We start from the raw sequence: 126,775 nt of genomic DNA on the forward strand, positions 1-126,775 counted from the left end.
AAATTTCCAGTATACCAAAGTCTTACTTAAGCCTATACAGTATTCCTATACCTAAAGTTTATCCCTCTCTAATATACCTAAGCCTACATTCCTCGAACTAAACTTATGACTTACTTTAGAAGAAAGAGCGAGAATAGAGACAGAAACCTAACTTTAACTACTTACTCAGCTTAACTTGAACTACTCTGCTTTATATTTAAAATTTTACTCCTGAAAAATAGAATACCACCACCTCAACTTAATTCATTACTGGACACGCCCCCCCTGCTCCCATGGTACCCCCTACTCTCCTTTCGCCAAGTCCCTGTTCTGTAGGAGTCCCTGGACCTATGCCCTACATTGTGCACTATCTGTGGGGATCCTATCCCCACTTTCCCATGGTACTCTTGAAGAAAGAGGATAAGACATATTAGGTAGAAAGAGAGATCTGGCTGATGAAAGACAGAAACACAGGATAGCTTCAGGAGGACCTGGGTCCTGGCAACCCAGGGCTCATCAATAGTTGAATGTATAAACAAAATAAAAATGTACAATGGAATATTATCCAACTTAAAATGGAAGGTAATTTATTTTTTTCTTTTCCAACACAGAGTTTCTCCGTATAGCTTTATGTCTTTCCTGGATCTTGCTCTGTAGGCCAGGCTGGCCTCGAACTCACAGAGATCGGCCTGCCTCTGCCTCCCATTGCTTGGATTAAAGGTGTGCACCACCACCATCCCAGCGAAGGTAATTTCTGACACATATTGAACATGAATGAACACTGTGGGTATTAAATGATGTTAGTCATATAATGATAAGTGCTATGATACTCTACTTATGAGGCATCTGCAGTAGTTTTTGTTGTTTTGAGACAGGTTTCTCTGTGTAACCCTGGCTGACCTGAAACTCACTCTGTAGACCAGGCTGGCCTCGAACTCAGAGATCTACCTGCCTCTGCCTCTGGTGTGCTAGGATTAAAGGCATGTGACACCACCTCCCATCCTAGGGAATGGAATTATTTTAATAGATAAATATTTCAGTTGTGAAAGGTAAAAGTTGTGGAGAGTGGATACCTATCAATGTCAGTACACATGACGACTGAACTATAAAATAATTAAGATAGTAAATTTTTTTTTTCAGGAGCTGAGGACCGAACCCAGGGCCTTGTGCTTGCTAGGCAAGCGCGCTACCACTGAGCTAAATCCCCAACCCTAAGATGGTAAATTTTATATTGTGTATACTTACCACAATTAAAAAGTCTCTGTGTGTTTACTTGGTTGGGTCTAAGTGGCTGCGGGACTGGCAGGTGAGAGAGATTTGTCCTGACCGTGGGCCAGGCAGGACTGGAGAAAATTTCAACACCACACCCTTATCAAGAGCTTGTTTTTCTCAGTCAATCTATAGAACCCATCGCTATGGAAGGCGTCACAGACACTTTACAAAGAGTTTCTGTGTAGTCACGGCTGATCTTTATTTAGCCTACTTTGTTCCTCAAGAAGATTTATGTGTGCTTTATTGTGCACATGGGATTAAGTTAATTATCATGGGAATGGTTGCACTAAATTGTACTGTGCTTAAACATACCTGAAGTACACTACCTAAAGTACACTACTCCAGGTCAGACTCTCTAAGTTTGAAACAACACCAGCTACTTAGTTGTGTTGAACCAAGCTGCCTTCTTGCCTCTGTGGATCATTACTCTACTGGCTGTGTTGGTTGTAGAGACCCATGCATTAATAAATGCGTAAGTTGCCTTGGTCATGATGTCTTTTCACAACAATAGAACAGTCAGGGTTACTATTGCTGTGTTGAAACATCAAGGCAACTTGGAGAGGAAAGTTGTTTTTTTTTTCAGCTTATGCTTCCATACCATAGTTAATCATCAAGGAAGTCAGGACGGGAACTCAAACAGAGCAGGGACCTTGAAGCAGGAGCTGATGCAGAGGCTGTGGAGGAGTGCTGCTTACTGGCTTGCTCCTCATGGCTTGCTCAGACTGCTTTCTTATAGAACCTAGAACCATCAGCCCAGGGATGACACCACCCACAATGGGCTGGACCCTTCCCCATCAATCACTAATTAGGAAAATTCGCTACAGGTTTGCCTACACCCTGATCTTACAGAGGCATTTTCTCAATTGAGGCTCCCTACTTTCTGATGACTCCAGCTTGTGTCAAATTGACATAAGACTAGCCAGTAACTAAGACACTTCCTATACCTAACCTACTGATTACAGTAGCTTTGTAACTAGCTCAGACTCTAGAGCAGCGGTTCTCAGCTTTCCTAATGTTGTGACCCTTTGATACAGTTCCTCATGTGGTGACCCCAACCATAAAATTAATTATATTTATTGCTACTTCATAACTATAATTTTGGTACTATTATTAATTGTAATTAAATATCTGATATGCAACCCCTATATAAGGGTCAGTCAACCCCTAAGGGGTCATGACCCACAGGTTGAGAACCATTTCTCTAGAGTATAAATTATTTGCCCAAATGATTGTGTGACTGATTAGCAACAATGTCTATAACCCTCTGTGATGTTTTGGTGCCTGTCCTGGATCTCGATCTGTAGACCAGGCTGGCCTTGAACTCACAGAGATCCGTCTGGCTCTGCCTCCCGTGTGCTGGGACTTAAGTCGTGCGCCATCACTGCCCAACCTCCAACACCCTTTCTTGGCATGTGAGGGTACCAGGTACAATGTACATAGTGCACAGACATAAATGCAGGCATAAAATAAATTTTCAAAAATAAAAGCAAGATGGGCATGGTGACTCAGGGCTAAAATTCCAGAATTTAGGAGATGAGGCAGGAGGATTGCCATGAGTTCAAGGACAGCCTGGACTACAATGGAAGATGCTGTCTCAAAAGTAAACAAGTAAGCCAGGTTTTGTTAGTGGATTTTTCTCTCTCTCCTGCCGGCTCCCAAATCACGACCTAGAGACTTACTAATTATGAACGCTCAGCCAATAGCTTAGGCTGGTTTCTAACTAGCTCTTATAACTTAAATTAATCCATTTTTATTAATCTACTTACTGCCTCCTGGCTTTATCACCTTTACCATGTATTGACCATGCTGCCTCCTCTGAGTCCCAGCATCTCCTCTTAACTCTGCCATGCTTCTTCCGAGTTCCCTCTGCCCCCAAAATCCTGCACGGCTATTGGACATTCAGCTGTTTATTAAACCAATCCAAATGACACACATTTGTTGTTGATTTTGTGGGGTTTTTCACTCTTTTTTTAAAATTAATTTATTTATTATGTATACAGTATTCCATATACAGTGTTCTGCCTGCATGTGTCCCTGCAGGCCAGAAGAGGGCACCAGATCTCATAATAGGTGGTTGTGAGCCACCAAGTAGTTGCTGGGAATTGAACTCAGGACCTCTGGGAGAGCAGTCAGTGCTCTTAACCACTGAGCCATCTCTCCAGCCCGGGTTTTTTACTCTTTTGGGGGCCCGCCATCCAGCTCCCAAATAAATACATGGAGACTTATTCTTATTTATGAATGCCCAGTCTTAGCTTGGCTTGTTTCTAGCCAGCTTTTCTAACTTAACTTATCCCATTTCTCTTCTAAGCTTTGCCTCTGGGCTTTTTATCTTTCTTAATTCTATATATCTTTCTTTCCTTCTTACTCTGTGGCTGTGTGGCTGGCCCCTGGCATCCTCCTCTTCTCCTTTTCTCTCTCTTCCCTCTCCTCCCAAGCCTAGATTTCTCCTCCTATTTATTCTCTCTGCCTGGCAGCCCTATCCCTCTCTCCTGCCTGGCTACTGGGCATTTAGCTCTTTATTACACCAATCAGGTATTTTGGGCAAAATAACACAGCTTTGCAGATTTAAATAAATGCAACATAAAAGAATGCAATATGGGTTGGGGATTTAGCTCAGTGGTAGAGCACTTGCCTAGCAAGCACAAGGCCCTGGGTTCGATCCTCAGCTCAAAAAAAAAAAAAAAAAAAAAAAAGAATGCAATACATCTTTGCATCATTAAACAAATATTCCATAGCATAAACAAATGTAACACATCTTAAACTAATATTCCACAACACATATTCACAGTGTACAGAAAGATTATTCCACGACAAGGGTTGATCATGCACACCTTTAAAGGATCATGCTATAATCCACAGACCCAAAGAGACTAAGTCACAAGGTATGCTCAAGAGGGAAACATGGGAAGAGAATAGATTCCGAGTGTGGGCTGGGGGTGGGTGGGGCTAGGATTAGGAGGGATGGGACGGCGGAGGAATGGAGGGAGAGAGTACTGGGAAAGACAGCTGGATCGGAAACTCCATCTCCTGTAACCAGGCAAGGCCCACACTAAAGATGGTGCAGAAATGGTGGGAATGGCCAATCAATGACTGGTCCAGATTGAGACCCTTGCCACGAAAGGGAGCCCACCCCTGACACTGCCTGGAGGGCCAGGACCCAGAGGCTGGACAGCCCAGAGACCCAGGATAGACCTAACACCACTGGCAAAAAAAAAAAAAAAAAAAGTCAGTGAATGATTCCTAATGAGCCCTGCTGCACTGGTAGACCAGACCCTAGCGTCACCATCATCAGAGAAGTTCGTTCAGCAACTAATAGGAGCAGATGAGAGACTCACAGCCAAACATTAGGCGGAGCTCGGGGAATCCCTCAGAAGGAGAGGGGGAAGGATTGTAGGAGCCAGAGGTGTCAAGGACACCACAAGAACAAGGCCCACAGAATCAACTAACCAGTGCTCATAGGAGCTCACAGAGACTGGAGCAACAATGAGAGGGTCTGCATGAGTCTGACCTAGGTCTTCTACATATATGTTATGGTGTTCTTGTGGTACTAACAATGGGATCAAGAGGCTGTCTCTGACTTTGTTTGTTTGTTTGTTTTTGTCGGAGCTGAGGACCGGACCCAGAGCCTTGTGCTTGCTAGGCAAGCGCTCTACCACTGAGCTGAATCCCCAACCCCTCGTTTTTGTTTTTTTGAGACAGGGTTTCTCTGTGTGGTTTTGAAGCTGGGATTAAAGGCATGCACCACCACCACCCGGCTTTGTCTCTGACTTTTTGGAACCCTTTTCCTCCTACTAGGTTGCCTTGTCCAGCCTTGACAGAAGGGTATGCGCCTAGTTTTATTGTAACTTGTTATGCCATGCTTGCTTGACATCCCTGGGAGACCTGACTTTCCTGAAGGGAAATGGAGAAGGAGTGGATCTGGGGGAAGGGGAGGTAGGGGGAGGGTGCTGGGAAGAGAGGCAGAGGGGCAACTGAAGTTAGGATGTAATATATGAGAGAAGAATAAATACACTAATTAATTCCCTTTAAAAACTAATTTAAATTAATTAATACATAATAAATAATGAAATGGTTGTTGTTTTTGACAAAATCTCAATGTTCGATTACCAATAAAGACTCGGAAGCCAGATGCTGAGGCGAAAGCCTGCTAGCTCAGAGAGGTAGAGAAAGTACCCAGCTGACCTTCCTCCTCCTCTAACTTCCCAGAACAAGACCTTTCTCAAACAAGACTCCTCCAACTCAATGTCCCTCCCTTCTACTTTCTGTGTGTCTCTCTGTCCTGACTCCGTCTTACTCTCTATGGTTTTTTTCTGGTTCACTTCCTGTCAACTGGTTGCTTGCTCTGCCTCTTGATCTATAGTTGACTTTATTTAATCCTGTTTACAATAAACAAAAAGCTCTTGGGTTAGTGGTGTGTGCTAGGGCTGAGCCACACCACAACTAGAAACAGGTTTTCCAGTATATAATGCAATCTCGGTGTGATCAAATGTCCCGCAACAAATGGTGTCTTAAAAAAACCTACTGCTAAGGCTAAGGCTGGAGCTATGGGCCGTGCAGTTAAGAGCACTTACTGCTGTTGCAGAGGACTTGCGTTTAGTTCCCAGCATCCACACAGTGGTTCACAACCATCTTTAAATCCAGTTCTAAGGATGTGATGCCTTCCTCAGGCCTCTGTGGACATAGGACACTTACATACATGCAGACAAAACATCCACACACATAAAATAAAAATAGACATTTTTAAAATATTACTAAAATAAGTTAGATACAAAAGACTACATTTTATGATTACATTTGTACAAAAATGTCCAAAATCAAACTGTATGGAAGGCAGACAGGTGCAGGACATGGTGCATAGACACGCAGGAAGGCAGAGCACCAATACACCAATGAGCCTTTTAAAAGGACAATAGCGATGGGGGCGGTGGTGGTGCACACCTTTAATCCCAGCACTTGGGAGGCAGAGGCAGGTGGATCTCTGTGAGTTCGAAGCCAGCCTGATCTGCAGAGCGAGATCCAGTATAGACAGGGCTACACAGAGACCCTGTCTGGGGGCGGGCGGGTGAGGGGGGAAGGAGTAAGTAGATATGGCTTAGTAAGGACTGCATAAGGAACAAATGGGAGGAATGATGGCCAAGAGGTGTGTGATTTCTTTTGGAGGAAATGTACTAAAATTGCAGTGATAGTTTTGCACTCAGAGAATGTGCTGCTGAGGTGGCTCAGCTGGGAACGACGCCTGCTGGCCAAACCTGACAACTTGAATTCAATTCCCCCAACCCACCCGGTGGAAGGAATGGACTCCCTCAAGGTGTGCTATGACCTCTCTGTACATGCTATGGCATGCCCCGCCCCAATAAATAAATAACATTTAAGTTTTAAAAGCCACTTAATTTTTCATTTTTCTCAAGGCTCTGGGGACTAAACACTACTTTATTGTATATTTGAATGACATGTGAGTATTTCAAGAAAAGTATTTTTAGCCATACACAGTGGTGCTCACCTGTAAAGCCCAGCACTCGGGAAGCTAAGGCAAGAGGATTGCTGTGAGTTCCAGCCATCCTGGGCCTGTGACGGCTGTTCTCGGTTGTCAACGTGACTACATCTGAAATTAACTAAAACCCAGTGGCTGAGTACAACTGTGAGGGATTTTTTCTTAATTAAGTCTTTTGAAGTGGGAAGATACACTCTCTGTGGGGGGCAAGTTGAGACAGGGTTTCTGTGTGTAGTCTTGGCTGTCCTGGAACTCGCTCTGTAGACCAGGCTGACCTTGAACTCACAGAGATCCACCTTGACTCTGCCTTCCAAGGGCTGGGATTAAAGGTACGTGCCACCACTGCCCAGCAATAAACATACCTTTTATTTTATTTTATTTAGTTAGTTAGTTAGGTTTTTTTTGTTGTTGTTGTTCGTTTGTTTTTTGTTTTTCGGGACAGGGTTTCTCTGTGTAGTTTTGCGTCTTTCCTGGAACTCATTTAGTAGCCCAGGCTGGCCTGGAACTCACAGAGATCCACCTGCCTCTGCCTCCCGAGTGCTGGGATTAAAGGCGTGAGCCAACACCGCCCAGCAAGCATACCTTTTAAAAAGTAAATTTTTTCTTTAAAAAAAAAAGTGAGCAGGGGTTGGAGATTTAGCTCAGTGGTAGAGCGCTTGCCTAGCAAGCACAAGGCCCTGGGTTCGATCCTCAGCTCAAAAAAAAAAAAAAAAAAAAAAGTGAGCAATTGAGGAAGACACCCAACACACACACACACACACACACACACACACACACACACACACACACACACACGGACTGGTTTGGAACCAGGAATCCTAGGGAAGTTAGGGGCTTTGGTTAGGTGGTGAAGGCACATTCATAGTGCAAAACGCCAGTAAATGCCCACTTCTTCTCCACCAACAGCCCAGCTCCTAATAAGGGGTCTATTAGTGCAGGCTCTCCAAACATTAGGATTCTACTCCTTCTCATTTATTCCTAACTACCTGGCACCCTCCACAGGACAGGCTCCTCTTCAAAGAGTTACTGAACCTGCTCCACCGGGCAACCCCAGGTTGGCCATTGGTCTCCTGCAATGGCGCCTCTACTGAACCTTCCGAGTGGCCTGCGGACGGTGCTCGAGGAATAAGTGAACATACACGCCGGAGAATGAAGCTCACTGCATCCAGCATTCTCCCCACTTAGGCTCTGCCCAGTCTCTCCAGAAACTGAACCAGCCAGAGGGCGCACCGGCCCTAATCGTTAACTTTGCATCTTCAGGGTTCAAACCCCTCTTTTTCCCTCACTCCCAGATCCTCAACCCCGAGGAACCTAAGAGAATGGGAATTTCTCAAGTCGTCAGCACTCAATGTTTACTCGCATAGGAACAAGAAAAAGAAGAAAAAAACGGAAGAAGGTTTTCAAAAGGTGGAGAAACTGCAGCTTCAGTACAGTTGTCCGAATGTATCTGACCGGTCTTTGAAAAATGACGCTATTCGGTCGACTAGTGCTCAAGCCTCACTGCCCTCAATTGCAATGGCGGTGCTGTCCCAGTTTAACTTCTTGCCCCTAGATGTCATGGCCGCCTGGCGGTTTCACGTAGTTTCTCCTAACCCCGGAAGACCGGGGCCGGCGATTGGGCGGTGCCCAAGACACAGAGAAGAAGGCCAGTGACGGTTGGACAGAGCTGCGTAAGGCTGGTTTTAAAGAAGCCGGAGGTGGGAGCTGTCGAAAACCCGGGATCCTTGGAAAGCTGCGGTGAGCGGCGCAGGGGAGGGGTGGGAGAGGGGGACCGGGCTGGAGAGAGGGCAGAGAGGCGGGCGGAGAAGGAGACGTTCGAGCCATCTGGTCCCGGGCTTCCGAGGACGCGGGGCGGGGATCCGAGCGGGGCGGGGGCTTGGGGTGGGATGTTACCGGTGGGCTGGACCTTCCGGATTGGCGTGAATGGGGCATCGGTTTGACAGCGTGCACCCCGGAATCCGGACTGAGCTCGGGCCTCCCCCGAGTGGAACTTGGTTCCGACGAAGCTCACAGTGGGAGGAGGCGAGTCGCGCGGCTTCTGATTGGAAGAACCGCGCTGTAGGATTCTTTCCACAGAGATCCAATTTAGGCGATCTGGTGGGAGGGAGGGAGGGCTGTTAGAATGTGGAGCACTTCTTCTGGAGCCCTTGCTCGGCGGGGCCAGGATCACCGAGCAATCTAGCGGAAACGGAGCCTCCCGGGACCGGGATCCCAGCGGATCCCTGAGAACCTCAGAGAGGCATCTACAGAGACAAAGGTCTCAGGAGGCTCGAGCCGCGGAAGAGCTGCGACCGCCGCAATTTAGTCTCGGCAGGTGCCAGGCAGGGCCCGAGTGCTCAAGGCGGCTGCAGCGGGAGGACCCGGCTCCGAGCGGCCAGCCGGGGGCGCCCTTCCGAGGAAGGGCCTGTGGCCTACCCGGAGCCACAGGCAGACCATGAAGGGCGGAACCCCGGGGGAGGAGCTGGATCTCATTCCCCACTCCCCTGTTCCCCCTTTACCCCAGGCTGCAACCTGGGATCCCCCAGGGGCTCCCCGGAACCACCGCTTTCCCCATGGACTTGCCTGGGGACCCCAGGTGAGAGCGCACCCCACCCGCCTGCCTGTCTTAAGCCCGGGACACAGGGATCCTGGCGGCTGTACCCGACCGCTACAGAGCCAACAACCGGTTCAAGCAACTGTCTTCTACTTCTTTCACCCTCCAGCCCTTCTAGACAGTCAAGCCTGTGCCGCCAGCCCCTAGCCCGAGCATTATGGGAAGCCAGGAGCCCGAAGCGACCGAGGCTGCAGCCTTTGGGGTCCCCTTCGCCCCTGGAAAAGGCCTCTCGGCGGGTCCTGGCAGTGGTGCTGGAAGATGTCATGGCTCCAAACAAGGTGAGCCCTTTAACTTTAAGATCCCTCTCTCTTCCCTGACCCCCACCCCCGCCCTGGCTCCCTACTAAAGTTAGACCAGATCTCTTAAGCCAGCGTTCAAGGCAGTCTCCTTAATGCAAGACCTCTGCATGATTCTGGGGTAACTAGTGTGTCTGTCCTCCCCTACCCTCCACTGAGCTGGAACCATATCCTACTAGGTAGAAATGAGAAACTCTTCTGACTGCCCTGTCCCCCTGGGAAATACGCTGGTGGTGTCTTTGGCTACACAATATGAGAAAACTGTCACCTTTTTCCATTTCTTCAGAGCCTGGGTTGAAGATTAGATCACTTGCATTTCACACCTGTATCTCCTGACTCTAATATCTCACCCCTAATTCAGCCCAAATCGCTTCTATTAGGGATCTGAGTGAATTCTAGCCAAAATCCGTCCCCTCTGTGACTAGGGACACCGAGACACAGAAGATCCTGTCCAGTCGGCCCCATGCCATTACTGTGCCCTTTGTTGTCTTGTCTTACTGAGCCAGGGTCTCACCTTTTAGCCCAGGCTGTCCTCTTGGCGTTAGTCTCACAGGTGCTGGGATTGGAGGCATGAGCCCAGCTTGGCTTCCTTTTAACGACTCTTCCTCTCTCAGGTCCCCCTGGCACACCAAGAGGACACGTCCAGGTCAATGGATCACAACAATCGTCAGGATTCTGTCTGCAGACAGTCACCTGCTTTACCACCCCAGCAGGTCAAGTGGGACTTAGAAGCCAGGTGAGTGTGACACGGAAGGGAATGAGCTGAGCGCAGCTGAGCCCACTGATCTCCCTGCTCTTTCTCTAGGCCTCTCGACCCACTGCATTTGTGCCGAGAACCCCTGAGCCGCATTCACCGCTCCTCTCCCACCTCGAGGATGAGATCAAGGACAGCCCCTGGCCCAGAAGAGAGCCCTTCACAAAAGACAGACCAGGTTACCCAACCCACCCTGGTGGTGGTACTGGAAGACATTGCCAGTCCCAAACAACCAGTTGAGGTATAAGACAGTATGATGAAGATAGCTGGGTCCAGCTAGGGCAAGCATGAGGATGGGGGTGGATTTCTGTAAAGCAGGACAACAGAATTTTTTAAAATAATTTATTTTATATTTTTTTGTGCACTGTTGTTTTGCTTGCATATATGAGGGCATTGGACCCCTGGAACAGGAGTTAGACAGTTGTGAGCTGCCATATGGGTGCTGGGAATTGAACCTGGGTCCTCTGGAAGAGCTAAGCCATCGCTCCAGTCCCCTCTTCCCCCTCTTTTTAGACAGAGTTTCACTATGTAGACTTGGGTGGCCTAGAACTCGCTGTGTAGACCAGGCTGGCCCAATTTAGAGCCTGCCTCTACTTTTCAAGTGTTGGGATAAAGGCTTGTGCACCACCCCAATGACTACCTGAATAAAGCGTATAAGAAAAAAAAAATCTTTTCTGTACAACCAAACAGATATCTGGGGAATGAGTTAGGACTTAGGAAGCTGGGGAAGCCAAAGATGGCTTCCTGCTTTTTCATAACACCTCCCCTGTTTATATTCAGGGTTTTGCTGAAGATAGGCCCAACTTCACTGTCCCAGCACAAAGGTAAGAGGGCTAGGGAAGGGATTATCAAAGCTATCATCCAGATATCTAGAGCTGGGGGCATCAGGAGTTACTTGTCTACTCCTTCCTTATAGCACCTTCAGAAGCCTTAAAGGCCAGGGGATGCACTGGCCTAGGAGGGATCCGGACTTGGAAGCACCCCCAACTCTTACTTTGTCCCTTCACCCCAGAGCTGAGCCTATGACAAAAGTTCACCAGCCAATGCCTGCACCCAGAGAACTAGAACCTCCATCCCAGCCGTCCACTCTGCCTGCTGACCCTCCAGAGAGCCCATTACCAGGTACAGACTTGAATAGAGGAATAAGACTCAAAAGTGTGGAGTAGCCAACGTGAGCTTAAAACATCAGGGGCAGGCTAAGGGTGGGACTTACCCCTTCCCAGGGCAGAGCAGGATGTACAAAAACGGGATTTGGACCTCAGGGACTTGCGGGGTTCTTGTTTTGCTTTGCAATACTGGAGATCAAATCCAGGTTGTAGTGCGTGTTAGGCAATCCTAACTACAGGACTTTAGGAGCAGGTTCACTCATCTGGAGACAGCTTAGTGTCTGGGGAAGAGACTGAGGCTTGTGAGGTGGTGCTTAAATCACCCGAGGGTGAGGAATGCCCACCTGTGACCCTCTCCTTTCCTCAGCCCCAGATCCTGCTCTGGAGGCCCCATTGACCCCACCACCGTCCAGCCTTTTACGCCCCCGTCTCAGTCCCTGGGGCTTGGCCCCTCTCTTCCGTTCCGTCCGATCCAAGCTTGAGAGCTTCGCTGACATCTTCCTCACGCCTAACAAAGCACCACAGCCTCCACCCCCATCACCTCCCATGAAATTGGAGTTGAAGATTGCTATCTCAGAGGCTGAGCAGTCCAGGGCTACTGAGAAAATTGCATCTGTCAGCCCCCGGCCCCCTATCCGCCAGTGGCGGACTCAGGACAATTCCCCAGCATCTGTCCCTAAGTTATCTCTGGGCCGAAGCTACTCCTGCCCTGATCTAGGGCCCCCTGGCCCAGGTAGCTGTACCTGGCCTCCTGTTCCATCCCAGCCAAGCCAGTCCAGGCCCCGGAGACATACTGTGGGTTGTGGGGAGATGGCCCGGACCCCACCACCTCCTCGGCCCTGTCTCCGGAAAGAGGTCTTCCCTCTTGGAGGAGTGGGAGCCTCCTCTTCTCTCACTACATCTTGCTCATCCACTGCATCCACTTCCTTCTTCTGCGAACCAGCAGAACCCAGGTAGTGCTCTCAATAAACCCTTCTGGAAGCCTTGGCCACGGCCTGAGCCTGGCCTCCTTTGCTCAGTAACCAGTGACAGAAGACGGGTGTATTGCTGTGTGTATTCCCTTGTTCCTGATTGTTGACCATCTCTGCAGATTGGGTTCAACCAAGGGGAAGGAGTTAAAAGCCTCAAAGGACAAGGTGTTTTCTGACCCAGAGACCAAGGTAATGAGTAAAGAGACAGGAGCCAGCTGAGGCCTGAATCCATACCTTTCTTTCACCCTCTGCCCCATTTTTGCAGACCATGGGAAAGGTTTCTAGATTCAGAATACGGAGGACGCCTGTCCGTCTACAACCAAACCTTACGCCAATGGGGCTGCCTCGACCAGTCAGGTGAGAGGCTCAGAGAGCAGGGAGCTGCCTTGCTAACTCCTATTCCTCAAGTATAGCCTTGTCTCCTCCGGGAGTGTAGTCCAGCCTGGAAGATTAAGTTTAGCAAGGATGTGGCTTGTGCTTATAACTTCCTCAGATGTCACTTCTACCTCTTGCATGGCACAGAAACTGAAATTCAGTCATTGCCTCTGCCTTCTCAGGGCCTCCCTGCTCAAGGTTTCTCAGTACCCTCTGCTTTTTGCTTCCAGGTTAAACAAGAAGGAGTTCACTTTGGAAGAAATCTATACCAATAAGAACTACCAATCGCCCACAGCCAGAAGGTGAGAAACTTGGAAGGTCTGAGGGTAGTAGTGGGCTGTTTGAACCAGGGAGCATGCCGGTAAACACTTCTTCTCCCTGCCTGGCCCAGGACCTTTGAGACCATCTTTGAGGAACCACGGGAGCGCAATGGGACTCTGATTTTTACCAGCTCTAAGAAACTCCGACGGGCTGTACAATTTCGGGACAGTAGCCTTCCTCGATCCCGTCGACCATCACGAGGGGCCCGCACTGCAGCTGGCAGGACCCTTACTCCCAACCGGGCACCCAGTCAGGATGTGGGACCTCTGCTGCAAGAGCGGCTGAAGGAACTAGATGCCTTGCTCCTGGAGGAGGAGGTAGATAGGGAACACCCCTGTCAGCTCTAGGAGCTCCAACTGTTTGTCCATCCATCCTTCAGGATCAATTGTATTTTTTCTCTATATTTCTATAAAGTTTTCAATATATTTCTGATTCCTTTGTGTCTTCAGCAGAGTTTGAGATCAGTTAGTTATACTAGTTCATGTTTCTATGTTGCTCACCAAAGGAGCAGAAAAAGGGGACAGTGCCAGAGAAGAAAAAAGGGATTGCAGACAAGGGGGGTAGACATAGAGACTCCTCACCCCACTCTCATCCCCAGGCAGTGCTAGGGGATTAAACCTAGACTGCTGTGCCACTGAGCTACATCTCCAGCCCAGAGATAATGCTTTTATGAGGTGATATTTATGGAGGGAAAAACAAATAAAAAATGCCCCCATACACTATTCAATTACAGCGTAGAAATGAAAAGGCTTTGGGACAGACTAAGGCCTTGAGTTCCTCCCAAATGCTGTAATCACCCACCTAGGACAACCTATCATAGAGACTTGACCTGTACAAGCCCCATGAGGGAATTTATCAACAAGAAAACAAGGTGAGTTTGTCAAGGAAATGTCCACATGACAGTAACAGGCAGGGCCAGTGAGCTAGCTCAGCCGATAAAAGGCGCTTGGCACATAAGCCTAGTATCCAGAATTGGATCCCCGAGGCCAGCCTGGGCTACAGAGCGAGTTCCAGGACATGAAAGGGGTAAGACTCCACGAAGTTGTCCTCGAGCCTCAGCATGCATATATGGCACTCGCCCCCTACACGCATGTCCATACCCACGCAGTAATGACAGTGCCCAGGACCTTCACCCTGGGGCTGGAAAACTGGCTGTTCGTTCGGGTACAGATCCCCTTAATAAACGTGGAGCGAACAGCCGGGCGGCGGCGGCGGCGCACGCCTGTAGTCCCAGCACTCGGGAGGCAGAGGCAGGCGGGTCTCTGTGAGTTCGAGGACAGGCTCCAAAACTACACAGGGAAACGCTGTCTCGAAAAACCAAAAAAAAAAAAAAAAAAGGAAAGAAAAAGAAAAAAAGCAAACCGCAGATATTTACCTCGAACCCACCACCAAGTGAGTCAGCGGGAAAGAGTACTCCACACTCGAATGCGAGGCGCTCTTTTCTCCTGAGCCCCGCGGGGACAGGAGCCGGCCCTCCGGGCCACCCTGCCCCTGCCCGGCCCGCCCCGCCGCCGCCGCCCTCCCCGCCCAGGCACCGCCTCCCGACGCCTGGCCTCGTCGCCGTCAGAGGGCGGCCAATCGACGGAGAGCAGGAAGAGGCGGGCGGGACCGCCCCAACACCTCCTCCGGACCAGTCGAGTCCCAAGGCTGGGGGAGGGCGGGGCTAACCTGACGGCCAATCCAAGGCTTGAGGGCGGTTACATCCGGCACTCCCGCGACCTGGACTCCGCCCCCCGCGTTGACGTACTTGCCAACCTATAAACGCCCGAGCCACGGGGGAGGGGGAAGGAGGCGGAGAGTGGGAGGAGGCGGAGAGAGGAAGGAGGCGTTGGCCGAGGAGGAAGAGGGAGGAGGGGCAGGGGAGTTCTGGCGGACGGGAGGCCGAAGACTCCGAAGAAGACAACAGGAGGGTACAGTGGAGTTCCTCGCTGCCCAGCGGCCTTTCCGGATCCTTCCAGACACAAGTCAGTCAGGGACGGAGGAAAGGAGGAAGAGTCTTTTATGTCGGAGGACAGGGAGAGACGCTCCATCCGTCACCGTTGCCTCACATCCGGGGCTTCGGAAGGCAGGCTCCGCCCCCTTGCACCTTTCAAGGCTGCGGGAGGCGTAGCCCTCTTTAAATCTCCTTAAAGGGGTGGGCCCAGAACTTGGCCGACTACAACGCCAGCCTTAAAGGGGAAACCTGCCGAAGCTGACACTCCCGTCGGAAGAATTGGGGCGAGTGGAGTTTTCCTACCTCCTGTCCCACGCAAGAAGTTCCCCAAATTCATCTTAAAGGGGAAGTGGCCGCTTGCGGAGGCCTAGAAACTTGACTGCGAGCTCTTCAAAGGGACGGCCTGCTGTTTGAAAGCCTCGGGACTCTTTAAAGGGGTGGCCTCTTTCAGCCGGAGGACTTAAGACACTTTTAAAGGGGAGGTTGTGCTTTCCGCCCCTTTTAAAGGGGTGGCCCTTCCTCTTCCTCTGGGAGACTTGCCTCGACCCCTGGCACGGGGCCGCCGCCGCACTAGACCAGCCGGACACGGTGGAGTCGTCTTAAAGGGGCCGGGGGCTGGACAGTTTGAGGCCTCGCCTTAAAGGGACGGCCGCTCCGTTTTCGTCGTCGCGGCCCCGCCAGCCCGACAGGGGGGGCCTTCAGGCTTGTCGCCCCGGGGGCGGCGCCGGCTCTCTGGGCCTTGGCCTTGGGGCAAGCCAGGGGCCGGCGGATCCTGCTTTAAAGAGGAAGCCGGAGCTCTCGTGTCCCTGTGCTAACGCCAGCACCGCGCCCGCGACCCCGGGCCTGTGGACAGGCCGCTTCGGGCCCCGCCGCCTCCGGATGCGGCGCTGAGGGCCGTCACCATGGAGACGGCCGCGGCCCCGGGCCCGGGCTGGGCAGCCGAGGGGGAGCGGCGGCGAAGACGTTGCTCGCGGCGAGACCGTGATCGGGAGCAGCGGCGCCGCCGCGGTCCAGGCGGTGACGCGCCCCGGGCCTTGCTGGCCGCCCCGCGCGGGTCTTCCTCCTCGTCGTCGCCGCCGCCGCCCGCCCGGCCCTGGTCGTCAGCGTCTTCTGGAGAGCGGCCTGGGGGGCTGCGGCGGCGGCGGCCCCGACCCAGGCCCCGGCCCCCGAGACCGCGAGCTCGGAAGCGGCCTGCCGGCTCGGGCAGCCGGGGCGAGGAAGAGGAGGAAGAGGACGAGGGGGCCGCAGACGACGGGGAAGCCGAGGAGGAGCCGGAGGAGGAGGAGGAGGAGGAGGAGGAAGACTTGATCGATGGCTTTGCCATCGCTAGCTTTGCCAGTCTTGAGGCCTTGCAGGTGTGCCCTGCTAGGGCCGGGGGTCTCTGGGGGAGGGCCGGGGGGCAGAGGGGAGCATACCGCCCTCAGAGTGGATGGGGCTGAGGGGCAGTGGTGACACCCCAAACCTGAGCAACCGGCTCCTCTGGCCCGGCTTCTGCCCCACCCTGGGGTGGGAGGAGGTAGAGCTATCCCTGGGGACTGCCTAAGTTACCCCGACTGAGAGGCATTGGAGTGGCCTGGTCACCCTTGGAGAGTTGGGGAGCTTCTCTTTCTCCAACCCCTTCAGTCCCACCTCCTCTTCTACAGAAGGATGCATCTCTTCAGCCCCCAGAGCGACTGGAGCACCGGCTGAAGCATTCTGGGAAGCGGAAGAGGGGGGGCTCCAGTGGGGCCACTGGGGAGCCAGGAGACAGCTCAGATCGCGAGCCCGGCCGGCCCTCCGGGGATCGGCCCCGCAAGTGGCCCAGTAAGCGAAGACGGAAAGAGGTGAGCCTGTCCCAGATCCCAGTCTCCCAAAAGCCCTCTGTCAGAATATCACTCGTGTAGATCGGTTTTCCGTGAGCATGGAAACTGCCAGTCCTAAACAGTGACCCCAGTTTCAGAGCAGAGAGGAAGGCAGAGCAGATGGGACAGCAGCCCTCTAGTCCAGGCCTGGCAAAGACTTGACTGTAGTCAGACTCACTTGCTTTTACTTGTGCTGTGTCTACTACAGACGTGCCGATCATTCACGAGACACCTCGTTGACGTATGAATAAATGAGATGTCCCTGCCCCCCCTCTAGCTGGTGGCAGCCTAGGGAGAAAGGAACAGTCGACAAGCAGACACCTAGACCATTTTGAGCAGCTGTACAAGGCAGTGAACTGGGAAAGATCTAGAAGTGCTGCAGAAACCCACATGAGGAAGCCACTCATTCTGTCTGGGGGATGGGCAGAGGTTGTGGTTAGGGAAAGCCCCCTAGAATGTCTTGGGCCCCAAGTAGACTCAAGTTTGCTGAGGAGAGAAATGAAGAAAAGTTGTTTTGAACAAAATGTAAGATGTGAGAACCCGTCATATTATGAGAGATTGGGAATGGAGGCGGGAAGTACCCAAAGAAAACGCTAGAAAAAGTGATTGAGACTAGATTTGAAGTGTCCTTGAATGCCTCGCTGGGAGTTGTGGCTCTACACAGTTCCTGGCCAGTCAGCCTCCCTTACCTCTGGACTCTGGTCTCCCCAGGCTTTCTCCCGTCACTCTCTGGAGGCTGGATATATAGTAAGTGCTGTCTACCTAGAACGGCCCTTCCCTCCCCGTGGGTCCCACTCCTCTTCTGTCTCCTGATATCTCTCTCTTTCCTTCTCAGTGTGACGCAGAAAGTGATCTGGATGAGAGGGTGAGTGGGCTAGGGATGGTTGGGTGGGCATCGCTACAGATGTTAAGATGGTCTGCAGCTTACAGAACTTGCACAAGCAGCAGACATCCTTCCCCTGAGTGGGACCGTGGGTTGGTTGTACTGAACCAGGATTCAGTTTTGAGGAGGAGGGGAGGGAAGGTGGAGGTGTTGGGACGAGGGGTGAAGCCAGGGTGTGTGTCAGAGGACAGCTCTCAGGAGGTAGTTCTCTCCTTCCACCATGTGGTCTCCAGGGTGGGACTGAGAGACAGTACCAGCCCACCCAGCAAGACCCTTCACCTGCTGAGTGCTCTTGCTGACCTGGCCCTGTTGTTTGGTTTGATGTTTGGTTTGGGTTTTGGTTGGTTGGTTGGTTGGTTGACTGGTTGGTTTGGTTTTTGTTTTTCATTTTAGTTTGTGTGTGGGTGTTTTGTCTGCATGTGTGTCTGCGTGTCACCTGTGTGCAGTGCCTGTGGAGGCCAGAAGAGGGAGTCAGATCCCCTGGAGCTGGACTTACAGACAGTTGTGAGCCTCCATGTGGGTGGTAGGAGTTGAACCTGGATCTTCTGGAAGAACAGCCAGGGCTCTCATCTGCTGATCTGTTTCTCCAAACTCACGCTCTTGCCCTCCACCCATTGTTTTGATGGTGGACGTGGCTAGGTAACCAGAGAACTGACAGCTTGCTCATTGGTCTAGCATTCTTCTCAGAACCTTTGAAGCCTCCACTAGAGTCCAAAACGAGTCTGGAACTGAATGCTCCTTCCTGGGGCCATCAAGTCTGTTTGTAGATTTGCGTCTTGCAGTGAGAACACCAGGCCATGGTTGATCAGTGTAGGCACTATCCTGGAAAGGTCTATTTCAGTCTCCCCCCCCCCCCCCCTTCAAGACAGGGTTTCTCTGTGCAGCCTTGGCTGTCCTGGAACTAGTTCTGTAAACCAGGCTGGCCTTGAACTCACAGAGATCCGCCTGCCTCTGTCTCCTGGGTGCTGGGATTAGAGGCATACACCACCACTTCCCAGTCTATTTCAGTGTCTTATTAGTAATTTTTGGAAAATAATGTGCCCTTGGAGGTAATGTTCTATCTCTTTACTCCTATAAGTAGCTACATTTATATACACTAATGTGTGTGGGATATTTTCTCTTAAAGTTTTTAGAGAGGGATTGTGGTGAGCCAGAGGATTGTGGTCCACCTAAGGGGGTGGTCACTATCCAGTTCTAGTTAATTGTCACATGAGAACGGGGTGGGGGGCCATTGTCAAAAGGCCCTCAAGTCTGTTTTAACAAGGATTCTCCAGCTCTGAGAATATAACCGATTTAAAGGTGTTGTGGAGTTTTGTTTTGTTTTGCTAATATTCACAAATCATACAGATTTCCAGGCCAGGTAGTGTTTTTTAAAGATTATTTTATTAGGACCAGGCATGTTAATGTACACCTTTAATCTCAGCACTCAGAGGTCAAAGGCAGATATATCTCTGTGAGTTTGAAGCCAGACAAGGGTGTATAGTGAGACCCTGTCTCAAAACAAGCAAAAAGATTTACCTTATTACTTTTTAATTATGTATATGTGACTATACAAGTGAGTACAGATGCCTACAGAGGCCAGAGGCATCAAATTCCTCTGAAACTGGAGTTACAGTCAGTTGTGAGCTATTTGACATGGGTACTAGGAATCTAACTTGGATCCTCCATAACAGCAGTACAAGCTCCTAACTAACCACTTAGCCGTTTCTGCGGCCCTCCAGCAGTCAGTCTTAGCCGACACAGCTTTGACCTGCTGTCATCTCTGCCATCCCTGCCTGGCATAGCAGATTTTTGGCCTCAGTGCCCCACTCCCTTCTTTAAGCCCCCTAAAGCCTACATTCCAGTGGACCATAGCTAGGCTGATGAAATAGACTTGCAGCCACCCCCAGTTCATAGCAGGCTCCAGAGGCTTAGTAACCTACCCTTCCTCTGCCGTTCTCTCCCAGGTCTCCGATGATGACCTCGACCCTTCCTTTACTGTCTCAACCAGCAAAGGTTGGTCCTAAGGGCTGGGATGAGAGCATGAAAGGGACATGGGTGAGCACGAACCTCTGCTGAGCATGTCTGCCATCCTGCCCTCACAGCCTCGGGTCCTCATGGCACCTTCAATGGGAACTGTGAAGCAAAACTGTCTGTGGTCCCTAAAGTGTCGGGCCTGGAGCGGAGCCAAGAGCAGCCCCCAGGGCCCGACCCGCTGCTAGTGCCTTTCCCCCCAAAGGAACCACCACCTCCACCAGCCCCTCGGCCTCCTGTCTCATCCCCTACACCCTTACCAGCTACCCCCAGTCTGCCACCCCCGCCCCAGCCCCAGCTGCAGCTTCGGGTCTCACCCTTCGGCCTCCGGACTTCTCCCTATGGCAGCAGCCTGGACCTCAGCACTGGCAGGTGAGTGTATAGGTCTGATCTGGTCGGGAAGAGCTACATTCTGGGACTGGGGCATGGAATGAGTCTGACTTGGGAGAGGGTTCTGAGACTGGAAGGTTGGAGTGGCATTGGGGAAAATAAATTTAAAGAGATTACTGCAGGGCTTCGCTGAGCCCTTTGTACATTCATGTACGAGGGAATTTAGTTTGTGCCTTTTCGAAACCGCATTTGCTGGTGAGACCTTTATGTAAAGTGTGTCTGCTACAGATATGTTGTTGGGAACATACTTTGGGAAACACTGACATGATGGTTAACAATGCTGGCTTTGGTGTCAGTCAGACCTAGATTTAAATTCTTGCATTGCCTAAACTTACTGGCTATATGATTTGTGACAGTCACTTGGCCTCTGAGCTCAATTTCCTCTTTCTTATGAGATGAAGTAATAATAGTACTTTTTCTTAAAGCTGTTTTGGGAATTGATTCTAAGTGAATGCAGCGTTTCCCAAAGTGTGTACACTCATCATTAGTGGGACATGGAGTGATTTCAGGTCTTAGTTTGGTAAACTCTAAAATATTTAAAGTCAGCTGCTTTAGGAAAATATGATTAATACCTCAGCTTTTTGATTTAACATGTTACTGCTTAGGATAAGGCCAGAAAAAAGTGAGTTATGTTATAGAAAAGGAATTGGTATAGTCCAGATGGTTGCATGGTTACAGTAACACTGGGGAAGGTGGTGCTCCATGTTGGAGACTTGCATTGGGTCATAAAGCAGAGGCCAGCAGTTGCTGCTGTACAGTAAGTACTCATTAAAGGGTAAGAGTTAATGACACTGTTGGGGGGGTTCCTCACTGTTGTTTGTCGCCATCATCATTGTTATTATTGAGAAAACTAAGGCTCAGAGAGGGGCAGTGACTTGCTCAAGGTCACCCAGGGTGTTCATGGCAAGATGGGCATAGAGTTCAGGCTACCTGATTCACAGACAGGATAATGTGGTGCTGCTTCCACTGTCTTAGGGTGGGAACTTTGGTGGCCCATTGTAATTAAGCATCAAAATGAATGTTCTGTTTCATGCTGTGGTTTAGTCAGAAAAGAGAAGGACAAATGGCAAGACATGACAGAGGCATCTTTGTGAAAGCCAGGTCTAAAGAGAGAAGGGGTTGTTGGGTGTGGGAGGCATCGTATCCTGAGACTGGTTCTCCGCAGGGAGTCCCTGGGGGCCAAGTTCTGCCATCTCCCATATTGGAGAACCAAGGCCACAGCATCCCCCAGGCTTCTGACCCACCTCCTGTTAGAGCTAGCACCTCCCACCCCCTCACTCATCTCCCCACTTCTCTCCCCAGCTCTTCACGGCCGCCCCCCAAGGCCCCGGCCCCTCCCGTGGCTCAGCCTCCCCCCTCATCATCCTCTTCGTCCTCCTCCTCCTCATCTGCCTCCTCCTCGTCCGCGCAGCTCACCCACCGGCCCCCGACGCCCTCACTGCCCCTGCCTCTATCCACCCACAGCTTTCCTCCCCATGGGTTGCGCCCACCACCACCACCCCACCACCCCTCCTTGGTCTCCCCTGGCCCCACCCTGCCCCCACCCCCACCTCTGCTGCAGGTGCCAGGGCACCCTGGGGCCTCAGCCGCTAACGCCCTTTCTGGTGAGTTTGGGGTCCTGGCAGGGTGGAGTGGTGGGGGACCATGGCCCCAAGCATGGGCTCAGTTGGCTTTGGCAGGGACCAGGGGCCTTTGGAGGGAGTGGCTCAAGGCTAAAGGGAAGGCCGGTCACCTGGGCCCAAGGAGGTTGACTTGGTGGCACCAGATATTCAAAGCCTTCTTCCCCTCCCCTCCCACAGAGCAGGACCTGATCGGCCAGGACCTGAACTCTCGATACCTGAATGCCCAGGGTGGCCCTGAGGTGGTGGGGGCAGGGGGCTCGGCCCGGCCCCTGGCCTTCCAGTTCCACCAGCACAACCACCAACACCAGCACACCCACCAGCACACCCACCAGCACTTCACCCCCTACCCCCCGGGCCTGCTGCCTCCCCACGGCCATATGGTGAGCTCCTCCTTGGGCTGCTGATGAGGCTCAGAGGCCTAAGGGAGGGTGTCTCCTGCAGGGGAAGGAAGATCCTGGGTCCCTGGCTGGCAGCTTACTCTTCCCTTCTCTTCCCTAGTTTGAGAAATACCCAGGAAAGATGGAAGGCCTTTTCCGACATAATGTGAGTGTGTGTGAGGGCGTGTGATGTGTGGGAATGTATGTATCAGTGGAGTTCAGTCTTCAACTCCAAAAGCAAGAGCCCTGAGCTGGGGAAAGTTCTTTGGGGGTGTTAGGGTGGATTCCAAAGATGGGTAGACCAGACCTGTGCTGCACCTCCATTCCCTGCTTGGACTAGTGCCCTTCTCTCCACAGCCGTACATGGCCTTCCCTCCCGCTGTGCCCGGGCTCCCTCCGGGTCTCCCGCCAGCTGTCTCCTTTGGCTCCCTGCAGGGGGCCTTCCAGCCCAAGGTGAGCTCCTGACCCAGAAACCACTACTTCCCATCCCTTGCAGACATCCTGGACTCTATGCCTTCCTCCCCTCCCCAAAACTGTCTAGCCTCCTGCCCTTCCTCCTGGACCCAGGTGCTTGCAAAGCCATGCTCCCTCTCCTGTCCCATCACCCAGCTTAGTTTTTAGACCCCTTTTAACTTGGCACTGGCTCTCCTGTCTGATCCCTACACTCCCCTTTCCCAGAACACGAACCCTGAGCTGCCACCACGACTGGGGCCAGTGCTGAGCGGGCTCCCCCAGAAGGGGACACAGGTGAGGGGGGCAGGTCAGGCTCTGGGGGAGTTGGAAGGTATATTGAGGGGAGAGCAGAGCTGACTAGAGGAGGGTGAGTTCCTGGCTCTTCCCTGCAGTCCACCTCAGGAGTCTAAGGAGAGAACGTCTCTGTAACCGTTTCTCAGGCATGAGGAGTAAAAGACTAAGGACATTGTCCCAAGAATACAGTCATGAATGGGCAGTAGTTTTGTGTTTGGGTTGTGTTTGGTGATACTGGAGATCAAACCTAGGGCTTCATACATGCATTCTACCACCGAGCTACATCTCTAGCAAGACAGTGGTTTTTGCAGTGGTTTTCAAATGTAAGTCACAGGATCCCCCTCCACCACCACCCCCAAGTGGCATCGTACCAGGAAACAATGAAAAAATAAACTTATAAAGTGACCAGAGTCATTCCCCTATTCCCCACAAGTCTCAGATCCCAGGGCTCTGAGAACACTGAAAAAGTATGGGACATGTTTCCTGAAGGATAGACTAAGTTTCTGACTTCCTCAAAAGGCTCCCTCCCCTAAGGATCCCATGCACGAAGCTGTTGGAGGACAGACTGCTCTGTGGTAGAGAAACCTGTCCTACCTAGCCATCCCAACTGGGTACTTGCCGAGCATCTGGCTCAGAACCTGATGTGGAAGGAGCGAAACCTAGAGTGGGAGAAGAGATGGGAGGGAGCTGTGGTCCTGCCGAGAGTGGCCTGAGGGAGCCGTAGTCTCAGGGAAACTGTGGGAAGGGTGCTGCTGTGGAGATGGGACACTCAGGTCAGTGAAGAGGTCTGAATCGCCTCCAATCTCTCCTTTACCATCCCCAGATCCCTGATCATTTCCGGCCACCTTTGAGGGTGAGTTTGGTGAGGATCTCAGGCTGCATGAGACTGGGGGCTGGTTTCAGGGTGTTTGGCTGAGGAGGGTGGGGTCCTGCTTGGGAAAAATGAGGTTGAAGATGTGAAGGCAGCCAGAAGTAAAACAATAGAAAGGACAGGGCTTTGAAGTCGTAACCTGGGCTTCCATAGAACTGGCCGTGGGACCTTGGGCAAAGCAGGTGATCTCTCTGAGCCTCAGTTTCCTAGGCTTTAAGATGAAGCTGGTCATCCCTCAGTTGTAGGGATGATGTTGAGGATGCTGTGTGGCAAGGCTCGGCCCAGGGCCATACCTGGGATGGGTGATGAGTGAACATTTTTCCTTCCCTTTCCCTTTGGTCATCCTGGGGCGGCAGAAACCAGGAAAGTGGTGTGCCATGCACGTGCGTGTGGCTTACATGATCCTGAGACACCAGGAAAAGATGAAGGTACTGGGGATGGAGGGCTAGGGAGAGTGGGTCTGAGAGTTGTGCTTGTCTGAACTCGGGGTAGTGACCTTCAACAAAGCTCAGAACAATTTTAACAAGAAGCCTTTTCTCCGGTCCCCATTACTGCTGAGCGGTTTTGTAGCACCTGGGTTCTCTGCCCAGTTATTGGTATGGTTAGAGAACGCGCTAAAAGAGATAGTAGGAAGTATCTAACTCTCCTTCTGGTACTAGCTAGCCCTTTGAGGGAAACTAGGGGCAAGAGTGAGAGTCAGGGACAGTCAATCTAAGAATAATAGGATAAAAAGGAAAAAGAATTTGAGACCAGACCTAGCACCTTACTGCCCCTCTCCCTATGTCCCATGCAGGGTGACTCCCACAAGCTTGACTTTCGGAACGACCTCTTGCCCTGCCTTCCAGGGCCCTACGGGGCCCTGCCCCCTGGGCAGGAGCTCTCCCACCCAGCTTCCCTCTTCACTGCGACTGGTGAGTCTGGCCAGCCCTCTCATAGCCTATAGTCCAATGTCCACCTTGTCCCACTCATCCTCATCAGAATCTCCACCTCTCTGCCCCAGGAGCCGTCCACGCTGCAGCCAACCCTTTCACAACAGCTCCCGGGGCCCATGGACCCTTCCTGAGCCCCAGCACCCACATTGGTAAGAACCAAGAGAATTTTGGGCTTCCTGTGCCCTGTTCTTAATAACAGGAAGTAGAGATGGAAACCAGACCCAAGAAACAACTCAAGTTGGATAGATGGGGTTTTATTTGCTTTGTGACCTTAGGCAGTCACTCTCCCTGCTGTGGGCTGTGATTCCCTCCTCTGTGGAAAGAGTATGGAAGGGCAGGATGGTCCCCATTCTGCCACTGCTACTTCTATCTCTGCAATAGCCAGTAATTGAGAATAGGGTTCCACCTGGGACAGTGGAGGAGGAGGCTGTGCAGGCCTAAGGGAGAGCATAGTTATTGGCCTAGGGGACTTGAAAGTTTCCTGGGGTATAGGTGGGCAAAAAAAAAAAAAAAAAAGAGTTGAACCCAGATCACGGTGTTTCTGACTAGAAGACTATGTGGTTCCCATGGAGGGGTAGGCTAGTTAACTAGCTAATTCTGACAGATTTAGGCTATGTGTGAAGTTAGAGTCACACACTGAGCAGGTATTACAGATAGGGTGACTCCAGGCTAGTAGTTTGCTACAGAATTGAGAGCTGCCAAGAGGTCTCAGATACCTGGAGTGGAGGTACAGATAAGAATTTGACTTTTAAAGTTAGAGGTGCCCCAGGCTGATGGTACTTCACAGCTAGATGACTTTTGGCAAGTCACTTCAAGTCTCTGAGCCTGTTTTATCATTTGAAAGTGGGAACTGCCCTTTTTACTTATGGAGATTGTCAAGAGGCTAAACAGCAGTGTCTGGCCTGGCACAAGAGATGTGCAGTCTGTGGTGGTTATAACGAAGTACTAAGAGCTGTTATACGTGCCTTTAATCCCAACACTGGGGGAGGGGGAGGCAGAGGTCGGTAGATCTCTGTGAGTTCCAGGCCAGCCACAACTATGTAGTGAGACCCTGTTTCAAAGAACAAATACCAAAAATCTAAGCCACTAAGGGCTCCAGCCTGGTTACTGACCTGCCTCTTTCTCACCATTTCTTTGGGCCTGCTCAAAGTTTGGTTGCCCTGTGCTCTGAGCAGTTCCCCTTCCCTCCCACAGATCCCTTTGTGCGTCCCACAAGCTTCGCCTCCTTGGCTGCCCTCTCCAACGGGGCCTTTGGAGGCCTGGGCAGCCCCACATTCAGTGAGTGCTGGGTAGGGTGGGAGCTGTGACAACAGGGCTGTATGCTCAGGCGGGGCCTGTGCGGTGATCTCTGCGGAGTGACCCCTCCTGGCCCCCGTCACTTTCTGCTTTACCTTCTACCCAGACTCCAGCGCCGTCTTTGCCCAGAAAGAAAGCCCAGGAGCCCCACCAGCCTTCACCTCCCCTCCAGACCCATGGGGCCGCCTGCACCGCAGTCCTCTTGCCTTTCCTGCTTGGGTCCGACCCCCTGAAGCTGCCCGGACACCGGGCTCAGACAAGGAGCGGCCTGTGGAGCGAAGGGAGCCCTCTGTCACCAAGGAGGAGAAGGACAGGTATGTCCTCTACATAACTGCAAATCCCACCACACCACACCACCACACCACCACACCACCACACCACCACACCACACCACACCACACCACCACACCACACCACACCACACCACCACACCACACCACACCACCACACCACACCACCACACCACCACACCACACCACCACACCACCACACCACCACACCACCACACCACACCACCACACCACCACACCACCACACCACCACACCACACCACACCACCACACCACCACACCACACCACACCACCACACCACACCACACCACCACACCACCACACCACCACCCTTCCCCTCTCCCCTCCCCCCATTGCAGTGCTGTCAGCCACAGGAATTCCTTCATTTTGTCCCCCTTGTGCCTGCCCACCTCCCCCACCAGGGACCTCCCTTTCTCACGGCCCCAGCTGCGAGTTTCTCCTGCTACTCCTAAGGCCAGGGCTGGCGAGGAAGGAGCCCGTCCAGCCAAAGAGTCTGTGCGGGTAAAGGAAGAGCGGAAAGAAGAGGCCGCTGCCGCTGCCGCTGCAGCCGCTGCTGCTGCAGCCGCCGCCGCCGCCGCTGCCGCCGCTGCTGCTGCAACCACTGGGCCTCAGGGCCTTCACTTGCTTTTGGAGAGGCCCCGGCCACCCCCTTTTCTTGGCCCTAGTCTGCCAGAGCGCTGTGCAGGCTTCCCAGAGCCAACCTGGTTGGCAGGGCCCCCACGCCTGGCCAGGCCACCGCGCTTTTATGAGGCAGGTGAGGAGTTGACTGGACCAGGGGCCATGGCTGCTGCCCGCCTCTATAGTCTAGACCCTGCTCATTCCCTGCTATACAGCCGTTTGGCTCCTCCACCACCACCTACTGCGACTCCAGGAACCCCTCACCTGCTCAGCAAGACCCCACCAGGAGCCCTTTTGGGAGCACCACCACCTCTTGTGCCCGCCCCTCGGCCCAGTTCCCCACCTAGGGCCCCTGGCCCAGCCCGGGCTGACAGGTGAGGAGAGGTGAGGGGCAGGGGCAGAGCTCCACCCCTTTCCCCATTCCTGTGACAAAGTCCTAGGGCTGAAGTTTTTAAGCCAGGCTTGGAAGGCAAAGGTCACAATCTCATGGCCATCTCTGAAGTCATGGACCTGGGAGTAGAATCCCCAACCCCCCCACAAGGTCAAGTATCTCGTGGACTCTGGGGTCACTGGGAGGACAGAGGTCATAAGCCTCTAGAGAGAAGTGTGTGTGTGTGTGTGTGTGTGTGTGTGTGTGTGTGTGTGTGTGCATATACTTGCGCATGAGTGCATGAGGGGGTCATTTCAGAGGTTATGGCTCATGACTTAAGGTGCACCAATGCCCCCTCTAAGGGCCTCTAGGCCCTTGGCCTGCCTCCCCAAGGGCTCACTAAGCCAGAGGCCAAAGTGCCCCCCCTCCCTTTCACCTAACACCCAAATTCTCATGCCCTCTAGGGCAGAGGAAGGAGGAACTAAAGGAAAAGGGGTTCCATGTACATATTTATCACCCCTTCCATAAATCCCCCAGACCTTTTGTACATTTTTACAGGGGTGCCCCTCCCAACAATCCCCTTCCTGGTTAATTAAATCCTCAGACTGGTGCTGTGTTCCTAGCCTCTGGCCTCTCTATAGGGGGAGGGTGTCCCAGGGGAAGAGCCTGGAAGGGATAGGCAGGAACCCAGGGCTTGACCCTGGGTATGTAGGGTCCAGCAGGAGGTAGACCAACAGGGAAAGGGACCTGGAATCTAGGCTGGAGGGAAGGGCAAACACTATTTGGCTGTCAGCCCAGGTTCCCCCAGACATGTTCTGTTCATTCTGTGTAGCCCACAGCTCTAAAAGGCTCAGCCTTCAAGCCTCAGACTCCTCTTAATGGCTCAGTCCCTACTACAACCACCCTATCTCCAAGTGCCCCCAGGACTTCTGGGCCCTGTTCCACAGAACCCTGTCCCAAACTAAGGGAGAGGTGGCCAGAGAAGGTCACCATGAAACACACACCAAAGAAGGGGGTTGGTTCAGGGGTGGGCAACACAGGCAGCTTCTTCAGCAGCCTCCCAGCAGCAGCCCCGGCCTTCCCAAAGCAGCAGCACCTCCAGGCTGGGGCCCAACTAGAAGGCAGGGCTCAGTTTAACAAAACCGAACTTTGATTTTTTTTTCCCCCAGTGGGGCTTATTCTGTAACATGACTTGCGAATATTTATATAAAAATGAGTGTTACAATGAGACACCCCCATCCCCCGGCTCCTCTTTCAGTCTGTGTGAGTTGTCTGGCATGGGTTGGACTGGGTCCTAGAATGAGGAAGGAATGAGGCCAATACTGGCCATGTCCTGATGGAGGGTTTTTCCCTCTCCCCTCCTACCTGGGGAGCTCTGCCTCTTCTGAATGGGTGAGTTGGTTAATGGTGGGTGTTGACTTTTTCAAATATATTAGATTCAAACAGTGCAGAAAGACATTGAACCATCCACAGGGGTAGTCACTATCAGTTATTTGTGTGTGTTCTCTTTGTGTTTATCTGTGCATATATGTTAGAAAGACCCATAATTTTCACAGATATATCACTTTTGTCAAAACAACATTGTCACTACAAAACAAACACATGAACATAAAGTGCAGAGGAAAAGTACCTCATAATCCCAGCTGAGAAAACCTGTTTAAAAAGCCAGCTGTATGGCTGGGCGTGGTGGTGCATGCCTTTAATCTCTGCACTCTGGAGGCAGAGACAGGTGAATCTCTGAGTCAGGGCCAGCCTGGTTTACAAAGTTGAGTTCCAGGGCAGCCAGAGTTACACTGTTAAGACCCTATCTCAAAAAGAAAAAGAAAAAAGGTCCGCAGGGCAGGGCGTGGTGGTACATGCCTTTAATCAGGCAAATCCTAGTCTACATGGATAATTATAGGCCAGCCAGGACAATATAGTGAGACCCTGTCTCCAAACAACACATTTGGTGCTCTTTCAGGGGATTTAGTTGCCAGTACCCACAATGATTCACAACCATCCATAACTCCAGTTCCAAGGAATTCATTGCCCTCTTCTGGCCTCTGAGAGCATCAGCTGTGTGGTGCAGACATACACACACAAGCAGAACACTGATAAATTCTATTTAAAGACTTAAGCAGATTTGGGCTGGAGAGAGATGGCTCAGCAGTTTAGAGAGTTTGTTAGTCCTGCAGAGGACTTGGGTTTGATTCCAGCAGGTCTGTGACTTCAGTTCCAGAAGATCCATTGCCTTCTTCTGATATACATGTGTACATGGTACACACAAATCTTTGCAGGGAAAACATTTGTACACATAAAAAACTTTAAAAAATTAGAGCTATAAAATTTTTTGTTGTTGTTTTTTCGAGACAGGGTTTGTCTTGTGTAATTTTGGTACCTGTCCTGGATCTCACTCTATAGACCAGACTGGCCTCGAACTCACAGAGATCCATCCACCTGGTTCTGCCTCCTGAGTGCTGGAATTAAAGACATGTGCCACCGCCGCCCAGCAACTATAAAATTTTTAAAGCTCTAAGCGGGGCACATGCTTTTAATCCCAACACTTGGGAGGCAGAGGCAGGGGTTCTCTTGAGTTCAATGAGACTCTGACAAAAAAAGAACAAAAAACAAAAACTAGGCATGATGATGCCTGTGATCCCAACACTTAATAAGGCAAAGGCAGGAGTATGATTCAAGGCAGCCCTCACTACACAGTTACACAGCAAGGCCCAGTCCAAGGAAAACTAACTCACTGGTAGAGTGTTTGCCCAGCATATGTGCAAAGCCCTGGGATGGAAAGGTCCTTAGCACCTGTGAAACAAGGTAGGGGAAGGTACACTGCAAAGGTAAAGAAAATTAGAAACTTGGGGGCATATGGTGAGCTATAAAAAAAATCTAAAACTACATACTAATTCTGAAAAACACTGTTCTCAGGCCTTGGTTCCTCCAGTTATTTTTCTGACTGCTTAAAATATTTTGAAAAATGGGATTGAACCAGTTTTGAACCTCCATTTTATACTTGGCTTGTTTTCCATGTTTCAAGCATGGTCTCACTAGGTATCTCAGGCTAGCCTTTTGTCATCCTGCCTTGGCCTTCCAAGAGCTGGGATTATACACTTGGTCACCATACTTAGTTTAGTAAAATACCTACCAGAGTATATCCAACCTTTCCCAGGTGTTTTTCCACATATACTTCTGATATCCCAAATGGGGTCCTTTCCTATGTCTGATTTCTACCAACCTCACCAGCACCCAATTTAGAAAGCTCCCTTTTCCTCTTACTTGATTTCAAGTCTGAGCTGCCCTTTTTTCTTTAAACCACCATTGACTTCATCCATTGTGCCAGGCCCTGAACTAGTAGCGGGGGCAAAAGTAAACAAATCCCAGCCTACCTGGCACTCGGCATTCCACTATGAGAAAAGAGAACAAACACTGAAGAAAATTAAAGCACTTTGTGCATGCCTGGTGCTGCAGGCGGCCAGAAGAGGGTGTTGGACTCTGAAACTGGAGTTAGGATGACCGTGAGCCTCTATCCAGGTGGGTGCTGAGAATGCAAAGAATTTAAGAGCTGCCTTTTTTGTCTAGTCTCCTGGCCACCGTTCCCGTTGATTTCTCTTTGCAAGCTTTGATCCATGCTCAGGGCAACTGCAGAAAGAATTACCAACATTCCGGGAAAACTAGGCCAAAATTAGTTCCCATAGAGAGGCTGATGTTAGGAAATGAGTTTTGCTAGAGCAACCTTAGCACACTAGCTATTAAGAATATCAAGATGCTGGGCAGTGGTGGTGCACGACTTTAATCCCAGCACTCAGGAGGCAGAGGCAGGTGGATCTCTGTGACTTTGAGGCCAGAGTGAATTTCAGTTCAGCCAGAGCTACACAGAAAAGCCCTATTTGAAAATACAAAAGAATATTAAGGGGGTTGAAGATTTAGCTCAGCGGTAGAACGCTTGCCTAGCAAGTGCAAGGCCCTGGGTTTAATCCTCAGCTCAAAAAAAAAAAAGAATATTAAGAACATTTGGGGGCTTAGCACAGACATGGTGCATACTTTTAATCCCAGCAGTCCTGAGGCACAGGCAGAGGCAGGTGGAGTTCAAGGACAGTCAGAGATACAGAGAAACCATCTCAAGAAACGATAGAAATGCTGCTTTGCAGAGGGCCCATGTTCAATTGACAACACCTACATGATTGCTCATACTTATCTCTAACTTCAGTCTCTTCTGGCCTCTAGGGGGCACCATGCAGGAACGTGGTACCCATACACATGCGGGCAAAACACTCATGCATAGTGCTGCATGTATTAGCACATGCCTTTAATCTCAGCACTTGGAAGGCAGAGAAACACATAGACCTCTATGAATTGAAAGCCAGCTAAAACTACAGAATAAGCCAGCAGATTGTGAAACTGTCACACAAAATAGCCTAAAGAGAGTGTGTGTGTGTGTGTGTGTGTGTGTGTGTGTGTGTGTGTGGATTTTGAATGGGGACAGATGGCTCAGCAGTTAGGAGCACTTGCTGCTCTTCCACAAAAACCAGAGCTAACCCAGCACCCACATCAGCTGGCTCACAACCATGTGTAACTCTACCTCCAGAGTCTCTGGCCTCATGGGCACCTGCACTCAAATACATGGACCCAGATGTACACACACACACAATTTAAAATAATAGAAATAAAGACTATGTATGTAATTTTGCTCCAAGTGTGCTGGCGCACGCCTTTAATCTGAGCACTCAGGAGGCAGAGGCAGGGGGTCTTTGTGAGTTCAAGGCCACCTGCTCTACATAGTGAATGCCAAGCAAGCCAAAATTCAAAACAACACACACACATACATATATACTTCTTATTCAGTCTTTTAAGACAATCTCTTCGTAGCCTAAGCTGATCTCAAACTTTCAATTCTCCTGCCTCAGGCTCCCATGTGCCACCATATCCAGCTGATAGCTATATAATCCTCAATCTTGGGGGGCTGGATTTTTTGGTTTGGTTTTGTTTTTTGTTGTTTTTTGATTTTTTGTCTTTTGAGACAGGGTTTCTCTGTGTAGCTTTGGAGCTTCTCCTGGAACTCGCTCTGTACATCAGAGATCCACCTGCCTCTGCTTCTCTAGTGCTGGAATTAAAGGTGTGCACCACCACTACCCGGCTGGGGTCGGGGGGAGGCTGGTGTTTTTGAGACAGGGTCTCACTATATATAGCCTTAGCAGATGTGGTATTTACTATATAGACCAGGGTGTCCTCCATTTCATAAAGATCCCCTGCCTCTTCTTACCCAGTGCTGGGATTAAAGGTGTGCACCACCATGCCTGGCATGTAATCTTGAATCCTGAGCAATATACTATTGTTTAATGTAAATGATTTTTCCCGTGGTATGTTTTTTTTCTGCATGTATATTTGTATACCACATGCATGCAGTGCTCTTGGAGACCAGAAGAGGGCATCAGAACCCCTGAGACTGGCATTACAGGTGGTTTCTAACTGACATGGGGGTTGGGAAACCATTGAGCTACCGCTCTTGCCCTTTAGCATTGTTTCTATGTTATAATTTATAAAATACAAGGGTTTTTGTTTTGTTTTGTTTTGTTTTTAGGCACAATCACTTGTATCCCTGACTGGCCTTGAATTCAATATATAACTGAGAATGACCTTGAACAACTTTTTTCTCTGTGTGTCAAGGTCTCCGACTCTTGCTGACCTGAAGTATCCATGTAGACCAGGCTAGCCTTGAGCCTGTAGCACCACCGTGCCTAGTTTTACAGGTCCATGGAAACATACTCAGGGATTTGTGCACTATAGGCAGGTACTCTACTGACTGAGTTACATACATTCCTGCTTTGTTTGCTTTCAGAGACTATATATGGCCAACACTATGTTAAACTCCAGATCTTCCTGCTGCTCCCCTCAAGTACTAGGATTATAAATATGTGCCCTTGTTTTAAGCGCAAGTATTTTTAAAGCAATTTGAAGGGACTGAGGAGATAGCTCAGTAAAGTGTGTACTGTGCAAGCTTAGGACCTGAGTTCAATTTCAAGAGCCCATGTTAAAAGAGCCATGTGTGTAGTGATCTTCAGGCTAAAGAGAGACCCTGTCTCAAAAAATGTGATGGTTCCTGAGAAACAACATCAGAGTCTGACCTGTGGCCTCTATGCAAATGTGTATACACAAAGCAAAACAAGTCACCTAGAAGCTAATTGTGGTGTGTATGTAGTGTACTCATGTAATCCCAGCATTTGGGAAGCTGAGGCAGAAGGATTATAAATTTAAGGACACCCTGGACTATACAGTGAGACCTTAGTTTGGAAAGAAAGTCAGCAAGCAAAGAAATAAACCCTGTCTTGAAAAAAAAAAAAAAGAAAGAAAAGAAAAATGTAGATTAAGGTTATTCTGACTCAGAACCAGATCTAAAACTGGATGGGTGGGGTCTAAGTCACTGAACTTGAAGCTCAATGACAATACAGAAGATTGTTTTGACTCTTGCTAGTAACTAAAAATGCAGCCGTTTACCCATACTAGGTGTCTTGGTACACCCCTAGTATCAAGTATTACAGTGGTGGACCATTAGAAAAAGCTGAAGGAGTCAGGGTTGGGGTGTAGCTTAGTCAGAATAGTGTTTGACTCCATGAGTAACTGAGTTCCATCCCCAGCACTATCTAAAAGTAGACATAGGAGGATGGAGAAATTCTCAGTAGTTAAGTGCACATACTGCTCTTCCAGAAGGCCCAAGTTTGGTTCCTGGCATGCAGGTCAGACAGCCCACAACCTGGGAGCTCCTGGGAGATTTGATACCTTTACTCTTGATAGGTACCTGCACTTATCTGCACTCGTATACAAAATAGTTTTGTTTTTCTGAGACAAGGTTTCTCGTGTAACCACTCTGGCTATCCTGGAACTCACTTTGTAGACCAGGCTGGGCTTGAACTCACAGAGATGCCCATGCCTTTGCCTCCTGTGTGCTGGGTGCTGGGATTACAGGCGTGTGCCACCACTAACTGGCCAAAATAATTTTTTTTCTTTTCTTTTCTTTTCTTTTCCTTTCTTTTCTTTTCTTTTTCTTTTTCTTTTAGAGCTGAGGATGGAACCCAGGGCCTTGTGCTTGCTAGGCAAGTGCTCTACCACTGAGCTAAATCCCCAACCCCTCAAAATAACTTTGGTTTTTGTGTTTTGTGTTTTTCGAGACAGGGTTTCTCTGTGTAGCTTTGGAGCCTGTCCTGGATCTCGCTCTGTAGACCAGGCTGGCCTCGAACTCACAGAGATCTGCCCGCCTCTGCCTCCCGAGTGCTGGGATTACAGGTGTGTGCCACCACCGCCCGGCTTCTCAAATTAATTTTTTAATGGCTAGAAAGATGCCTTAATAGTTAAGAGTACTTAACTCCTCTGTAAGAGGACCCAGGTTTGTTCCTAACACCCACATGGAGGTTCACAATAGTCTTAGTTCTAGTTCCAAGCAATCTAATGCCCTCTCTCCTGGCACTAGCCATGCACATAATGACATACATGCGGGCAAACACTCATACACAAACAAACAAAAACATACAGAACCATGAATGACTCTAAGCCCAGGACCTAAGTAAGCAGGAGCTCAAGGTTATATCCTCAGATACACAGAGTTCCAGGCCAGCAAAGGATATATGAGACCATGTGGGGGGAGGGATTTAAGGGCCTGAAGAGATGGTTTAGCCGTTAAGAGCACTTGTTGCTCTTGCAGAGGACCCAGGGTCAACATCCACATACATGGTGGCTCACAACCATCTTTAACTCCAGTTCCAGAGAAGCCCACACCTCTTCTGACCTCTACAGGCTCATACACGAATGTGGTGCACATGGATACACTCAAGAACACACACACGGGTTGGGGATTTAGCTCAGTGGTAGAGCACTCGCCTAGCAAGCATAAGGCCCTGGGTTCAATCTTCAGCTTAAAAAAATAAATAATAAGAACACACACACATAAAATATATTTTTATCCAAGTGTGGTGGTACATATTTTTAATCTCAAAACTGATGAGGCAGGAAAGTTCAAGACCAGCCTGGTCCACATAGCAAGTTCCAGGCCATCCAGGACTACATATCAAAACCCCATCTCCAAATAAAAATTTTTTCAGTTTAAAAATCAAATGACAACTTCAGATATAATTCTTATATAATCTACCTAGTCTTGTAACTGGCTTTGTTCACTTGACATTAGGATATCAAGATGTGTGCATTGTTTTACCTTTTTATTACCAAACAGCATTCCATTGTGGTTTGTCTATACCACATTTGTTTATTCTTCAGTACATGAATGCTTGGATTGTTTCTGCCCTTTGACTTGTAATATTGCTGTGACTTCATATTAATTTTCATATGAACAAATTTTCAATATTCCTGAGAATGTAGATCTGATTCAGACTGTAGGAATTGCTGAACTGATTTATTTCCAAAGCAGCTACCACCATTTTCTATCAGCAAGGTATGAGGGTTTGAGATGTAATTATTTTTTCATTTGGAATTTTTTGTTTTGGTTACAGTTATGTTTTGTGGTGCTAGGGATCTTACACATGGTCCTGGACATAGTAAGCAAATGCTGCAGGGTTTTTGGTTGGTTGGTTGGTTGGTTGTGTGTGTGTGTGTATAAATGAGTGGGCTTACCTCTGCCAGCACCTTGGAGGTCTGAAGTTAATGTTGGATATCCCCCATAATTGTTTTTCTACTTTGTTTTTGAGACAGAGTTTGCCATTTCAGCCAGACTGACTGGCCAGCACTGTCCTGGGCTATGACTGTGAGCGATAGTGCTGAGGTCCAAACTCAATCCCCCACACTTGTGCAACAAGCACTCTACTCACTGGCACATCTCCCCCACAGGTGCCCTTTGTTTTGAGACAGGCTCTCATGTAGCCCAGACCGGCCTTGAACTTGGTGTGGAGTCAAGTATGATTTTGAACTCCTGGTCCTCCTACCTCCACCTCTCAAGTTCTGGGGTCACTGCCACACCCAGCTGATGTTTTCAAAGCAGGAGACCTCGATATCTGGGCCTGTCTTTGAGCTCCTCGTCGTCTGCTTCCCATGTGCTGGACCACAGACAGCACCGCTGTGCTTCAGTTGAGATGGGGTTGTTGTTGTTGTTGTTGTTGGATTCATACCTTTTTTAGATTAAAAACATTTTATTTATGTGATTGCAGATATGTCTGTGTGGTTGTTTTTTGTTTGTTTGTTTTGTTTTTTGTTTTTGTTTTACTGTTTAGGGGCTCACCACCCAGCTCCCAAATAAATACGCCGAGACTTATTACTTGTGAATGCCCAGCCTTAGTTTGGCTTGTTTCTAGCCAGCTTTTCTAACTTAAATTATCCCATTTCTCTTTAACTATGTTTTGCCTTTGGGCTTTTTACCTTTCTTTATTCTATACATCTCTCTTTCCTTCTTTCTCTGTGGCTGGCTGTGTGGCTGGCATCCTCCCTCTTTTTCTTGCTCCTCCTCCTCTCTCTCCTTGAGCTTAGGTTTCTCCTTTGCCTGGCAGCCTTGCCTATCCCTCTCTCCTGCCTGGCTATTGGCTGTTCAACCCTTTATTAGATCAATCCGGTGTTTTAGACAAGCAAAGTAACCCAGCTTTACAGAGTTAAACAAATGCAACATGAAAGAATGCAACACGCCCTTTTCTCTTTCTGCCCTCTTCCCTCGGCACAGTCTCTCTCTCTCTGTCTCTCTCTCTGTCTCTCTCTCTGTCTCTCTCTCTGTCTCTCTGTCTGTCTGTCTGTCTCTCTCTCTCTCTCTCTGTGTGTGTGTGTGTGTGTGTGTGTGTGTGTGTGTGTGTCTCCCTCTCCCTCTCTCTCCCAATAAAGCTCTAGAAAGGTTTAAAAAAAAAGAATGCAGCACATCTTAAACTAATATTCCACAAGATGTGTGCATACTACATGTGTGTACCTGGAGCTGCAGAGTCCACAAGAGGGTGTTGAGTCCCCTAGGACTGGAGTTACAGATGGTTGTGAGTTGCTGTAGGTTCTGGGAACTAAATCCAGGTCCTCTGGAAGAGCAGCCAGTGCTCTTAATCACTGAGCCATCTCTTCAGCCCCAGATTTACTTATTTTATGAGTTTTACCTGCATACATGTATGTGCACAGCATGCAGACTTGGAACTCTCAAAGATCAGATGAGGGCATCAGATCCACTGCAACTGGAGTTACAAATGATTGTAAACCACCATGTGGGTCCTGATAATTGAACCTGGGTCTCTGTAAGAGCAACAAGTGTGCCGGGCAGTGGTGATGCATGCCTTTAATTCCAGCAGTCAGGGAGACAGAGGCAGGGAGATCTCTGTGAGTTCGAGGCCAGCCTGGTCTACAGAGCAAGTTCCAGGTCAAGCTCCAAAGGTACACAGAGAAACCCTGTCTTGGGGGGAAAAAAAGAAAAGAAAAGAAAAAGAGCAGCCAGTGCTCTTAACAACTGAGCAATCTCTCCAATGCCTCCTCCTTTTTTACAGTTCTATTTTTAGGTATAAGTGTTTTGCTTGCATATATGTATGTGCAGCACAGTTTGGTGCCTGCTGAGACCAGAAGAGGGTATTGCACCCCCAGGACTAGAGTTTTGAGCTGCCATGTGTGAGCAGGCCCTCTACATGAATAGCAAGTCCTCTTAACCACGGGCTGAGCCATTTCTCCAACATCAATGCACAGAATTTGAATAGTTTCACCTAGATTCTTGCTGTATGAATTTTGTTTTGGTTTGTTTGGTTTTGGTTTTTGAGATAAGGTCTCACTATATAGCTCTGGCTGTCCTGCATCTCTGTGTAGACCAGGCTGGCCTCAAATTCACAAATATCTGCATGCCTCTGCCTCCAGAGTACTAGGGATTAAAAATGTGTGCCCACAGCCAGGCATGATAGTCCATGTAAGAATCCCAGAACTGGGTGCTGGAGAGATGGCTCAGAGGTTAAGAGCACTGACTGCTCTACCAGAGGTCCTGAGTTCAGTTCCCAGCAACCACGTGGTGGCTCACAACCATCTGTAATGAGATCTGGTGCCCTCTTCTGGCCTGCAGGCATACTTGCTGTGTACATAATAAATAAATCTTAAAAAAAAAAAAAAAAAATCCCAGAACTAAGGAGGCAGAGGCAGCCAGATCTCTGTGAGTTCTAGGCCACCCTGGTCTACAGAGTGAGTTCCAGGACAGCCTGGACTGTACAGGGAGAAACTGCATCTTAAGAAACAAAAGTTTAAAAAGGAAGGAAAAAGCTGGGCAGTGGTGGCACACACCTTTAATCCCAGCACTCGGGAGGCAGAGGCGGGTGGATCTCTGTGAGTTCTAGGCCACCCTGGTCTACAGAGTGAGTTCCAGGACAGCCAGGAATGTTACACAGAGAAATCCCGTCTCAAAAAAAAAAAAAAGTGTGCCCAGAAGTTCCACTGGTGCGGTATGAATTTGTAAGAAAGAGTCCAGGGCCTGACCCAGAAAGTGTTCAAAGAATGATTGTTGTGCTTCAGGTAAAGTCACCAACTGATAAGCCCAACCTGAGTTCAATCCCCATGCAATGGAAGGACAGAAACAACTCTTGGAAGATATATAGGTATATACATACACATGCATACTCACAGGAGTCAAAAAATGTTTTTAAAAAGGAAGGGGGATGAGATGGCCCAGTGGCTAAAAAGCTCCTGCCACTGAGAACTTGAGTTCATGCCTATGACCCATATGGTGGAAGGAGAGAATCAACTCCCAAAAGTTGTCCTCTAGCCTCCATGTCCAGTGGCATGGCTGCCTGCACACACATAAATTAAAAAATTTGTCTTTTTTTTTAATGATTGGTATCCTTCCTGGCAATGCCTTTCTGATTAGAAACTCAAGAAGCAGATTTTGAGAGCCATGGTGAAAGAGACTGCTGACCTACATGCAGTCTGTGTGGGAAGTACATCTTTCAAAATTGGCTTTGAGGTGGGCAGACTCAGGCTGTAGAAGGACGGGAGCTGAAAGCTTTGACACCAGTCTCCCACTGCTTGCCAGTTCTGTGGCTTAGATATAGTCTGTTTCTGGGCTTTGGAAGTTAGGACGCTATACACAGGTTCCTGTGACACATGGATAATTAGTGCATGTAACTAAAAGGTGCTTAGCTCAGAACTTAGTACATAGAAAAATTAACCTGGCTGTAGTTTAGAAGAGCAGAAAGAAATGAGGCAGCCCTGGGATGTAACTAAATTGGTAGAACCCTTGCATAGCATTCAGGAAACTGGGTTGACTGCCCAGCACCACATAAAACCAGGCATGGTAGTACATCCCTGCAATCCCAGCACTGGGCAGTAGAAGTAAAAGAATAAAGAAATTCAAGGTCAAGCCAGGCATGGTGATGAAGCCTTTAATCCCAGTGCTTTGGAGGCAGAGCAGAGTAGATCTTTGTGAATTTGAGGCCAGCATGGCCTAAAGAGCAGGGTGGGGGCCAGCCAGGCCTAAATAGTGAGAGCCTGTCTCAAAAAACAAACAAAAAGTTCAAGGTCAATCTTGGTTATGTGGCTGAGCTCAAGGCCAACCTGGGCTGTATGAGATTCTGTCTCAAAACAAAACAAAGCAGAAATAGAGTACTGACTGTATAACAAATTAGCAGAGCACTTAACTATTTTGGTTCCCATCTACATGACCAAAATTTTAAAAAAAAAGAAAAAGAATTTCACTATTTTTTGTTTTATTTATTTTTATTTTATGTGTATGAGTGTTTTGTCTGCATGTATGACTGCACCACAAGTATGTATGCATGCCTGGTGCTCAAGGAGGTGGTAAGCCACCGTGTAGGTACTGGGAATCAAACAGATCATTTGCAAGATTAACAAGTGCTCTAACCACTGAGCCAACTCTCCGGCTATAATTTCACTATTTCAAAATGGGTAAATTGTGGATGTAGCTCAGTGGTGGAGTGCCTAGCATTCATTAGGTCCTGAGTTCAAGTCCCAGTACTGGAAAGATGGGCAAGTAAGTTTCAGAGACACGGCATGGCTTAAGGAAACCTGGGATGAAGAATGTCATTGGGAAGAGATTCAAACTGTTTTCTGAGATGGCAGAGCCAGAGTGCTGGCTAACACCGTCAGGGCCTCGCTTGGCTCCATCCTGCGGCACTCATACAAAGGGAAAAGTCAAGTTCTTAGCAACTTAGCACTTTCACAGTCTATCAAAAAACAAAAACCTCTGAGTAAAGGGCCTCACCACAAGCCTTTGCTCCCCAGAACCACATGATGGAAGGATAGGACCAATTCTGACAACCTGTCTTCTGAAGAGACACCATGGAACACACACAAAATAAGTAAATAAAACTTAATTGGAATTTGTGTTTTGTTTTTTAAGACAGTTTCTCTGTGTAGCCTTGGCAGTCCTGGAACTCTGTAGATGAGTTCTGACTTGAACTCACAGAGGTCCGCCTGCCTCTGCCTCCTGAGTGCTGGGACTAAAGGCGTGCGCCACCACAACTCAGCTGTATATCCTTTCTCCGCCGTCCCCCCCCCCCCCTTTCGAGACAAGGTTTCTCTGTGTAACAGCCCTAGCTGTCCTGGACTAGCTTTGTAGCCGAGGCTGGCCTTGAACTCATAGAGATCCATCTGCCTCTGCCTCCTGAGTGCTTGGATTAGAGGCGTGTGCCACCGCTGCCACCGCCACCACCTGGGTTTTTTTTTTTTTTTTTTTTTTTTTAAGACAGTGTCTCACTATGTAGCTCTGGCTAGCCTTAGACTCACAAGAGAACCACCTGCCTCTGTCTTCCAAGTGCTGAGACTAAAGGTGTGTTTTTTAAGTTTTTATTACTTTATGCGTGTTTTACCTGCATATATATGTCTATATACTACATTTGTGCCTGATGCCCACAAAGGCCAGGAGAGGGCTTCAGATCCCCTGGGACTCGAATTAGAGATGGTTGTGAGCTGCCGTGTGGGTGCTGGGAAATGAACCGGGTCCTCTGGAAGAGCAGCAGTGCTCTCGACTTCTGAGCGTCTCTCCAGCCCCAACCCCTCATATTTCACTTTTGTTTTTCTGGAGCTGGGAACCAAACTCAGGGTCCTGCACTTGCTAGGCAAGCGCTCTACCACTGAGCTAAATCCCCAACCCCCCAAACCCTCATTTTACAACAACTGCAAAGAAAATGTGCAAAGTTCTCAAATTCAGCACATTCAGTTCACACTACAGTGAGCATCTCACACTGGTGTGATGGAACTGACTCATCAAAACAATGCAATTATGAACTAAAGTTTATGTCTAATCAAAGCTCCTTGGGCTTTGCACATGGTCCCTTATTCCAGGATCTCACCTACAGTCACTTCTCCTTCAGGTTCTCTCTTGTGTCTGCACGCCTGTAGAGGACAAAAGTCAGTGTCAGGTGTGTTTCATTGCCCTCTGCCATATTTGTTGACACAGGGCTTCTCCATGTAGCCCTAGCTGGTCTGGAACTCACAGAGATCTGACTGACTCTGCCTCCCAAGTGCAAGGTTAAAGGTGTGCCCACCATACCACCCCCCTTTTTTTTTTTTAAGAAATCACATTTATTTTATTTTATAAAGGCTCCAGTGTGCAACAGGACCCATGTGGATGTGAGATCAGAACTTATGGGAGTCAGTTCTCTCCCTCTAGTATGTGGATCTCCAGGAATGAACTCAAGTTATCAGGCTCGGTGGCAAACACATTTTACACACTGAACCATCTTGCTGGCCCTATGCCCAGCTTTTTTTTATATGGGGTCTAGGCATCAAATTCAGGTCCTGGTCTTCCAAGGAAAACATTTTACTGATTGAGCTGTATGGTCCCAATCTACTTCATTTTTTCCCTATATTTCTTGAGGTGGCTGTAAAAGCCATGGTGCATGTCATGTGTGGACATCAGAGGACAACTTGCAGGAGGAGTCTGTTCTGTCTTTTTCACCACGAGAGCGCCACGGGTCAAACTTAGGTCATTTGGCTTGCAGGCAAGTGTCTTCACTTACTGACCCATCTCACCAGCCACCAATCATTTGTTTGTTTGTTTCTCAAGACAGGGTTTCTCTGTGTAACTTTAGCCATCCTGGAACTCACTCTGTAGACCAGGCTGGCCTCGAACTCACAAAGATTTGCCTGCCTCTGCCTCCCAAATGCTGAGATTAAAGGCATGCACCACTATGCCTGGACCAATGTACTTTTAGAAGAAAATAGAGGGCTGGAAATATGGCTCAGAGGTTAAGAATCCTGGCTGCTCTTTCAAAGGGCCTGAGTTCAGTTCTCAGCACCCACATGGCAGCTCACAACCATCTGTAACTTCAGTCCAAGAGGATCTGACACCCTCTTCTGACCTCTTAAGAGCACTGGGCACAGGTGGTACACACACATATATGCAGACAAAATACTTCCACATAAAATAATTTTTAAAATTTAAGAAAGAAAAATAGAAGCTAGAGAGATGGCTCAGTGATTAAGAGCACTTTCTGCCTTTCCAGAGGTCCCGAGATTGGTTCCCAGCACCCACATCAGGTAGCTCACAGTAACCTCAAGCTCCTGGAGGATCTGATGCCTCTGGCCTCTGTGGGTACTTGCACTCATGTCCACATATCCCCATGCAGCCACACATAATTTAAAATAATTTTTATAATCTAAGCATGGTGGCACACTCGTTTAATCCCAGCACTCAGGAGGCAGAGGCAGGTTGACCTCTAAGAGTTCAAGGCCAGCTTGGTCTACATAGTAAGTCACAGGCCAGCCAAGGGTTACATAGTGAAACCCTGTCTTTAAAAAAAAATTGTTGGGTTGTGATGCATACCTTTAATTCCACCACTTGGGAGGCAGAGGCAGGTGGATCACTGTGCGTTTGAGGCCAGCCTGGTCTACAGAGTGAGATCCAGGACAGCCAGGGCTACACAGAGAAACTCTGTCTTGAAAAACCAAAATAATAATAATAATAATAATAATAATAGTGGCTGGAGAGATGGCTCAATGGCTAAGAGCACTGTCTGCTCTTCCAGAAGACCCAGGTTCAATTCCCAATACCCATAAGGCAGCTCACACTATTTGTAACTCCAAGGGATCTGACACCCTGATACAGATATAAATAAGAATAAATCATTAAAAAATAAAAAGTACTTTAAAATGATAATGAAAAGGAAATGTGTGTTCAAATTTTAAAGCAATGACATTGTTTGAGGGGCTCACTATGTAGGTTAGACTGGCCTTGAACTCACAGAAGTCGGCTTGCCTCTTGAGTGCTGGGACTAAAGGTGTGTGGCTCGTGGCTTACCAGTACCTTACATCTTTCTTGTCATGGCAGCGGCTGGCCATGTCTCTCCCCCAGCCTTCACTTCCCAGAATTTTCCTCCTCCTTGTCCTGCCTACCCTATCCTTCCTGCCTGGCTACTGGCCAATCAGCACTTTATTTATTGTAACCGATCAGAGCAACACATTTGACATACAGAACATCCCACAGCAGGTGCATGCCTTTAATCTCAGCATTTGGGAGGCAGAGACAGGCATATCTCTGTGAGTTCAAGGCTAGCCTGGTCTACAAAGCAAGTTGCCTGATCTACAAAGCAAGTTGCCTGGTCTACAAAGTGAGTTCAAAGGCAGCCAGGAAAACCCTGTCTCAGAAAAAAAAAAAAAAAAAATGGAACTGAGCTTGGTGGTGCATGCCTACAGTCTCAACATTTGCTGGTGTTGGGGCGAGGATAGGCAGCCAGGTATGGTGACACACATCTACCTCTGTACTCAGAAAGTAAACGTAGGAGGATGGTGAATTCATGCCAGCCTAGTCTACAGAGCAACACCCAGTCTCAAAAAGAAACCTACACAGAATATTATGCTTAATTTTGGGTATACCTTAACCGTATAGTACAACCTTTGGTTTATTTCCTAGCAACACACACACACACACACACACACACACACACACACACACACACATACATTTATCAAAAAAACTGCTTCAGAGTACAGAGGGTGGAGGTGCAGCTCAGGTGATAGAGTGCTTGCCTAAAGACACACAAATCCCTAGGTTTGGTTGTGAGACCCTCACATGAAAACTGGCATGGTGGCACATGCCTGTAATCCCAGTACTCTGAAGGTAGAGACAGGAGGATTAGAAATTCAAGGTAGGGTTGGGGATTTAGTTCAGTGGTAGAGCGCTTGCCTAGCAAGCGCAAGGCCCTGGGTTCAATCCTCAGCTCAAAAAATAAAAAAATAAAAAGAAAGAAAAGAAATTCAAGGTAATCTTCAGCTGAATAGTGAGTTTGAAGCCTTGGATACATGAGACAAGGAGGGGGCTGCTTGGTTGAATGAAGCAAGCAGCTTCTCAACACTTGAAGCACAGTTAACTGCCTCCCAAAGAGTAAGAATCGTGATTATTCTAGATAATTACAGCGGGCTTCCTTTTATGGAACTGGATTTGGCCATTTCATTCGGTTGTTAGGTGCCCAGATCTGATCCATCTCATCTCACTTTTGAGTATTGCTATGTACACCACCACCTCCCTCACTGGTGTGTGCATGAGTGTGCTCACATAGACACACGGACAAGTAGAAGCCAGAGGTCACATCGGAAGTCATCCTCCTTTGCTATCCACCATATTTTTAAAGACTTTTTTTGTTTGTTTGTTTTTTGGGTTTTTTCTTAAAGATTTATTTATTTATTATGTATACAGCACATATGACTGCAGGCCAGAAGAGGGCACCAGATCTCATTACAGATGGTTGTGAGCCATCATGTGGTTGCTGGGAATTGAACTCAGGACCTCTGGAAGAACAGTCGGTGCTCTTAACCACTGAGCCATCTCTCCAGCCCCAACTTTTTTTTTTTTTTTTATGTGTATGAGTATTTTGCTGCATGTCTGTCTGTGCACCACGCACCTGCTTGGTACCCAGAGGACAGAAGAGGGAGTCAGATCCCAAGACTGGAGTTACAGACCATTGTGAGCTGTCTTGTGGATGCTGGGAATTGAACACAGGTCCTCTGAAGAGCAACCAGTGCTCTTAATCACTGATCTTCCCAGCCCCTCCACCTTATTTTTGAGACAAGGTCCCTGACTGAACCTGGAATGAACCCTTTGTGCTAGGCTGACTAGCCAGTCCTTGGATCTACCTGTGTTCACCCACCAGTATTGGGGTTATGGACACATAATCCCCGCATCAGGCTTTTCATACACATGGCTGGAGGCCCAGACCCAGGTCCTCATGTTTACAAAGCAAGCACCTTACACACCCAGACCTCTGCCCAGGCCTATTTTGTATGTTTGTTCAAGCCCCCACCACAGGGTTTCACTGTGTAGCTCTGGCTGTCCTGGAACAAGCTCTGTATAGACTAGGCTGACCTCTGTGGTGGTGATATTTTATTTGTGCTCTAACAAATAAAGCTTGCCTGCAGATCAGAATGTGGAGCTAGCCACTAGTTAACCATAGAGGCCAGGCAGTGGTGACACACACCTTTAACCCCAGCAGCTGGATCTCATGCCTTTGATGCCAGTACTTGGGAGGCACATGCCTTGAATCCCAGCACTAGGAAGGTGGAGAGAGGAAGTGATATAGCTGGGTGGAGAGAGGAATGTAAGGCAGGTGGAGAGAAGAACTCACCCCCCTCCCCACTTTGGTCTGCAGAGGTAAGACATCTCTAGTGGCTGGCTCCTTTACTTCTCTGATCTTTCAGCATTTACCCCAATATCTGACTCCAGGTTTTTATTATTAAGATCAATTAGAATTCACACTACAGGTTGGGGATTTAGCTCAGTGGTAGAGCGCTTGCCTAGCAAGCAAAAGGCCCTGGGTTCGATCCTCAGCTTAAAAAAAAAAAAAAGAATTCACACTACATCTGGCATCCAACTTTTGGGGCATGAATTCACAAAAAAGCCACTTTCCTGTGGCTTTGCAGCCACTGACACAGGCCTGAGCTGCATACGGCCAGAGTCACTACCCTGCCTGCCAGGTTCTCCTCTCTTTTTCCCCGAAGCCTCTGAACAAGTGTATGGTTTTTCTGTTACAGCCTCTCTGCAGCAAACTCCACACACAGGCATCTGCCCCAAACACCACCTGAGTTAGATGCTTTCACATGTTCCCGCATGCAGACAGCTGGCCCTTTGCCTTCTTCTCTCCCTGTGGTTGTGGGCTTTCCCTGGACCCCTCCTTGGGCTGCTGCCAAACTACGTAGCTGCCTTGACACCCATTTGGGCTTCTACTGTTCTATGCAGAAGCACTCAGTCTCACAACTTCACGGTCATCGTCAGCAGATTTGGTGAGACAGTTGAGATTTCTTAAAGGGACGAATTAGTTAAAAGAGAGAGGTTTTTTCCTCATTAAAAAATGGGAAACACCATTACAATGGAGGCAGTTAGGTCTCTGTATGATAATACAAGAGACAGTTTGAAAATGTAATAATTAAATGAGAGGATAATTAATTTAAATGAGATGTATTTAATGTCAATTATAAACATTATTGGTTTTTATCACTAAAAAGTTGTTAATATAAGTGCTAAGATACAAGTTTTAGAATAACTTATTAAAACAGAACATAGAGTTTTTTAGACCCAGACAGAGGAATTTAAAGAACCAATCTCAGTGTTGCATTATAATGTTAGAGAGGAACAGCCTAAGGATTTCAAACAACTAACTTTAATTTATCCAGTAGCTTTACAGAAACTGCCAAATGATAGTTATCCTCAAGGCTGTGTAAGAGCTGAATGGACTCCTGTGCGAATGTTAGATTTGAGGAGATTCAAGGAAATGATAGTCTCATATGGCATGGATTCACCTTTTGTGAAGCAGATGTTAAACTCGTGGTCAACTTGTAATAGAATTATCCCTCAAGACTGGAGAGACTTGGTTACAGCAGTCTTGGAGGCTGGTCCTCAATTACAATAGAAGCTCTGGTGCAAAGATGAGGCTAAGATCATTGAACAATGAAGTAGGGCTAGAGGTATAGAAATCTCCCAAGACTAACTTCTTGGAGAGGGAGATTATGCTAATGATTATATGATGACCACACCCTGGCTTTATACCATGTAGCAGCTTTGAATGTTTGAGACAGAATCAAAGAAGTAGGAAAGAAAACTGAGTCATTTACTAAAGTTATACAGAGCTTCAAAGAAACCTTCACTGATTTCTTACAAAGATTCAGCAGTAAATAGAATGATACCAAATTCAGAAGCTAGACAAATAATAACTGAATCTCTGGCTTTTGAAGATGCTAATGCACAATGCAAAAGTGTAATTAGGCTGTTAATGGCAAGATCAGCACCCTTAGAGAAATGGATCTGAGATACAATCAATATTGAATCTCATAACCGTGCTGATGCTTGCATAGGTGAGGTGATTACTAGAGGTTTGAAGAAAAAATGAAATGTCAATGTTTAGGTCACCTAAAAAGGGATTTAAAAAGGACATTCATAGAAATAATGTGTTTTTTTTCCTAAGAATAACCCAAACAGAATGCACCTCCTTCTGTATTATGCAGAAGGTGTGGCAAAGGTGACACTGGACTAATGAATGTAGATCAACAAGGGACAGTAAAGGTGACCCTTTGCCATTTGGAAACACCTTGGGGGCCTCTCACAGGCCCCCATCTCAAATTCAGTTCGATCATTTCCTGTCATCCTGGAGGAATCTCCTTCGCAGAGCAATTAAAGAACCTAATGCCTATTGTAAAAAAAAACAACAACAACAACAAACAAACAAACAAAAAAAACATGATAGAGCAGCTATAGAAGAGAGAACAAAAAACTTCAGGAGTCACAGGCAATGGTGGCGCACGCCTGTAACCCCAGCACTTGGGAGGCAGAGGCAGGTGGATCTCTGTGAGCTCGAGGCCAGCCTGGGCTACCAATTGAGTTCCAGGACAGACAGGACTGTTTCACAGAGAAAACGTATCTCAAAAAAAAAAAAAAAAATCAAATTATTAAAATTTTTTTCATGAGAAACTATAAATCAAAATTGATAAAGATTAGATTTGAACAAGACAGACCTCTTGATTTGAAGAGGTGATAGTTCATCAAACAGCGTGGCCATTCAATCTAAACCAACTTATACGACTAACAAATGCTTCTCATTTGATCAGATATAACTTGCCATAAGGGAACCTCCCCAAAATTAGGGTTGGGGCAAGGTTTTGTTTTTGTCTTTTCAGGAGAATAAAGGCTTCCAGCAAAGGAATCTGAAGACCACTGAACAAATAAGACATCTGAAGAAAAAAGACAAATCATCCAGAAAAAAAAAAATGTCTCAAGAAAAAGAGTAAGTTGGCCTATTGAAATATCAAATCTCAAACAGGATAAAGTTCTATAAATCTTCCCAAATGTTTGTTCCTGCTGTTCTCTACAGACACATAATGCAAATGGTCTTTTTGTAGTCCCAGTTCAGTTGAAAATTAAAGCTGGCTTTGGTATTGGAGTGTAGCTCTCTCCTCTAAACCCAAGCATGCTTGTTAAAATAAAATCTAGGGGTTGGGGACTTAGCTCTGGTAGAGTGCTTGCCTAGCAAGTGCAAGGCTCTGGGTTCAGTCCTCAGCTCTGCCCCCCCCAACAAAAAATAAATAAAAAAATAAGTAAAATCTAAAATTTCTGTCTCATGTCAGAAGAGCCACCTGATATGGGACAGAAGAAAAACAAAATTTAGGGACTACTCTATTGCTTCTAATCTCATAATCCTTTGGTTTTATTTTGACTCTTTTTTTTTTTCTTGGTTTTTTGAGATAGGGTTTCTCTGTGTAGTTTTGGTGCCTGTCCTGTAGACTAGGCTGGCCTTGAACTCACAGAGATTCACCTGGCTCTGCCTCCTAAGTGCTGGGATTAAAGGCGTGCACCACCACTACCTAGCTTATTTTGACTCTTTAAAACTTTTTCATAGGGTGTGACTATTATCTCAAAATTTTATAAGATTAATAATATATTTTTAAACTTTTTGTCATTATATTAATGATCATATAGAGTACTAACTAGTTCTAGAAAAAGTCTTCATCTAGCTTCCTGTACATGATTTCAGGTTTGAGTCTTTATCAGGTAATTAGGAATTAAGTTTTTGTACTCTGGATGTACTTAACAAATATTGATCCTTTAGCCTCTTTGAGATCTGCTGCATATGACATTTAAAATGTTTAAGCCTTTGGCAGTGAACCATGACCACACCTAACAAAGACCTTTAAAGTCTACAAAAGGATAATGTGCCCACAACTATGATTCTACCAGGATTATGATAATGCCACTAAGCTGACAAACACCACCCAGTGATCAGCTTTGGACTACAAACTGCTCAGGACAATTTCGAGGTGGCTATCTAAGATGATCCAGCCTCACAGACTACTCTAGTCAGGACTTGAGACAAGCCCAGCACTTTCCCGTTACACAGAGACTGGACAACAAAGGATACAGCTACCTCTCCCAGGACTTGAAAATTAACCCAAATTTTTCTTTTCAGGATCCCCTAAAGATGCCATTGCTCCCAGACAGCAGTGATTCTCCAGCCCCTACTACCTCAGTGTTGCAGGATTATAGGTGTGCATCATCACTCACCAAATATACCCTGCTTTTCTTTTTTCTATTGTTGTTGGCTTCAAATTTTCTATCCTTCTTCAGTCTATAGAATGCTGAGACTATATACTTGCCATCAGTTCCAGCTTCTCTTTTCCCTACTTCAGAGCTAAGCTGTGAATGAGTAGTTGTGCTCTTGGTGATGCAGATGAGTGTAGATATCTTTAACAAAGAAATGGGCCTGTTGCAAAATTGATTAATCAGTATTTATATACTCACACCCACATCCATGTGTCTGTACAACAAGGTCCTCTTTCCTCCTGTGCACACATGCAAGTGCACCCACACACATTTACACCCATCTTCACAGGAACATGCATACATACATACATACACACACACACACACACACACACACACACACACACACAGAGAGAGAGAGAGAGAGAGAGAGAGAGAGAGAGAGAGAGAGAGAGAGAGAATTAATTTTAAAAAGAAGTCAACAGCCGATAAATATCTTTTAGACTCTGGAGTAATGAAGAATTCACAATACAATAGTTAACTGTAAAATAGTGGGCTGAGACTAGAGCTCAAATAGAGCACAGGCTTAACATGGTATAGGCACTGGGTATAATCCAACACTTTAAAAAATCCATAAGTATGGAGTTATAGTAATAATATTTCATATCATTATAAGCATTACATATATGAAGAGGATACATTACAGATATATCTAGACCTCATTCAAGGATATATAGTGATGTTTTGTTTTGCTTTGTTTTGTTTAGATTTTATGTATGTGTTTTGCCTGCCTGTATGTTTGTGCATCACATCCATGCCTTATGCCCAAGGAGGCCAGAAGAGGGCATCAGATTACCTGGAACTGGAGCTACAGACAGGTGTATGAACTGCCATGTGGGTGCTGGGAACCAAAACAGAGTCCTCTGGAGGAGCAGTAGGTGCTATTAACCGTTGAGCCTCTTTCTCCAGTCCCGTATATGCTGATAATTGTACACGACTATCCTCCAAGCCAAACTGCCACCATCTTCATCAATTATCTGTGCTGCTTGCAAAAGACCATCACAGCTGGCTTGTGGACTACTGATATTCCTTGAACTTTTGATCCTTTCTCAGCCTTATAAGTGCTAAAATTATAGGAGTGTGCCACCATCCCTGGCTTCTTTCACTGTTGCTTTGAGTGGGGTTGAAATAGGGTCTCATATAACCCCAGTTAGCCTTAAACTCACCGTGTAGCTCAGATAACTCTTAACTCCTGATCTTTATACCTCTACCTTCTATTTGCATGAAGCCTTGGGTTCAATCCCTAGTATCATTTTAAAATAGATATAAGCTGAATAGTGATGGTGCACACCTTTAATCCCAGCACTCAGGAGGTAGAGGCAGACAGATCTCTGTGAGTTCGAAGCCAGCCTGAACTACAGAGTGAGTTCCAGGACAGCCAGAGCTACATGGAGAGACCTTGTCTCAAAAAACAAAAACCAACCAACCAAACAAACAAACAAAAACACCAGATGTAATGGCATAAACCTCTATTATGGCATATACCATCACTCAGGAGGTGGTGGCAGGAAGATATGAACCAAATCAGAAGACCCTGGTTTGGTTCCCAGCACCCACATGGTAGTTTGCACACCTGTCTGTAGCTCCAGTTCCAGGTAATCTGATGCCCTCTTCTGGTCTCCTTGGGCACAAGGCATGGGTGTGATGCACAAACATACAGGTAGGCAAAACACATACATAAAAAAAAAATTACAGGTGTGTAATCTTAGCCCGTTCTGGCCTGAAACTATTTACATAACCTAAGCTGGCCTTGAACTTGCTGAAATCCTCTTGCCTCTGACACTTGAGTACTAGAATTACAGACATAGGGTACCATAACTGTGCTTGTTTTAGTTAGGGTTTCTCTTAGTTCAGGCTGTCCTCAAACTTGTTATGTAGTTGAGAATAACTTTGAATTGCTGATCCTCCTTGTATCCATGTCCCTGGTGCTAGGATTACCATTTCCAGTTGAAGCAAGCCCACTACCAACTGAGCTGCACACAACCTCCCCCCTATTTTTTTCTGAGAATGAGTCTCACTATATATCCCTGGCTGGCTAGGAATTCACAATGTCGACCAAGCTGGCCTTGAACTCACAGAGATCATCCTGCCTCCATCTTCAAGTACAGGGATTACAGATATACACTACTGCACCAGGTTTATGCAGCGCTGGCAATCATCCCAAGGCTTTGTGCCCCCAACACAAGTACTATACCAACTGGGTAGTTATTTTTTAAGCAGGATTTCATGTAGCCCAGGTTGTTCTCAGACTTGCTAGATAATCCTGAATTTCTTATCTTCCTACCAACACTTCCTGTATATGCAATTATATCTGCTTTAAAAGGACACTAGGGATGGAACCCAAGGCTTCATGCATGTTAGGCAAGCACTACCAACTGAGGTAGAGCCCCCTATTCTCTTTCCACCTTGTTGTAAACAGACAGTTCTTTCCTACCTGTCAGTTCCTGAATAACCACTCAGAGGCTTATGTTAATTTTAAATGTTTGGCCAATGGCTCAGGACTATTAATAGCTAGCTCTTGCATTTAAATTAACCCATAGTTCTTATCTATGTTTAGCCACATGGCTCGTGGCTTGTTACCTCATTTTCTACACCTCTTGCTTCCCCAGCAGCCGGCTGGCGTCTCAACTTCACTCTTCCTTGACTCCACTCTTCATCTCCATCTTCAGTTTGAATGTCCCACCTCACCTTATCCTGCCTGGCTATTGGCCAAAACAGCTTCATTTATCAACCAATGAGAGCAACACATATTCACAGCATAAAAAAGACCATCCAACAGCATTTCCCCTTTGCTGTCTAATCAAAAAGGAACGTTTTCATTTTAACATATAAAATTACATATAACAAAACCATTATCAAGCAAGAATTACAGTTACAATATCTGGTCTATTTGTATTTGGCAAAGTTAAAGAAAATACTCTACCATCTGTCCTATCTTTGTGAGTATAAAGTTTTATATCTAATTTACCTTTTATCATAACTAAGGAAAACTATAATTATACTTACAGGAAGTAACCCAAAGGGAACTCAAAGAAATGAAATTTGGCAGATGGATGTGTTTCATTTTTCAGAGTTTGGAAAGTTAAAATATGTACACCATACCATTGATACATATTCAAGATTTCAATGAGCAACTGCTTTGAGTTCCAAAAAGGCTGATTCTGTGATTTCACATCTATTAGAAATCATGGCCATCATGGGAATACCTGCACAAATTAAGACTGACAATGCTCCAGCAAATGTCTCTAGTAAAGTGAAACAGTTTCTTGTATGTTACAACATAAAGCATGTTACAGGTATCCCACACAATCCTACAAAATAAGCAGTTATAGAAAGATCTAATCAAACTCCAGAAGATATGCTTAATAAACAGAAAGGGGTAATAAAGACCCCCAGAAATAGATTGCATAATACTTTATTAACTTGAGAAAGGAACAACAGCTGAGGAGAGACATTGGAAAATAGAAAAAAAACTTTTTTTGGTTTTTCAAGACAGGGTTTCTTTGTGTAGCTTTGCGCCTTTCCTGGATCTCACTCTGTAGACCAGGCTGGCTTTGAACTCACAGAGATCTGCCTGCCTCTGCCTCCCAAGTGCTGGGATTAAAGGCATGCGCCACCACTGCCTGGCCAAAAAAACTTTTGAATTAAAATCAGCCTGTATACTTTAAAGATGCATTGACTTCAGAATGGAAACTAGAATATGTGTTATATTGGGGAAAAAGTTTTGCTTTCATTTTCACAGGAGAAAAGCTATGGATACCATCAAAATTGATAAAGATTAAATTTGAACACCAAAGACCTCTTGATAAAAAGAGGTGATAGTTCATCAAACTATGTGACCATTCAATCTAAACAAACTTATAAGACTAACAAATACTTTTCATTTGATCAGATATAACTTGCCAAAAGGGAACCTCCCCTGTAATAGGACAGGCCCATAGGGTCCAGGAAATTGGCTCAAACCAGTTGCCAAGGCATGCACATAATATACTTCCTTATGAGCCAACCTGAAGTCTGCCTGAGGACCTAGCAACAGGTGATGCCAGAGATCCTGGTCACTCTAAGAGTTCCTGATCAATGTCAGAGTTCCTGATCGTGTCCAGCCAATGAGGGATGACCATGCAATGCCACGAGACTGCAACACAGACTGGGTGCTGGGAGGAGAGTATATAAGTCCTTTCCTGTTATTAAATGAATTAGTTTATTGTTTGCCTTCAACTGACTCCCGGTGTCTGTGCTGTTGATGCTGTGCCTTCTCACCCCCTCCCCCAGGAGAGCCATTAGGATTAAACAACACTCCCCAAAATTAGGGTTGGGGCAAGGTTTTGTTTTTGTCCTTCCAGGAAAAATGAAGGCAATCAACTAAGGAATCTGAAGACCACTGAACAAATGAGACATACGAAGAAAAAGGACAAATCATCCAGAAAAAAATGTCCCAAGAAAAAAAATAAATTGGCTTATTGTTATATCAACAGTATAGGATTTCATAAATCTTCCCAAATGTTTGTTCCTGCTGTTCTCTACGGACACATAATGCAAATGGTCTTTTTGTAGTTCCAGTTCAATTAAAAATTAAAGTTGGCTTTGGAGTTGGAGTATGGCTCTCTCCTTCTTTAAACCCAAGCATGCTTGTTAAAAGTAAAATCCAAAATTTCTGTCTTATTTCAGAAGAGCCACCTGATATGGGACAGAAGAAAAACCAAAATTAAAGGACTATTCTATTGCCACAAATCTCATGATCCTTTGGTTTTGACTCTTTAAAACATTTATTTTTTTAATATTTATTTACTTATTTATTTATCTAATGTGCATTGGTGTTTTGCCTGCATGTCTGTCAGTGTGAGGGTGTTGGATCCCTTGAAACTGGAGTTACAGACAGTTGTGAACTGCCATGTGGTTACTGGGAATTGAACTCAGGCCCTCTGGAAGAGCAGCCAGTGTTCTTAACCACAACATTTCTTTAGGTGTAGTACTATCTTAAAACTTAAACTTTTTGTTTAGATATTAATGATATTTAAGTTTTCTACAGTGAATAATAAACTTCCTAACAATCATCTCTGAAGTTTCCAAAAAGATGATGGGGCCTCACAATAATGATTCCACCTGGACCATGGTAATGCCACTAAGCTGACAAACACTATTTAAAGATTAGCTTTGGACTACAAACTGCTCAAGACAATTTCCAGGTGGCTGACTGAAATGACACCATTTGATTAGTCCAGCCTTACAGACTGCTACAGCCAGGGCTTGAGACAAGCCCTGCACATTCCCATCACACAGAGACTAGACAACAAATGATGTGCCTCGCTCCCCCAGGACTCGACCATTTCCCTTTTTTTTCAAGCTCCCCTAAAGATGCTGAACCCCCAGATAGCACGTTATAATTTTAAGAACACATTGCCCACATTCCCAAGAGGTAGGGTGTATGGTGTTTGGTTGTTTAGTGGGCTATAGAAGTTTCTCATCATTTAGGGGGGTTGGTTACAGGTTGTTATTGGTAATGGTCAGGAAAAAAAGCTGAACAAAAGAGATTCAACTTGGGGATCTTGTTCTAAAATGAAAAAAAAATGGTAGATACAGAAATAGGATAAAAGGTAGATTATTGTATCTACTTTTAAAAGTAATTACTAATTTTAAATATCTTACATTGGCTTGGATTTTTATATATTGATACAAATTTGATTTTTTTGTTTGTTTGTTTTCAAGACAGGGTTTCTCCATGTAGTTTTGGAGCCTGTCTTAGATCTCACTCTGTAGACCAGGCTGGCCTTGAACTCACAGAGATCTGCCTGCCTCTGCCTCCTGAGTGCTGGGATTAGAAGCGTGCGCCACCACTGCCTGGTGATGTTATAGAAATAATAAGATTAAAAGGTAGATTATTAAATCTAGTTTTAAACAAAAAACTTACTAGTTTTAAATATTTTACACTGATATGGATTTTTTTTTTTTGTAAATTGATACAAATTTAAGGTTACTTTGGTTAGAACATCCTGTGCATATGTTTCTACTCTTATTCAAGGTATTGTACCTATACAGCTCATTTTATAATGTAATGTAAATTTCTTGAAAGTTATTATTACAAACTATTTAAGATAATAAAGAATTGCAGGTTAGTAGTTAGTCGTCTATTACAATCAAACCTGTAGTCATGTTAGGTATGCTGTCAAGGTCAAACAGATCTATTTTAGATGGACAGGTGGTCTTGAAACACTTCAGAGATCTACAGAATATGGCATTTAAGATGTTTAATCACATAAGTTCTTTTTTTATGACAATGAGACATGTCTGCTCCTGGCGGTACCAATCTACTTTAGAGAAGATGATAGGCATTGAAGAAACTCCATATGGAGTTTACTTTCTTTCTGGCAAAAGTTAACCACTGGGCAAGAAAATGTTTTTGCCTCAACTTCTGACAGCATGCTGTCCAAATTGGACAAGCAGGACAGAACAGAAAGTGACTGCAGAACTTGCCCAGACAAGGTGGGACAGTACTTCAAATATCCTGCTTTACAGAAAAGTCTGTCAGATATTCTAGGACTGTAGGCCAAAGATGGATGCCCCAACATTGCAGAGGAACCTTGGGGGCCTGTCCAGGCAGCCAGCTACTTCTATCATTTCTTATTTTTGGAAGTTGTTTATGGTACACTTCCTGTTTACTCAGGTAACATTATATCCTTCTCAGGTCTCTCATGGAGTTGAAGACCAGATAGTTATGGTTTTCCTTGTTACCAGATTAAGGAAAAAACAAAACAAAACAAACAAACAACAACAACAACAACAACAAAAAAAACCTCACAAAAGAGGTGTAAACTATATAAGGTTGAAAGACATAAAAAGATAGCTTTAACAGGCAGTGTTGGCACACGCCTTTAATCCCAGCACTCAGGAGATAGAGCCAGGCAGATCTCTGTGAGTTCGAGGCCATCCTGGTGTACATTATGAGATCCAGGACAGGCACCAAAAGTACACGGATAAACACTGTCTCAACCCCACCCTCCAAAAAAAAGATAGCTATGGGTTGGTAATGCAAGTTAAGATAGCAAGTGAATTAGTTACAACACTTTGGACTCACCAAGAAGATAATGGAATATTTTCTCTGAGTTTGTCAAATGCTAATAGACTAGACATTATTAATGTAATTATTGCCTGTATATATTTGCATTGTTATTGTACTTATTGTATATAGTTATTTTGTGTTAGTTAAAACCTTTACTTTTTGTTTAGACAAAAATGGGGAAATGTGTGATAATTTGTTTGTGTTCTGACAAATAAAGCTTGCCTGAAGATCAGAGGGTAGAGCTAGCCACTAGTTAACCAGAGGCCAGGCAGTGGTGGCACACACCTTTAGTCCCAGAACATGGGAGGCTCAAGCCTTTGATCCCAGCATTTGGGGGGGGGCTCAGACCTTTAATCCCAGCACTTGGGGGGTTCAGACCTTTAATCCCAGCACTTGGGGGGTTCAGACCTTTAATCCCAGCACTTGGAGGGCTCAGGCCTTAATCCCAGCACTTGGGGGGCTCAGGCCTTTAATCCCAGCACTTGGGGGGCTCAGGCCTTTAATCCCAGCACTTGGGGGGCTCAGGCCTTTAATCCCAGTACTAGAGGTGGAGACAGGAATATAAGGTAGGTGGAGACAGGATCTTAGGCACGTTCGTTCAGTCTGAGGATTCATAGAGATGGGATCTACCATATTTGGCCAGAGGATTTGGAAAGGTAAGAAGTGAATGTGGCCTCTCTGAACTTTCAGCTTTCACCCTCGATTTGACTCTGAGTTTTATTGGTAAGACTAGTTAGGATTGTGCTTCACCTTTTAGGTTTCAGGCATCAAATACAGGTTGTCAGGCTTGGTGGCACATATCTTTACTTATTGATCCCCTATTGAATTTTTTTTTTTCCCAGAGCTGAGGATTGAACCCAGGGTCTTGCACTTGCTAGGCCAGCGCTCTACCACTGAGCTAAATCTACCCCCCCATTGAATTTTTAAGAAATAATTTATTTTTACTTTGTGTGCATTGGTATTGTCTTTCTATGTCTGTGTGAGGGTGTTGGATCTTATAGTCACAGCTGTGATGTGGGTGCTGAGAATTGAATCTAGGTCCTGTGGAAGAGCAGTCAGTGCTCTTAACCAGCCATTTCTCCAGCCTCACATTTTTAAAAATTTATTTTTATATGAATATGAATGTTTTGCCTGCATGTCTGTATGTGCACCATGTGCATTCTTGGTACCACAGGAAGTCAGAAAAGGGCTTTGGATCCCCAAGAACTGGAATTATGAATGGCATTAGTCATCATGAGGATGGGTGGAATTGAACCCAGATCCTCTGTAATAGCAAGTGCTCTTGACTACTAAGCAATATTTCTAGCCTCCTTTTCGAAGTTATTTATTGTGTTTGAAGGCAGGTGTGTGGTTTTTTGGGTTTTTGTTTTGTTTGTTTGTTTTTTTTTTGGAGCCGAGGATCGAACCCAGGGCCTTGCGCATGTGTGGTCTTTTTAAGATATGTGGACCAGACTGGCCTTGATATCTATATTTCCCTGCTTCTGCCATCTTGAATGTTTGGGATTAAAGTTGTGGGGATTTAGGTCAGTGGTAGAGCGCTTGCCTAGCAAGTGCAAGGCCCTGGGTTTGGTCCTCAGCTCTTGGAAAAAAAAAAAAAAAAGATTAAAGTTGTTTATCACCACTCCCAGAATTTAAAAAAAATTATTAAAAGATTTACTTTTTATTTTTTTGTTTTTCAAGACAGGGTTTCTCTGTGTAGCTTTGGAGCCTGACCTGGAACTCCCTCTGTAGACCAGGCTGGCCTAGAACTCAGAGATCCGCCTGCCTCTGTCTCCCGAGTGCTGGGATTACAGGTGTGCGCCACTGTGGCCCAGCTAAAAGATTTTTAAAAATGTGTATGGGTGATTTGTGTGTGTATGTCTATGCACCGTGTGCTTTTGGTGACAGGGCCAGAAGAGGTTAAAAACGTTTGCAAGCTCTCTTGGTCCTAGGAACTGAGTTCAGGTCCTCTGGCCTGAGCCAGTGCTCTTAAATTCTGAACCATGTCTTTTCCATTACCTACATTTATCTTTTCTTCCTTTCTTTTGGTGTGTGTGGCTCTTGCTATGTAAACAAGACTGGCTTTATATTCAGAGATTTGCTCTTCCAGTGCCTCTAGAGTGTTGGGATTAAAGGTGAATGCCACACCTAGCCCCATTATCTTCTATTAATCTTTCCAGATATTATATAAATCAAGTCTGAAAAGGCAAAGTATAAAACAATATACAGTATGGTATCATTTAAATATAAGGGAATCACACTGATTACTTCTGGGCAGGACACTGACACTATGTGGAGAAGTTTTTTGCTGATAACTCCTATTAGACTTTACTTTTGAGATTTTATTTTATGAGTGTTTGCCTGAATGTATATGTATGTCTGTGCATCAGCAGAGGGTGTTAGATCTAAGACTAAAGTTACAAGACTATTAGGAGCTTCCATGTGGGTGCTGGAATCAAACCCTGGGTCCTCTGGAAGAGCAGCCAGTCTTAACCACTGAACCATCTCTCCAGCCCTGTCGCTGTAATTATATAAAACACACACACACACACACACACACACACACACACCGAACTTTCTAAAAAGTCCTAAATTGAAAAAAAGCAGACACATACTTACTGCAAGTCTATATACATGTCTTTTTTTTAAGAAAGGATAATCTTGAACTTTAGAATATTAACGTGTGTGTGGACTAAGTATGCGACAGCCCGGGGCGGCCTCTACCAGTAAGTGCATGGATTATAGGCATATACCACCACACCTAGCTGTGAAGAATCTTTCTTCCAGTCTCTATTCAGCTGCCATTTCCCCACTGTCCTCCACACAATGGCTTCTCCGATGTCCGTCTTCGATTTATTTTTATCCCACAAGCTTTCTTAATTACTAGTTATGTTTTGGGGCAGGGTCTTCCTATGTAACCAAGGGCTCAAGATCTTTCTTGGAACTCTTGTTGACAATAAACAGGTCCTTAAGATGGAGAAGGAGTATCAGATTCTCAAAGGCATTTTTTTTTTAAGGATTTTTATTTGATGTGTACAGGTATTTTACCTGCATGCATGTCTGAGCATCGTGTTTGTGCAGTGCCCTCTGAGGCCAGAAGAGGGTGTCCGATTCCCTGGAACTGGAGTTACAGAAGGTTATGAGCTTCTGGAATATGAGTGCTGGAAATTGAACCTCGGACCTATGTAAGAAGCAGCAGCCAATATTCTTAGTTGCTGAGCTATCTTCTCAGCCTTTCAAAGGGGTTCTTAATGAAGAAAACCTGCAAACCAATGGCACAGATGTTTGGAGGCTACATCTTGGGAAATCAGTGCTACAAAGTCGACTGCAGCTGGTAGTGGTGGCGCGTAGCGTTAATCCTAGGCAGAGGCAGGAGCATCTCTGTTGAGTTTAAGGTTAGCTAGCTCTACATAACGAGTCCAGGTCAACCACTGCTACATTGTGAAACCTTGTCTTTAAACAAACAAACAAACAAACAAACAAGGGGCGGAGGGAGGCCCAACTCCACCACTAACTTGTCCACTGACAAATCTGCAAAAATAAAAACTCCCAAACCCAAAGGGTGTTCCCACTGTGCAGCACCACGAGTTTCAGTGGTTTCAGATCCGCCGCGGCGTGCTGGGCAAGCATGGAACCTCGGAACAGACTACATCTCCCATCTTGCTTTGCGCTCCAGACAAGAGTCCTACGCTAGCACGCGAACCTACCCGCCCCTCCAGCCTCCAGTTACTGTGTATCGCGAGAAGACGGGCCGCTCCGGCGGTAGCGATAACGAGCCTTGGTGGTGGTGGCGGTGGTGGTAGTGGCGGTGGCGGCCGAGAAGGCGGCGGCCATTTTGGTGAGGCCTCGGGAGCAGCAGCGGCGGCGGCGGCGGGGTCGCTGGGAGTGGCGTCTGCTCTTTCTCCAACTTACTGATCGCATCTCCGCGGCGTGACTGGAAGCGGTGGGAGCACGGGGGTGGCTCTAACCGCGGCCCTTAGGGGACTCGAAAGCGGGGAAGGCGGCGACCGAGAGGGGGCCCTCCCCCCTCCTCGGCGGGAGGGGGGGTGGTGAGCACGCCCCCGAGGACGCAGGTAAGGAGAGGGAGACAAGATGGCGGAGGCTTCCCAGTGCCCCCTCCCCTGACGGGCGGCTGCGCGCGCAGCTCCGCGGGCCTCGTCCCTCCTTCCCGGGGTGCTGCGCGCGCACCTCCCGCCGGTGCCCTGGGGCCGGTGAGCGGGGCGGCCTGCGCGCGCCCACGGAGACGGCGCGCGCGCCGTGGGGGGGTGGTGGTGGTTGCCAGGCCGGGCGGCCCCGGGTCTCGGCGCGCCTCCCTTGCCCTCCTGCCCTTCTGCGCACGCGTGCGTGAGCGAGCCAAGCCCGAGAGGACGGACCCAGGTGCGCTTCCGCCCGCCCACCGACCTGCCTCCCCTCCGGGGAGAGCAAGAGGAAAGGGCGCATGCCCACCATAATCCGTCTAGGAGAGACAGACCGAGCTTGGCGCTCGCACCCTTCCTCCCTCAGCCTTCTGCGGCCCGCTGGTGTGCGGACGCGGGCGGACGCGGGCGGACGCGGACTTGGGAGCCCCGCGACCTGGCCCACGGTTTTGGGTTCTGGCGGGAACCCCCCCACCCCCAGGCCGCGCGCGCTGCCGGCTCACCCCGCCTCCAGCCGCGCACGCGCCAGCCCCTCCCCCGCCCGGCGCGCACGTTGGGTGGGGTGGGCCACCGGCGGGGGCGGGGCTGGCGCCGGGGCCGCGGTCGGGGGTCACGCCGGGTCAGGCGCCTGAGAGGTCTCGGGAAGCTGTAGGGAAGACTAGGGTCAGGAGTTCAGGCATCTTGGATTCAGACTCCCCCCGGTCCCCGGGATGTGCATCGAGGCGGCGCTGCGCTTAGAGAGGAGTTAGCCGGGCAAACACTTCCGGGCCTCGTCTAGTCGAACCCTGCTTGTTTCCGGAGTATGTGGGTCTCCTCGGAGCCTGCCTTCCTTACCTCGGCTGGAAACGCTCGTTCTAAAGTTGGATGCTTCGACCCGCGTGTACAGATTTCAAAGGATCCTTGTCTTGTGGCCAACTTTTTGTGTTTGGGAGCTCCACCCTGTTAACTCCGTTCCTGTTAAATTCACTGAAAAGGCAAGCCGGCAGTCAGACATCCCGCAGGCTCTGTGAACTTGTGGATGTGACGTTTCTGTCCGTCATTTGGTGGTTGGAGCTTAAAGAACTTCGGCTTTTAAAACTTTCTGTTGTTTGATTTCTTCTCTGCCCTTACCCTTCTCCAGCAAGAACGTACAACCCCGTGAAATTCTCTACACAACACACGATTTGCTTTTGTGGCCACCACTTTTTAAAAAAATTATTATTTTACTTTCGTGTGTATTTGTAAATTCCTGCATGTATGTATGCACACCACATGCATGCCAGGTGTCCGAACAGGCCAGAAGAGAGGTTGGATCCACTAGAGCTGGAGTTAAAGCTGTTGTAAGCTGCCATGAGGGTGCTGGGAACCAAACCAAGGACATCTGCAAGAGCAGTAAACACTCTGAATCACCGAGACATTTCTCCAGACGTCCCCCCCAAGGCCTAAATGAGCTACAACCTAACTCAATTTATTTTATTTTTCTGAAGCATGACCTTTTCCTACTATTATCTGAACTGACTTTGAGTGTATTTTAAAGTCTCAGAGAGCTGGTGTAAGTACACTTAGATGGTATTGACAGATGTGGATTGGCTCCTCACCACTGCTTTCCTCTACTGTTTTAGGTGTGATTTCCCTCATTACAGCAGGGCACCGTGGAAGTGCAGACTTTCACAGGGGGTGTGGTCTCTGCTCACACAGGTGAGCTCACCTTTAAATACAGTTTTGTGTGCTTATGTGAATGGAGAAACACTATGTGATAATGAGAGGATAGGTTAATTGTGGATTTTTGCTCTGGAAAACTTCAAATCTATGCATGTGTTTCCATGGGGGTTGATGGTGGAGGTAGAGCTGTGGAGCCTCAGCACTGCCATGGGGAGTACTGAGAGAACACTGTTCTTCAGAGGTCGGTTTGCTCTTTTCTCTTTGGGATAGGGGCTCTCTGCAGAGCCTCGGCTGTCCTGGAACTCACTGTGTATACAAGGCTGGCCTGAAATTCACAGAAATCTGCCTGTCTCTGCTTCCCAGTGCTGGGGTTAAGGGCGTGTGCCACCAGCCTGGCTTTTTCAACGTTTTTGAATGAGGCTATCTGAATTTAAGTTCCCCCACTATTTTCTTTATTCTGGTTTTTTTTTTTTTTTTTTTTCTTTTTTTCTTCTTAAGACAAAATTGTCATACTTCAAACTGGCCTCAAGCTGTATAGCTGAGAATAACTTGAGTAGTTCCGATCCTTTTGTCTCAAGTGTACAGTCATGACACTCAGCTTTATGTGGTTCTGGGGATCAGCTTGGTTTAGGGGAGGGATCTCAGTCTCTAACCCAAACTAACTTTGAATTCATGGCAGTCCTCCTGCCTTAGCCTCTTAAGGGCTGGCAGGATTATAGGTATGAACCAGCACACCTGACTTATCCTTCCTCCCCCTTGGTTTTTTGAGACAGGATTTCTCTGTGAAGCCCTGGCTGACCTGAAACTTATTCTGTAGACCAGGCTGGCCTCGAACTCACAGAGATCTACCTGCCTCTACTTCTGGAGTGCTGTAGTTAAAGGTGTGCTCCACCACCACCCAGCATATTTCTTTTGAAATGAGATCTCATGTGACTGAGGCTGTTCTTGAATGCCCGGGTTCAAACGATCCTCTTCATCTTAGTGTCCCAAATATGTTCCACCTTTCCTAGCTAAGGAAAGTACTTTCAAGTATTTGACACATAGTCAATGGTCAGGAAACATCCCCATGTCTCCTGAGCATTTACTAAGTAGCATGGGGTCCCATACTGACTGTGTAACCAGGGATAACCTTGAACTTCTGATCTTTCTGCCTTTACCTCTTAAGCTTTGAGATTGAAGGTGTATGCTACCCTGCTGGTTTTATGCTTTGTTGGGATTGAACCCATGTTTTATGTGTGATAGGTAATCACTCAACCACCTGAGCTACCTCTCTATCCCTGGAAACAGTTTTTAACCTCAGCATTTTGAAGGCTGAGGTGAGAGGATAATAAGTCCCAGGCCAGTCTGGATGGTATAATAAGATCTATCTGTCTCAAAAAACAACTGTTTTAATAGCCTTTAATTTTATTTTTACTTTTTTTAAATCCAACTATAGGTGCTCCAGAGGTTGGTGGACCTGAGCGGAGGCTGGGACGCCCTGGTGGGCCCCGGGCCCTGGAAGGCAGGTCCCGGTGGCTGGTGGCCCAGAATGAGGCCAGCTCCCAGCATGCCCTGCAGCCGGACACCAGCCCCTCGGCCTGCAGCAGTGGTGATAATAACCCAGTCATTCTTCAGGCATCCAGCAAGGAGCCTGGGAGTGGGACCATGCAGAGCAGCCCCTCCCCTGCTCATCCTCAGCTCCCAATCCTACAGACACAGGTTTGAAAGTGGGGAGGGTTCCTTTGCTTACTCTCTGGACTAATGGACTAATGTTTTTGAGACAGAATGGTGTTGCAGGTCTTATTACCTACCTGAGTAGTTGAGTTCGGACTGTCTTTAGTTTTCAAGCCTGTTAGATATTTCTTTCTTCTTTTTTTTTTTTTTTTTTTTTTCAAGACAGATTTTTCTCTGTGTACTGCCCTAGAACTTGCTCTGTAGACCAGGCTAGCCTTGAACTTGGATCCATTTGTCTCTGCTTCCCAAGTGCTGGGATTAAAGGCATGTGCCATTATGCCTTGCTTTAGATACTTTCTGCTTCACATAATGCTGATTTCCAAGAGTGGAGATCTTGGGTATGGTGGTACATGCCTTTAAGCTTAGCACTCAGAGGCAGAGACAGGCAGATCTCTGAGATCAAGGCCAGTCTGGTCTACTTAGTGAGTCCCAGGCCAGTTAGAGAGTACATGCATAGTAAGACCCTGTTTTTAAAAAAGGAAAAAAGACGCAGTTCTTTCTTACCTTAAAGTGGTTGAATTAGGCAAGGCTGGAAATGGAGACTAGGCAAAATGCTTCTAAGACTGTAGGCTTTGAAAATAGTTTACCTTCATTTGGAACTAGAATAGGATAAGCCTTAAGTGAGGCATTATTTCTTTCCTCCTATTGTGGGAATGTGGAGTAGGGGGAAAAGTGTGTTTTTTAAATTAATTAGATCTACATTTGCACTTTAGGCTTTTCCCCCTTTTAATAAGACAGGGCTTCTTGTGGAGCTGAGGTTTAGCTTAGTTGGTACAATGCTTGTCATGCACAGGGCTCAGAGTTGGGCCCTGGGTTGATTCCTCCTAGTACTGTATGTACGGTTGTATAGTGGCACACACTTATGATCCCAGCACTTTAAAAGGTGAAAGTAGGATGATAAGAAGTTTGAGGTCATTCTTAGCTACATATCCAGGTTCACCGGAAGTATATGATAACCCTATCTAAAAAGGAAGGAGAGGGAGTTGGGAGTTTGCTTATGTACCCCAGCCTCCTGAGCCACAGGGCTGTAAACCTGTACCACCATAGATAGCTCAGTTGATAGTTCGCTCCTCTGCTGTACTGGCCTTTGAACTTAGGGCCTTGTGCATGCTAAGGCAAACTCTTTACTATTGAGCCATAGCCCTTTGGGCTTTCAAATATGTTTCTCAGAGTCGAGTGCAGAGCTTTGCACAGTCCTGGTAGGTAAGCACTCTGTCATTGCTCCAGTGGATTTGATACTTAGAATTTTTCTTAGCTTCTGGGAAATTTTGATATGTAGTCATTTATCATTTAGCTGGGGTAGGAATTTGAGGCACTCTTAGGCTTCTGGTTGTTTTTTTGAGCTGAGGACGGAACTCAGGGCCTTGCACTTGCTAGGCAAGCGCTCTACCATTGAGCTAAATCCCCAAACCCAGATTTATGTTTTATAGTGAATTTCATGAGTGAGTTCATTTGCCATGTTTCAGTGGGACTTTTTCAAGATGGGTTTCTCTGTGTAGTCCTGGCTGTCCTGGAACTCAGAGATCCACCTGCCTCTGCCTTCTGAGTACTGGAATTAAGGGTGTGCAACCCCACTGCCTGGCTGGGACATTGTTTTTCAATTGCTTTTATAGTCAATAGTCAATACTTTGTAATGCGTGGGTTCCATCCCCTGCATCTTCAGTGAAGGGGGTTGGAGGGCTTTTTTATTCTATATATATTTTTCTATTATTTGAAGTTAATTCAAATTTACTACATAGGTGAATCTGTTGTACTTATGGAAGTACAACAGTCAAATGAGTAAAATCAAGGTGCCCTAGTTGTGGTGGCGCACGCCTTTAATCCCAGCACTCGGGAGGCAGAGGCAGGCAGATCTCTGTAAGTTCAAGGCCAGCTTGGTCTACAGATCGAGTTCTAGGACAGCCAGGACTACACAGAGAAATCCTGTCTCAGGGGAAAAAAAATTTTTTAAGGTTCTAAAAGGACCATTAAATTTGAAATCATAGCATGCTTTTGTACACAGCACTCATGAGGAAGAGACAGACCTATCTCTGTGAGTCTATGTAGTGAGTCTGTCTCAAGGAAAAACCAAAAGAAATCTTGCATTGTAGTAGTCTTAGAAAACAAGTTTTTGTTTTTGAGAGCTATACTTCTAGCCCTGTAGTAGCAATCTTGAATTTAGGAAGTTGTGTATATCAGCATGTATGTCTTGCATGTCAGATTATCTATTAGAAATTTGGCTCTACCATTTTAATTACTTTGCTTAAAGAAAAACTTCATTTCGAAGCCTGGTGTGGTGGCAGTAGCCTATTAATCCAGAACATGGAAGGTGGATTGTAAATCCCAGGCCAGACTGGGCTGTAGTGGGACCTTGTCTTCAACTGTAACAACTTCCCTCCATCCCTCCCCAAAAGAAAACAAACCAACAAAGTGTTTGTGTTGATAAAAATGAGAGTGATACCTTACTCTACAGGGGTTTTTTTTTGGTTTTTTTTTTTTTTTTTTTTTGTTTGTTTGTTTGTTTTTGGTTTTTTTTTTTGGTTTTTTTTTTTTTTTGGTTTTGTTTTTTTTTTGTAAAATGGAATAAAAAAAAATGTACCTAAAACATTTAGCACAATGCTTAGCATCCTTTTTCTTCATCATTTTCCCCTTTTCTAGATGGTGTCGGACGGCATGACAGGGAGCAATCCTGTATCCCCTGCCTCATCTAGTTCTCCAGCTTCTAGTGGGGCAGGTGGTATCTCCCCGCAACATATAGCCCAAGATTCCTCTCTGGATGGACCTCCAGGCCCGGCAGATGGTACCACAGTTCCTTTGGAGGGGTTCAGCTTATCCCAGGCTGCTGACCTGGTCAACAAGGGCCCAAAGTGGGAGAAGAGCCATGCAGAAATTGCAGAGCAAGCTAAACATGTATGTATTGGGAAGGCCCATGAAGATTCATGGGAGTTGTCTGTCTTAACTCTACTGTCCCATGGGTATTTTATGTGTCTTTGTTTTTAGCCATGGGTTTAGGGTGTGGATTCCTTCTTTGTCTTGAGTATATTGCTTGAAGTAAACCAACCCCTCTCTCCTTCCTTCACTTTGTTTGAGGGATGGAGAAGTGGTTCTGTAGTATAAAGCATTGGCTAGTCTTCCAGAGTCCCATTCCCAGTACCTACATGGTAGCTTATAATTATAACTCCAGTTCCAGGGGATCCAGTTCCCTCTTGCCTTCAATGTGCACCAGGCTGTCAAGTGGTGTCCAAACATATTGCAGGCAAAACACTCATACACAAAAGAAAGAAAGTGACCAGCCTTCCTTCTTTCTTTCGCTCTAAACTGAGGTCCCATATATGTTAGGCAAGTGTTTACTTTTTGTAAAAAGGCTAATTTGTTTTATTTTTTGTGTGAGTATCTTGCCTACATGTATGTATATACCACATCCATGCCTGGTCCTCCTGCTGTTCAGAAGAGGACACCAGATCCTCAGGAACAGAGAGTTATGAGCCATTGTGGTAGTAAGTATCAGACTCAGGTCTTCTGCAAGAAAAAGTGCTCTTAACCAGCTGTAGGCAAGTGTTGTTATCACTGAATTATAGCCCAGATTTTATTTTTATTTTTCAGAGTAGAGGTAGGTGTCTGTTAAGTTTACTCTCAAACTGTTTTCTCTTCACACTGCTCTGGGGATTGAACTCAAGCCTTTGTGCATATACTAGGCAAATTCTCTACCACCAAGCTATACCCTGAGTACTGTTGGCAGACATAAATTAAAGGAAGAATTAGGCAGGTATGGTGGCTCTCACCAACACTAGGAGATGGAGAAAGGAAGACCATGATTTCAAGGCCAGCATAACTATATGCAATGGTGTCTTTAAAAAGAAAAGTAAATAATTATTGAAAAAAACTGAGGCTGGGTGGCAGTAGCACACACCTTGAATCCCAGCACTCAGGAGGTAGAGGCAGGTGGATCTCTGTGAGTTTGAGGCCAGCTGGTCTACAGAGTGAGTTCCAGGACAGCCAGGGATACAAGAGAAATCCTATTTTGAAATACCAAGACAATTTAAAAAAATTAATTGATGAGGTAGCTCCCACCTGTATGCCCAGCACTCTGGAATGATGATACAGGATTGGAAAGTTTGAGCCAACCTAGGCTACAGAGTCAGATAGATGCTATCTCAAAGGAAAAAGACAAAAAAGAAAAACAAAACAGTAACAGACAACCTTCCACTAGTGCTGGGCAGTGGTGGTGCACGCCTTTAATCCCAGCACTCAGGAGGCAGGCAGGTGGATCTCTGTGAGTTCAAGGCCAGCCTGGTCTACAAAGTAAGTTCCAGGACAGGCTCCAAAGCTATATAAAAAAAAGCTACAAAAGGAAAAAACAAACACACACACAAAAAACCTTCAACTAATCTAAATAAAGAAGGAATAAGACACTGAAGTACTTTGTAAACTGTGATGATTTTAATATTTATTGTTTTCCAATTTATATTCAGACTGTAGCCTGTGAGATTTTTCTGTAAATGCATGCAGTTCCATCTGGGAGCTCAATAGAAATGTATATTCTCCATATTCCCTTCCTGCCTAACCATTTAAACTTTAGGCTTGGTGCCCATTAACCTTTTTATTTTTACTTGGTTTTGGCTTTGTTTTTTTTTTTTTTGAGGCAGGGTTTCTCTGTATCTCTGGCTGTCCTTGAACTCAACTGTAGACCAGGCTGGCCTCAAACTCTCAGAGATCCACCTGCCTCTGTTGCCCCCTCCCCCCTTATTATTCATTCATTCATCCATTCATTTATTTATCTGTCTATACTTATTTATTTATTTATGTATTATGTGCATTGGTGTTTTGACATGGGTGTTAGGTCCCCTGGAACTAGAATTACAGGCAGTTATGAGCTGCCTTGTGGGTGCTGGGAATTGAACCCAGGTTCTCTGTAAGAGCAAGCAATGCTCTTTAACTACTGAGCCATCTCTCCAGCCCAGCCTCTGTTTCTTGAGTGCTGGGACTGAAGGCATATGCCACCACTGCCCAGCCTAATTCTTCCAATTACTATTTACTATGTCCACTCAAGTGTATGATGTGTGTGTGGGCTTGCATGCTGTGTTACACATATGTTGACCAAGAGAACAACTTTGTAGAGTTAGTTTTCTGCCTTTGCATGGGCTCTGGCGATAGAACTAAGGTCACCAGATTTGGGCAGCAATTGCTGTAATGATCTCCATGTGTACTGCTTGTGTGTACACACACACACACACACACACACACACACACACAGTTTTTTACTTTCCTAGTCTTGCTTCCCTTTGTAAGTGAGGATGACCTTGAATTCCTGATTCTCTTTTCTGTCTTTCCCACCTTTCTTTTCTTTCTTCTTCTTTTCTTTTTTTTTTCTTTTTTTTAATTTTGTTTGATTCTTCTTTTGTTCTTTGTTTTGTTTTGTTTTGTTTTTGAGACAGGGTTTGAACTCACAGAAATCCACCTGCCTCTGCCTCCCTGATTGCTGGGATTAAAGGCGTGCACTACCATCCACTAGCTTGATTCAGGATCTTCACTTTAGTATAGGCTGCCCTAAATCTAGAACATACAAGTATGTAACTCCCGCTGGCCATCTGTCTCAGCACCCAGGTGCAAGGATTGCAACTGTTAACACAGACCTGGCTTTTTCTAATGTTTTTAAAGATTCTTGTTAAAAGAAAAAATTTAAATGATTTAACGTTCTTAATCAGAAATTTAATGAACTATAGAATCTTCTAGTAAAAATGGGAATTTTTTTGTTATTGGCAACCACTATTAATCTGATTGTGTATATCTTCAGTGTTTTTCCCATAGAATAAGTTTTTCTAAAATTATTATGTGTGACAAGTACCCCATCTGCTATTTGTCATGTTATCCCTCCGTGCTAGTGATTAAATAGAGAGCTTTATACCTGCTGAGTATAAGCTATAGCTCTCTTTCCCCAGAATAGTGTCTTTTAAAATAAACACAGTTGGGCAGTGATGGCCCATGGCTTTAATTCCAGCACTAGGGAGACAGAGGCAGGTGGATCTCTGACTTCGAGCCCAGCCTGGTCTACAGAGCAAGTTCTAAGATAGCCAAGGCTACACAGAGAAACGCTATCTTTTTTTTTTTTTTTTTTTTTTTTAAGATTTATTTATTTTATTATGTTTACAGTATTCTGCCTGCATGTGTCCCTGCAGGCCAGAAGAGGGCACCAGATCTCATTATAGATGGCTGTGAGTCACCCATGTGGTTGCTGGGAATTGAACTCAGGACCAGTGGTTAAGAAGTGCTCTTAGGTTGGGGATTTAGCTCAGTGGTAGAGAGCTTGCCTAGCAAGCACAAGACCCTGGGTTCGATCCTCAGCTAAAAAAAAAAAAAGAAAAGAAAAGAAAAGAAATTGGGCTGGAGAGATGGCTCAGAGGTTAAGAACACTGGCTGTTCTTCCAAAAGTCCTGAGTTCAATTCCCAGCAACAACATGGGTGACTCACAGTCATCTATAATGAGATCTGGTGCCCTCCTTTGACCTGCAGGCAGAACACTGTATATGTAATAAATAAATAATAAAATCTTTAAAAAAAAAAAGTGCTCTTAACCACTGAGCCATCTCTCCAGGCTGAGAAACACTATCTTAAAAAACAGTAACCAAACCAAACAAACACAGTTATATAAATTGGACTGAAATCCTATTTCTAAGAAATAGGTTTCTACAGTGATAAAGAACCTCTTTAGAGTTTAGCAGGAAGTAGGCACTCCCTGTGAAGCTCCCTCTGGAAATGTTTTCCCAAGTCTCACCTTTTTCAGGATTTTCAGAGAAAGAGCATGAAATCGTGGCTAGAGTTTTTATGCCTATTTCGTTTGTTCTATGTGTATAGGTGTGTGTGTGTGTGTGTGTGTGTGTGTGTGTGTGTGTGTGAACACACTTGCATGTGGAAATAAGATGTCAACATTTAATTGCTTCTTGTTTTTGTTTTCATTTTCATTCTTTTGAAACAGGGTCTCACTGTGTAGCCCTGACTGTTTGGAAGTTGCTGTGTAGAACAGTTTGGCCTGGAACTCAAAGAGATCTGCCTGCCTCTGCCTTTGGAAATCTGAGATTAAAGGCGTGTGCCATCATGCTCAGTTCTCTCGACCTATTTTTGATTCCCAGTCCTTTCCTCGCTCTATGATCTCAGGAAACTCATTTGATTTCCTAGACAGTTCCCACACCTGCCAACTGAATCTATTACCTTGTAGAATTGGTAGGAGCATAAAATACAGAGTCCATTCAGGGGCCAGGAATTCAGCCATGGCAGTGAGATGAATTGCATGTCCAGGAACTCTTAATCAATGTCGTTACCCCTCATTAGGAAGCTGAAATTGAAACTCGAATTGCTGAACTTCGAAAGGAGGGATTCTGGTCATTGAAAAGGCTACCTAAAGTGCCAGAGCCTCCCCGCCCTAAAGGTCATTGGGACTACCTATGTGAAGAGATGCAGTGGCTCTCTGCTGACTTTGCTCAGGAGCGCCGATGGAAACGAGGTGTGGCCCGGAAGGTATGTTCTGTTTGTTCTACTGTTCATATATTTTTCAGGTGTGCTTTTGAAACTTTAATGGTTAGCCAAGTGGTAGTGACAGCTCACACTTCTAATTTGAGCACTAGAGGCACAGAGGAAGGTAAGTTTGAGGCCAGCCTGATCTACAGAACAAGTTTCAGGACTCCCAGGGCTACACAGAGAAACCCTGTCTTGAACAGCCCCTTATCCCCACCCCCACCCCCACCCCCCACACACACCCAAAAAAGGAAAAAGAAACTTTAAAGGGTGAATTATGTGGAAGGTGGAAGGGAAGCAGATGAAATTATAAACCCCTTTTTAGTGCTTCAAGCTGTAGTAACATCAGGGTTTTGCCCTTGATTGTCTTTGTCTTTTTTGATTGGGTGGCTAAGGAGAATTTTTACCTTGAGTGATTTTTATACTGTCTTTATTTCCATAGGTGGTACGTATGGTAATCCGGCACCATGAAGAGCAGCGACAAAAAGAGGAACGAGCTCGGAGAGAAGAACAGGCCAAGCTGCGCCGAATTGCTTCTACCATGGCCAAGGATGTCAGGCAGTTCTGGAGCAATGTGGAGAAGGTGAGCAATGAGATTGGACAAAAGATGGTCTCGGACTAGGTTAGAGGAAGGTGTGTTGACAGGGCTGACCAAAGTTTACTGAGGAACTGAACACTGCAATTCCAATTCTTTATGACATTTCTCTGTATAGTGGATCTTTCCATCACTGAATGTCACAAGGAGGAACGAATTCTTGGCTTTCTTTTCCTACCTACTCAGTTAAAACATTGGGAGTAGCGTCCATTGATCTGTTTTATAGTGGCAAAATATGTGTTGTACCTTTGGGATGAACAGGACTCCTTGACTCCTAGACCATCTACTCTTTGTAGGGTGTGTAGTATGTTTTTTCAAAAACATGTTTGTTGTTTACCTGCTTATGCCATTAAAGTTTCTTCTGCTTAAATGTTAAGTTGTAATTATCTCTGAAGCCCTCTTTTCCCTTTTTGTGTTTGTGTGACTGGTTTTAGAATTTCTTGTGGGCATTTGATCTGGAGGTGCTCAAGTCCAGTATATAAAATGCAAATGACATATGAACAGATATAAATATTTCTAGATCTTTTGTGATGCATACTGTGTAAAATTACTACATAAATAGTTGTCATACTGTATTGTTTGAGATAGGGGTATTTCTGCATTTCATAGGTTGGCTTTCTTTTTCTTCCAGTTTTGAGACAGGGTGTCAAATAACTCATGTTGGCCTCAAATTTGCTATGTAGCTAAGGATAACCTTGAACTCCTGATCGTCTCACCTTCTAAGTACTCTTTTTTGTTTTTTGGTTTTTCAAGAGAGGGTTTCTCTGTTTACCTTTGCAGCCTGTCCTGAAATGCACTCTGTAGACCAGGCTGGCCTTGAACTCACAGAGATCCGCCTGGCTCTGTTTCCCGAGTGCTGGGATTAAAGGGATGTGTGATACCATGCCTGGCTTTGTTGTTTACTTTAATTATGCACACAGTGCTCTGCCTGCACACCAGAAGAGGACACCAGATCTCATTACAGATGTTTGTGAGCCACCATGTGGTTGCTGAGAATTGAACTCAGGACCTTTGGAAGAGCAGCCAGTGCTCTTAACCTCTGAGCCATCTCCAGCCCCCCTGTTGTTTATTTTTGAAATAAAGTTTTCATGTAAACCAGATTAGCTTCAAACTCACTGTGTAGCAGAGGCTGATCCTCTTGCCTCTGTTTCCTCTTAAGTACTGGATTATAGTATCTTGGTGGTTAGTCTTGAACTCATCTTTTCTTCAGTTTCCATTCCTAGCTGCAGTCTTTGCTTTGTAGTTTGAGACAGACTTTCCCTATGTAACCTATGGTGGTATGGAGCCACCTTCAGTCTCCTGAGTTTGAGAATGGGCTATCTAATAACACCTAGGCTTGAAATTATTTGGGGCCAAACAGTTTTTTGTTTTTTTTTTTAAAAGATTTATTTATTTATTATTTATTTATTTATTCATTCATTCATTTATTATGTATACAGTATTCTGTATGCATGTATCCCTGAAGGCCAGAAGAGGGCACCAGATCTCATTACAGATGGTTGTGAGCCACCATGTGGTTACTGGGAATTGAACTCAGGACCTCTGGAAGAGCAGTCGGTGCTCTTAACCTCTGAGCCATCGCTCCAGCCCTCTAAACAGTTTTTATTAGCATTTATTTATTGTGTATTTGGGTTTAGGGGACACACCATGTTACCCGTGGTGAAAGGTAAAGGGCAATTTGTGGGAGGCTTTTCTGTTTCTGCCATGTGAGTTCCAAGGATTGAACTCAGGCCATCCGGTTTGGTGTTGAGCCATCTTGCCTTTGTGTGTGTGAGACAAGGTCTCACTGTATAGTCCAGACTGGCCTGGAACTCATGTAGCTCAAGCTGTCCTTGAATTTACAGAAATCTTGGTTCAGCCACTCTGCCTAGACTTTTGTTTGTTTGTTTTGAGAACTCCCTGTGTAGACCAGGCTGACCATGAGACCTCTAGAGTGCTGAAGATTATAGCTATTTGATAGTATGTGTAGAGGTAGAAACTTGTCCTTTAAAGATTTATTGGCTTTATTTATGTATGTGTGTGTGCCTGTATGAATTTTATGTGCACCACATACATGTAGGTACCCATAAAGGCCAGAGCAAGTTGGATCTCTGGGAAATGGAGTTAGAGATTAACCACCTCATGTAAGTGCTAGGACCCAAACAGAGGTCTTCAGGAAGAGCAATACATACTCTCAACCTCTGAGCCATCTCTCTAGTCCCAGTCCTTTTTTTTTTTTTTTTAAACTGAGGATCGAACCCAGGGTCTTGCGCTTGCTAGGCAAGCACTCTACCACTGAGCTAAATCCCCAACCCTCCCAGTCTTGAAAAGACCTTTATTTTCATAATTTTTCAGTTAAATGTATCTGTGTATGAGTATGTGATGTGCACATGAAGTTAATGGCCTTGTAGGACAGAGGTGTTGGATTTGGAGCTGAATTAAAAGGCAGCTGTGAACTGCCTGATAGAGGTGCTAAGAATTCAACTGCAGTCCTCTTCAAGAGAAGTAAGCACTCTTAAGCACTGAGCCATCTCTCCAGCCCCCAGCCCCATTTTTTAAAAATTTAAATTATTTAAATTGCATTCATTCATATGAGTATATGCACATAAGCCACAGCTGACTTCTCGAAGTTGAGGTCGGAGGACAACCTGTGGGAGTTGGTTCTCTCTTTTTTCCACTCTGTGGGTCCTGGGGGTTGAACTCAGGTTTCATGGAAATAAGTACCTTTACCTACTACGCTATTTTTTTTTTTCCTAATGTGGAGCTGAGGGTCGAACCCAGGGCCTTACGCTGGCTAGGCAAGCGCTCTACCACTGAGCTTAAATCCCCAACTCCAAAGATTTATTTATTTATTATGTATACAGTATTCTGCCTACACACCAGAAGAGGGCGCCAGATCTCATTACAGATGGTTGTGAGCCACCATGTGGGTGCTGGGAATTGAACTCAGGACCTCTGGAAGAACAGCCAGTGCTCTTAACCGCTGAGCCATCTCTCCAGCCCTCCACTACGCTATTTTATCAACTTCATGTTTTCACTTTTTGTTGTTTTTGGGTTTTGGTTTTTTGAGATACTGTCTCTGAATAGCCTTGTCTGTTTAGAACTATGTACACCAGGCTGGCCTCCAACTCACAGAGATCCATCCACCTGCCTCTGCCTCCTGAGTACTGGGATTAAAGGTGTGTTTCACCTTTTAATTTTATTAACCCAGGGCCTTGTGCTGCTACATTTGTGCTTTGGTCACTGTTTTGACTCCAAGCTCTTTTTTTTTTTAAATTTATTAATTTATGTATTTATTTATTTCCAAGACAGGGTTTCTCCGTGTATCCCTGGCTATCACTCTCTAGACCAGGCTGGTCTCGAACTCACAGAGAACTGTCTGCTTCTCTCTCCTGAATGCTAGGATTAAAGGCATGTGCCACCACCACCTTGCTTGCATTTTTTTTTTCCTTCTTTTATTTGAGGTTGGTTGACATACTTGACCATTCACTCGTGGTCTTTGTACTGCTGTTGTTTGCCTTGTTAGTAGTTAAAGAAGATACCTCCCCCCCCACACACACACACACCCAGACTAGGGTTTTGTTCATGTTGGGCATGTGTCTTCCCACTGAGCTCTACTGGTAGCCCCACATACTCTTATTTTTATTTATTTGTTAGTTTGTTTATGTTTGTTTTTTCAAGACAGGGTTTCTCTGTGTAATTCTGGCTGTTCTGGAACTCACTCTGTAGACCTGGCTGGGCTTGAATTCAAAGATCTGCCTGCCTCTGCTGAGTCCAAATATGTGTGTCATCACTGCCCAACCACTTTTTATTTCCTTTTTTAACGGTCCAACTTCAAATGGATTTGCTAATCTTCTCCAGCTACTGCATACTAAGTTGACCCTTGTGTTTATTCAGTTTCTGTTTTTTTCAGAAGTGCTGTATAAATCACCAGTCTCTTCAGACTTTTTTTTAGCTTTTCTTTGTGAATGACCAGGCCAAAGCCTGCCGTAAAGGTAGTATCCCTAAATAGTTGGCTAAAAGAGTGTATTAAACAAGTGAAATATGCGTTAATGATGCCTTTTGTGGTTATGGTAGGTGGTACAATTCAAACAACAGTCCCGGCTTGAAGAAAAACGTAAGAAAGCCTTGGACCTGCACCTGGACTTCATTGTGGGACAAACTGAGAAGTACTCAGACCTTCTGTCTCAGAGCCTTAACCAGCCGATAGCGTCCAGCAAAGCTGGCTCGTCCCCTTGTCTTGGTTCTTCCTCAGCAGCATCCAGTCCTCCACCCCCTATTTCTCGGCTGGATGATGAAGGTGTGTGTGCTCTTTGGTCCTGTTGCTTTTCCCAAGTGCCCTTTCCAGAGCTGAAAAACCCACCCTGTGGCTTGCAGGGCCCGTGGACTTTGTGACCTTGTTCTCCTGCTATAGATGGGGACTTCCAACCCCAAGAGGAAGAAGAGGATGATGAGGAGACCATTGAGGTTGAAGAACAGCAGGAAGGCAATGATGCAGAGACCCAGAGGCGTGAGATTGAACTGCTTCGACATGAGGGAGAGCTGCCACTGGAAGAGCTGCTCCGTTCCCTGCCCCCTCAGCTATTGGGTGTGCCTTCCAGCCGCTCTCAGACACCCTCATCTCATGACAGTGATGCCAACGATGGACCTGAAGAAAATGTCGAGGAGGAGTCCTCCCAGGATTTGGAGGTACATACAGAAGAGGCTCAGAAAGAAAGATTCAGAGGGGAGATAGATGGAGAGTTTCAGCTCTAAAATCCTGGGCTTAGGTTGATCCTTGGTTTTGAGAATTCACAATAAAGACAATTGAGGTTTCATTGCTAGTGAAGATGATGGTTTGGGTCAAGTTGCAGCCTGCTATTGGCAAGGTTTCTTTTGGGTTTTTTCGAGACAGGGTTTCTCTGTGTAGTTTTGGTGCCTGTCCTGGATCTCACTCTGTAGACCAGGCTGGCCTCGAACTCACAGAAATTCTCCTGGCTCTGCTTCTTGAGTGCTAGAATTAAAGGTGTGCGCCACCACTGCCCGGCTGGCAAGGTTTCTAAAACTATAGTGGAAGCATATATTGTACTTTAAATTTGCTAGGGGAGGGCTAGGGAGATAGCTTAGTTTAGTTTGTAAAGTACTTGAATTCAATCCTCGGTATGTTTCAGAAGTCTCAGCATTAAGAGCCAGAGATAGGAGCATCCTTGGGGCTTTCTGGCTAGCTAGTCTAGCCAAATCAGTAAGTTCCAAGTTCAGTCAAGAGTGAGGAAGACACCAGACGATGAATTCTGGTTTCCACAAGCATGCACAAACGTCTAAACATACATGTATACACACACATATAAATTGTTAGGTGATGTGAACTCTGGAATTGTGATGGTCATCTTAAAAAGTCTTCGAGCTGAATGTAGTGTCACATACCTTTACCCCAGTACTCAGGAGGCTGAGGCAGATAGATCTTGGATTAAGGCCAGTTTGATCTCCATAGTGAATTCCAGAACAGCAAAAGGTACATAGTGAAAACCTATCCAAAAAAAAAAAAAAAAATCAATCAATAAATAATCTCTTTTGGACCTTTGTACCATTGGTCCTACTACATGTTGAGGGTCTTTTTAAAATTACTATTATTGTTATTTTTAAAAACTTGTCATGTGCTTTTTGTTATTATGTGTAGATTTGTGTGTCTCTGTGTGAAAATGTGTACATGAGTAGATGCCAGCAGAGGCTAAAGTCTTGGAATCCCTTGGACCTGGAGTTACAGATGGTTATGAGCCGCTTGATAAGGGTTCGAGGAATTAAACTGGGGTCCTCTAGAGGAGTAGCAAGTGTTCTTAACCAATAAGGCATCATCTTAGCCCTTAATTTATGTACTTTTAAATTTTATTCTCTTTATTTATTTTTTGAGTCGAGGATTTGCTACATGGTCCTGGCTGGCCTGGCATTCCTGTATACTACTGAACTTAAAAAAAAAATTACTAGAATTTTGTCTTTGTGGGTATGCATGTGGAGGTCAGAGGACACTTTTATAGTGTTGGTTCTCAACTATATTTACATAGTTCTAGGGATTGATATTTGGTTGTCAGGCTTACTGATGACCACTTAGCCATTTCGATGTTCCCCTTGCTCCCTTCCTTGTTTTGTTTTGTATTATTTTTTGAGATGGCCCCACTTTACATTCCTGGCTGGTTTGAACTCATGTGTGGTCTAGGCTGATCTCAAATTCAAAGAGCTGTGCCTCTGGAGTACTTGGATTGAGGGAGGAGCCACCACATGTGGTCCTGCTTTACTGCTTCCCAGCACTTTTCACAGGTCCTCCCTAAGTCAGTGCGGTCAGGATTTGGTAGCTGGTGCTGAGAGAAAACCCTTGAAAACATCCTTGCCCTGATACTGTACCAGAGGCAGCTGTTACTCAAGGGAACAATTTCTGATCTTCAATTCTGTACCTTTTTTTTTTTTTTTTTTTTTTTTTTTTTTTCATGTTTGTTTTTGGATTTTTGAGACAGGATTTCCCTGGGTAATAGCCCTGGCTGTCCTGAAACTTGCCTTATAGATCAGGCTGGCTTGAACTCACAGAGACACCCTGCCTCAGCCTCCCAAATACTGGAATTAAAGGTGTGTGCCTCCAAGCCTGACTTTGTTGTTGTTGTTGATTGACTCTGGCTGTCCTGGAACTCACTATGTAGTCCAGGCTGGTCTTGAGTTTACAGTTGCTTCTGCCTCCCAATGCTAGGATTAAAGGCTTTTGCCACAACACCCCAACTTCATGCTCAAATGTTAACTCCTCCCACTTTTTACCCTTTCCCATACAGGTAAACCCTCCACCTTCCTCTGTAACACAGTGCAACCAACAACGTTGGCATCCTGATGAAGATGATGAAGAGTTTACTGCTAATGAAGATGAAGGTCAGACCAGTTTTGTCTGTTTTGTTGTTTGTTTTCTTGGGACAGGATCTATTATGTGTATCCTTGGCTCTAGACCAGGCTGGCCTTGAACGCAGATCCACTTGTGTCTGCTTCCAAGTGTTGGGATTAAAGGCATGTGTCACAATGCTCTGCTCTCTTGTAATTAGGTTTCTTCTTTGACATTTCCATACATGTGTGTATTGCATTTTGGTTTTCCCTACAAATTCCTATTCTGCATTTATGCCTTTGGTTTGTTTTCCATTGAGTTTTTTAACCAGAACTATGTGTGTGACCAAGGGTTTGGAACTATACTTCTGGGCTCACCAGTGGAAACTCCATTCTCTTTTTGTAGCAGAGGACGAAGAGGACACCATAGCAGCTGAGGAGCAGTTGGAAGGAGAGGTGGATCATGCCAGGGAACTGAGCGAGTTGGCTCGAGAAGGTGACATTTACCAGATATTTTACTGAAAATCTGCTTTCTGTCTCTACTCTGCAGAAAATTGGTGGGTAAATAGACAGTAAATCAGATATTTTTTATCTTTGTGGTTTCGGCTGCTGATTATTACCTACGCTTCTCATGTAACTCAGGTATAACTCAGAGATTTGTAAATGAAAGGCACTTATAAGTAAAGTGATGTGTGGTTGCCATAGGAGTTTGAACTAATTGGTCTGAGAGTTGAAGGAAAAGGTACTATAGCAGGATATGAGTACTATTTGTCCAGAATTTTAAAAGGGTGGTTCAGTGGCTCAGGTGACAATGGTAGGCTCAGCATTGGTGGCTTGGATGTGGCTTAGTGTCTGGGGATTGAAGATCCTGAGGCTTGAGCTCAGACTGATAGGAGAGCCTGGACAAGGGCATGCTTTCTGAGAAATCAGTGGGGCCTTTGAAAAGAGAGAGAGCCTAAAGAGGATTGAAACTTCTGAGAGAAAACTAAAGACCACCTTGAGGAAACACTGGGATGGTGTGAGCAGGCACCATGAACAGGAGAATGAGCAACTGCAGAATAAGAAGATAAAAAAATCTAAAACCTGAAGATTAAATGTACACAGTCCCCCAGTGAATGGCCTGTACCATTGCCCACTTGTATAGAAACGTTGTTTCTGAGTAATTAATATTTGGTTTGTGTGCTACTAACAGATAATAAGTTACCATCAGTGAAAAAAAAGGTTTTGGGTGTTTTTGGTTTTTGTTTGTTTTGTTTTTACAAGGGTAGGCATTGTCCTTATCAGGAGAATGCCACACTTACTATGGTTGTTACAAGGATTGGTGTTTTTTGGTTTTTCGAGACAGGGTTTCTCTGTGTAGCTTTGCGCCTTTCCTGGATCTTGCTCTGTAGACCAGGTTGGCCTCGAACTCACAAAGATCCGCCTGCCTCTGCCTCCTGAGTGCTGGGATTAAAGGCGTGCGCCACCAACACCGGGCTAAGGATTGGTTTTATTAGCTGATGCTAAAGGTAAAATCTGTAGACTCCCCATAGATCTGGGCCTGGGAGATGGAGCTTAGATAAAAGAAACAAGTTCCACTCAATATTTCCCAGTCCTTATAAAGGAACCAAATGTTTACTTCCCTTTTCCCTATCAGGTGAGCTTTCTATGGAGGAGCTATTGCAGCAATATGCAGGGGCCTATGCCTATGATACCTCCGCTCCAGGCTCTGGGAATAGCGAAGAGGAAGAGGAAGTTGAAGCCAATAGTTATGACTGTGAACTGGAGGAGGCAAGAGAAGCTGAAGAGGCATCTCAAGAAGATAGTAGCAGTCAGTCAGGTAAGTATGTGGTTCGGAGGATGACTGGGGAGGGTGGGTGTTAGAAGAGCAGCTTACTAAGCTTTGGTCTTGTGATTTAGATTCTGCTGAAGAGCAGAGTGAGGATGAGGAAGATGAACAGTCGGAGGAAGAAGAAATGAGTGGGAGTTCACAGTCAGAAGAATCTGAGTCTGATGAGTCTGAGGATGCTCAGTCTCAAAGCCAAGCAGATGAAGAACAGGAAGATGAGGGAGATGATGATGATGACGATGATGATGATTTTGGGGTAGAATACTTGCTTGCTCGGGATGAGGAAAGGAGTGAGGCAGATGGGGGCAGTGGGCCTCCTACTCCAGGTCCTACCACCACTCTAGGGCCCAAGAAAGAAATTACTGATATTGCTGCAGCAGCTGAAAGTCTCCAGCCCAAGGGTTATACTTTGGCCACTACCCAGGTATCTATAGGTTACAGTTCTACTTTCTCATATCTTGACTTTAGTGTTTCCTACTAACAAGTGCCTCATTTCTACCATGTGTGATAATTTCCTCTGTATTAGGTGAAGACACCTATTCCACTTCTTCTGCGGGGCCAGCTCCGAGAGTACCAACACATTGGCCTTGACTGGCTGGTTACTATGTATGAGAAAAAGCTTAATGGCATTCTTGCAGATGAGATGGGACTGGGGAAGACAATCCAGACCATCTCCTTGCTTGCTCACTTGGCCTGTGAGAAAGGTAGATTCTTCTTGGGGCCTCTTGGCTAATTACTGGTAGGGGATCTTATTTAGTGGTGATTTCATCTGTAGGAAAGTGAAATACTTGTTCTCTTACTGCTGTCTTGGTAGCCTCATTGAGTCTTATCAATAACTATATAAGGAGGACAGCATAGGTGCTGAAGTTGTTTTTTTTGTTTTTTGTTTTGTTTTTCGAGACAGGGCTTCTCTGTGTAGCTTTGCGCCTTTCCTGGAACTCGTGCTGTAGACCAGGCTGGCCTCAAACTCACAAAGATCCGCTTGGCTCTGCCTCCCAAGTGCTGGGATTAAAGGCATGCGCCACCACTGCCCGGCGGTGCTGAAGTCTTAAGCAGCATTAGAAGATGCTAGTCAGGGTTTTGTTTAAGGAACCAGAGCTGCAAGGTGTGTTGGAGAGATGGCTCAGTGGTTAAGAACACTGGCTGCTCTTCCAGAGGTCCTGAGTTCAATTCCCAGCAACCACATGGTGGGTGGCTCACAACCATCTGTAATGAGATATGGTGCCGTCTTCTGGACTGCAGGCATACATGCAGACAGAACACTGTATATACATAATAAATAAATAAATATTTTAAAAAAAAAATAGTACATTAAAAAATTTTTTTCCGAGTGTGCCCTGACGGTGGTGGCACAGATGTAGCCAGTTCCAGGATGGTTGTGGCTACACAGAGCTGCAAGGGTCACATAATCTTACTATGTCTTTTGTTTTGCTAAACAGGTAACTGGGGTCCTCATTTAATCATTGTTCCTACCAGTGTGATGTTGAACTGGGAGATGGAATTGAAACGTTGGTGTCCCAGCTTTAAAATCCTCACTTACTACGGAGCTCAGAAAGAGAGGAAGCTCAAGCGGCAGGTCTGACCTTCTGTGTCGTCGTCGTCACCTTGATGTCCTTGAGTTTTAGGTCCTTTCTTCTGTGAATTCCTCATTTCCCTGTTGCTCCATTCTCGTTCTGCTACTGTTTCATTTCTTCCAACCCGACTCTCTTCTTGAGTACTTGAACGCACTTCCCCTGCCCCCTTGTTTTTTTCTGTTTTCCCTCCTTCATTAATATGCTACAGGGCTGGAGAGGTTAGAGCACCAGCTGTTCTTGCAGAGGTCCTGAGTTCAATTCCCAGCACCCACATGGTGGCTCACAGCCATCTGTAATGAGACCTGGCGCCCTCTTATGTGTACATTCATATACTGCTTTCTCTTCGACCTCTTAGGGATGGACCAAGCCCAATGCTTTCCATGTGTGTATCACATCCTACAAGCTGGTGCTACAGGATCACCAGGCTTTTCGTCGCAAGAACTGGCGCTATCTCATTCTGGATGAGGCTCAGAACATCAAGAATTTCAAGTCCCAACGGTGGCAGTCACTGCTCAACTTCAACAGGTAAAGACAGATGTGGAGATTCATGAAGGGGTGGCTGTCTGGGTTAAGAAGTGTCTTAGGGTGGTGAGAAAGTTGGGATTTTCCAGATGTCCACATCCTGGTTCCTTCTCCCTTTACAGCCAGAGGCGCCTGCTCCTGACAGGAACTCCCTTGCAGAATAGCCTCATGGAGCTGTGGTCCTTGATGCATTTTTTAATGCCACATGTCTTCCAGTCTCATCGAGAGTTCAAGGAATGGTTCTCTAACCCTCTAACTGGCATGATTGAGGGAAGCCAAGAATATAATGAAGGTCTGGTCAAACGCCTTCACAAGGTAGGGCCTGCATTGTTTATAAAGGTGTTAATAATAGTAAAAGTTAAGCGCAATACCTAATAAAGCTTTAGAGGGACAAGTCAGTGCTAGGGTGAACTAAGTTGTCAAGCTGTAATGTTCATAATCATTGCCAAGCTGAGCAGTCATGCATTAGTCACTCTTTGTTTTCTGTACTTGGGAATGTTTTTTTCTTATTTTCTTTGGGTCTTGATAATGTGCTATGATTTCTCTTTATCTGAACAAACTTAATTTTTAGGTTTTTACTTTGGTATGTATAGTGTTTTCATGTATATGTTATGTTTATCACACACTTCGCCTAGTGTTCAAGGAAGTCAGAAGAGTGTGAATACTCTGGTAATGAGTTACAGTTGTGAGCCACCATGTGATGCTGAGACTTGAATGCAGGTTCTCTGCAAGAGCAACCAGTGCTCCTAACCTCTGAGCCATCTCTAGCCCCATTCTAGACTTATTAATGTGTTTTGTTGGGGTTTGTTTGTTTGTTGAGACAGGGTCTCTTCATGTAGCCCTGATTGTCTTGGAACTCCATATGTAGACTAGGTGGGCTGACTTTCAATTCACAGAGCTGCATCTGCCTCTGCCTCCTGAGCACTGAGATTAAAGACATGTGCCACTACACCTTTTGTGGTACTGGAACTTAAATCTAGGGCCTTGTTGCACATGCTAGGCAAATAATCTATCACTGAACTCTATCTCATGGCTCTTTCTTTAGGGTGGAGTTTGTCTCTGGTTCTTACAGCTTTTTAACAGTTATATTTCAATATTCTGCAAACCCTACCCCCCTCCCGTCCGCCGCCGCTTCTTTTCTTTTTTTCTTTTGGTTTTTCAAGACAGGATTTCTCTGCATAGCCCTGGCTATATTGGAATTTGCTCTGTAGATCAGGATGGCCTCTGCCTCCCAAGTGCTGGGATTAATGGCATGTGCCATCACCTCCAGACAACTTATTTTTATTTTATGTGCATATGTGTGTTTGTGCATGTGTATATGCTCATGGAGGCCAGAAAGCAGCATCAAATGTCCTGGAGCTGAAGTTACAGGTAGTTGTAAACCCCATAACGACGGTGCTAGGAACTGAACTTCAGTCCTCTGTGAGAGCAGTATGCACTAAACACAAAGTAATTCCTCCTCCTTTGTTCTGACTGTTTTATCCTTTCAATCTGTGTATTTCACAAGCATACTCATTCCCAAAGCATTGACTATTGCCTGTGTGATAATAACTCTTCCATTTGTGTTCATAATTGCTTAAGTTTCTAGATGACTTGACTTCCATTCTGTTTTTCACTAGCTGCTTTTATTTCTTTTTTAAAAATATTTATTTTATGTTTATATGTATGCCTTTATTCCAGAGGAGGGCATCAGATCCCACTATAGATGTTGTGCATCACCATGTGGTTGCTGGGAATTGAACTCAGGACCTCTGGAAGAGCAGCCAGTGCTCTTAACCTCTGAGCCATCTCTCCAGTCCAATTAACTGTTTTTTGCTTTTGAAACATGGTCTCAATATTTAGTGATGGCTGGCCTGAAGTTCACAGAGATCTGCCTGCTTCTTCCTCCTTAATGCTGGGGTGAAAGGTGGGTGACATCACACCCAGCTGTTTTGTTTTTTAAACAGACAAACTTTTTTTTTTTTTTTTTAAATGACACACCTTTAGTACCAGCACTTTGGAAGCAGAGGCAGGTGGATCTCTGGTGTACATAGTAAGTTCCAAGGTAACCAGGCCTGTATAGAGAAACCCTGTCTCCGCAAACAATAAAAATAGATTTAAGAAAAATAGCTTGGCATAGTAGCACATGCTTTTTAATCCCAGCACTCAGAAGGCAGATAGTTCTATCAAGTGGTAGATAGATCTCTGTCAGTTCAAGGGCAGCCTGGTCTACATAGTGAGTTCCAGGACAGCCAGGGCTACATACATAGTGAGACCCTGTCTCCAAAAAAAAAAAAAAAAGAGAGAGAGAGATAGAGAGAGAGAAAAAGAAAAGAAAAAACAAAAGAATAATGGGATGCTAGAGAGATGTCTCAGTTATTAAGAGCACAGGCAGCTCTTTGATGGGACCCAGGTTCATGATGGTTCACAATCATCTTTAACTCAGGTCCCAGGGTATCTATGATCTGTGGACACCAGGCATACATGTACCCATATATATTTGCAGCCAAAACACCCATGCACACATAAAATGATGGCTTTTTTTTTTTTTTTAAGTTGTGTTTTGTTTTTTTGGGCATGTGTATATGGGGGGGTGGAGAAAATGAATGAGAATATGATCTTACTCAGTTATGAGCTGGTGCCTTCAGAGGCCAGAATGTTTGGAACCTCCCGGCACATGTCAGTGGTTGTGAGCCACCCAGTGTGGATACTCTGAACCTAACTCCAGTAGACTGCAAGAGCAGTACATTTTCTCAACCACTAAGCCATATTTTGCTTGCTTTCCCTCCCTTTTTTCCTTTTGAAACAGTCTGTGTATCTCTGGCTGGTCTAGAACTTGCTATATAGAACAGATTGGCCTTGAACGCACAGTGATCCATCAGCCTCTGCTTCCTGAGTGCTGCGATTAAAGGTGTGTGCAAACATTACCCCCATCCCCCTTTAATGGAAACAGGATTTTTTTTTTTTTTTTTTTTTTTTTTTTTTTGTGGAGCTGAGGATCAAACCCAGGACCTAGCGCTCTACCACTGAGCTAAATCCCCAACCCCATGAAAACAGGATCTTGATATGGAGCCAAAGCTTAAACTTAAGGTTACTCAGTCCTGAGTGGGTAGGTAATATAAAGGATATTTCTTGATTTTTTTTTTTTTTTTTTTTTTTTTTTTGAGACAGTGTTTCTCTGTGTAGCAGCCCTAAGGTGTTCTGGAACTAGCTCTGTAGACCAGGCTGGCCTGGAATTCAGAGATCTTCCTGCCTCTGCCTCCCAAGTATTAGGATTAAAAGCAAGTACCATCATACCCAGCTGTATATAGGGTCTTTAATTGATAATTTCTCTTAATTGATAGTTTCTCTTGAATTCATTCTGTTGTCAGCACATATTTCTGGTATTATCATTTTATCTTGGTCAGTTATACCATCTTTTTACAAAACCAAGTTAGAAACCAGGAAAGTTTTGTTGCGTTGGTTTGGTTTTTCCAAACAGTTTCTCTGAGTAGCCCTGGATGTCCAGGAACTCAAAAGGTGTGCACCACAATACCCTTCAAAACTAGTACTCTTACCTTCATTGATATATTGAAGATTATATCCTATGAGATTTGTTTTTTTTTTTTTTTTTTTTTTTTTTTTGTTTTGTTTTTCAAAACAGGGTTTCTCTGTGTAGCTTTTTGTTTTGTTTTTCAAAACAGGGTTTCTCTGTGTAGCCCTAGCCATCCTAACTCGCTGGCCTTGAACTCACAAAAGATCCTCCTGCCTCTGGCTCCTGAGTGCTTGGATTAAAAGCAAGTGTCACTACTGCCCAGCAATTTTTTTTTTTTTTTTTTTTTTTGAGACAGGCTTTCTACATAGCCCTGGCTGTCCTATAACTGCATATGTACATTAGGCTGACTTTGAACTCACAGAAATCAGCCTGTCTTTGCTCTTTTTTTTTTTTTTTTTTTTTTAAGATTTATTTATTTATTATGTATACAGTGTTCTGTTTGCATGCATCCCTGTAGGCTAGAAGAGGGTGCCAGATCTCATTACAGATGGTTGTAAGCTACCATGTGGGTGCTGGGAATTGAACTCAGGACCTCTGGAAGAACAGCTGGTGTTCTTAACCTCTGAGCCATCTCTCCAGCCCCAACCTTTGCTCTTTTCTACCCAGTGATTACAGATATTTACTTGCCTCTAGAATTCTAGACTGTCAAGGCCACCTTTTTTCCCCTAAAACATTGGCAATTTTGAGTCGAGGGCCTTAGGCATGTTAAGAGTACTCTCTTTCACTGAGCTGTATATTGTACAGAGCTACAAGTTTTACTCAGTTTCTCTCCTGGATATTTATTTATTTGTTTATTTATTTTACTCCTTTGGTAAGGATTTCACTAAGTTGCTCAGAGTGGTCTTGCATTCCTGGGTCCAAGTAATTTGCTTGCTTCACTCTTCCAAAGCGCAAGGATTATAGTCACACAGGCAATCATGCCTGACTTACTTTTGCAATCATGTAGCAAATAGTCACTCTTCCTAGTGTAATTTGAGTTATTTCTCAAGTTAGTTTGCTCTTATATGTTGTGGTATAATTATCTTTGTGTTTATCTTCTCTGTAAACAGTGAGTTACATGAAAGGAAGAGTTGTATCTGTGTATAATTGGTATCTGACATGCCTAATGACAGTTTGCTGGTGGATTAAGCCAGTACTCTGCCTATTCTGGGGCTAGGACCCATCTAGATGGACTTTGGGGAGCTTAGTGCCCACTCTTTGGTTAGCACCCTGCTTATTTGCCTTTAGGTCCTGCGACCATTTTTACTACGCCGAGTTAAGGTGGATGTTGAGAAGCAGATGCCCAAAAAGTATGAGCATGTTATTCGATGCCGGCTTTCCAAGCGCCAACGCTGTCTCTATGATGACTTCATGGCACAGACCACGTAAGGGGGGACTGAGGGTAGACCCTGATCCTCTGGGTTAGAACCCAGGTAGCTGTTAGAATGTCCCTTATTTATTTTTCCTTCCTTTCTTCCCCAGAACTAAGGAGACACTAGCTACAGGCCATTTCATGAGTGTCATCAACATTTTGATGCAGTTGCGGAAAGTCTGCAATCATCCAAATCTATTTGACCCTCGACCTGTTACCTCCCCTTTCATCACCCCAGGCATCTGCTTTAGCACTGCTTCTCTGGTGCTAAGGGCCACTGATGTCCACCCACTCCAGGTATGTAGTTTTCCCTAAGGTTAGTGTTTTCTTATCCAAACCTCCTTCCTGCCTCTTCGTTAGGGTCTGACTTTTTGCATATTTATTATTTCTTTATTTCATCAACTCAATACTATTTTCCTAGCTTCATTATTTTCTAGTCATGTGACCTTTGGCAAGTTAATTATTAGCCTAAGCTTCCTTGTCCATAAAAGCTGGGGTTATAGGCAGTGTGCCTGAGAATCAAGTTTAAATTTTTTGAAAACGTCTGGCATCTCTATTATTATTTGGTAAATGCAATTTTTTCTTATTCCTTCCACCTTGTTGTTGTTGTTGAAACAGTTTTTTACTATGTATCTTTGGAACTCACTATATAGACCACGGTGAAGAGACATCCTCCTGCCTCTGCCTCCTCAATACTGAGATCAAAAGCATGCACCCAGGCTTGCTCGTCCCACCTTTTGAGACAGGGTCTCACCTATTCCAGGATAACCTCAAACTTCCAATCTTTCTGCTTCCACCTTGTAAATGCTGGGATTACAGACTTGTGCCATGAACCTGAGTCCCTTAATTTTATGATAGTGAAATATATAGTCAACAAAATTCTCATTTTAACCTGTTTTAAGTCTAAACTTCAATAACATCAAGGGCTTTTATGTTGTACAGTCATCTCCACCACCCATCATCAGAACTGCTTTTGTTTTCTGAAACTGAAACACTGTACCTATTGAACAACTTTTTCTTTTCCCCCATTGCCTGACATCTACCATTCTACTCTGTTACTATTCTGAGTACTTAATGAAATAAAGTCATAAAGTACTTGTTTATCCACACTGTAGCATATGTTAAAAAAATCCTCCTCCAGCCCATTTTTGAAGTTAATATACCTTCTTAAAAGAGAATGTTAGGCCTGGGATATAGCTCAATTGAGAGTATGTTTGCTTAGCATGCACAAAGCAAGGAGTTCAGTCCCCATCACAACATCAACTGGCACACGGTGGACCATACTTTTGAGGTGTGAAAGTTAGAGGATTAAAAAATTCAAATGCATCCTCAATCATATAGATTTAGCCTAGCCCTTGCAGTACCTGAGACTTTGATACCCTGCTCGCAATACCAAAAAAAGTGGGGGTATTTTTATAAGTCAGATCATAGTGGCATAGTTTGTAATTCCAGTGTTTAGTAGCAGTATAAATAACATTTTACATATAACACCACACCTCCTCCCCCAAATAAGATGTTGATAATAGGCTGTGGTTAACGAGAATAGAGAAAAGATCACCACAAAACACTTTAACATGTATTTACATTCTCAAATGTGAACTAGATAGAGGCGAGGGAGAGAAGTAGCTCCTTGGAGATGTTCTTCTTTTACTGTTCTTTTTTGTTTTTCTTTTCTTTTCTTTTCTTTTCTTTCTCTGTGTAGCTTTGGTGCCCTTTCTTGGAACTCACTCTGTAGCCTAGACTGGCCTCTCCAGCCTAGATCTGCCTGCCTCTGCTTCCTGAGTGTTGGGATTAAAGGTGTGCACCACCACCACCCGGCTCCTTTACTCTTTTCTTGAAGTGCAAAAAAAAAGCCTAGAGTCTGAGCTCCAGCAAAGTGATACTGGCTTTCATATTTACAAATAGCCTGGGAAATGTGGCAGGCTGTCAGATCACCCGTGAGTCCCTAGTTCAGAGTGAACCACTGAGTGAAAGCAGCAGAGTTACTCCTGGGACTTCCATCAGAATCCTGGAGCCATTTTGGATGTGAACCTTAATAATAGCTTTTCATCTCATACATTTAAGTGTGCTCCATGGACTGACTCGTTGAGAGACCTGGAGCAGCTCTGCCTAGCCCTCTTTCACCTCCCTCTTTTCTCCCCGGGGAGAAGGCAAAACAAAAGCTGGTTTCCCTTTGTAGCTTAGAGGCCAGGGTCAGCAATTTCCCAAGAAGGGACATTAGTTAATGTCCCTTGCAGTGGAATTAAGTGCCCTCTCACTGCATGGCTAGTAGGTTTACAGGATTCCTTTTCCACACGGTTATCTGTCCTGCTTAGGGGAGGCGACAGAAACTAGAACTCTCGAGGCCCACGGTTTTGTCCACTTCACTTCCTCACTTCTCTTCCAGAATATATGTTAGCCTTACTTTGACTTTGAAGAATTTGGCTCACTGTGGGGGCTAGCAGCCTGGGAGATTTTATAGGGCTGGCCAGCGGGGTGGAAATCAAGGAATTCCAGGTGAGAGTTTTTGTTGGAGAAGCCAAAGCCAAACCAGGGTTTCAGATGCTCTTCTCAGACAGATTTCTTTTTAAGAGTAAATAATAATTTCATTGTGTGGATAATGCTACATTTTATTTAGTTATCTCTCAGAGGTCGTCTGCTTTGCCTTTTGAATGAATAAATTTACTTTTTAAAATTTGTTTGAGACAGGGTGTTGCTATGTCCAGGTCATCCTTGAACCCAAGATCTTTCTGCCTCAGCCTCCCAAATGCAGGGGTTACAGGCATGTGCTGCCATACCCAGCCCACCTTTCTGCTTTTATGACTAATGCTGCTATAAATGTATAGATACTCTGTTTGAGTCCCTTCTTCCTATTTTGAATCTATGCTCAAAAATGAAGTTGTTCTAGGCAGCGGTAGTGCATATCTTTAATCTCAGCACTTGGGAGGCAGAAGTAGGTGGATCTCTGTGAGTTTGAGGCCAACCTGGTCTAGAAATGGAGTTCCAGGGTAGCCTGGGCTGTTATACAGAGAAACCCTGTCTTGAAAAACCAAAAGAGAGAGAGAGGGAGAGAGAAGAAAAAAATAAACAAATAATGCCAGTTTAAAAAAAAAAAAAAGTTGCTACATCATGTGGTAATTCTGTTTCTAATATAGCTGCTGCTATATTATACATTTCTATCAGTAATGTTGCAGTACTTATGTTCACATCCTTTCCAAAGGGTTTTTTAAATTAATAGCTATGTTAATATGTGAATTTATTATTTCATTGTAGTTTTGATTTGCATTTCTCTAATGATTATCCTCAGCATCTTTTCATGTGCTTATTGATCATTTTTATGTCATTGGAAATGTGTGCATATCCAAGACATTGCTGATTTTTTTTTTTTTTTATAAAACCAGTTGGTTTGTTATTAAGCTCCAGTTTGTCAGTTTTCTTTTGTTAACCTTTATTTTTGATGTCATATCCAAGACATTATTACCAAAATGGTTCCATTGATAACATACCTTGTGTTTCTTCTTGTGGCAGCGAATTGACATGGGTCGGTTTGATCTTATTGGCCTGGAGGGTAGAGTCTCTCGATATGAGGCTGACACATTTTTACCCCGCCACCGTCTTTCCCGCCGCATTCTGTTAGAAGTAGCTACAGCTCCTGATCCCCCACCTCGTCCCAAGCCAGTCAAGATGAAAGTCAACAGGTACGTGCATTAAGGAATAAGGGGATGAGTTTCTTGAAAGAAAAGGAGGAACTGAAATAGAGAGATTTGTAAGCTAGGTTAGTTCATACAGGTTGTTTCAGAGTGCGCTTGCTGGAAAGGGCTTGAGGGAGCAAATAACGGAGAGAGCTCTGAGAGGAGGACTCCTGTGTTGCTGCTGGTTTTGTTCTCTTGGTACTTTATGGTTGTCTCTGGTTCTCTGCACCACTTTCTCCTTAAGGGGATCTCTCTTCTTTCCTCTGCTTTTTTTTTTTTTTTTTTTTTTTTAATGTAATCTTCCTGCCTTCTCTTAATTTCTTTTGTTACTTATTTTCCTTCTGTGTCTACTTAACCCTTTAATTTTTCCTAATAGGATGTTGCAGCCAGTGCCCAAGCAAGAAGGCCGTACAGTGGTGGTGGTGAACAGCCCACGGGCACCCCTTGGCCCTGTCCCAGTCCGCCCCCCTCCAGGTCCTGAGGTCTTAGCCCAGCCCACCCTTGGTCCAGTCCCCCCAGTGCTGCCAGCACCACTCATGGTGTCAGCTTCGCCTGCGGGAGCCCCAGTTGTTCCTACATCCCGGCCGCCTGGACCTGTTCTCTTGTCTCCCTTGCAGCCAAATACTGGTCCTCTCCCCCAGGGTGAGTTAAAATGAAACCAAGTGTAATGGGATTACTTCTGGGTACAAAGTAGTGAAATTAAGAGTTCAAGGATTAGGGAGCATAATGTTCAGTAGGCTAGAAGGAGTGGTAGTATGGAGGCTTTTGCAGCCCAGCTAAGGCGTTTGTCAAGATGTATCTGACAGATGTTTGTTCTGCAGTGTTGCCATCCCCCATGGGAGTCATGAGTGGGACCTCCCGGCCTCCCACACCAACCCTGTCACTGAAGCCAGCCCCACCTGCCCCAGTTCGCCTGAGCCCAGCTCCACCTCCAGGCTCCTCTAGCCTGTTGAAGCCCCTCACAGTGCCTCCAGGCTACACTTTCTCTACTGCTGCTACCACCACCTCCACCACCATAGCAACTGTTCCCACTACAGCAGTGCCAGCTCCGAATTCCACACCACAGCGCCTCATCTTATCTCCTGAAATGCAGGCTCGTCTGCCCTGTAAGTTAACAGGCCTATGTGTTGAGGGTCTTCGGGTAAAAAAGCTACATGCCAGAGAGCTATAGGAAAAGTAGAGCATGGAAACCAAGTTCTAGGCAGCTAGTGCACATTAGGTGTTTCGCTCAATAATGGTAAATCATAAATAAGAGATGTCAAGGAATTCACAGTTTATTCTATAGGGCCCATAGATGAGTAAATAGTGGTAAGCTCAGCAAGGTAAGTATTTGGAGGATGGTGGTGTAATTCAGTGGTAATTACTTACCCAGCATGTATAAGGCCCTGAGTTTCATCTCTTGGATGCAAAATCGTAAGAAAAATAAATTAGGGTAAAAAGATAGTACAGAGCAAGAAATGTTTACCTAGTAGCAAGCCATTGGAGAGTGTGAAGGAGATCACAGACAAATGGCACTGGACACAAAGGCTCCCAGAGGAGGCTTAGTTTCTTGAGTGTGATAAATTATGAGGAAGGTTTAGACTCAGGAAGATAGGTGCTTTGTGGGGGTCTGAGATGGATGGGCTTTTGGACAGCATGAGCCCTGTATGCATAAGGCTTTCTCTGTTTGTAGCTGGAGAAGTGGTCAGCATCGGGCAGTTGGCCTCCTTGGCACAACGTCCAGTAACGAGTGCTGGGGGAAGCAAACCCCTCACCTTCCAAATCCAGGGCAACAAATTGACTTTGACTGGTGCCCAGGTGCGCCAGCTGGCTGTGGGGCAGCCCCGCCCGCTGCAAAGTAGGTAAAACCCACCCCCTGTCCTGCCTTTTTCCTCTTGACTCTGTCTTTGTTTGTGTGACTCTTTAGATGTCAGCCTTTATGTTCCTTAGCTTTGGTGGGTAGGGCCAGAGGGAGTGGTTGGAAGGGTCTTTGCTAAAAACAGGAGAGGAGAATTCTAGAGCTGTTAGCTCTTGCCTATTCTTGCTCTTGCTCTTGCCTCTGCCCTCAGGCTGATAGGTGCTTCTTTCTTTTTTTTCTTTCTCTCTTTCTCTCTTTCCCCTTAACCCAGGGAATGTGGTGCACCTGGTGTCAGCAGGGGGGCAGCACCACCTCATCAGCCAGCCTGCCCATGTGGCCCTCATCCAGGCCGTGGCCCCGACCCCTGGCCCCACCCCTGTCTCTGTGCTGCCTTCTTCGACCCCCAGCACCACCCCTGCCCCCACTGGCCTCAGCCTTCCGCTTGCTGCTAACCAGGGTGAGGCTCTTGGCCTTTGTATTTACTCAGCCCTTACCTGGCCTTGGTCCTTTCAGGCGTGTCCTGGGCCAACTGTGTGTCTAGCCTTCCCTCAGTGTTGTCTCTCCTGCCAATATCTCCAGTATCTGTCTGCCACTTTTTCTTTCCCCTGGACTTTTTGCATCCTTTGGATCTCTTTGTTTCTTACCTTCCTCTCAATGTGGCTTCCTGTTGCAGTGCCATCATCCATGGTGAACAACACCGGTGTGGTGAAGATTGTAGTAAGACAAGCCCCTCGGGATGGACTGACTCCTGTTCCACCACTGGCACCTGCACCTCGGCCTTCAAGTTCTGGGCTTCCAGCTGTGTTGACATCACGCCCTACATTAACTCCTAACCGTCTAACCACACCCACTCTGGGTACTACTCGTACCCCTGTACCAACACCCACTCTAGTGAGGCCCCTCCTCAAGCTGGTCCACAGTCCTTCGCCTGAAGTCAGTGGTGAGTTAATAATGGCTGAGGCCAGGAATTTTTATCAGAAATGAATGAGACATTGATAGCCCTTAAGGTTTCTTAGTCACAAAAGATCCCTTTATTAGCATATTTACTATGAGTCTTCTTGACCTACTTAAGATACATTTGTCAGAATCTTAGAGAAAGAAAGGCTAAACCACCTTACTTGTGGTTTAGTGGAAGGGTTGGGACAGGTAGTAGGAGAAGCAGAAAAATAATTCTTCATGAAGCTAACTTGTCCTCTGTGTCTCCACAGCATCGGCACCTGGAGCTGCTCCCATGACCATCTCTCCTTCTCTGCACATGACATCCTCACTCCCTGGGCCAGCCTCTTCTCCGATGACAGTTCCTCACAATTCCTCTCCCCTTGCTAGTCCTGTGTCCTCTACAGTCTCAGTCCCTGTGTCATCCTCACTTCCCATCTCTGTCCCTACCACACTTCCTGCCCCAGGCTCTGCTCCACTGACCATCCCCATCACAGCACCCTTGCCTGTTTCAGATTTAGGTCCAGCTCTGTTGACCAGTGTGGCTCCAGCACTGGCTGTCGTCTCGGCAGGCTCTGGACCACCTTTGGCGTCAGCTGGGGTTTCCCCATCAGTGTCAGCCTTGGCCCTGGGTTTGGCTACTACTCCAGCCCTGTCCCCACCTCAGACATCTGGTCACTCTCTGTTGCTGGCTACCACCTCTTCACATGTTCCAGGATTGAACTCAGCTGTGGCCCCAGCATGCTCACCTGTCCTGCTGCCAGCTTCAGCTCTGACCAGTCCTTTCCCAGTATCACCAAGTTCAGCTCCAGCTCAGGCTTCCCTTCTGGCTCCAGCACCCACTACATCTCAGGCTTTATCCACCTCTCTGACTCCTATGGCGGCTTCACAGACAGCAATCCTGGGCCCTTCTCCAACCCCTCCTCTGGCTCCACTGTCAGTTCTGGCTCCGTCACCAGGCTCTGTCCCTCTGCTGGCTCCATCACAGACTCCGATTCCATCTGCAACACCACCATCAATGCCAGGAACCCCTTTACCCTCATCATCACTGGTATCAGCTTCAACTCCTGTGTTGGCTTCCTCATCAACTCAAACTATGGTGTCAACCCCAGCTTCATCAGCTCTCTCAAGCTTGGCTTCTTCTCAGACATTGACCCTAGCCCCAACTTTAGCAACTCTTGGTGGATTGTCTCCATCTCAGACACATTCTTTGGGAACAGGGAACCCTCAGGGGTCCTTTCCAACTCAGACATTGTCATTGACTCCAGCGCCAGCGCAGACACTGTCTTTAGCACCCGGAGTACCACTGGGTCCAACTCAAACACTGTCTCTGGCTCCAGCAGCCCCTTTGGCTCCAAGTTCTCCAATAGGCCCAGCGCCAGCTCACACACTGACTTTGGCTCCTGCATCATCATCTGCTTCACTCCTGGTCCCAACTTCGGTGCAGACACTGACCTTGAGCCCTGCCCCAGTTCCTGTGCCCACTCTGGGTCCATCTGCCGCTCAGACGTTAGCACTGGCCCCAGCCTTAGCACAGGCCCCAGCCTTTTCCCATGCATCTTCCCTCGTCGTTTCGGCCTCTGGTGCCGCTTCCTTGCCTGGCACCATGGTAAACCGGCTGTCTGTTCCCAAGGATGAGCCCGAGACGCTGACTTTGCGATCTGGTCCTCCCAGCCCTATTCCCACTGCTACCTCGTTCAGTGGGCCCCGGCCTCGACGCCAGCCCCCACCACCACCTCGTTCCCCTTTCTATCTGGTAAGTTTTACTCTCACAAAGGAACTGGAAATTTTTTCCTTGTAGTGTTGTTACAAAGCGTAGTATATCGGGCTAAGTCACATTTGGATAGACTCCTCTTTTGTGGGTGTGTACTCCAGTTTGTAAAACAGAAATTTTAATGTCTTACTTTCTCGGAGGATGTTTAATTTGGGTTTTGGTGCTAGGGATTGTATCTAGCACCAAAGAGTAAACTCAACAGCACAAAATTAAATAGCCAGGAACAGAAAGTTCCAGCTATTCCCTTCAGATCTTAGCCTGTCTTTTTCTCCCTGTCAGAGATGATGTTTATTCTTTGATAACCTCTACTCTTTATTAAGCAAAAGTTCCACCACTGAGCTATATTACCACCAGTGCTTGCCCTCTTTTTTGTGTGTTGTTGGTTGATTTTTTGGGTTTTGGTTTTTTTGTTTTTTTGTTTTGTTTTGTTTGTTTTGTTTTGTTTTGTTTTGTTTTGTTTTTTGAGACAGTTTCTCAGTGTAGCCCTATCATGCACCTCACTCTGTAGACCAGGCTGGCCTCAAACTCACAGAGATCTGCCTGCCTCTGTCTCCCCAGTGCTGTGCCACCACTGTCTGGCGTTTGTCCCCCTTTTTAAAAAGATTTAAAAAATGTTTATTTTTGTGTGTGTTATGTATTTTTAGATGTGCACATATGTGTGCATGTGCCCTTTAAGGCCAGAAGAGTGTCGCCCCCCCCCCCCCCAATTTAATGCTGAGAATCTTACTCTATGTCTAGTCTGGCTGGAACCTAACTACATAGCCTAGGTTGACTGAATTCGTGACCCTCCTCAGCTTGCTGCCGGTGGTCTCTGACCTATGCAAGGATGCCTGTCTTTGTGTCTTGTCACATTGTGTTTATTGTTGGTGTATGTTCTTTGAAGAAATGTCTTCAGATTATTTGCCATTTTAAATTACTATGGAGGTTGTCCACCACCCTCTCCATGTTCTAGGGATCAAACCTGGCCTGGGCCCTCGTGCTTGCCTACTGTTGAGTTCTAAGAATTCTTTTCTTTTAATGTTTTTATTTATTATTCAAGAATTTCATATATTTTGATCACCAGGCATGGTGGTGCACACCTTAAACCCAGCACTAAGGAGGCAGAGGCAGGCAGATCTCTGTGAGTTCAAGATGAGTCTGGTCTACAGAGCTAATTCCAGGACAGTCAGGGCAACACAGAGAAACCCTGTCTTGAAAAACAAAACAGGGCTGGAGAGATGGCTCAGAGGTTAAGAACACTGGCTGTTCTTCCAGAGGTCCTAAGTTCAATTCCCAGCAACCATATGGTGGCTCACAACCAACTGTAATGTGATCTGGCGCCCTCTTCTGGCCTGCAGGGATACATGCAGACAGAACACTGTATACATAATAAATAAATCTTTAAAAATAAATAAATAAATAAATCTAAAAGAAAAGAAAAGAAAAACAAAACAACAAAAATTTTTTTTGATCATGTTCTTTGCCCTACCTCAACTACACCCAGATCCTCTCTACCTTCCCACCCACCCACCTTCGTTGTTTTTCTCTCTGTTAAAAGCAACAACCCACCACCACCATGACACACACACACACACAACACACACACACACACCAAAAATAAAGTGGAGTCTAATTTGTGTTGGCCAACTACTCCTGATCTTGAGGCCTGCTCTGTAGTGCTGGTGATAGACCCAGTGTCACTCTGTTGACAGAACTGACACTGTTTCTCCCAGCAGCTGTCAACTGTGGATAGCTTCTTTCTCTGTTTTTGTTTTGTTTTGTTTTTTTGTTTTTAAGTTTTTGAGTCAAGGTCTCACTATGTAGCTCTCTGCCTCCCAAATGCTAGGATTAAAAGTGTGAACACCAACACCAATTAAGAATAGTTTCTTGACTTTGGGTGGGCTTCCTCTTCCTCCCCCAGAATGGTTACCTGGGTTCCAGGTTCTTTTTTTTCCTCTCTGTTCTCCATGCCAGGGATTAAATGCAGGACTGTCCGTATGGTAAGCAAGAGTTCTACCAAAGAACTATCTCCAGTGATAACATAAATTTATTGTGAACCTACTTTTATGTCAGTTATCAAAAGTACAGTGAACAGGTCAAAAATTAGTCATGTTATATAAGGTTTGTAGTTCAGTGAAAAGAAGACAATGTAATTACATAAAACTATAAGCATGGTGAGTGCTTTTACAAAAGGTATGTTTTGTTTTTTAAAAAAGGGCTTCTCTGTGGAACAGCTCTGGCTGTCCTGGAACTTGCTTTGTAACCCACAGAGATTCCCCTGCCTTTGCCTCCCAATTGCTGGGTTTAAAGGGGTGTGCCACCATGTTTGACAATAATTTGATAGTTTTAAAGACAAACTAGAAGGACAGATGTGGGAAAGAAATCAATCAAGGTCTTTGAAATTTCCAGGCTGATAAGTTGCCTTTTTAAGCTCTAGGATACCTAGGTGACTTTTAGCAAATTCCCACCCATCCCATTTTATTTTCTGGCTCTTGTCAAAAATTTTTGGGATTAGCCTTTCTGTAGCTGTTTTTAAACTTAAAAAAATAAGAAGTAGTGGGCTGGAGAGGTGACCCAGCAGTTAAGAGTACTGACTACTCTTCCAAAGGACCTGGGTTCCATTCCCAGCATTTACATGGTGGCTCACAACTACCTGTAACTCCAGTCTTAGAGGATCTGACACCCACTTCTGTGAGCACTGCACATAACATGGTGCACAGTCATATAGGAAGGCAGAACATCGATACACACAAAAATAAATACTAAAAAAGGTGTGTTTGTGTGTGTTGGCCATTTTCACCCTCCATAACTATCTTGCATTCCTTCCCACTCCTGTTGAACCCTTTTCCCCAAGTTCCCTGTAGCAGCCTTTCTTGGGCCACCAGCCCCCAAATCATGACACAGACTTATTATTAATTATGAATGCTTGGCCTTAGCTTAGGTTTGTTTCTAGCTAGCTTTTTTAACTTAAATCAACCTATTTCTATTCATCTATGTGCTGCCCCGAAGCTTGTTTACCTCACCTATGTCCTGCCATCCTACTTTCCTGCTTCCTCCCTGTCTGTCTGGCTAAGTCCTGGTTCCCCTTTTCTCTCTGCCTACCCAGCCCCACCTATCCCTCCTCTGCCTAGCTACTGGCTATTCAACTTTTTATTAGACCAATCAAGGTGCCTTAGGCAGGCAAGGTGAAACAGCAACACATCTTTACATAGTTAAACAACACATCTTTATGTATTGAAACAAATAGTCTATTCCACAACAGACCCCCTCCTACCTTAAAGTCTTTGTGTTTTATTCCTGGTAGCCCACTGAATTTAATTTGTCCCATTTATGACAATTTGATAAATTGTGATTATCTGAGTACAAGATAATCTAAAAGTAGAAATGTTTTTTGCATGTAGCTTGGCACTGTCAACTACAGTAGTCAGGCTTGTGTGACAGCATTTGCCCACTGAGCCATTTTACCAGCCCAGCCATGGACTTTTGGGCAGGTTTAAAGTACCAACCTCCTTTCTATGGAGGATTCCTCAAACCCAAGCAGAAAGCAATTGGATACTTCCATAGCATACTACTGTTGAACTAATGGGCACATCTTGCCTGGCATGTTGGTGTTATAATTTGTAGGGTTCATGGCCAGAAAAGGCCATTGCTGACTTTACTCCGCCAGTAGTTTGTTGGACAGTTTGTGGTACTATGACAGCTAGGTCCCACCCAAAATGTGTGGAGTCTTCTGCAACAGGGTCTTTCTGTCTTGTCTCAGGGAAACCAAGAGCAGTAAGAATAGCCGTGTTGTTTGGGAGCCTTCTGGGGCCTCCCTGACCATCAGTCGACTCATAGGTAGATAGCCAATACCTGGCAACTGGATTTCATTTGATAACTAGCCTATGGCTTTTAGAAATAGCCTTATCCACCTATGCAATAAGTTAGCTGCTTATGCCTTTTTCTTTTTTTTCTTCCATTTTTGTTTGTTTGTGTGTTTGTTTTTAAATGTGTATGGGCTGGAGCGTTGACCCAGTGGTTAAAAGCGCTGTTCTTCTAGAGGACTGGGGTTTAATTCCCAGCACCCACACAGAGTGGTTCACAACCATCCATGACTCCAGTTCTAGGGGATGCAACACTCTCTTCAGGCCTCTGGGGCACTGTATGCATGTGGTCCATAGACATAGATGCACATAAAACACCTACACACAAAATTATGTGTTTGTATGCTTGAGGGCAAAGAGAGTTAAGAAAAGGACATCAAGGGTCCTCTGTCTCTGTTCACTAATTTGAGACCCGGTGCTCTCTGAATCTGGGGTTTACATTTTCTTGGCTAGCCTGGAACCAACAGACCTCATGATTCTACTTTTGGTCCCCTGCAGTGCTGTGACCACAGGCATTAGTGTGCGTGACTAGTGTGTTACTTGGGTATTGAGATCCCAATTTAGGTACTCATAGTTGTAGAGCGAGACCTCTTAAATGTTAGGTCATATTTCTTAGCTCTTAAACACACACACACACACAATTTTTATTTATTTATTTTGAAACAGGATCTCTTTATGTAACCCTGGCTGTTCTGGAACTTAGCAGGCTCGCCTAGAATGTGTGCCCTGAATATTTTTAAATTAGCTTACAAGTTTCTTTATGATTTCTTCACACTTAATTTTGGTTAATTGTCCCCTTATCCTCTGTTCTCCCCTACTCCCCACCCACATCCCTTTCCATACCTGATAGTCTCTCCTTCTAATGCAGCGGTTCTCAATCTTCCTAATGCTGGGATCCTTTAATACAGTTCTCATGTTGTGGTGACCCCAACCATAACATTATTTTTGTTTCTGCTTCCTAACTGTACTTTTGTTACTGTTATGAATCATAATGTAAATATCTGATGCAGGATACCTGATATATGACCCCTGTGAAGGGGTCGTGACCTACATGTTGGGAACAGCTGCTCTAATGTCATGTGTTCTATTCCCCTTATAGATTCCTGGTCTTTTCAGGCACTTCAAATTTAAAATTTCAAAATGAGGATCCACACATAGAATATAGAACATGTAACATTTTTCTGAGACTGGACTACCTCACTCACTATATTTCTAGTTCTGTACATTTTCATGCAAATTTCACAATTTGACTTTTCTTTATAGCTGGATAAAACCCAATTGTGAGTTTATACCACATTAAAATTGTTTTTGTTTTTGTTTTGTGTTGGTGATTAAACCCAAGGTCTGTATCTGTTTAGAAGTAAAATGATCAGAATCATGAAAAGATATCTGACTCTGTTTAAATCTACCATATATCTTACCACTATTTGGATTATAGAATTAGAGAAACACTTCTGTCAGTACTTTTTAGAGTATATCTTCAGTTCCTACTGTCATTCATGAAAGAATTCACTGATAAGTTATGCTTAAAAAATAAGTGCTGTCCTACATACTTAGTGTATGTGTTTGTGAATGCTAAAATACTAAATATATATATATATTTGGGGGTGTGGTTTATCTTGTCAGGGAGCATGGGAGTAGTTTGATTAATTATGACTCTTAAGTTATATGTGAGCTATATAACTTCAAATACAAATTTGCATGAATAATTAGTATGCTTTATTTTAAATATTCTATAATGTGTGTAGGCAATTTGGGTTTGAACTTACTTGGTTTATCATATAATTCTAGCTGGAATTTTAATTTTTATTATATACTCTACTGATTACTTGGTTGAGGTAAAAATTATGTACATGTAAGAAAAATAGCCTTTTATTTATACAGTGGATGATTTGACTAGTTCTCATTGGCAACCCCTACCCCATTTTGGAAATATGTTTGTATTACTATTAATGTTTATTACTATTAATTATTATTAATGTGTACTGTATAGTTTCTAACCTCACATTATGAAATTTTATTTCTTTCACAGTGACAGAACTTGAAATGAGCTATTAAAGTTAAATTATGTAAGAAAAATAAAAATTACACTTACAGAAAGTCTTTTAAAAAAAAGTGAAACCAAAATACAGAAAAGTATGTTTATCTAAAATCATTTAGGTTATCACCTAAGTAAAGCATAAAGCATTGAGATTTTTTTTGGCTTTTTCTCAGTCTTTCCTCCACCATCATGCGGAATGATTTTGCTTCCTTATTAGAAGGCCCTTCCTTAGCCGGGTGGTGGTGGCTCATGTATTTAATCCTCACACATGGAGGCAGAGGCAGGAGAATCTCATGAGTTTGAGGCCAGCCTGGTCTACAAATGGAGTTTCAGCATGGCCACGGCTACACGGAGAAAAACCCTATGTCAAAACAAAAGAACACCCTCATTATTCACGCTTTCCCATTCTTCCCTTTGTCTTTTTTCTGTTGTAGTCAGTCCCCACCCTGATCTTTTTTTTCCCCCTTTCTTGAGACTGTACCCCTCCAGAGTGCTGGATTAAATGCAGCACACCTGGTCTTATCTGCTGATTTTAAATTACATTTATTTATTTGTGTGTGTACATGTAAGTGTTCATTCATATTCCATGGACCCACTACAAGAAAATAAGTCATATGTCCTGAAGTAGAATGTTACATAAGAAAATTGGCACAAATCAGCCATGCTATAAATTGTTGGATATGTAGGTCTTCATTTTGATGTTCAGGAATTCTGCTTTAATAAGCATACAAGGAAAGATGAGTTTTCTCTTGTAGAGGATGATTTCATTTAACATTGAGAAAACAGCAGTTTTCATTGACAAATTTTGAAAATGATAAAGCTCACGGTATCTGTCTTAGATCTTATTACTATAGACTCCATCTATAAGAATCTAGATTTTTATAAAGTTTTGTTGCAGAACTCTTGTACACCAATTTTTGTTTTTTCTTCTTTAGGAGTCTCTGGAAGAAAAGCGGAAGCAGCAGCGATCTGAACGCCTGGAACGGATTTTCCAACTTAGTGAGGCTCATGGGGCCCTGGCACCCGTGTATGGGACTGAAGTCCTGGATTTCTGTACTTTGCCCCAACCTGTTGCCAGCCCTATTAGCCCTCGTTCTCCTGGCCCCAGCCACCCCATCTTTTGGACTTACACCGAGGCTGCCCATCAGGCTGTACTGTTTCCCCAGCAGCGACTAGACCAGCTATCAGAAATCATTGAGAGGTTGGCAGGGCTAGGTGATGATGGGGAGTGGGGAGTCTTGGGGCTTCAGTGGATGTAGTTCTTAGGGCTTGTGAAAGTGCTAACTTCTGTGATATTTCCGGTCATATCTTTTACATGGTGTGCTTTCTTCCTTTCACAGGTTCATCTTTGTCATGCCTCCTGTGGAGGCACCTCCCCCTTCCCTGCATGCCTGCCACCCACCTCCTTGGATGGCCCCTCATCAGGCAGCCTTCCAGGAGCAGTTGGCCTGTGAGCTCTGGCCCCGAGCCCGTCCTTTGCACCGTATTGTATGTAATATGCGTACCCAGTTCCCTGACTTGAGACTCATCCAGTATGATTGTGGTGAGTTCTTGGCTGTTGCAGGACCCTCAGTATTTTCATTGTTTTGTTTGAGACAATGTCTCATGTGTACCAAGATGGCCTGTGGTTTGCTTATGGAGCCGAGGATGACCTTGAACTTCTGCATACCCAGAAAATTTTGTCCTCTTTGTTTTGTTTTGTTTTTTGTTTTGTTTGTTTTGTTTTTTGTTTTTTTATTATTTTTTTAAAGATTTATTTATTTATTATGTATATAGCATGTATGACTGCAGGCCAGAAGAGGGCACCAGATCTTGTTACAGATGGTTGTGAGCCACCACGTGGTTACTGGGAATTGAACTCAGGACCTCTGGAAGAGCAGTCGGTGCTCTTAACCTCTGAGCCATCGCTCCAGCCCTGTTGTTTTTCTTTTGAGCTGAGATTAGAAGTATGTGCCGCCGCCTTTGCACTCTTAGTGTCAAGACTATTTACATCAGAGAGGTGCAGCATAGAGGCAGCGTTTTGGTAGTTTTGATGGAAGTTAAGTGTATGTGATATTAATTGATTTATTTATTCAGGGGTTATCAAGACTTCTGTCATTTTGCTTTTCATTTGAGATAATGAGTGAGGTCAGCATAGCATAGAGTGTGGACACAACCTTCAGTCCCACAGATGCAGGCCAGATCTCTTGAGTCCTGGTTTATGGAGCCGGTTCAGGACAGCTCGTGCTGCACAGATAAACCTTGTCTTGAAAAAAAACCACAAGTTATGGCAAAAGGCAGCTGCGTGTGATTGGTGTACACCTGTAATCCTAGCACTTAGGACGAGGAGGCAAGAAGATTGCTGCAAGTTCAAAATTAGTATGGCCTATGTAGCAAGTTTCAGGCCAAGCAGGGCTATGAACCCTTAAAAAGTTCATGGGAAATGCTTTGTGGTGACATTAGCCTACACTGTTAAAAACAAGAACCGTTCATTTAATAGAGTAAGTACATTTGGCTGAAAGAAGCAAAAGCAAGTTCTACGGTGGCTTAAACAACAGGAACGTTGGCTGTTTACAGAATGAGAAGTTCTGAGCTGGCCGTGGTGGCGCACATCTTTAATCCCAGTTCTTGGGAGGCAGAGGCAGGCAGGTCTCCATGAGTTCAAGGCCAGCCTGGGCTACAGAGCAAGTTCCAGGACAGCCAGTGGTGTTACATGGGGAAACCCTGTCTCGAAAGACGAGAGAGAGAGAGAGAGAGAGAGAGAGAGAGAGAGAGAGAGAGAGAGAGAGGAAAGAAGAAAGAGAGAGGGAGAAACCTTTACCCTTACTCTCAACCTAACCTATTTATTCTCCTGATTTTTGCATGGTGTCATGATAACTACCAAAACTCTTGACAATTTCCTAAATGTCCTACCTAGAATGTAAGAAAAGATGATTTTTTTTACTCATATTTGCTCAGTTAAAAACAAAACAAATTAGTTCATGCCTGTAATCTGAGCAACTGAAAAGCTTGAGCAGGAAGATAAGTTTGAGGCCTTGTCTACATAATAATACTTGGTCTGAGGGCAGAAGCAGGGAGAAAAAATTTTTCTTATGTATATAATGTGTCTGTTTATATATGTATGTGTGAGTGCATGTGCCTATGTTTTGAGTGTGGAGGCCGGAGGCCAAAGTCAATTATTCTTCTGTCACTCTCCACCTTTTTTCTATAATTGATTAAATTTATTTTTTGGCAATTTCATGTTATACAGTTTCATGATTGATTGCTATATCTATCTTTCTGTCTTCACCCCCATCCCAGCTTTTACATGGATGCTAGGGATTCAGACTGAGGCATTCATGCTTACATAGCAAATACATTGAGCCATCTCTACAGCCTCTTTCTCCCCACCCCACCCCCATTTTAAATAACGTCTGAAACCATAATAGGTTAATTGCAGGTCTTTTGAAACTGGGCTGGATGGAGGTTTAGCTCAGTGGTACGTGCTTTCCTAGTATGCACAAGGCCCTAAATACAATCCCTATCTCATCCCTCACCACACATATGCATTGAAACTTGAGTTGATAATAAAGTAACTCCAGGGTCTCCAACACTACCAAAAGTTTTTATTACTTTATTAGTTTTCTGTAGGTACCAGATGGTATGAAGTCCAAGACAATCTGTGGGAGTTGGTTCCGTGTGGCTTACAAAACTAACTCAAGTTGTCAGGCTTGGCAGCAAGTATCTTTACTCATTGGTCTTCTTTCTAGTTTACTCACTAGAAAATAATATAAATGTTATTTCTATTTGTTTTAATTAAAAAATGTAATTTAGTTCACGATGTGTTTTGCCTGTGTGTATGTATATGTGCTACATGTATGCCTGGTGCCCAAGAGGGACATAAGAAGGCATCAGATACCCTGGAACTATAATTACAGATGGTTCTGATCCACTGTGTGAGTGCTGGGAACCTAACCTGGTTCCTCTGCAAGAGCAACAAGTACTCTTGCAATTTCATTAGCCTCAGCATTGTAGTTAGAGTTTTCCTGCCTGGCCCACAGTCAGGACAAATCTCTCTCACCCGCCAGGCACACAGTCACTCAGACCCAACCAAGAAAGCACACAGAAACTCACATTATTTAGAAACTGTATGGCTGTGGCAGGCTTCTTGTTATCTACTTCTTCTATCTTAAATTAACTCATTTCTGTTAGTCTATACTTTTCCACATGGCATGTGGCTTACCAGTGTCTTTACATGTTGCTTTTCATGGCGGCGGCTGGCGGTCTCTCTCTAACCTTCTACTTCCCAGAATTCTCTTCTCTCTTGTCCCACCTATACTTCCTGCCTGGCCACTAGCCAATCAGAACTTTATTTACACAGAGCGATATCCACAGCACAGCATCTTTTTTTTTTTTTCCCCTCAGCATCATTTCTATGTGTTGGAACATTAAACTAGATAACCTCTTAACATCCTGTGTCTAGCATTGGTGGTGTACACTTTTAATCCCTGGCAGGCAGATCTCTATGATTTTGAGGCCAGCCTGGTCTACAAAGCAGCTCCAGGACAGCTAGAGCTGTTACACAGAGAAACCCTGTCTCAAAAAAACAAAAGAAAAAAAAAAAAGAGTAGAAAATGGGAGAGTTAAGTGGTTTTGGTTTTGGTTTTGGTTTTGGTTTGTTTGTTTTCTTTTCTTTTTTGGTTTTTCTAGACAAGGTTTCTCTGTGTAGCTTTGGAGCCTGTCCTGGACTAGCTCTGTAGCCCAGGCTGGCCTCGAACTCACAGAGATCCGCCTGCCTCTGCCTCCCGAGTGCTGGGATTACAGGCGTGCACCACCACCCAGCAGAGTTAAATGGTTTTTTATTCAGTGGACTGGCTGAAACCATTGCATAAGGTCTTGACTACCCTTCGACTGTAGCTTTCTAGTATTATCCTCTCTATCATCACATGACTAACTACTTGTACTCTTTCGTATTTCTTCAGGAAAGTTGCAAACGTTGGCGGTGCTCTTGCGGCAGCTCAAGGCCGAGGGCCACCGGGTACTCATTTTCACCCAGATGACCCGAATGCTGGATGTACTGGAGCAATTTCTCACCTACCATGGTCACCTATATTTGCGTCTGGATGGGTCTACTAGAGTTGAGCAGAGACAGGTAACAGGCATCCTTAGCCCTCTAGAGACTCCCCTCAGCTTCTGTTTCTTTATCTCAAGCTTTCAGCTCAGAGAAGGGACCTTAAAAATTAAAAAGCCTTTGGTTTGTTTTAGGAATAAGTCTCCAAATACCATCTTTTTTCCCTTTCCTTTTAGGCCTTGATGGAACGGTTCAATGCAGACAAACGCATATTCTGCTTCATCCTTTCAACTCGAAGTGGGGGTGTGGGTGTGAACCTGACAGGAGCAGACACTGTTGTTTTTTATGACAGCGACTGGAATCCCACCATGGATGCTCAGGCCCAGGATCGCTGTCATCGAATTGGTCAGACTCGGGATGTCCACATCTATAGGTATTGCCTGGTCTTACCTTACTTCCTCTTTATGTACAGGATCTCTTGATATATTTGGCTGTTTACACCACTTCCATTTCCTAGGCTTATCAGTGAACGAACAGTAGAGGAGAACATTCTAAAAAAGGCAAATCAGAAGAGAATGTTGGGAGATATGGCCATTGAAGGAGGCAACTTCACTACAGCCTATTTTAAACAGGTATAAAATAAAATTCTCCAGTCTAGACAGAAGAGAACTTTTGTTCCTGAAAGGGTTCCTTTGTTTTCTAGACAGCTGTGCTTTGACCTCCACAGATCTGTCTCTCAATCTGTAGTACTTCCATACCTCAACGTTTTCCACTTCCCTTCTGTTATATCCAATAGCAGACCATCAGAGAGCTGTTCGATATGCCTCTGGAGGAGCCTCCTGGCTCATCTGCATCTTCTGTTCCTGAAGAGGAAGAGGAGGCTGTGGCCAGCAAGCAGACTCATATTTTGGAGCAGGTAACAAAAGAGGCGTCAGTCCTAAAATAGCACTGCTGCTTAGATATGTGTTGGCTTTCATTTGTATTGAATATGTCCAGGGAAAAGTACAGCTTCTACTAGTTCCCAGTTTATAGTCAGTGGTTTGTTTTGGTTTGTTTTGTTTTTGTTTTTGTTTTTGTTTTTGTTGTTGTTTGGTTTTTTGAGACAGGATTTCTCAATGTAGTTTTGGTGCCTGTCCTGGACCTTGTCTGTAGATCAGGCTGGCCTGGAACTTACAGAGATCTGCCTGCCTCTGCCAGGATTTAATCTGCTGGGATTAAAGGTGTGCGCCACTACCACCCGGCTGATTTTCTTTTATTTTTTAAGATCATAATATGATTGTATCATTTCCCCCTTTTCTTTCCTCCCTCCAAGCCTTACCCTACCCCTCCTTGCTCTCTTTCAAATTCATGGCCTCTTTTTTTTTTTTTCATTAATTCTTGTTAATTACATGTATGTGTATATATACATGTGTTTGTATATATGTATATTCCAAAATACAGAAGTACAACCTGTTCAGTCCAATTAATATTACTCATGCATGTTTTCAGAGCTGACCATTTGGTATTGGATAACCAATTGGTGTGCTCTTCCCTGGGGAAGACTAGTCCTCCTGCTATCATCATTCCTTAGCTGCGTATAGTTTTTAGTGTAGTGTTGCAGCCTCATGGTCTCCCCATCCACCTTGGCTGTTCTGCTGCTGTCCTTCAGCTCATGTTTAGGCAGCCATGTTGGTGAGACTTCATGGTTGTAGCTTCTGACATTACTAAGAGACACAGTCTCACAGCCAGTGGCCTGATCTCTCTGGCTTTTGCAGTCTGTCTGCCTCCTCTTCCAAAGTGTCCCCTGAGCCTTAGATGTGTAGTTATTTTGTTGATGTATCCATTGGGAGAGGGTTCCATGACTCTGCATTTTTATTTTTTCTCTGCATTTGTGGTTTTCTGTAGAAATGCTTGATTTTGTTTTGTGGTTTGGTTTTTTTTTTTCTCTTGGGTTTTCAAGGCAGGGTTTCTCTGTGTAGCCCTGGCTGTCCTGGTACTCACTTTGTAGATCAGACTGGCCTGGAACTCACAGAGGTCTGCCTGCCTCTGCCTCCAGAGTGCTGAGATTAAAGGTGTGTGTGTGTCATCACTGCCCAGCTCTTTTTAACTTTTTAAAAATTGTATTTATTACTTTATGTCTCTGTATGGGTGTGTGTGCCGTAGCACACCCATAAAGAGACACACAAGGAAATAAATGTAATTTTGTGGAGGCCAAAGGACAACTTGTAATAGTTGGTTATCTCCTCACTATGTGCATTCCAGGGAATTAAATTAGCAAGTATCTTTACCTGCTGAGTTATCTTCCCAGCCCAGATTTTAAAGGTTTTTTTGTTTGTTTGTTTTGAGACATTGTCTACTTCCTGGAGTACAGGACAGACTCCAGATAGGACTCAAGTACTTCAGAAAGAAACTGGAGCCAGCCTGGTCTACAGCTACACAGAGAGACCTGTGTCAAAGTTGGATGGGAAGGTCTAGAGAGGTGGCTCAGCGGTTAAAAGCACTTAACTGCTCTTGCAAAGGACCTAGTTTCAATTCTTAGCACCTACATGCTGGCTCACAATCATATGTTACTCTAGTTCTAGAGAATCCAGTACCCTTTCCTGACCCCTTAAGGCATGAGGTGCACATACATACATACAGGGAAACACTACACATATAGTACATAAATCTAAAAAGGGTGATTCTTAGGCCTCCATTTCAAAACCTACTAAACTATAATTTTTTAAATAGGTGCATATAATTTTTAAAGGTAAACATAATTGAACGTCCAACAATACTGACAACTCTTCTCCAGAACAATACTCATAATTCAAATCATAAAACCATAGATGTAGATATAACACTGGAATTGTTCTTTGCATTTTTTAAAAATTTGTTTGTTTTCTTTTTGTTTTGTTTTGTTGTTTTGTTTTGCTTTTCGAGACAGAGTTTCTCTGTGTAGCTTTGTGCCTTTCCTGGAACTTGCTTTGTAGACCAGGCTGGCCTGGAACTCACAGAGATCCGCCTGCCTCTACCTCTCAAGTGCTGGGATTACAGGCGTGTGCCACCACCACCCGGCTTTTGTTTGTTTTCTTAAGTGTTGGTTCTAAGTATTTTTCTCTTGTATTTTTTCAGAACCACTTTTAAGTGAGCCTGAAGGGGAGGGTTTTACTTGAGGTAAATGTGCCAAGATCTGATTTGATATTATCCCTGGACTCAGCACCATGAGTGTACTTGCTAATCTAATCCAGTATAGCCACTGAATGAATCCCCAAGTTTACTAATGGAATCAAGAATAAAGGTGTTGCCTGTTTCCTTATGACTGACGTTTAATGAAGAGATGGGTGCATCTCTAAGTAGTAACTATGTGTCTCAAAGCTTGGAGGACATTGATCGATGAAAAAAGCTACTTGGCTCTGGTCATCTGCCTTTGCTATAGAGTATGCAGTATATTATGTAGCATGCAGTATGTTGTGTAATTCTTAGAAAAATGGAAAATAAACTACAGGTGTAGAAGAGCGTCATGGAAGGTTATCTACTAGATACTTTCTTGTCGCTGAACATGCGCTAGACATTGTTTTTTAAGATTTACTTAATTACTGTGTGTGGGGAGGGCAGACACATGGTACAGCTTACATGTGGAGGGTCAGAGAACAATTTTGTAGTTGTGGGAGTCAGGGAATCTCCTTTTAAAATGTGGGTTTCAAAGATACAATTCTGGTCATTAGGTTTGGTGGTCATTGTTGATGTGAACTTAATTATTCGTGCGTGCGTATGTACATGAGTATAGGTGTTCCTACCTCCCCTCTTCCCCCCCCCCCCCCCCCGTTTTTTTTAAAGAGAGAAACTCTAAGGCTAACTTATACAGGAAAGGAAGTAGAGATGGGGTTCTAAAATAGTCATTTGGGTGCTGAGAGTGTAGTGCAATGGCAGAGCACTTGCCTGTCATGCATGAGGTCCTAGGTTCAATTCTCAGCTCTAGGGAAAAACAAAAACAACAACAAAACCTGTGCTCAAAGAAAACAAAAATAAATAAATACATAAATAAACAAGTCATTTGTTCCCTAGTGGGAGAGCTAATGAAATCCATTCCATCATGTGCTGAGTATTGACTTGCTTTGGTAATTCTGGTTGCAGAACATTGCTGAGTTCAGGTATAAATCTGTTTAAGAGATTTTTACTTGAGATAGAGTCTGACTATTAAGGCGTGACTGACAGGGATCTTTTTATGTAGACCAGGCAGGCCTAGAACTCACAGATAATTTACCTATGGTTCCCTCCTCAGTGCTGGGGATCAAAGGTATGTGCTGCCACACCCAGCTGCCTCAAGTGTTTCTGCAAGACTGTAATTCAGGCATTCAGGAGGCAGAGTTAGATAGATGCAACTCCTCTGTTAGTTGAAAGATAGCCTGGTCTACACATTGAGTTCCAGACAGCCAGGTTCACTTAGTAAGACCTTGTTATCCTTGTCATAAGTAAATAAAATGTAATTACAAGATATAAATAACTTTATTTTGTGTTGTTTTGAGACGGGGTCTTTTCTCGTGTCTCTGGCTTTCCTGGAACAGTCTCTGTAGAGCCGGCTGACCTCAAACTTGCAACAATGCTATATGTGCCTCCTGAGGGCTGAGATTATGGGCACGTACTGCAACATGCCTTGAAAAGTTTCTGACTTTCTTGTTTTGTTTTAAAAAATCTTTCTGTTTTTAATTACGCATGTGTAATGTCTGTGTGTGGCTATTTGAACATGAGTGCAGACACTGTGGGAGAGCAGAGCGGTTCGATTCCTCCTGGAGCTGGAATTGGGCCCTCTTCAGGAGTGGTAAGGTTTCTTAGCGCCAAGGCATCTCTCTAGCTCCATCACCCTTTTGTTCTTTGAAAAGTTTGTTTTTGTTGTTGTTTTTGGAGACAGGGTTTCTCTGTGTAGCTTTGGAGCCTATTCTGGAACTCATTCTGTAACCCAGGCTGGCCTTGAACTCACTTAGATCCTCCTGCCTCTGCCTCCCGAGTGCTGGGATTAAAGGTGTGCTTGCAAATTTTTTTATTGCTCATTATATACATATGTGCCATCACATGCATATGGAGATCAGAGAGCAACTTTTTAGAATCCATCTCCTTCCGGTATTGGTTCTGAGGATCAAAGTCAGGCTGTCAGCCTTGCTGGACAAGTGCTTTTACCCACTGAGCCATTTTGCTGACCTCCAAATTCTTAAATTTCTTATTTTGTGTATGCTTTGTTTTTCTTCTGTACACCTTGAAGGCATTGTGCCGGGCAGAAGATGAAGAAGATATCCGTGCAGCCACCCAAGCCAAAGCCGAACAAGTGGCTGAGCTTGCAGAATTTAATGAGAACGATGGGTTTCCTGCTGGTGAGGGAGAGGAGGCCAGTCGGCCTGGAGCTGAGGAGGAAGAGATGTCTAGGGCTGAACAGGAAATTGCTGCCCTTGTAGAGCAGGTCAGTGTTGGATCTGCTACCACTTCTCTTCATCTGTCATAACTTATGCCAGGGCTCAAACCTTTTTCCGTCTTCTGGCTTCCCTGGTGATAATGATGGTGATAGGCCCTGAGCCTAGTCCTTCTGTTTACCCGCTTCCTCCTCCCACAGCTGACTCCCATTGAGCGCTACGCCATGAAGTTCCTAGAGGCTTCGCTGGAGGAAGTGAGCCGAGAGGAGCTCAAACAGGCAGAAGTAAGTCTTTCCAGGGAGTGCGCTAGAGGCAGCTGCTCATCTCCACTATGCCTTGCTTTGCTCTGCTTCTTGCTGACCGTGTCGGCCTATCTTGTTGGTAGGAACAAGTGGAAGCTGCCCGGAAAGACCTGGATCAAGCCAAGGAGGAGGTGTTTCGGCTGCCCCAAGAGGAAGAGGAAGGGTCAGGGGCTGGGGATGAGACGTCTTGTGGGACTAGTGGAGGCAGCCACCGGCGCAGTAAGAAAGTCAAGGCTCCTGAGAGGCTGGGGACTCGTGTCAGTGAGCGTCTTCGTGGAGCTCGAGCTGAGACTCAAGGAGCCAGCCACACTCCTGTCACATCCACCCATCCTACCTGCAACACCTTCATGCCTCCCCAGTGCAGCCCTGTGAGAGATCGAATTCCCAGGCCAGTGCCTAGGCCTCGACATGCTCCTGCTCCTGCTATAACTTCTGCCCCACCCACAGCTCCCATTCCCATTTCAGCCCCCAATCCAGTCACCATTCTTCCAGTCCACATCTCGTCTACTCCTGCACCTCTGCTTCAGGTTCCTCCGTCTTGTTCTTCTCCTGCTTGCACCCCTCCATCTGCCTGCACCCCTCCACCCACTTGTACCCCCTCACCAGCTCAAACCTCTCATTTGACCGCTTCTTCACCAACCCTACTTGATTCCCTTTCTGCTCCCATCTCTCCCGGGGTTACCAACCTTCCTTTGAACTCAGAAGTAGAGCTGTGTGCACAAGAGTTGGTACCTGTGGAGTCTCTAGAGCTACCTGGAACGACCAATTCTGAGGCTTCCCTGCTTAGTCTTGTGCCTCCAAAGGCTCTTTTGACAGGGTCTGTTGATATTCCGCCTGAGTCAGAGAAGAATCTTCTAACTCCTACACCCAATTCAACCCTGGAGGCTGACAGCATCCCCAATGGTCAGGAGCAGGAAGTGCCAGGTCCTGTGGAGGGGACCAGTCCCACACTGCTTCCTGGTGGTGAGGACTTGACCATGAGTCTGAGTGAGAGCAATGGGCTGGAGCTCCCACCCTCAGCAGCATCTGATGAGCCACTTCAGGAGGTATTGGAGGCTCACAGGAACTTGGAAGAAATGGGAGAGGTTCAGATCCCAGTCTCCAACCCAGAAAAGCCACAAGAACTTGTTAGTGCTGAGGTTACAGCCCCATCAACCTCATCTTCAGCCACCTCCTCGCCTGAGGGTCCTTCACCTGCCCGTCCCCCACGGCGTCGCACCAGTGCTGATGTGGAAATCAGGGGTCAGGGGTCTGGCCGGGCAGGACAACCCCCAGGTCCCAAAGTGCTTCGAAAGCTGCCAGGACGGCTGGTAACTGTGGTGGAGGAAAAGGAGCTTGTAAGACGACGACGACATCGGGGGAATGCCAGCACCCTAGTACCTGGGGTGTCTGAAGCTAACGCCAGTCCAAGAAGCCCATCCACCCACAGCATGTCAGGGCCAGAATCCTCATCTCCCAGCAGTGGGCCCTGTGAAGCTGCTCCTTCATCCTCACTGTCCACCCCAACCCAGCATCCCTTCATAGCTTGTCGTCACATTGAAGTGGGTACGACTGGTGGGGGCAGCCCAGAGAATGGAGAAGCAGCAGAGCTTACCATCACTCCACCTGCTGTGAAACGTCGGAGGGGAAGACCCCCGAAGAAGAACAGGTCTCCAGCAGATGCTGGGAGAGGAGTGGATGAGACACCTTCATCCATCTCCAAGGGGAAAACCAATGGAGTTGACCCAGTCCCTGGGCCTGAGACGGTAACTGTTGCAGAGCCTGCCCTCAGGCCCCAGTTTGTTCCTGGGCCCCAGCCTCTTGGACCTGAACCAGTTCACAGACCAGAGCCCATCCTATCACCTGTGGAGAAAAGACGACGTGGGCGTCCCCCTAAAGCAAGGGATTTGCCCATTCCTGGGACCATATCCTCTCCAGGGGATGGCAACTTAGAGAGCCGGACACAGCCACTCCCCCTGACACCACTCCCTCCACTTCTAGCCTGTCCCACTGCTGTCGCCAACACTGTCACCACTGTCACTATTTCAACCTCACCACCTAAGCGGAAGCGAGGTCGCCCTCCCAAGAATCCACCATCACCTCGGCCCAGCCAGCTCCCTGTCTTGGACACCGACAGCCCTTCTGTCCTTGAGAGTTGTGGATTGGGGGTGCGGCGGCAACCCCTGGGCCAGGCGGAAAGTGAAGGCAGTTCCTCTGATGAGGATGGAAGCCGCCCTCTCACCCGCCTGGCCCGTCTACGACTTGAAGCAGAGGGCATTCGGGGACGAAAGAGTGAAGGGTCCATGGTGATGGCCGTAATTCAGGATGACCTGGATTTAGCAGATAGTGGGCCAAGTGGGTTAGAACTGACGCCACCTGTGGTCTCCTTAACTCCTAAATTTCGATCAACCCGCCTGCGTCCAGGGTCTCTAGTTCCCCCACTAGAAACTGAAAAAATGCCTCGCAAAAGGTCAGGGGCTCCAGTTGGGAGTTCTGGGATGGCAAAGCGGGGCCGCTTGCAGCCCCCAAGTCCCCTGGGGCCTGAGGGTTCAGTAGAGGAGTCAGAGGCAGAAGCCTCAGGTGACGAGGAGGAAGGAGATGGAACCCCACGCCGCCGAACCGGTCCCCGCAGGCTCGTTGGGACCACCAACCAAGGGGACCAGCGTATCCTGCGTAGTAGTGCTCCTCCCCACCTATCTGCCCCTACTATTAGTCACAGAGGTCGCAAGGCCAAGACGTGAGTGGGTAAGCCCTTCACCTAGGTGTCCCACCATGGTCTCTTCCCCATGCCCAGGCCTGACTCTGTTAACCACTACTTGAAGTCTAAGGGGAAAGCCTCCAGGGAGACAGAGGGGGCTGTCTCCCTTTCCACCAAAGTAGGGGGTAGGTAACTGGTTGTCATGGAAATGGGGCTCATCACAACCCCCCTTCTCTCCTACCCTACATGGCTGGGCAGTGTTAAGGGTGGCAAGATAGTCTCTGTCCCCACCCCCTTGTACTTGATTCCCCAGCTGTCTTTCACAGCCTCAAACCCTTAGGGAAAAGGGGGAGGGGCTTTTCTTCAATGAGGTGGGATGGGTTTGGTTTTTTTTTTTTTTTTTTTCTTTTGGTTTTTTTTTTTTTTTTTTTTTTCCTTTTTTTTTTAAGAAGAAAACATAATAAACTTAGTTTCTGTACAAGCATCCGTGTAAGGAGGCTTCTGATTTTCTGGTCTGGTGGAGGGTTGGGTGGGAACTTGGACATAATTTTTCACCTCCCTCTTGCAATGACCCATATTTGATCTCTAATCCAAGATTGTATACTTTTAAAGCAGAACTTAACCCCTCTCTCAGTCAAGAAAAGGGAAGGTTGTCAAATCTGAGCTGATAGGCTATGTAGTCTCGGTTTTAGACCACTCAGACATACTCTTTTCTCTGACTCTTGAACTTGCCCTCAGCTCTCCAACACCTTGGAGTTCCCTTTCAACCTCCTTGCTCAGGTGCTTCCTTACACTCCTTTCTTCAGAAAGCAGGCATCCTCCATTTGCTTCATGCCTTGGCCCTCCTCTGCTCTCCATCTAGCCAAACTGGTTTGAGTTGGCCATGCCCCTTCCCAGCTCCCTGGGCTCTTCACATGGTGGCTGGCCCCACAACTCCACCTTGGCTTGGCTTGGAGCCATGAGTCAGCTTCATCTCCACCCAAGCCAAATCAAACCTGAGGCAGGAGCCGAAACTCACAGTCCCTCAAAGCCTGTAGCCAGGTAAGAATCTGTGTTCGTGTTTATAGTTTCTGACCGTAACCCCGTAACCCCCTGGGCCCTCCTCTTGGGGCTCTTCCATTTGCTGACGCTTCAATTCTTGCCTCAACTTGACTTTGCAGCTTTGCTACACATCCTTTTGCTCTCTCATCTCTCACTCTTTTTGCATTTTCTTTACTTTTACTTGGGGAACCACAGGTGGTTTAGTTTTGTCCAAGCTGTAGGAGAATGATTGGACATGAGGGTAGAAAGATATTTTGATGTGCACAGAGGGTCTAAGTGAGTAAAGAAAGCACTATGCAGGTTTCTGTAGGGCAGTGAGGTTACTGGAACTGCTAATCTGGTTGTGTGGTATGGTCTGGGTTAAAATGGAGAGAGAAGGTGGCAAGAAGGCACCATAACAAAGATAGGTTCAGGGTTTGGGGCTTTTGGTTGTTGTGTTTTAGTTTTGTTTTGAGACAAGATCTCCTATCCTTAAACTCTGAGCTAGCAATGCTGGTCTTGAACTCTTGATCTTTCTGCTTCCACTTGTCCAGAATTGGGATTATAAGTGTCTGCCACTACTACTGGGTTAGGTGTTAGTTTGGTTTTTAAGGTTTTTGTTTGTTTGTTTTTATAAACAGCAAAAAAGAACTATGATTTTCCCCTTCATCCCCAGAACTATTTTCATGTCAGGCATGGTGGCACATGCCTTTAATCCCAGAACTCAAGTCAGAGGCAGGTGGATGGATCTCTGTGAGTTCTAGGCCCCCCTGGTCTACAGAATGAATTCCAGGACAGCCCGGATTATATAGAGAAACTCTGTTTAAAAAAAAAAAAAAAAATTGTCCCAGCCCAAGGGAGTAAAGGCAGAGGACCTCAGAATTTGAGGCCAGACTTGTCTACATAGTTCCAGGCCTGTCAGGAAAAGCTACGTAGTGAGACTCGATCTCAAAACAAAATAAGGCACTTACTCAAAAGGTGTTGAGATTCTATGTCCTGTTTCTCAGTAGGCATGTCAGTTTGCTTCTCTGTACTTGCTCAAATACAAGTATATTCACACTTGCTTGCCTTCAAAGATTTAGAATCTTAAACTGGTGGAAAGGATTCCATCCACGCTTTTGTCTCCTGGCCTGAGTCACTGGAGGAATTTCCCAGTACAACTGCATTCCTAAGTATAGGGTTAGAACAGTAGATAGCATGCTTTGAGAAGGGTGGAGTCACCACGCCAGAACAAGAGCTCATTTGTTGGGCTTAAAAGTACCTTGACTGTATCGCCCACAGGTGATGGAGGACGAGGAGAAGGCAGCCGAGAGCTTGATGGGCAACATGGAAGCTGCTCATTCTCCATCCCCTATCCACTGCTGCTGGCTCCGCCTCCGCTACTTGGCAGCTACTAGCATTATCTGTGGCTGTTCTTGCCTGGGAGTCATGGCCCTTGTGTTTGCCATCAAGGTGAGGAATAAAATTCCTGTGGGCACAGGGGTGGGTATAAGAAAATGATTTTGTGTATCTGATCTGTCTACAGTTAAACAGTTACTAAATACCTACTGATGCGTAGCTATGGGCTTAGTACCAGAATAAGAATGTTTTCAAAGGACCCATGTCTTGTGAAAGAGATAGTTGTAAAAATGGATAATTAGGTGAATGCAGCTCATTGACACTGTGGTACAGGGAAGCACAAGGTACTTTAGAAACAAAGGAACAAGGAAAGTGTGTGTGTGTAAGAGAAAGAGAGAATAAATTTGTTGAGTAAGTGGCTACCAAAGCATTCACAAGATGACCATGAGAAGATCACTTTTAGAGGGTACATATCAGACTTCACTTCATGTTAGGAACTAAACAGAGGAGCTGTCATGGCCCCTGCTCCAATCTCAGTTGTGTTTCACAGGGTTTTGCTTAGGCCATGACAATTTTAGACCATCTTAGCTCCACCTGCAGCCCAGCTAACCCCATGCACAGTGCTCAGTCTGTTCCAGGAGTACTTCTCCATCCATGATAGCTGGTAAAGGACAGTCCAGATAAAGGCAGCAGTGAGTACAAATGTGGATTCAGTGAGGAATACTGAAAATTATCATCAAACATCTGGAGTCCTGAGGGCCACCAATTCTGTACTAGAGAGCAATGTAAAAATTATTTCAGAGGAGTGACATGACCAGATTTGTGTTTCAGAAAGATCTACTCAAAGCCTCCTTTGAGGTGGAATCACAAGGGGCAAAACTACACTACAGGCAGACAGTTGAGTAGTGATAAGAGCAAGATCCAGGATCTGGAAGAAGCAGTGTAGTTGTTAGAGATTGGCCTGTACCCTTTTTTTGTGGTTGGGTTCATGGTGGCATTGCTAGGAATTGAGCGCAGAGCCTTACCCATGGTTAAGTGCACCGCTACTAAGCTCAACATACATGTAAGCCTACTGGAAGGCTCTTCAAGCTAACTTAATACCATTCTGGAATCTTACCGTCCCCTGGATGTATCTTGACAATCAGAAACACTTTCTGTCACCATAAGACTTTCACTGGGGCAAACTCATAAAAAAGAATCCTTTGTGATGAAAATGATGATGCCTATTGGACCATGAGAGATTTGACTGGATAAGACTCATTGAGTCAAGAATTCCAAATTCCAGATAGAAAAGAATGGGAATAGAAGGACTTAAAAGTATTTTCGAGTCTAGAAATGTAGTTCAACAGAAAACTTGGCTGGTATGCCCAGGCCCTGATTCCATCACCATACCACAAAACAAACCAAAGTCATTAAAAAGCACTTTCCCAGGGTTGGGGATTTAGCTCAGTGGTAGTGCAAGGCCCTGGGTTTGGTCCTCAGCTTCAGAAAAAAAGGAAGGGAGGGACGGGAGGGAGGGACGGAGGAAGGAAGGAAGGAAGGAAGGAGGGAAGGAAGGAAGGAAGGAAGGAGGGAAGGAGGGAAGGAAGGAAGAAAAAGAAAGAAAAAGAGCACTTTCCCAATGCAATAATCTAAGCTAGCTGTGGCCAATTGAAAAGCCGGCAGGCTTGTGATGGAGTGTGTTGTGGAGAGACAAGAGAGACAAAGGAAAGGGTTTAAGTGTTTGGGTGTGAGGACATGAGCTGTGATAGATGAAGGAGAGGAACAGGGCAGTGGGCACTTTGGGACAGAAGCAGGGGGAGAGTCTAACCAAGAACCTGCCCCCACAGGCAGAAGAGCGGCATAAGGCAGGCCAGTCGGAGGAGGCCATATACTGGGGGGCCCGGGCCCGGAGACTCATTCTGGCCAGTTTTGCTGTCTGGTTTGCTGTCATGGTTCTGGGTCCCCTGCTGCTGTGGCTACTCTCCTACACCATTGCGCAGGCTGAGTAACCCTGGGTGGCCTTTGCTGAGAGCCAGTCAAGACTTGGATCCAGTCCAACAGTGCGGCAGCGCTCAGTTCTGGTGACGGGAGTGGTTCGTGGTTCTTCCTGTCTGGAAGGACTCTGCCTTTCTCGGGAACCATTGGAAGAGCTCATCTAGGCTATTCAAAGCACCTGAGACTTCACGGGGAGGTCAGCCTGCTCTATTCTTTCATTACCCTCTGCTTTGTCTCCCTACCCTCCATCCTAGGAGCCTCCATTCAGAGAAAGGGTTGAAAACCAGGCTTGATTTTATTAGAATTTGTTTTGTAATAAAAACCTTTTTTGGTGGTGAAAAACTGTCTAATTGTTCTTTTTACTGCTTCCCCTTGGGCTTTTGGTAAAGCCAAGACTAGGCATCTAAGTGATGACTTAAGCCTGCCTCTGGCCTCTAGCCTCTACCTAGGATTAGGTTGTTTTGGGGGGTGTTTTTGTTTTTTGGTTTTTTGGGTTTTTTTTACTTTTTGGGGGAAGTTTCCCTTGGAAAAAAACCAGCTCCTTATCTATCAGCCATGACTCTGAAGCCAGACAGCAATAATAGCAGTGGCTCACAGACATTTGCTGAGGAGTTACTGGCAGGCTCTGCTTCAGGCACTGCTGCTTTCTTCTGAGTCCTCACAGTGACTCAATTGTAGGTACCACTGTTCGCTAAAGTTGAGGAAACGGGAGTATGTGAGTCCTAGACCCTAAAGCTAGAAAGTAGAAAAGGTAGCTTGAATTCAGACAGTTTGCTTCCAGAGGAATGAAATTGGATTACAAGAACAACCACCCTGTATACTGACAGTTATATAATTAAGTATATTTTATGTTTTTATCCTGGGACTCCTGATAATATTTTAAACTTCTAGGGTCTATAAATGTACATATTGGGGTGGGGTTTTGTTTGTTTGGTTTTTTTTTATTGAGTCAGACTACTCAAAGTCACTGTGCCAGTGCTGGGATTACTAGTGTTGCACCTCCATGCCTGACTGATGATGTTGCTGCTGCTTTGTTCTCTAAAATGGCAAGGTCATGTAGCCCAGTCTGGCCTCAAACTTGATCCTCCTGCTACTGCCTCCTGAGAATTACAGAATTGATCCTGCTAGAATTACAGATATACACCACCACACTCAGCTTAAATATTTTCTTCAGGTTTGGAAATATAACTCACAAGCAGACTCCCAGACAAATGTACAGTTTAAATTAACACCTAACCACTACCTGAAAGCTACTATTCAAATGGATTGTTGTCAGCACTGCGAAACCTTAGTACCCTCTAATCATTTCTTATCACAAGTAACTACTATTCTGACTTCTCACAATGTAATTCTTCTTGAGTTTGCTTTAGAGAGATGGCAGGCAGTCAGCCAATCAAGAAATAAATAAGCCGGGCAGTGGTGGCACACGCCTTTAATCCCAGCACTCAGGAGGCCGAGGCAGGCGGATCTCTGTGAGTTCAAGGCCAGCCTGGTCTACAGAGCGAGTTCCAAGACAGGCTCCAAAACTACACAGAGAAACCTGTCTGGGGAGGGGGGGACCAAAAGAAAGAAAGAAATGTTTAAAGTGGTATATATAGGCTGGGGGCCACTTGGGAGACAGAGACAGGAGTATCTCTGAGTTCAAGGCCAGCCTGGTTACAGAGCAAGTTCCAGGACAGTTGGGACTGTTACACAAAGAAACCCTGTCTCAAAAACAAAATGGGGGGAGGGGGAGTGCATATGAAGGCTGGAGGAAACATTGCACGGTTAAGAGTACTTGTTCTTGCAGAAGACCTGGGTTTCATTCCCCATGTCTACATGGTGATTCCCACCTCTGTAATGGCAGTTCCAGGGGTTTCCATTGCCTTCTGATCTCTACATACCAGGCATACACATACATACAAGCAGGCAAAACATTCATACATAAAGCTATACACACATGGCACACAAAACTCTTAATGCGATACAAGAGCACCATACTCAAAATAATTATGGCTTGGAGAAAACAGTGACTGAGGAATTAAAAGCACTTATTGCTCTTGCAGAAGACCCAAGTTTGGTCCCCAGCACCCACATCTAGCAGCTCACATCTCCCTGTAAAACTCCAGCTCCAGGGGATTCAGCACTCTCTAGCCTCTGTGGGCACACGTGTAAATAAAAATAAATTGGACTTTAAAGAGATGGAGTCATATACCTTTTTGTCTTCGCTATTAACATTGTGTAGTGAGTATTATGTATAGCTGTAGTTCTGTTGCTATGTATATGAATACATTGTAATTTATTCATTTTCTGTTGGTAGCATGTGGGGGTGTTTCCAATCATGAACATTATACCATGCTACTATAGATGCTCTGGTACTGCCCCTCCCCCCTCACTATGTAGCTCTAGCCATCCTGGAATTCACTATTTAGACCAGGCTGACCTCCACCTCTTCATTTGCCATGCATCACCGTACCTGCCTGGCTCTTGGACTTGTCTTTTAAAGTTCATGTGCCTCACGAATAAAATTTTTGAGTGACTATCATAATTCAGAAAGAAAATGGAAAAGAGCAGAGCTAAACAAATTGGAGATACATACGCTGATGAGAGAGAAGCACATGGTGGTCTTCAGTGTTCCACAATGCTGTGTTACATCTCCTGGGGAGGTAGGAACAAATATGTTCACCCTGGATAGGACACCAACAATAGACCAAGGAAACAGTTCAAGTCTAGTATGATGAACCAATGAGGTTACTAGGTTATTTACAGAAACATGGGTGACTCAGAGGCAGCTAGATCATTGGAAAGCCCACCTTTCCATGGACAGTAGCTCATGAAAGCTGCATCCCTGGAGCTCCTTGACCAAGAGGTTTTTCTTCAGCAGTTGTTTACTGATTGTATAACTTAAGAGAAGGACTTTATGAGTCTTAACACCTTTTTGAGCCTCCTCATTCTCAAGCGCCTCCATTCTCTTGAGGGGAACATTTTTCAGTTAGCCCAAAACAGCTGCACAACATTCCAGCCCTTTAATTCTTTTGATACATTCTTTTCACCTCTTTGAGGACATTCTCTGGGTTTGTTTGTTTGTTTGTTTGTTTGTTTGTTTGTTTCTTGAAAGGGTGGTGTGGATGATAGCAATGTCTGGTCATTTTTTTTTCCATTTGTGGCAGAGAATGCCACAGCAACAGTCACTTATTTTCAGTAGATTGACTGGCTGAGTACCACCTGCTGCAAAATGTTTCCCGGGCTAGGCAGATGACTTTGCAGGTAAGAATCTGAGTTGAGTCCCCAGCATTCATACTAGCCAGTTTACAACCAGCCCTAGGGAATCTGATGTTCTCTCGCCTCCACAGGCAGCGACATACATGCACACACATGTGCATACATATAATTTAAAGTAAAATATTTTTTTAGTTTCCTTTTATAACTGAGGCTGACAACAGCAGCAACCTATGGGTGTAAGCAAAAATCATTGTCACCCACATTGTACCTTCTGGTGTTTTTGTTTAAAGCTAGCTAGCAGGAATGGGGCTCATGGCTCAGTCCAGCCTGATTTCTCCATGTCCTACAACCAGTGTGATGTTTCAACAGATTCACCACCTAGTTTGGGATGCAGCCAACAGTTACAGTGGTTTGCAGGACTCCAGAGGCCTTCCTGGCAATAACTCTGAGAATACAGTCCATCCATTCTTGGCAGCAGGATTTTCATCTGACAAACTTTATGGCTTCTAAGAGTGTCTTTCTAACCACTCTGGGCGCCCCTGTTGAAAGGTTGTTACTGTTCCTCCAGGTGTTTTCCAAGTCTGTGAGACATTCAGAGGTTATAGCGTTACATAAGGAAACTTTATCACAGGACAGGTGAGCTTTCTGAAGTCCACCCTAACAAAGGATACTCTGAAAACATTAGCAATATGTAATACATTTAAATCAATCCGTTGGGTACAGTAGCACAGACGAGGAACAGGACCCTTCCAAAATTTACATCCTAGAGCCATCTGGTCTCATTCCTAGGACACTACCCCTGCATCCTGAATGATCTCATAACTAACTTGCGTTGTTTGGCCTGGCCCAAAGCCAAGTGGAGGTAAGGCCAGCGATTCAAGGAGGTCCGAAAAGGGCATTAGATCTCCTGGAACTGAAGTTATGGATTGTTGTGAGCTACTATACAGATGCTGAGAACCAACCCTATGTCATCTGCAAGAGCAGCCAGTGCTCTTAACTACTGATCCATCTCTCCTATCCCATTTTTGTTGGTTTTGTGTGTTGTGGAGGGGAGGGGAGGGCTCCAGCATGCGTATAGAAATAAGGATACAGTGTTCAGAAATTGTTTGCTTTTTTGTTTTGTTTTCAAGACAGGGTTTCTCTCTGTGTAGTTTTGGAGCCTGTCCTGGATCTCACTCTGTACACCAGGCTGGCCTCGAACTCACAGAGATCCACCTGGCTCTGCCTCCCGAGTGCTGGGATTAAAGGCGTGCACCACCACCGCCCAGCTAGAAATTGGTTTCCTTACACCATGTGGGACCTAGGAATTGACTATTCATCATTGTTGGTGACAAGTACTTTTACCCACTGAACTGTCTCACAGGCTCTTTTTATTTTATAAGATGGGTTCATGTATTCCAGGCTGGCCTTGAACTCCTGCTGCTACTTCCTATGTGCTGACAGACATGTCACCAAGCCCAGGTCTTTAAGTGATCCATACCAGACCCCTTAGCCCTTTTACATCCTTTGACTGTTTTCACCTTTATAAACTGCATTTACATGTCTCATCATGGAACTCTGCAAAAGCTATTAAAGTACCAACCATGAGGTCTCTGCTGAATTAACTTGCTTCTCTATCCTGTCTCCTGTGAAAATACTCCTGTCAGGCCCAGAACACTTGGCACTAAGCACTGACTCTTGAATGCCCAATTTCCATAGTAATGCCTGTCATTTTTCTGTGATCTTCCAGAACCTGATATTAGGGAGCTTTAGCCAATGATAACCAAGCTGGGGTTTCATATGAACTAGTCCACTAGGGATTGATTCTTTTCCCTGTATCTCTTCAAATTATGCAAATTTATATTATAAATTTCTCTACTCCCACACACTCATTTTCCATCCATCCCCACGTCTCCCAGCATTGTGAAATAGGCCATTGTGGGTGGGACTATCTTTCATTTCTTGTTTTTAAAAAAAACTTTTTCAGGGAGTGAAAATTCCAAACACCAAACATGAAAACCTAAGTTTGACCCTTGGGACCCACATTGTTGAAGGAGAGAACCAACTCCTATGACATGTCTGTTGACCGCACACACTCTGTAGCATGTGCGTGTCCACACACGGCACACATACAGATAAAATTTAATTTAAAAATAGTCATTTCCGGATCAGGCAGATCAGATATTGTTTTCTCTGGTTATCATGGTTGCCTGGACTGGACTGTTACTAAGTGCCCCCATCAGTATGCTGAATTAATGAGTTTTCCCCTTTCTGTATATTAAAGGTCAGATGCAGGAAATATCTTCTGTTACTTCTGCCACTCTCCGTCTTTACTTTCTAGTTTCTCCTATGAGTTCTAGGATTCTGGAACTCAAGAATATAAAGAACTAGCTTGTACTCTTTTCTTTTCCACCCTGCTTGCTGTGAGAAATGACAAGCTAATATGTACATCTTCCTCCCTGTTTCTCACTTTTCCTGTTAAGTCAGAAGCTGGTGTGGAAGGAAACAGTTGTTTGCCTTTGCCTCCTTGTAATAAATACCTCCTTGTATAAGCAAGTTCTTCTAAGATCTGGCTGTGTCTTATTGCCCACAGAACTGCCACCACAGCCTGCTTACCATCCATCCCATCAAACAAGATACTTTTAGGGTTGTAATATTTTGGGGTGTTCCCATACTTGTAGCAGACCCCATTCATCAAGAAGACATGCCAGCCTGTAACAAATGAGACAGTAGGTGATCACCCTGTGGTTTCCTTCCGAAGATGCCCTTTCAGAATTCTGAGCATGTCTTTTATTCATTGCAGGGAATATACATCTGCCACCACAGCTAGGTGGCCTGTGATTCCCTACCACACAGGGATAGGGTTATCAGCATTAACCCCATGCATAGATTCTGCAGTTTCAGACCCATTGCTGATACATGTCTGGTCCCCATAGCATGGCCATGCACCTGCACCTCTCAACTTTGGTTCTGTGTGTCCCTGTAGATGCCAGTTGCTTTGTGTGACTTCCTGAAGAAATGTGAAGAAGCATCTGTTCACCCCAGGTCAAAGCAATGCACTAACCAGTGAGCTTCCCTGGATTTTACACAAAAGCATGGTGTCTGAAAGGCAGCTGCCCCACCAGAAAGCTCACCTTTTCTCGTTTATTCACAGCGTTAACAATCTATATGCTTGCTTCTGATGTTTATACCCATCTCTGTCTTTTACTTATTTTCATTCAGTGCTTGGAATTCAGCAACTAAGTAAGCTATACCACGCCCTACTGTCGTCCGTAAAATATGTTCTTTTAAAGTATAACGTGCATGTTGGAAAACCTGCAGATTTTAAGTTGGGGGAGGGGGGTAAGTGGAACATCAGGAGGCCATATTGTGGTCCATATCTCATTTTTCTTGTCTTTGGTCTTTTCTTCCAAAGATCCTTGGTTCCTTTATTTTCAGCTAATAGAAATCACCATTTAGACTGTGTCTTTAATAGCTTCTGTTTCAGGGTCCTTTCAGAGGTTAAATCTAGAAAATATGAAACTATGTTTTTAATCTGTTTTCATTGTTGCTCTAAATTATCCCCATAGGGCTCTTCCTCTAGTTCCAGATTCCATATTCTCAACAGGAAGAATCTTGGTACTTAATGATATAAATACTTTTAATTTGACTAATTTCAGGATAATCATCCACTACATACCAACAACAGACCTACTTAGGAAAGTTGAAAGTTTTTTCCCAAGTTGTTAAAGCCAAACCTGCTGACAGATCAGTGCTTTGGAGTG

The 126,775-nt window shown here is 45.5% G+C and overlaps 4 protein-coding genes and 1 non-coding gene across 13 annotated transcripts; all 5 read left to right on the forward strand.

Annotated features, from left to right (window-relative positions):
* The first annotated feature begins 8,359 nt into the window (after positions 1–8,359).
* Positions 8,360–13,583, forward strand: Prr14 (proline rich 14). 4 transcript variants are annotated; one of them, XM_036193450.1, is made up of 12 exons: positions 8,360–8,479; positions 9,246–9,317; positions 9,445–9,613; positions 10,246–10,367; positions 10,437–10,626; positions 11,166–11,209; positions 11,302–11,507; positions 11,859–12,444; positions 12,582–12,651; positions 12,728–12,819; positions 13,068–13,139; positions 13,229–13,583. In XM_036193450.1, the coding sequence occupies exons 2-12, from the start codon at positions 9,295–9,297 to the stop codon at positions 13,503–13,505; spliced, it is 1,851 nt and encodes a 616-aa protein (XP_036049343.1). In that variant the 5' UTR covers positions 8,360–8,479; positions 9,246–9,294; the 3' UTR covers positions 13,506–13,583. The 4 variants fall into 4 exon arrangements, with proteins under 4 accessions (XP_036049343.1, XP_036049360.1, XP_036049351.1 ...); XM_036193467.1 differs by lacking the exon at positions 8,360–8,479 and having other exon boundaries at positions 8,637–9,317; positions 11,398–11,507; XM_036193458.1 differs by lacking the exon at positions 8,360–8,479 and having other exon boundaries at positions 8,637–9,317; positions 10,437–10,563.
* Positions 13,584–14,989: 1,406 nt separating this feature from the next.
* Fbrs (fibrosin) lies at positions 14,990–28,601 on the forward strand. Its single transcript, XM_036193438.1, has 18 exons — positions 14,990–16,446; positions 16,735–16,914; positions 17,644–17,679; positions 17,768–17,797; positions 19,762–19,810; positions 19,900–20,200; positions 21,521–21,822; positions 22,018–22,220; positions 22,339–22,383; positions 22,575–22,670; positions 22,896–22,964; positions 23,788–23,817; positions 24,192–24,263; positions 24,629–24,746; positions 24,836–24,916; positions 25,962–26,045; positions 26,170–26,377; positions 26,777–28,601. The coding sequence occupies exons 1-18, from the start codon at positions 15,994–15,996 to the stop codon at positions 27,369–27,371; spliced, it is 2,952 nt and encodes a 983-aa protein (XP_036049331.1). The 5' UTR covers positions 14,990–15,993; the 3' UTR covers positions 27,372–28,601.
* Positions 28,602–60,584: 31,983 nt separating this feature from the next.
* LOC118587526 (Snf2 related CREBBP activator protein) lies at positions 60,585–116,358 on the forward strand. 6 transcript variants are annotated; one of them, XM_036193584.1, is made up of 35 exons: positions 60,585–60,925; positions 62,590–62,665; positions 64,065–64,327; positions 66,980–67,231; positions 71,648–71,833; positions 72,273–72,413; positions 76,482–76,704; positions 76,819–77,093; positions 79,196–79,289; positions 79,642–79,731; positions 80,872–81,054; positions 81,135–81,487; positions 81,590–81,767; positions 82,503–82,639; positions 82,993–83,162; positions 83,282–83,474; positions 87,901–88,037; positions 88,135–88,321; positions 91,532–91,701; positions 92,072–92,337; positions 92,517–92,801; positions 93,368–93,532; positions 93,804–93,989; positions 94,206–94,472; positions 94,741–96,224; positions 103,061–103,326; positions 103,466–103,668; positions 107,066–107,235; positions 107,391–107,587; positions 107,672–107,786; positions 107,951–108,070; positions 112,373–112,567; positions 112,718–112,801; positions 112,903–115,462; positions 116,303–116,358. In XM_036193584.1, the coding sequence occupies exons 3-35, from the start codon at positions 64,274–64,276 to the stop codon at positions 116,356–116,358; spliced, it is 9,642 nt and encodes a 3,213-aa protein (XP_036049477.1). In that variant the 5' UTR covers positions 60,585–60,925; positions 62,590–62,665; positions 64,065–64,273. The 6 variants fall into 6 exon arrangements, with proteins under 6 accessions (XP_036049477.1, XP_036049457.1, XP_036049450.1 ...); XM_036193564.1 differs by lacking the exon at positions 116,303–116,358 and having other exon boundaries at positions 60,585–61,229; positions 112,903–115,877; XM_036193557.1 differs by lacking the exon at positions 116,303–116,358 and having other exon boundaries at positions 112,903–115,877.
* LOC118576936 lies at positions 78,680–78,809 on the forward strand. The gene has a single exon (XR_004944126.1). It is a non-coding gene; the product is annotated as a small nucleolar RNA SNORA30/SNORA37 family (small nucleolar RNA).
* On the forward strand, positions 115,954–120,173 carry Tmem265 (transmembrane protein 265). Its single transcript, XM_036193594.1, has 3 exons — positions 115,954–116,537; positions 117,798–117,968; positions 119,684–120,173. The coding sequence occupies exons 2-3, from the start codon at positions 117,801–117,803 to the stop codon at positions 119,843–119,845; spliced, it is 330 nt and encodes a 109-aa protein (XP_036049487.1). The 5' UTR covers positions 115,954–116,537; positions 117,798–117,800; the 3' UTR covers positions 119,846–120,173.
* The last annotated feature ends 6,602 nt before the right edge of the window (positions 120,174–126,775 follow it).

The sequence above is a fragment of the Onychomys torridus genome, chromosome 1 (assembly GCF_903995425.1).
Source record: "Onychomys torridus chromosome 1, mOncTor1.1, whole genome shotgun sequence".
Taxonomy (NCBI): Eukaryota; Metazoa; Chordata; class Mammalia; order Rodentia; family Cricetidae; genus Onychomys; species Onychomys torridus.

Excerpts from the sequence above, each read along its gene's own strand:
- Prr14 (XM_036193450.1), top strand. The coding sequence starts at position 9,295 with ATGGACTTGCCTGGGGACCCCAG. Across the intron at positions 11,210-11,301 it reads TTCACTGTCCCAGCACAAAG|CACCTTCAGAAGCCTTAAAG; the intron begins GTAAGAGGGCTA and ends CCTTCCTTATAG. Across the intron at positions 12,652-12,727 it reads TTTCTGACCCAGAGACCAAG|ACCATGGGAAAGGTTTCTAG; the intron begins GTAATGAGTAAA and ends CCATTTTTGCAG.
- Fbrs (XM_036193438.1), top strand. The coding sequence starts at position 15,994 with ATGGAGACGGCCGCGGCCCCGGGCCCGGGCTGGGCAGCCGAGGGGGAG. Across the intron at positions 24,264-24,628 it reads GACACCAGGAAAAGATGAAG|GGTGACTCCCACAAGCTTGA; the intron begins GTACTGGGGATG and ends TGTCCCATGCAG. Across the intron at positions 24,747-24,835 it reads TTCCCTCTTCACTGCGACTG|GAGCCGTCCACGCTGCAGCC; the intron begins GTGAGTCTGGCC and ends TCTCTGCCCCAG.
- LOC118587526 (XM_036193564.1), top strand. The coding sequence starts at position 64,274 with ATGCAGAGCAGCCCCTCCCCTGCTCATCCTCAGCTCCCAATCCTACAG. Across the intron at positions 81,488-81,589 it reads ATACTTTGGCCACTACCCAG|GTGAAGACACCTATTCCACT; the intron begins GTATCTATAGGT and ends CCTCTGTATTAG. Across the intron at positions 107,787-107,950 it reads CTACAGCCTATTTTAAACAG|CAGACCATCAGAGAGCTGTT; the intron begins GTATAAAATAAA and ends TATATCCAATAG.
- Tmem265 (XM_036193594.1), top strand. The coding sequence starts at position 117,801 with ATGGAGGACGAGGAGAAGGCAGCCGAGAGCTTGATGGGCAACATGGAA. Across the intron at positions 117,969-119,683 it reads CCCTTGTGTTTGCCATCAAG|GCAGAAGAGCGGCATAAGGC; the intron begins GTGAGGAATAAA and ends CTGCCCCCACAG.